At 37.6% G+C, this 144,179-nt stretch overlaps 1 protein-coding gene and 1 pseudogene across 1 annotated transcript; one reads left to right on the forward strand and one right to left on the reverse strand.

Moving 5' to 3' along the window:
• Positions 1-417: 417 nt before the first annotated feature.
• On the reverse strand, positions 418-78,039 carry LOC141419470 (golgin subfamily A member 7-like; annotated as a pseudogene).
• A 23,084-nt stretch (positions 78,040-101,123) lies between these two features.
• On the forward strand, positions 101,124-105,248 carry Spin4 (spindlin family member 4). The gene has a single exon (XM_074062908.1). The coding sequence runs from the start codon at positions 101,832-101,834 to the stop codon at positions 102,579-102,581; it is 750 nt and encodes a 249-aa protein (XP_073919009.1). The 5' UTR covers positions 101,124-101,831; the 3' UTR covers positions 102,582-105,248.
• Positions 105,249-144,179: the final 38,931 nt, after the last annotated feature.

The following is a 144,179-nucleotide window of genomic DNA, read 5'->3' on the forward strand; positions in this document are numbered from 1 at the left end:
TATTATGGATATATAGGTAATCATTACCCAGCAGGTAAGCTGTGGGATTTAAAAAAATTTTTTCCATTTATTGTTAACAATATAGTAAAATTAAATCTTATATCTCATGCTTCAGTTTATTATATAGATGGATCATCATCTGGTAAAGGAAGCATACATGGACCTGATTTACATGAAACTATTCAAACTATTCTTCTGCACAACAGGTAGAATTAGCAGTTCTGATTTATTTATTACAAAAATTTACAGATAAACCATTAAATATTGTCTCAGATTCAGTCCTTAGAGTAAACAGCGTTGTGGATCTGGCAGCAGATACAAAGGAATGATGCTCTGGAGAGAAGGTAGGCACACTCTGTGATTGGCCAGTGGATACATGAGGGTCCCAGCTGGAGGTGGGAACTTTGATTCTATGGATTATCTTCCACTACTCAGGCCTCCATCTTCATAAATGGTAATTTCAATAACTAGAAGCCCTCTCTCAGTGGGGTATATCAGGAGGAGGTCTTATGGAGCATGTATCTTCTCGTTCTGTTCTTGAATATATTTGAAGACTTCTTACAGAACCTTCTTATAATGAGTTTCCATGCATAAGAGGATGATATATGCTGTCAAACACTTCAGAGAGCCTTCAAGATATGACTGGCCCACAAGCTTCTCTGCTTCTGCATAAAGGTTATTCAGAGTTTAAACCATTTCTTCAAACCGCTGTCTGTCAGTCCTGTTCTCCAGCTCTGCAGGGAACTTGGTCCGGAAATGGCAGCTTGTGCCACTTCTGTAGTCTTGTAGCAGGGAGGAGGATCAGAAGAAAACAGTCTGAGCCTGAGTTCTGAGAAAGTAGCAGGGAGGTAGGGATGGCATAGCAGAGAGATAAAACCTGAGAAATCTAAATATGAGCAATGTCACGTAGCACTGAGGAGCTGAAAAGTCACATAGCACTAGGGTAAAGTAGCCAATAAAATTAAATATAACCATATATGGATTAGACTTTGCTTTTTGCTTCTGTAACCTGCTTGCAAGGGTATATAAGAGGAGACCCCTTTGTTCTCAGGGCTCAGCCTTTGGACATGAATCTGCTGAGTCTGTGCTGGCACAATAAAACATTGCTTCCTGCTAATTGCCTCAAGAGTCCCATATCTCAGCTAGCAAACTCCTGCAACATTTCTTGGGGGCTCTTTATCTGGGATTGCAGAAATGATGAGTTATCACCTTCCTTGTCTCTGGGGTGTATCCCGCTGGACCACCAGGAGGAGATCCCACTAGGTGCCAACAGACATCTTCCCGGCAAATCAGGGTGAGGGACTCGGATGTACAATGGAACCCAGTGAGGTGCAGGAACAAGGGAGGGGAGGGGAGCACTGCTCATCAGACTGGTATGAACCCAGGTTCAAATTCAGGTCTGCCCTAAGTGGTAGAAGGGGAGATTGATCACTCCTCAATGAGACATCCTACTAGTTGCACTTTTGGGGATGAAACCATGTCTTTCAGGTTCAGGGAGTGGGGTGGAAGTACTGTGCCATGTAAGAATATATGAAAATGCAAGCTGAGATGCAGCCCAGCTGCGAAGTGAATGAGGCATTTCCTCCTGGTCTGTGTCTGTCTGGCAGTCCAGTAATGGGAGAAGATGGGTGGAGATCAGAGTAAAAACACTCCCTTGGAGTGTATGATTAATAACTTTAAAAAGGGATTTAATGGAGACTATGGAGTTAACTCCTAACAAGCTAAAGGTCCTTCATGAAGTAGATTGGCCTGCTTTTGGGGTAGGATGGCCACCAGAAGGGTCACTAGATAAAACTGTGATTAATGAAGATCAAATATTAATTGTAAAAGACCTGTAACATCCAGGAGAATGGGAAAAACCAAGAGGCTAAAACTGGTCTTCAAAAACCAGACTTTGTTGTTTTTTAAAATTCAGGTAGCAATTTATTGGGTGGAATGAGGAGAAATCAGAGTTTTCCAGTCTCAAAGTGTAGATTTGGTGCCCCAGTTTGACAACTTCACCCAAAATGGGCATCCTGAAGAAGGACTGATCTCAGCACTAACTGCGCTCTTACAAAAATTAACACATGAAGGATAGACTTGCACTGATATATAAGATCTGGTCTGACTTGAAAGAAAAGGAATGTTGCAAAAGGTTTGTGAATGTAGAGAGAGGGAAATGGAGGAATGAAAAGAAAATTGGAATGATGTGTTCATGAATGAAGTGAACAGAGAGAGAAAGGAGAGAGAGAAAGGGGAGAAAGAGAGAGAGAGGGAGAGCAAAAGGGAAAACAGAGAGAGAGAGAGAAAGTAAAATTTCATGAAATGTTGGGAGACCAAAAATGATGAAAGGTTTAATACATTCCTTCAGTTGAGTTTTTATGTCTTAAAGATAAAAAGTAAATAAAAAATAATTTATGATTATTAAAATATGCCAATAATAGTAAACTTGCTGGCACCTTTAATAGGGAGCATAAACAGGGAGAACCTACCTAAAAGGGTGAGAGAAAGAGCAACTTTGACTGTTGCTGGTAAAAAAACTGCTCCAAATTGTTGGTGCAGTAAGCCTGGTCTGTTATTGAGACAGTCATGAGATGCTTATGTTTCCCTTGCTAATGGGTGGCCAGATTATGCATCCATCCAATGGTATGTTCACAGTGTGTGTGTGTGTGTGTGTGTGTGTGTGTGTGTGTGTGTGTGTGTGTAAACATCTTCAAAATGGTTCTTAAACTGCTTCTATAAGGTTAATATGATACTCAAGGTAACAAAAAAACAGGGTATTTATTTTAAAGACCTCTATTATAAAGTGCTTAAGCTTTTAAAACATAAATATGTAAATATCTTGAAAACAGTTCTTATTACAGAGTCATTGTAAAAAAATTACTCTTTCTGCTGATACTTTTTAAGAAAAACAGGTTTTCAAACTTATTTCAATCAGAAATGCAGGCATTCAGGGGTTAACTCTCCAGTTTAGACCAGAGGGGTAAAAAAAAAAGAAGGGAAGCATAGCCTGCAGCAGGAGTATTGGAATTTGGGTAAACAAATGGACCTTAGCATGTTTCATTCTGCCATAAATACAATCTGGAATTAAATTCTCTCTTATAATACATGGGTTTATTCACAAATGGGCTTTCTATAAATTGCTTTTATACAAAAAAATTACAAGGTTGCTTTCTTGTTTTTTCATACAAATGTAAGGCTCTAAGTTAAAAGATTTCTTATTTTCAACAACTAACAAAAATATATAAAAGGTATTAAGGTTTTTAGAAAATAAAAGGTAAAAAAAACCTTTTTGATGAAGGATAAATACAATCTCCCCCAGAAGGTACATATTAAATTGTCACAAAGATATACATGCTTATGTAAGTGATTAGGTTAAATAAAATCTAAGATTTACATTAAAGGTCTTGTAAGGTCAAAATTTAATGTACTGATGTTAAACTAAAACTTAATTCTCTAAGCTGATAGCACCAAGGCTAACTTTAAAATATGGTATTGTTCTTGAAAACGTTTACAAAAAATGGTCTTAAAATGGTTTTTGTTTGTTTTATCAAAATAATTGTGAGAAATTTTTGGTGCAGCAGGTTAACCCACAAATTTGTCAAGACAACAAGTTTATTAAAACACAGAGAAAAAAGAGGCAGCTGAGCACAGGGAGTACTGATGCACTGATATAAGGGTTAAGACAAATTTACTTATGTAAAGCCAAAGTGCACCCTCCAGGTAGGATTTAAAAAACTCAAAAAGGAGCACTACACTGGAAGCCAAGACCTCCAGTTTTTATTAACTCAACAGAGTGGCAATGCTAGTCCTACTCCTTCCACATATTGGATGGAGGGAATTTTTGCCCTGGGATGGCCAGATTGTGCCTGTTATTTTAGGGAGGCTCCATTGACTACAGGTTGGTGGGATCCTGCTGTATGTCGTGAACCATGTGTTAATGTCAACAATCTGGGATGTGATCCCTTATCACCATCTGAGCCATGATTCTTGGCCACTATGTTTCCTAACTCCACACTTAGTCCCCATAAATATTTTCCTGTGCTCTCTGGTGATTTTTGTTGGGGTTTTAACTACTGAAGTAACAGAGTCATGTTCATTTAAGAGTTGGTTTATGTTGGGGTTACCAATAAGGACAGCCATGTCAGGACTAGACTCCCTCCCCCTTGCAGATGGCTTACCTTTATCTTCCTGGATAGATGCCAAAGACAGTTGGGCAGACAGTGACTTAACTACAACTTATCTTTCTTGGTTGCCCAGTAACAATATCCTTTAGTGACCTTCTTGGTACTTTTCCACTAGCTCCCTATATCTACTCCAAGCCTGTGTGTGGCAATGGGCTCTAGCTCTCTTGCTGAGGTCTCCCTCCACAGGGCTCCTGCCTAAACAATAAACCCTATACTGGTGTTTGAGCCATCTCTCTGCCTCTTCCATGCATCTTATTTTCTAACAGTTTATATAAAACTTTCTAGATGATCTCATGGTTAAAGAACTGTTGTCTTGGGTGATTCTTATACAGTTGGTACCCTATATGTGTCTGAGACTGGGCTATTTGGGTTTACTAAAACTGTGCTTTCCCCCTACAACTGATAAAAACCTAAGCTTTTACTTTAAGAGCAAAATTAAACTTATATGTATATATAACCTCTATAGAGCTGTGATATTGTTGCTGGTTCCTATACATCAAATATATTTATGTTTTTCAAGTATATCAAGCTTTCTTAAATATAAAATTTAGATAAATATGGTAGCAAAAGGTTAGTGGTGCTGTTATACTATTTGGTTAGTTGCTAAATTGTCCATCAGAATTTTAACTATGGCTCTTAAGTTTTTGTCATTACAGTTCTGATATTTCTGGGGCATTTACAATGAAGTCCATAAGAAATGACTCAATAACTACTTTTGTGTCAACCAGGTTGGCTTTTTAGACATCTGCTTTTGTTAGATTTTGTTTTGTATTGTCCTTGTCTAGAAGCCCACTGACTAAAAGCCAGTCCTTCTAGGCCTCTTTGTTGCTTAAATTAGGCCATAATGGTCTATTTTGCACTGACTCCCACCTGATATGTTCATTATTTCCTCCCTGATGTGGGACCAAAACCAACCAACCAACCAACCAAAATCCAGAAAAGAAAAACCAATCAAGAAAGATCTTCAGTCTGAGGCCATATCACCCTGAATGCACCCAATCTCGTCTGAGCTTGGAAGCTAAGCAGGTTAGACCTGGTCAATACTTGGATGGGAGACAGATCTTCAGAAGAGACTGCTCAGAGACAAGCAATTTGGAGACAAGTTCAAATTTAGTCACTGATGCCAGACCTCTCAAAATTAATCAAGGCTGAGAGGATTAAAGAAATGGTTCTTATATATTTGTGGCTATCTAGCATTAAAGCCCTTCCAGACACAAACTCATATTTTTAGACAGGGTCTTCTACTTAAATAGAGACAAAATATCTATTTTTACTGGCTCTAAACATGTCCTTTGATTCTTAACGATGATGGTTTTAACTTTTTTATTTATTTATTTTTTTTTAATTTATTTTTTTTTATTATTATTTTTATTTTATTTTATTTTTTTTATTATTCATATGTGCATACAAGGCTTGGTTCATTTCTCCCCCCTGCCCCCACCCCCTCCCTTACCACCCACTCCACCCCCTCCCGCTCCCCCCCCTCAATACCCAGCAGAAACTATTTTCCCCTTATCTCTAATTTTGTTGTAGAGACAGTATAAGCATTAATAGGAAGGAACAAGGGGTTTTGCTGGTTGAGATAAGGATAGCTATACAGGGCATTGACTCACATTGATTTCCTGTGCGTGGGTGTTACCTTCTAGGTTAATTCTTTTTGATCTAACCTTTTCTCTAGTACCTGTTCCCCTTTTCCTATTGGCCTCAGTTGCTTTTAAGGTATCTGCTACAAGTTTTGTTGGACATATATACTGATAATATGTTATTGCCATGGTAATTCTACTCAGTTAAAAAAAACAACTAAAATGTCCGACCATTAAAACACAATTGGAGGGGCTCTTTTGTTGTTATCTTGTTTATTCTCACCATAGTTAAAGTAGCAGTGATTGCTCCTTGGATCCACCACAGTTGAGTCAAGCCAGCTTCTCTCCAATGGGAATGCATCCCTGATCCAGATTCACCTTGCAGGATCACCCTCTAGAACCTGAGCGCCCTCCCTTGGCAGGACTCAGCTTCCCAGGAAACAACAGGGGATGAAAAACAACTGGATGACAGCCCGGCTCTAGTAATTCCAAAAGCTGACTAGTCTACACACAGCAGAAGCTTGAGGAGTTGATTTTCACACCAGTTATCTCACTGTAATGTATTGTCACCCCTTGTCTGTATCTTTTGCTGTAGTCCTCACCCTATTCTTCACCATAGGCTTGGCAGAAACCACTCCCACTGATTGGTCTCATGGTGAAAAGTTTTTATTTGCTCTCTTCTATCTCTTTTGAGCAGGATACATAATTATTATTTATGGTTACTGATCTGGTTTAACAAAAGGACAAAATATGCAGCCCTCCTTCACAAAGGAAAGCTGCCCCAACTGCACCCATGGCACCTGTAACACTGTAAATTTCACTGCACTTAAGCCATCTGATTAAACATGGGAAAAAATAATTAGTATAAAAATAAATAAAAAGGGTCTTGACCCTGAGAGTCTGATACACCTCAAATTAGTGACTGTTACCTTTGAGAGTTCCTCATATCTAGTTTTTCACTCTTTTTATTAGGAAATGAAAAGTGAATTTTCCATCTCGGCCAAAGCTAAAAACTTGTTCTTCTCACTGGCCAAGTGTATAGCCCAGACACTAAGTGTCTCTTCATGCTATGTTTGTGGGGAGACCAACATGAGAGTCTCCTCTCTTTCTCTCCCTCCCTCTCTCTCTCTCTCTCTCTGTCTCTCTCTCTCTCTCTCTCTCTCTCTCTATATATATATATATATATATATATAAATAAAGATTAAGTAGGCAAAAATGGGGTGTCTTACAAATTGGCAATTAAAAAGATGACAAATGGCCTCCATCCAGTACTATTGTCCTGCCACCTGGGCAAAAGATGGTCCGAGGGCTATCGCACCCCTATATATATATGCTGAACTGCATCATCAGGCTACAGAGTGTTGTTAAAATTATAACTAATTGAACTGCAAGAGCCCTCGATTTGCTGACAAAATAAAGCACTAAGATGCACAATGCCAGCTATCAAACCACTTGGCTTACACTATTTGCTTGCTTCTGAGGAAAAGTTGATAAAAAATTTAACCTAAACACTGGTACTTACAAATCAATCATAAAAAAGGTTATAAAAGGGATCACAGAGAAAAAAAAAACTTGCCTATGTCCCCGTCCAGACATAGAGAGGATGGGATCCCAATGACCTGTTTAAAGGATAGTTTTCTGCTTTAGGTGGATTCAAAACCCTGATAGGGGCAATGGGCCTAATTCTAAAAACATGCTTAATATTGCCCTGGCTGGTTCCCCTGGTGCTTTGGCTTATCAAAAGTATTATAGAGGCTGTTATAAAAGAAAAATGGCCACACATGTAATAATGCTATGAAAATATAAACCCCTAAATAAAGATGATGCTCTTTGACTGTAAGTGGGTCTGAGCATCAAAAGGGGGAATAAAGGAACAGGGAGGAGGATCAGAAGAAAACAGTCTAGGCCTGAGTTCTGAGAAAGTAGCAGGGAGGTAGGGATAGCATAGCAGAGAGATAAAACCTGAGAAATCTAAATATGAGGAAGGTCACGTAGCACTGAGGAGTTGAAAAGTCACATAGCACTAGGGTAAAGTAGCCAATAAAATTAAATATAACCATGTATGGGTTAGACCTTGCTTTTTGTTTCTGTAACCTGCTTGCAAGGGTATATAAGAGGAGACCCCTTTGTTCTCGGGGCTCAACCTTTGGACATGAGTCCACTGACTTTGTGCTGGCACAATAAAGCATCACTTCCTGCTAATTGCTACAAGAGTCTGTATCTCAGCTAGCAAGTTTCCACAACATTCTCACTGAATGAATACCTTCCATGACACTGGGATCTGCTGTGGCCTCCTGGCAAGGACAAGACCCTCAAGTTCAGGGAGGAGGGCACCATGGAATAGATACCAGGCATGGATCCAGGACTCTGGCCCTCCAGCCCCTTGGACACACCCACTGCCCAAAGAAGCCCAAGGCCTTGTCCTTGCCACTCCCCTTCACCCATGCTGCTGCAGTGGGCCTTCAGCTACTGCCCTTGCCCAAACCCTGAGCTCCCAACATCCCAGTTCTACTGAGGAAACATGAACCCACCTCCTCATGCCCTTCAGTTTTCCCTTGTACTTCTTAAACGTTCTGTCTTAATTATTTTTTCTTGTCACTTTACATATTTATGGACTTGCACTATGAGAACATTCAAATGTCTCTCTGTAGCTGATGCTTCTCCTCTAACTTTTAGGTTTCTACCCATAAGAACCTAATCTGAAAATCCCACCACCAGTATTTCACCAGGAACTTAAAATTTTTAACATGCCCCAAATGAATACTTTTAATCCAAACTTTGTCATCTTCCCCTACTTCAGCATTTGTTCATGTTGCTAGTGAAACTGTCATCTACCTGGTACACAAGTTGGAAACCTTGGCCATCTTTTCTTTTTGCTCAACCCCTCAGCAAATTCCTGCCGTTCTCTTCCAAATATGCCTTAACTCTTCCCTCCTCTCCATCTCCACTGTCCCTTCCTATTGGCAGGCTCTCACAATCTCTTTCAAAAGCCTTACTAGTCCTGGTTCTTTCTGCCTCAAAGCCATTATACATGCTATTTTTTAGAAAGCTTTCAAAAATAAAAACCACATCCTGTCACTTATCATCTTAATAAAACAAACAAAACCTTTGATGGCTTCTCATAACTTAGAAGATGAAATCCTAGCTCCTTAGCTAACTGAGTCTTTAGCCATTTTCTGTCTCCCTTAAACCCTCATTTGGTGTCCTTCAATAGGTGTGCTATTAGCATTTTAGGTGGGATTATTCTTCATTATGTAGTAGTGTCCTACACATTGCAGAAAAGTTTGTTTTACAAACAGTTTTTAATATGGAGGTAGACATACTAATGATCCCAATACTGTTTAAGCCTAGGCTGATGCATATATTTGTATTATGTGTTTATTTGTGTGTTTTTTAAAGTTTAAAAGATAAAAAATAATAGAAATAAGTTTATAAATAATGCTATTTTCATATAGCTGTGCAATGTGTTTAAGCTAAGTGTTATAAATGAATCAGAAATTTTAGAAACTTAAAAGTTTATATAGCAAGAAATTTATTTTGGATTAACATATATTAACATGGTTCAGTGTGCTATTTTCAAACATGCAGACTGCATGTGCTGATCAAATCTGACCTTCCTTTATCTACTCTTCCTATTCCCAAACTTTTAGTAATCATTACTTGATGTTCAAATTGACTTTTCGACTACTACCTTCTGAATACCAATACCATACTCTCCACACAACTAAAAGTGTGTCTACATTTATAAAGACATTTTGTTATACTACCTTGAGTTGAGAATCACTGAACTGAATCAGTGAAGTCAACATACTGTAAGCAGGTGCTGCTTCCAAACCACTACCAGTATGGTTCCTACTGCCTATAATACTCTCCTTACCACCCACATCCTGAAATAGTCTATTTATTCTTAAAATCTCAGTCTGGAGCTAAGGGTGTAAAAGCTCATTCTGAATGTCTGTTTTCCTTGTAAAACTTCACTCTCAAAGTCAGGATGAATTTGTTACAGTTCCCTGTGTATTACAATAGCTCTTGGCAGATAGCATCATCATAGCCTTATGAATAATGTTTGCACTCTTTTCTCCCTTTTCCATTATCTGTAAGCTGCATTACTTATTCTCACATCCCCAGAAGAATAAAAAAGGAAAGACAGAGGGAAAAAAAAGGTAAGAAAGAAAAGATACACAATGAAGGAAAAGGAAAAAGAAGAAAAGAAAATTAAAGGAAAGAAAATGGGAAAATGTAGATAAAAATAAAAAGGAGAAAAGAAGACAAAATAAACAGAAAGGAAGAAAGAAGGACTGGAGGGAAGGAAATGGAGAGAAAGGATGCAGGAGGAAGGAGATAAAAACAAACAAAGAAAAGAAGAAAGGAGAAGACAGAAGGGTAGAGAAAGTTTGATAAAATAAGGAAGGGAAGAAAAAAGAGATGAAAAGAAGTAAAGGATGAAATGCAAAAGAAGGAAAGATAAAGCTAAGATGTTACACAAATGAAATAAAAAGAACAAAAGAAGTGGAGGGAAAAAGAAAAAGGAGAGATATAAAAAGGGAGAGAAGAAAGCCAAATGAAAAGAAAAAGAATTTTAAAACAAGGGGAAAATGGGAGAAGGAAGAAAAAAGGAATGGGGAAAAGCAGTGGGAAAGAAGAGAAAAGATGGGAATAATGAATGAAGAGAGAACTCCAATGCAAAAAACAGGAAAAAGACCCTAATGAGAGGCCTGGGAAGTAATAAAACTCTCTTTGCTGCTGATAAATCTGGCATGAATTTGGTGAAAAATAATATATTGCAAGTTTAACTTATTTAGCTGCCACTTTCCTTGGCTATGAAAACTCTAGTCTCTAGTCCCAGTAGTTCCAGTGGAAGAGCTGAGGCATACTACGCTTGTGATATTTTTAACCACAATATGTACTCTTTCTTAAATGTAATGCAAGCCTATGAAAATTTAGAACAAAGAAAATGAGAGTATTAAAAGTACCACCAATAGGTGCACATAATTCAGAATATATTAACATAACCCAGAATATGTTAATATAGTTTGAATTTTTCCTGAACAAATATTTGCTTCCATGTTGAATCTCCAGTCATTTTTTGAGACAGGGTCTTGCTATGTTGGCCACGCTGGCCTTCCACAGTCAAGCAATCTTACCACTTCAGCCTCCTGAGTAGCTAGGACTATAGGTGTACACCACTGCACCTGGCCACAGTGCTGTTTATAAACCACCTGCAAATCTGCTCAAGCACATATATCTGTATCTACCATTTCCCATTATTACCTTTTTATCCAGAATCTCAAAACCGGATTCTGGTCCTGGCTGGTCTATTAAAGTGGCTACTTCTGCCTTGTTTTTGGAGAGCTAGTCACAATGGTCTCTCTCCATCTTAATCACAAGCAAATTTCTAGGGGTACAATGGAGAGTTCATATTCAAGAGATCATCTAAGAATGAGAATTGAGAGATTTGATTGAGAGAATTTGATAGAGGATGGGTAAGAGAAGCAGAAAAAGCAGAGCCCACATTTATAACCTGAGCAAGTCATTTTAACCCTGTAGGTCTCTTCCCTTGTACCAATTACTAAAATAAATGAATTGAGATGATATAAAAGGGACTCTACCAACTTTAATGTTATATGACTAGGGTCTCTTTGAAAAAAGTGAGTTTTATGGGTCTAGAAATGCAAAAAAAAGGGGGGGAAATTTGAGCTTTTGCCAGTAACAAAAATCCAGCAATCTTAACCAAGAGAAATCTTTCTTTTTTTAGAATTTTTTTCTTTTATTTATATGTGCCAAAGAACCCTTTCAATACTTTACTTTTATAAACAAATTCTCCCCTTTTCCCTTCAGACTAACTCACCTGCTTCAGCCTCCCAAGTAGCTAGGACAACACACATGTACCACTGTGCCTGGGCAGAATGTTTTTAAGGCATCTACAGCCACCCTCCTTGGTTAGTAAGGCACAAAAATTTCACTCATTTAAAGAAAGACTAAGCCTGTGAAGGCTTACAGACTTAGCTAGGCAACCTGTCTGGCTTTGCAGGAAGGAGATTAAATTTGGGATTTGGCTTTGGGGTTAAGATTAGAAAGTATGGTCTTAGTCTGAGGTCCCCCACCCCTACCTCACTAAAAGCACATATTCCTCTTGTTCCTTTCAGCTTCATTAACTAACTGATGTTTCTAATTTGCTAATGACAAGTCTCATTGATCAAGAAAATATCCCAGGGTGATGGGAAACAATGAGGACTCCAAGAGTCTGGAGAGATCAGCTTTATGTTGTATTCTATGTCAATGCTGAAACTCTTAAATTGTTAAAGAAAATTGTTTTCTTTATGGATTATTATTCCAAATATGAATGGAATTTACCTAACTAAAATAAAAGTTTAACAGGAACTGCGTAGATATGACAGATTTTTCTTACAAACACCATTGCCACCTACTGGCTGGAAAAAAAACATACTAGGGAATGAATTTTAAAAATGTTCAATTTATGAATGCCAGAAACAAATGGAATATGAAGAAACATTTTATACAAATTTCTTCATTAAAAAGGAGGGAGAGATGGTGGGAGGTAAGGATGGAAGGAAGAGATGGAATTTAAAAGAATGGGAGGGTAGGAGGAGGAATGGAGAAAGGGAAGGACGGAGGAAAGAAGGAAGAAGGAATCTAGCTATAGAGAAGAGAAATGATTAGACTAAACTTATGTTATGAATTAATGAATGCTCCTGGCCTGGAGCTCCTACTTTTTGACTTCTGATCTGAACATGCTCCAGTATCAGACATACACCAAAAGTAGAACATGAGGGTTGAAAGCACTCGTATAAGTATGTATTATTGACCTTTCTCCCAATGCAAGGCCTGTATCTATAAAATCTGTATTTGGGCAAGAAGTTATGTGGCCATGTGCACTCTCTGTCATGTAAGAACTTCCCTAAAGCTGGACAGCACCCAAACTTTTCTCTTGTTTTCCAGAAAAAACCTTCCTCAACCTTCAATTTACTCTATTCTTTCTGAGGAGAGAATAAACATAACCAGAACACAGAGGCTACATTAAAGAAGGAGGAAATAAAAACATTATTGAAAACCTTCTCCAGTACCCACCTTTAATATGCCTTTTTTCTCCTTCTTCATTTTCATTGCAAATGCCAAGTTTCTGGCCCTCATACCTTCTGTTCTGAACTCTGTGGAAATCTCTTCCCTGGAATCCCTATCTTCAGTCTGTCCTCCCACTCTCTCACACATAAAACATTATCCTATCAGCTTGAGTTGTCTCTATGTAGGAGGTACTTAGAAAACACCTGTTGACATGCTGTTCCCTCCATCTGGAATAAACTTCACCTCTGGTCTCTATAGCAATCATTATATTCTACCTCACATATCACCTCCTCTGTGAAGCAGCATTATTTCTCTCTCTGTCTGTCCCCCCCCCGATTTCCATGAGAATTTTAATGCACAAATTTCTACAATATCACTTACCTAGAATCCAAAGATTCACTGCAAATCTCCTTCACTAGATTAACCTAGCAGGAAGATTATCATTTTTCTTTATCTGTTTGACTGCTTGGTACACACCATGTTTATTTGGTACCAATTAAGTGTCTAATAAATTCAAACTGGAATGAACTTGTCTTAATTTTTACAGATGATGGAACTACATGGGAATGGGAACCAAGAGAAGTAGCAAGAAGATAATACATTCATTCTTGTCCTCCTCCTACCTTCTACACTGCCTCCAAAAACAAAATAAAGGGAGGTTTGCTTGAAGCTGACCCATTTCAATGTCCCCCACCTCCACTGGAATTAGTCTCAGTGAGATAGCATGTCCAGTAGTTCCCTGGGATGTTGATGGGAACATTGCCAGCCCCCAATTCTTTTCCCCTACTTACAATGTGCTGATAGCAAATCTACTCAGTCTTTGAGTCCCAGTTCAAGTACTACCTTCTTCCAGGAATCCTTTGATTATTCCTCATTAATGTTCTCCTCCTCTGAGCTTAAAAGCTGTTCTACACAATTTAGCAATTATAAGCTACCTTGGATTGTTCTATAATTGTTTCATGGGTGTTATTGTTTGTATCTCATTGCAAATTACTGGGAGCTCTTGTAGGTGGGAAAAGGAAGTCATAATAAAGGGACAAGTCTAGAGAGGAGGAATGTATGAAAGAGAGAGGGGAGAAGCCCAGGATTAAGATTAAGGAGAAGGGCAGAGTATTACAGGAGAGATCCTTGAGTCACTGAGGAGAGGACTGAGGAAAGAGAAAGGAGATCAGGAAAGGGCTCCTGGTGAAAATTAGAAAACAAAAGAATTAAAAAATAATAATTACTATCATAGCTAACATTTACTGAGAGCTGACTTTGTGCCAGCTATTGTGCTAAGCACTTTATATGGATTATTTTCATTTATCTCACCAAAACCCAAGGTACCTTCTTGTATTTTCAACCCTTTATTTTTACAGATGAAGAAAGTGAGTCGAAAAGAGGTTAGGTAAGTTGCTCAAGGTTACACAGTTAGAAATGGTGAGCTAAATATAAGAGGAGCTAAGCAAATATTAAGTCAGATTTAGGGATTAGGGGCAACAGTCCACTGAGGTGGCTAAGGGAAGAGGAGGAGAAAGGAAAAAGGAGGAATAAGAGGAGAGGGGAGAGATGTTGAAGAGACAATGACAGAAGGTATGAAATAGGAAGAAACATAAGCCAAGGAAGATGTGTTTTGTGAGGAAAAAAATAACAAGCAAGAGAATGGGACGTCACAAAATATTAATTTCTAAAGCAATGACTTGGTTATTTTTTTCTATTCCCTTTGCCTCTAGAATCCAATTCCATTTTTATCTCCCACTCAGTAACTTATTTCATCCATTTTCTACCAGGTTTCCAAGCTAGACACCCTTGTAACACTTGCTTGCCACCTGCACCCAAGACATTAGCCTTGCACACAAGCAGGGGGCTCACCAGGCCAGAATTTGTATCTCTTATGGGATCCTCAACAGAACAGTACATCCAGGTGAGATAGGCAGGATCCTGAGCAGTGGGACTGGCATGGGGGGGCACTGTCCAGAGGTATGTTACTTTCTCAAAGGGCTTGGCCACCAAGCCAGGGTGTGATGAGCCTTCAGGGAAAACAGAACACTCATTACTCATATCAACTATAGTAAAGATATCAGCTCCAAAAAGAAGATTAAAGATCATAAACTACAAAGACATTTTGTAGCAACAGTGGCAGCAACATGAGATACTGAGATTGAAAAGAATCCTGGTCTAGGAATCGAGATAGTAGAGTTTGGTTTCTGGTTCTACCACTACTTGCTATATAACTAGGGCAATTTTAAACTTGCTTAGGTTTCAGTTTTCTTAAGTCATATGACCTCAGGTTTGGAAGGGACTAAAACTCACATTCATCTGCTCTTATATTCCTACATCTGGTTAAAACTTTCCAGTGATAAATGACTTAATACCTCTTATAGCCCATTTCACTGTGAGCAATTTCTGATTGTTGAATTTATTCCTTTTGATATGTATGTATGCATTATATGAAGATGTGAATGTTAACAGTAATTAGGCTGTAATTTCTGATTTTTGCAGTGCTAGAGATCGAACCTAGATGCTAGGCAATCACTCTAACACTGAGCTGAGAATACCCAGTCCTAAGGTTCTTAACTTCTTAAATGGACACATAACATGGTGAACCAATGCACAGAATTATCTTTTGTTTTTGTAATTTTCAACCCATTAATAATCAAACAAGTATAAATTAAACTACCCAGATACCTTTTTGTCTTTGAAATTTGCAAATATTTTATAAATTTAATTAATGCTGGTGAGATGTGTTTCACATAGCACCTCTCTCCCTCACTCACTTATAAAATGGGTAAAGTGTAAATGGGAATAACCTTTATCAAAAAAGGCATTAAAAGCCTTAAAAGCTCATGCCCACAAATAAAGTAAGTCATGCAGTAAATACTGTAAAAGATGTTAGCATAAAATAATCAAATAAATGTAAATGAAAACAACATTGAGTTTTGTTGGTGTTATTGCCTACAAGATTGTCTTTTTGACAAAAAGTTAAAAAGACTGCCCAGTGCTGGTGAGATTGTGAGGAAAGAGGTCTTCTCAGATACTACTGATAGAACTCCAAATTAATTGGACTGCAAATCTCTGCAGAGAGCAATTTGGATGTAGGTGGCAAAATTTTAATGTGTGTATCCTCAGACATACCAATTTCACACATTAAAATATATTCTTAATAAATAATCATAAAGTCTACAAAAAAGCATACACAAGTACATATGTAGTACAGATTATAACAAATGGGTATAATTCTATGTGGCTTTAATTTATCTTTCCTCACACATTCATTGTTTCTAATTCTTTAAATATTTAAACCTGCAGAAAATTTTAAAGAATGGTACAATGGGCTCCCACATGGAATGGAGGGACATCCTGTCACTGGATGGTCCTCAGAGCCCAGCCCAGTTCACAATAGACACACAGATCTTGGGCCCAAGTTTTGAAAGCAGAAACCTGTTCCTATTGGCTCCTGAGCAGCTGTTACAGCCCAGTAAAGACTGGTTTTCTGGAAGATCCAAGATGGTGACTAGGAGCAGAAGCAGACAGCATGAGCTCCATGAATCAAAAACCTTGCTGAGACACTGGAGCCACATTTAGCACAAATAAAGCACCAAGGAGAATCAAAACTTTGACAGCCTGAACCCCTAGCCCATAAAAAGCTTCTCCACACCTTGTTACACTGAGAAAACAGGTGGGCTGCTGCCACTGCCAACCACCAGCTCCAAACCTGCTTGGGAGACATTCATCAGATCAAACAAGTGAGCACAAGCATCACATGGTATTTTCCCAGCCACCCCTGGGAAAAACCGGCATAGCCCCATGGACAGACTGAAACCCCCCCACACAAAAAAAACTGAACAATAAACAATGAACAGAAAAATAGCATACAGCAGAGGGGGCGGAAACACTGAAAGTGCACCAAAGAAGGGGGGGGAGCAAGGAGGTAATCTCCTCAAGAGCTATCAGTAAACAAATAGCTAGAAAGGCAGGAAGGCCAACAGCAGGTGGGTGATAAGCCACTACCTGAAGTAGGGCAGGTAGCAGACAACAAAGCTCATCTCCTGAGCCAGTGAGCAACACCGAAAGTCAAATGGCCCCACAAAATTGAAAAACAGTGAACCATCACAACACACTGAAAGCAGGAGGCTGACTGACTGATCACTGACCTTGTCACAGAGAAAGGGGGCAAGACAAAGAAACAAGCCCCCAGTAAGCAAGCAAAGCAAAAAGCCAACTCCAAAGCAGGACAACTGGTAGCCTACAGAGATGATCTCCTGAACCTGAGGAGAGCATGCAAACTTAAACTGCCACACCTCACTAAGGGAGGAGCTGACCAAGCAGCCACCCCTGAAAGACAGAAGAAAAAAAAACAATGTCCAGAAGCTAACCACCACCACAAAAGAGCCTCTGCTTAAATACCAACACAAGGACTGGATGTTGGAGGAGTAACAAAGGTTGAAATTCTGTTGTTCTTAAACCTGGGGCTTTTGTTTGTTTGCTTATTGTTTTTTCTTTGTTCATCTCTCCCAGTTGACTTCTTGGGGTTTTTTTTTTGGTTTTATTATTGTGAATTAGTTAATACTAAATTATACCCAGACCACGGAAAGAAATAGCACACACACCACTTAGCTAAAAACCCAATACAGCCACAAAACAAAATTAAACCAAGGAAAAGAAAAAAGGTTACTGAAACCACCAAGTACCCTATCAAGAACATAGTTGCACAGTTCCAAGAGGAGTGATGGGAAGAAGAAAAAGGGATGGAAACCATTCTCCCCCTAGAAATAATTTAATACAGGATTCAGGGGGAAATGAAGAAAATAGATACCCAGTTCTGGATGCCAACAAAACAAAGATAAATGATGCCAAGGAACCCAATGATGTCCACCAGAACAACCTCAAAGAAGAATCCTGCAAGTAATCACTGAGATTACTGTTACTGGACATGGTGAGCCAAAATGTACAGGAGGCACTCAAGAAATTCCAAGGCAACAAAAATAAAGAATATGAGAAGACACAGAAACAAATAAATGAACTCACAGGAGCCCTAAATAAATACCAAAGTGAAACAGAGAACACCATAAATAGAGAGATAAATGAATTAAAGATGAAAATAGACAGTATTAAAGAGGAAGTGACCCATGTTGTGGAAAACCTCAGAATGAAGAACAAAACAGAAAAATAAACACAACGGAAGGCCAATCCAGCAGACTAGAACAGCAGAAGACAGAATATCAGAATTTGAAGATAAAATGAAAATTAAAGGAAAAACTGAAGAGCTATTAGTCAAACAACTCAAAACCTGTGAAAGGAATATGCAAGAAATCACTGACTCCAACAAAAGACCAAACCTGAGAATCATGGGCATTGAAGAAGGAGAAGAGGTGCAAGCAAAAGGGATTCATAATATATTCAATAAAAAATAATACAAAAATTTCCAAACTTAGAGAAAGTTATGCCCATTCAGGAACAGGAAACCTCCAGGACACCAAACACACATAACCAAAATAAAACTACCCCATGACAACAACAAGCACAGAGAATAGAGAAAGAATATTGAAGGCTATAAGAGAGAAAAAAGAAATAGCATACAAAGGTAAATCCATCAAAATTGTAGCAGACTTCTCAATGGAAACCTTAAAAGCAAGAAGGGCATGGAGTGAGGTATTCTGGGCACTGAAGGAAAATAACTTCAACCCAAGGATACTCTACCCAGCAAAACTATCATTCAAAATAGATGGAGCAATGAAAGTCTTCCACAATAAGCAGAAACTAAAACAATATATGACCACCAAGCCACCACTACAAAAGATTCTTCAAGGGATTCTGCTCACTGAAAATGAAAGCAAACAAAACCATGAGAAGACAGACAGTACCAAAACACGGGCAAAGGAAAGACAAGGAATCAGAGAGTAACATTGATTCAGCTGCACATATTCAAACCCTTAAACAACAAAAACAACTAAATCACCACATACCTATTAATATTAACACTGAATGATAACGGATTTAACTCCCCCATTAAATGACACCATTTAGCAAACTGGATTAAAAAGGAAGTGCCAACATCCTGTTGTTCACAGGAGACCAATCTCTTTGACAGAAATAAGCACTGGCTTAGTATGAAAGGCTGGAGGAAGTTTTACCAAGCTTATGGCCCCTGAAAACACACAGGAGTAGTAGTACTTATCTCAAACAAAGTAGACTTCAAACTTACATTGATCAAACAAGATATAAAGAAGGACACTCCAAACTAATAAAAGGAGAAAGAAACCAAAAGGAAATAACAATTAACCTATATGCACCTAACATCAGTGCACCCAACTTCATCAAACATACTCTGAGGGACCTCTCCAACAGAGTCATAATGGGAGACTTTAATACCCCCCTATCACCTATAGATAGGTCATCCAAACAAAAAATCAACAAAGAAATTCTAGAAGTAAATCACACCATAGATAAAATGGACCTAGCTGGTGTCTACAGAATATTTCATCCAACTTCTGCACAATATACATTCTCTCAGCAGCCCATGGAAAATATAAGAAAATAGAAATAATCCCATGCATTCTATGTGAGCACAATGCATTAAAACTATAAGTCAACAAAAAAACAACAGCAGACAATATGCAAACAATTGGAAGCTGAACAACACATTGCTCAATGATCAGTGGGTAATTGATGAAATAAAACAGGAAATTAAAAGGCTCCTGGAAGTTAATGAAAATGAAAACACAACTTACCACAACCTATGGGACACAGCAAAGGTAGTCCCAAGAGGAAAGATTATAGCCATGAGTGGATACATCAAAAGGACAGAAAGATCTCAAATCAATGACCTAATGCTACATCCCAAACTCCTAGAAAAGCAAGAACAAGCAAATCCCAAAACAAGCAGGAGAGAAATAATAAAAATAAGCACCAAAATTAATGAAATAGAAGCAAACAAATAAACAACAAACCATACAAAGAATCAATGAACCAAAAAGGTGGTTTTTTAAAAAAATAAACAAGATTGACAGACCCTGGCAAATCTGACTAAAATGAGGAGAGAAAAAAATCCCAAATCAGTAAAATCAGAAATGCAAAAATGTGAGATAACAACAAACATCACAGAAATCTAGGGAATCATCAGAGACTACTTTGAGAATCTATATTCTAATAAATTGGAAAATCGTGAAGAAATGGACAAATTTCTAGATACTTATGACCATCCAAAATTGAACCAAGAGGATATTAATCACCTGAATAGATCAATAACACAAAACAAAATTGAAGCAGCAATAAAAAGTCTCCCAGGCTACTTAAAAAGCTAAACATTGATCTACCATATGATCCAGCAATACCACTCTTGGGGATATACCCAAAAGAATGTGACACAGGTTACTCCAGAGGCACCTGCACACCCATGTTTATTGCAACATTATTCACAATAGCCAAGTTATAGAAACAGCCAAGATGCCCCACTACTGATGGATGGATTAAGAAAATGTGGTATTTATACACAATGGAATTTTATGCAGCCATGAAGAAGAACGAAATGTTATCATTCGCTGGTAAATGGATGGAATTGGAGAACATCATTCTGAGTGAGGTTAGCCTGGCCCAAAAGACCAAAAAACGTATGTTCTCCCTCATATGCGGACATTAGATCAAGGGCAAACACAATAAGGGGATTGGACTTTGATCACATGATAAAGCAAGAGCACACAGGGAGGTATGAAGATAGGTAAGACACCTAAAAAACTAGATAGCATTTGTTGTCCTCAATGCAGAGAAACTAATGCAGATACTTTAAAGCGACAGAGGCCAATAGGAGAAGGGGACCAGGAACTAGAGAAAAGGTTAGTTACAAAGAATTAACTTAGAAGGTAACACACATGCACAGGAAATCAATGCGAGTCAACTTCCTGTATAGCTATCCTTATCTCAACTAGCAAAAACCCTTGGTCCTTCCTATTATTGCTTATACTCTCTCTTCAACAAAATTAGAGATAAGGACAAAATAGTTTCTGCCCGGTAATGAGGGGGTGGGGGGGAGAGGGAGGGGGTGGGAGGGGTAAGGAAAGGGGTGGGGGGTAAGGGAGGGGGTAGAAGGAAGGGAGAAGAAATGACCAAAACATTGTATGCACAAATGAATAAAATAAAAATTAAAAAAAAGTCTCCCAAAAAAGAAAAGTCCAGGACCTGATGGATTCTCTGCTGAATTCTATCAAACCTTTAAAAAAGAACTAACACAAACTCTCCTTAAATTTTTCTATGAAATAGAAAGGGAAGGAACACTGCCTAACTCATTCTATGAATCTAGTATTACACTCATCCCAAAACCAGACAAAGACATTTCCAAAAAGGATAACTATAGGCCAATCTCCACAATGAACATCGAAGCAAAAATCCTCAATAAAATAAAGGCAAGCTGATTCCAACAACATATCAGAAAGATCATTCACCATGACCAAGTTGGCTTTATACCAGGGCTGCAGGGGTGGTTCAACATACGTAGAGCTATAAATGTAATACAGCACATTAAGAGTAGCAAAGACAAAAATCACTTGATCATCTCAATAGATGGAGAAAAAGTCTTTGATAAGATCCAACACCATTTCATGATAAAAGCTCTAAGAAAACCAGGAATAAAAGGAATGTACCTCAACATTGTAAAGACTATATATGACAAACCTATAGCCAACATCATACTTAATGGAGAAAAACTTAAACCATTTCCCTTAAAATCAGGAATGAGACAATGGTACCCACTATCCCCACTCCTATTCAACATAGCCCTGGAATTTCTAGCCAGAGCAATTAGGCAAGAAGAAGAAATAAAAGGAATGCAAATAGGTAAAGAAACTGTCAAAATATCCCTATTTGCAGACAACATGATACTATATCTTAAAGAAACAAATACTCCACTCAAAAACTCCTAGACAACATAAACAGATATAACAAGGTGGCAGGATACAAAATCAACTCACAAAAATGATTAGCTTTTCTATACACCAGCAACGAACAAGTTGAGAAAGAATATATGGAAACAATTCCATTTACAATAGCCTCAAAAAATCAAATACCTTGGAGTAAACTTAACAGAGAATGTGAATGACCTGTACAAGGAGAACTACAAATCCCTGAAGAAAGAAATCCAGGAAGACTACAGAAGGTAGAAAGATCTCCTGTGCTCATAGATTGGTAGAATCAACATAGTAAAAATGGCTGTACTACCAAAAACAATCTACATGTTCAATGCAATTACCATCAAAATCTCAATGACATTCACCATAGAGATTGAAAAATCTACCCTAAAGTTCATTTGGAAACAGAGACTGCGAATAGTCAAGGCAATACTCAGCAAAAAGAGAAATGCTGGAGGTATCACAATACCTGACTTCAAATTATGTTACAAGGCAATAGCAATAAAAACAGCATGGCACTGGAACAAAAAACAGATATGAAGACCAGTGTAACAGAATAGAGGACCCAGATATGAATCCACACAGCTATGCCCACCTTATTTTTGACAAAGGCGCCAAAAACATGCAATGGAGAAAAGTCAGCCTCCTCAACAAATGTTGCTGGGAAAAGTGGTTATCTGCCTGCAAAACACTGAAATTAAATCCATGTTTATTACCTTGTACTAGTATCAACTCAAAATGGATCAAGGACCTTAATATCAGACCCGAAACTCTGAAGTTAGTACAGGAAAGAGCAGGTAATACTCTGGAAGCAACAGGTATAGTCAAACACTTCTTCAATAGAACCCCAGCAGTTCAACAAGTAAGAGAAAGGATGGACATATGGGACTACATAAAATTAAAAATCTTCTGCACAAAAAAAGAAATGGTCTCTAAATTGAAGAGACCACTCACAGAGTGGGGGAAAATATTTGCCAGCTATATATCCAACAAAGGACTGATAACCAGAATATACAGGGAGCTCAAAAAAACTAACTCCTCCCAAGGTCAATGAACCAATAAAGAAATGGGCAACTGAACGAAACAGAAATTTTTCAAAAGAAGAAATTCAGATGGCCAAAAAACACATGAAAAAATGCTCACCATGTCTGGCCATAAAGGAAATGCAAATCAAAACCACACTAAGATTCCACCTCACCCCTGTTAGAATAGCTATCATCAAAACCACCACCACCACCAGCTGTTGGCAAGGATGTGGGGAAAAAGGAACCCTCGTACACTGCTGGTGGGAATGCAAACTAGTGCAATCACTCTGGAAAACAATTTGGAGGCTTGTTAGAAAACTAAACATAGATCTTTCATATGATCCAGCAATCCCACTCCTAGGGATATACAAAAAAGAACACGACTCAGGTTACTCCAGAGGCATCTGCACACCCATGTTTATTTCAGCACTAGTCACAATAGCCAAGTTATGGAAATAGCCAAGATGCCCCACTATGGACAAATGGACTAAGAAAATGTGGTATTCCTACACAATGGAATTTTACTCAGCCATGAAGAAGAATGATACCTTGTCATTTGTGAGTAAATGGATGGAACTGGAGAACATCATCTTGAGTGAGGTTAGCCAGGTTCAGAAGACCAAAAATCATATGTTCTTCCTCATATGCAGACTCTAGATCTAGGGCAAATGCAGAAATGTTGTTGGAATAGGTTCATACGCTAAGGGGAGAGCACATACGGGAGGAGTGGGGATAGGTAGGAAACCCAAAACTTGAAAATATTTGATGTTCCCATTGCAGAGGACATAATACAATAAGCTTAAAATGACAGAGGTCATAATGGGAAGGTGAGCAGGAAGTAGTGAAGAGGTCAGTTAGAGATGAATCAATTCGGGTTGTAATACACTTATGCATGGAAGCAGTGCTAGGAATCTCTATGTATAGCTTTCCTTATCTCAACTAGCAAAATCGCTTTGTCTTTCATATTATTGCTTATGTCTACTCTTCAACAAAATTGGAGGAAAGAGCAGAACAGTTCTGCTGGAAGCAAGGGGGTTGGGTGGAGAGTCGGGAGTGGCAGGGGGAAGAAATGGCCCCAACAATGCATGCACATATGAATAAATGAATAATGAAAAAAAATGGTACAATGGACATGAAAGTAGGACTGTTTGGAAAAAGGAAGGGGACAAATGGGAAATGTATACATTATATACATGTATGAAATTGTTATGAGACCCATTATTTTGTACAGTAAATATACTCTAATAAAAAGTAATTACAATTGTACAATGATTACCTTACTCCCTAGAATCTATTGTTAATTTATCTCAGTGTATAGCTCAGTGGTAGAGAACTTGCATGTGTGAAGCTCTGGTTTGATCCCCAGTACCACAAGGAAAACATTTACTCCATTTATGTATATCTTCACACATGCACACATACACACACAGAGATATAGAGGTTTTGTTTGCTTGCTTTGTTCAATAATGTGGAAATTCAAATATCATGACATTTTATTCCCAAGTATATCAGCAAGCATCTCTGATGTTGCCCCAATACCATTACCATACCTAACAAAGTTCCCTAATATTATCTAATATCCAGTGTATATCAAAAATTTTCAATTATGTTCAAGATGTTGCTTTCAATTTTTTTTTCATTTTTTGAGACAGGGTCTCACAATGTAGCCTAGACTAGTCTTGAACTTGCAATGCCCAGGGTGGTCTTGTACTTGACAATCTTCTTGTCTTAGTCTCCTAGTGCTGAGATTACCAGACTTGGCTTCCAAAGTGCTCCTAAAGCTGTTTATTAGAATGAGAGCAAATAAAGTTTGGCAGGTTTGTATTAGGTCATTATGATTCTAATTCTTCTCCCTCATCCATAGTATTGATTTCCTGAAAAGACTAGACCAGTTGTCTTGCAAAATGTTCTTTTATTTTAGATTTATCTGAGACTTTGTCCTTATACTTTCAACCATATGCTTTTAACTTTTAACTTTTTGGCTTAGAATTATCATGTATTCATATTTACAGCAAAAATAAGAAATTAGTTACCCAATGATCCCACTTTTAGGATTCTCTCCTAAAATAGTAACTTAAAATGCAAACTGGGATGTATGTGTTCATCATCAGAACCTAATTTATAATATTCAAAAATACTGAAAGAGCTCTATGTCCAAACAATGGAAGAACAATATATTTTGACAAATACATGTGATAGAGAATTAGACAAACATTAAAATATTCATAGCATGATAATGTCATGGGAAAACTGACACAATGTAATGGTAAGTGAAAACAGAATGAAAAACTGTACAAACCATATTATATCCCATATCTATAAATAAATACATCTTCATAAGCAGAGAAAAATATGAAAAAGTAGACCAAAAATTAAAAATTATCTTTGAATGATGATTTTTTTATACTTTTCTGTACATTTCAAAATTGTATAATATGCCTATTTGTATAATAAGTATATAATTAAATACATAGTTTTTATTTTTGTGCTGGGAGTTGAACCCAGGACCATGTGCATGTTAAATATAAACTCTGTCACTGAGCTATATCCTCAGTCTCTAAATATATTTTATAAAAGTATTCTCTTATTATTCAGCCTAGCCCTGCTTCACTATTACATCATTCATTCATTCAACAACATCCACACATGGCAACAAATTGTACTTCTTTTTCCCTCCCTACCTTCCATTTATTTGTCCTCTAGAGCCACCTGTAAACACAGGCAGCCCACACTTGTTGAAAACCCTTCCAGCTCACTATCATTGTACACAGTGCTCTCTTAGTCTTTCTCATAAAACACCCCACTGGGCTTCATGCTGAATGATTGTTAGGCACAGTTGTAGAAGACCACCTGAATGGTGTCATTCACCTCAGCCCAGCCCTGGAAAATAGAAAAGAGAGACAATGAGAATGAAAATAAGGATGAAGACAAAGGAAGGAAACAGAAGGAGAGGGAAGGAAAGAAAAAGTAAGGTGGAAAAGGTAGAGAACTCTTCATGATAATAAGAATAATCTATTCTAAGCAGATTGTTATTTAGTTATAAAAATACTATGAAATCCATTATCTCATTTTGATTCTCAAATATCATTCTAAGGCACACACAGGGGGTAGGGGCTACTATCTCCATTCCATAGATGAGGAAACTTCATCCCAGGGAGGTGGAATCAACCTACACAAATTCAAATGGCCAATTTATTGCAGAGCTACACCTGAGGTCAGGACATTATCCCACTCCACTGGCCCATTTCCCCTAACTATGTTGTCTGAGCTCCCATATTTGCATCTCTTTGTAGTCCTATCTGCAATCTGAACCCATCTCAATCTTATCCCTATTCTGAGCAAAGGAAATTATTATATGCTTTTTTCAGGCCCTAGACTAGGTACTGTAGCCACAACATCTGAATTGCATTGTGCTGCACTGCTGACCACCTCAAACCTATCTTGGGTCACTTTTGAGGCCAACCAAAAGTATCAATACTCAAGATGGCTCTAACCTTAGGTCAGACTTTCTAGCTTAGTTTCCTTTTCAATTTCCACACCTACCTCTGCTCAGTGAAACCCAGTCAATGAAAACTCCCTCATATTCACCACTACTACTCTCTCCTAGGGAGGAATTTTCCTCCTTACATCTCCCTGTTCTGTTGATGTAGAGCCTGTTGTCCATTTTCAGATGCAGAATCAACTGGCATACACCTATCCTCAGAGTAGGGCTCATTGCATTACTTCTGTTTCCAAAGTTTTCTCTCACCTGATCTATTTTATTTGATGGTTCCACTAGGTGGCTGAACCACATCTAACCTTGCTATAGTCTTTCAATATTGTGCTTTAGACCTTGTGGATACCTTCTCTAATGCTAGACTCCAAGACTGGTTCTGCATCCCTCACCATCACAAACCTGTCTGTATGTAACACCAATGTGCTCCTGGCCCTAAACTGCTGCAAATCTGGCCAGGCATACTGTCTTATACAGAATAGCCCAAGAGAAACAATTCTCAAAGTGTTTCTAACAAATGTTACCAAATGCTTCAGTAGCAAAGTAAGTATGAGAAAAACCACATACTCTATTCCCATCTTGGAGAATCAGAATGAACAAAAATGAATCCAAGATTCTCAGAAGTCTTACAGCAAAGAATACTATTTGATTATGCCTAATCTAAGGTTTTTTCAAATGCATTCAGATTGATAACCTTTTTTTTTTCACAAAACACTTATTTCTTTGAACTCATTGTGGGAGATTCTGATTCTGCCTCGGCCTTGGGCCTGAGGTACTCCCAGCTCAAGTTTCTAAATCCTCACTTCTCTGGCTCTAGTTAATGAATTTCATGAGTTAAAGATTCCTCATCCAAGATTCCAATATGCTTATCTTCCTCCTGATGCACCTTCTCCTGGAATGTCTCATTTTGGAATGCTTCATACTGAACTTTCCAGTAAGTACCTCTGATTCAGCTAGAACTCTTCTGAGTCACTTCCATATATATAAGGAAGTAAATGTCATATTATTTCATTGAATGTCAAACAGACCCTCAATCTCATTGGGTTATGGATTTATTTTGGTGTACTTGTGTTTGAACTCAGGGCCTTGTGATTGCTAGGCACTCACACTTGAACCACACCCCCAACTCCTTTGCTATAGTTATTTTTCAAATAAAGTGTAGCATTTATGCCTAGACCGACCTGGACCATGATCCTTCTATTTACACTTCCCTATTAGCAGGTGTGAACCACCACGCCTAACTTTTATTGGTTGAGATGGGGGTCTCATAAACTTTTTGCCCCACAGTGGCCTGAAACCATGATCTTCCTGATCTCCACCTCCTAAATAGCTAGGATTACAGTCATGAGCCACTGTGCCCAGCTCAGGTTATGGATCTTTGTGATTAGGAAGGTGCTCGGAGATAATTCAGGTTAACTCACACCAGTAAAGAAACCTCCTTCTGGTGCTACCACTAATAAGTGATATACAACTTCTGCTTGAGCCTTTCCAAGCACATCAAATTTATTTCAGAGGAGGTAATCTTCTGTTGGATAATTTTAATAATTGAAGTTACTCTTTATATATAGTGGGCTGGAATATCCTTGCTTGCAAATTCCTTATACTGGGACAAGTTCTGTCCTCCAGAATTATGTATCCTACATCTGTTCTTAAATGTCTTCAGGTACTTCCCATCCTTTTTATCCTTAGTCAAGAATATCCTTAGCTGGGTATGGTGGCACATGCATGTAGTCTCCACACACACAAGTAGTTCTAGCTACTTGGGAGGCAGAGGCAGGATGATCTTGAGCCCAGGAGTTCAAGGCCAGCCTGAGCAGCATACTCAGACTCAGTCTCAAAAAATAGTCTTCACACCAACATGAAGGCTCATATGGAGATTTTAGATGTCATCTACCAAGTGCTGTTCTGTGAAGGAACTGGCATCACTAGTTACCCAGTGAATTGGTATTACTTAAGTCCTAGCAACTAAATAGTGCACTAATGTTCTGCTCTATATTCGCCATGTCTGGGTCATTGTTGAGGCAGGAGAACTTGGAGAAAGTCATCCAGAAGGATGTGAATGGAATGGACACAAAACAACTTGCTTCTTTTCTTACTGCATTTCTCAGAGTGCTTTTTATACCCTTACTCAAATGCCTCCTTCAGATTATGTAAAAGAAAGGAAGGCACAAGGAGGTAAATAATGGGTAAAATTAGGAAAAGCTGAAGAAAAGCCATTTTAATTGATGTAGGAACTGGTCCCACCCAGGCTTTCTTTTCTGAAGTTCAGAGATTACAGCAGGATCAAAGTCTACCTCAGCTTGGACCATTTGCTGGAGATATGGTATAACCTTACAAAAAGCTTTGCTACCTGAAGAGCAAGCTCTCCCAGAGGGCCACAAGAATTTGTCTAACAGTACCACCAGCAAGAAAATGATTATGAACCCCAAGTGAAGTGAGAGATTTCTAGGAGATAGATAAGAGGTGTTAGAACAGGAGTAGGTGGACAGAGTCAGCCTTCTGTCTCTTACCTTCCTAGCTCTCTTAAACTCTTTCCAGTACTCCCATCATGTCCCCATTGGACCATAGTTCTATCAAATCTCAGGGCCGCACTGAAGTACTGCTGAACTTTGCCTGTGAGATGGTCCACAGGAGAGGCTGTGGAGCCAAGATTTGACTTTGTAGAGTGCCTGTATGTCATTTGGAGGAAAAACACCATGGTTCCCTCCATTCTATCAGAATTTCTACCTACAGGATTCACCTTGCTTCTTCTAAGTGTTTTCTCCTCCCAACCTCCACTAATATCTTTACTCCAACCCCAGATGAGCCACTTTCTCTCACTCTTGAAGAGTGTGTCTGGGAGAAAGAGCAATCACAGATAGGAATTCAGGTGCCTCTACTTGATACTTCCACCAAGGACACATCACAGAGAATTATGTCAGGAGACCTGAGTTCAAGCCTAACCTTTACCACTTTCTGTAAGACCTTAGGGAGGTTACTTCCTTAATCAGAGCTTTCTTCTTTTGTAAATAGGGAAAAATAGGGAAATACACATGGTGGGGCTGGTAGGAACATCAAATAAAAGAAGAGGTAAGTTATTTATAAATAGGAAGTTCCCAAAATAATGGACCATCTTCCACACATGGAGATAAAGATTCAGACTTGTGACTGTCAGGGAAATTTTAGTTCTAAGTAGTGTCTCCAAATGGATACTACACTGAGCCATATATAAAGGTAATAGATAGCACTATCTATATTTCCTTAGCAACTTATATAGGTCATTCAGTTGCATTGTCTTATATAGTCTCACAATATCCCAAGGAGATTAAAAGCTGTATGTTAGAAGTCTGAGGTATGAAGAAGAAAGAAGGGATATTGGTTTTTGTTGAATATACATGTCAGGTCTTGTGTCTGGAGCTCTACATATCATCTCCATCAATCTTTCCAACCTCCCTGTGAAATACACTTAATGTGCCCTTCTGCTGATGAAGAAAACTTAAAATCAGAGGGGCTAAGTAACTTTCCCAAGATTGTAAAACTAGTCATTGTCCAATCTTTTAACTGCAGACCCTGAATGCTCATTTTCTTCTCTTGTATCTACTTGGTCATATCATGTTTCTACTCTCTAAGATTAAAATTCACATTATGTCTCTGAAACCTCCTTACAACTTTATGAGGTAGACATCATTACTGCTATCCTCAAAACTTACCAAAATTGGGTAAGCAAGTGGCATAGTGAGGACTTGAACCTGGTACCAAGGTTGATGCCTCTTCTATTGTGCTAAGTCCTGAACTAGAATCCATGTTTGTACTCTCTTACTCAGACACCTTTGGGGCCAAGGGCAGACCCTAGTTAATGGAACACATCTAACTGGCCTCTTCTGACTCAAACCTATCATACAAGACCTTCTTAACCTGCCAGTCTATAACTCATCACCTATTCACACCCACTTTCACATATTCATATAACACTTTCATAATATCCTCCTAATTCATCATATATCAAATAATTCCAGAAAGTAAGAGCCAATAAGAATTTTAGAGACTACTTAAACAAACTTCCCCATTTTACAGATATGACAAATGAGGCACAGAAATGGGAAGATATTTCCCCAAAGCCATATAGTGTGTTCTTCAGCTGAAATGATAACTCAAACCTTCTAATTAAGGGCATGCTAAGGAGAGGTCACATATTAGAGAGGGAGGGTAAAAGAAGGTAGTTAAGAAGGCAAATATGGTTGATGTACTCCCTATACAATAATGAATACAGAATTTTTAAACTGGTCAAAACCACTATAAAAAAGGGACTAAGGTAGAAAGAAGAAAAATACATGAATCAAATGGAGCTATAATACATATATACATGGAAATGCCACAAAAAGTCTCCCTGTGTAGCTATCCTAAACAAGTAAAAATGTCATTTTCTTATTCTTTTTTTCTTACACAAAATTGGAGAATAGGAAGGAGGGACAGGTCCTGCCTGGGGGGGTGTGTACTGGTGGGAGGAGAGAGAAGGTGGGGAAATGGTGAAGGAGGGTGAATATGGTACAAATTCTGTGTATACATGTATGTAAATGGAAAAATGATATCTGTTGAAACTATTCCAGAAATGGGGGAGGGGAAGAAGAAGGTGGAGGGGGTGAACTCAATGTCAATATAGTTGATACATTGTAAGAACTTTTGTAAATGCCATAATGTACCCTAACCCAGCACAATTTTATAAACAATTTAAAAATCATTTATTTAGTATTCTTTCCATTGCATCATATATTCTTCCTCCCCTCAGATGCTTCTCAGTGCACTGTGCCATTACTTTAATAACCCTTCTTCTTGGAAAAATACCTTCTACCCCTACTGTACTGCTGTTGGGTCCCAACTAGAGTATCACTACTTACCTATATTATTTCATGATTTCCTGCAAAAACCTTACTCTACTTTAATTTCTCCTTCACTCCCTATTCAGTCAGCTGAAAATATCTCCTGGCCTTAATTTGCTATATTTATGAGCAAAAAAAAAAATACATTCCTAGGCAATCTTATATTTGATATAGGGAAGATTAAACCCAGAGAAATGTGTCCGGGGGTACCCATCAAGTTAATGGCTGATCCAAGAAAGAACCTAGGTATCCAGAGTTAATTCTAGTGTTTCACCATTTAAAAGACGCTTCACCTGGAAGACTACTTATAGTTCCACCCCAGAAACCCACCCTCCTATTGACCTTATTGACACCTCCCTCTTATATCCCAAGCATCACAAATGTTGGCTCTCACTTTACAAGTGATGGTTCACTTGACAGCTAATTAGCCAAGTGACAGGCCCCTGGGGCAGCATTTCAGTTGTCACAAAGGTGGCTGGGAATATGTGAGCTGTATCAGTGCAGTGTCCACGGTTGGTCAGCATCTGTCCATGGAAAAAAGCTGTGTGAACTTTCACTTCATTGCCTATGCCAAACAAGTGCCAGGCCACATGCTTCTGTGCACATGTGCTCAGCTCTGGTAAGTTCCCAAAGACAAAGCCATTGATTGCTACAAAAGAAACCTCAGTGAAAATACCAGTGTTAGGAAATGACAAGCTAATGGTAGAAGCCTTTGTGTCTGACAATAATAATGGATAATATTTCAATGAAGTCTAAAGAGACACTATGCTGACTATATACATTATCACATTGAAATGTTACAAAAAGCTCTGAGAAATAGGCAAATATCACCAGTCTTATTAAAAAAATTGAGAAGACCAAGGCTCAGTGAGATGAAGTTGCTTTTCTCTAAAGATCACAGAGCATTTAATTGGTAAAGTCAATATTACAAACTGCCATCTGAGGAAGCACTCTGGAGAATGGAGTTATTTTAGGCTAGTATTACTTTTCTGGCTGGCTTCCTTCTGAGATCTCCGCAGAACAAATGTCACACTAGCTGACTAATTATCATGGCTATTATAATCAAGTGTTATAAAATCCAAGAGAAATTTGTGCTAAGCCATACTTCTCATCTTCCCTCTCAGTTTTTAGCTCCACTTTGGGCTGTCTGGCTTTGAGCCTCACCTTTTCACCAGAGGTAAACAAATCACTTCCTTAACTAACAAAAACAAAGTACACTTGTTTCTATTACTAAAATCAGTTCTCTGCTCATCTCTTGGGGCTTTTATGCCTTTACTTTGTTTATAATTAAATTAATGTAGTCAATTCCCTTGTAGAGATAAACCCAGTGTGTGTTGGAGGGGGGAGTATAAGCATATGGAAACATATTAGAAACAACCAGTTTTTTCCACAAAGTGGATAATTTCTCCAGATTGCATCCTTTTAAAAACAAAGCAACCCTTTCCAAAGTGACTATGTGTATCGTATATAACTTTGAAATCAAAAGCCCAGGCTATTTCACATTATGAGTCAGGGTAGCCTGATGGCACAAGCAAAGCCTACACAGGCAGAAGGATTAGGGTGGAAATTTTAGCTTTGCCATTTACCTGATCTTGGGAACCTCAGTGTCCTCACAGACAAAGCTGAAATACCACTATTCCTGGTCTTTGTGAGGATAAAAAGGACCAGGTATGTGAAAGTATCCACCAAATTCTAGGGTTAGTGGAATGATGACATCCCCTACCTCAGCCTATAACACTGGACCCAAGAAGCCCAGCCAGGCTGACTGGGCCGCTTCATCAATGTATGACCCATCCCTGTATTCCTTATCGGTGGTCTTTTTGTACCTGCTTCCTGTCTAGTTCTTGTCAGACTTCAGAAAGCTGCAAGCCAATCTGGGAAACAACAAAAGAGAGAAATTACAATTTTTCCACCATCTTCAAACTGTTGAAATTTCCTTTCCAAAAGAGACTGACAAAAAAGTGTCCATATTTGTTTAGGTCTAAACAAGAGGAAATGGGATAATGCTTCTAAAACATGAAAGTTTTAGGTTTAAGGATAAGAAAATGGGGACTAGTTAAATACAAGCATATAAAATTGCTGATGTTTGACCATTTTTAACCTGCATAAAGGCAATTTCACATAGTTCAACCCAATATGTAGCAATAGGAAAATACTGACTCTTTTTAAGTAATCAACTCCCCATTCATGTGGCCCTAGCATCATCCTGCTTTATACAGAGAACCATAGAATATAGTGGTTATGACCTCAACATCTGGATAAACTGCCAACTCTGCCACTTTCAAATTTGTGGGGTATTGAGCAAGTTAACTTCTCTGTAGAATTTCTCCAATTGTAAAATGAAGATAATCACAGTATCTAACTTAAACAGTTGTAAGTGGTGACTAAAAGAATAAAATATAAGGCAAAAGGTACAGTTCAGTGGTAGAGTACATGCTAAGCAGTCACAAGGCCCTGGGTTTGATTACCAGAATCATAAGAACCAAAAAGTAAGTTAAGAATTAAAATATATAAAGAATTGGAAAATTTCAAAGATTCAATAAATGCTGATTATTACTTCAAAGTGTTAAGGATGGGTAATAATTAAGTTATTCCCTTGAGGACAATTTTAATACAAGGATTCTATGACTCCAAGACTAGGTGAATAGTTTGTGTCACATAGCACAATGGTGGAGTGCTTGCTTAACATTTGCGACACCCTGGGTTTGATTCCCAGCACTGTGAGAAAGTAAAAAAGGGAAAAAAGAGCTTTTATTCCTACTATAATTATCCCTAAATAACTCAAAGATATTGTGATCAATTTTGGAAAACTGAAGCTTTAGAGAGATAAAGTGAGTCATCATCACAAAAGATTCTTTACTACATTCATTCATTTTTTTCAACAGATATTGTGGAGTACCAACAAGTTTCTAAGATCAAGAATGGTTAATCATGTAAGGGTCACAATGGTGAGAAGAGGACCAGCCTTGCATCCAAATTATCCAGGTTCAAATACCATGTCTCCCATTTTCTAGTATGGGACTTGGACAAATCATTTGACCTTTATGATCCTCAGTTTTTCTCATCTATAACATTAGGATACTGGGACTGAGGGTATAGCTTAGTCCCTATACTTACCATTTGCAAGTCCCCAGGTTCAATCCTCAGCACCAAAAATAAAAAGTGAGGCTGTTCATATTATTTCTTAGAAGTTTTGAAGGAATTAAGCTAAACAAAGTTTGTAAATGAGTAATATAGTACCTTTCACAGAGTGTTACATATTATTGTCTTTCCCTTTTTAAAAATTTTATTTTATTGTTGTTATGGGTAGGGGTACATTGTGGCATTTACAAAGGCTCTTACAGCATATAAAATATATTATGCCTGAATTCACCCCCTCCACCATTCTCCTTTATCCCCTCCTCCACCCATTTGAGAAATAGTTTCAATAGGGATCTTTTTTCCATTTACATTCATGTGTACCCAGTATTTGCATCATATTCACCCTGTTACATCCTTTCCCCACCTCATGCCCCCACCCACTGGTATCACCCTCCCAGGCAGGACTTGTTCTGCCCTCCTGTTCTCTGATTTTGCAAAAAATAAAAATAAAAAAGAAATGACATTTTTCCTTGTTTAAGGGAGTTTCCTTGTGGCACTTTCATGTATATACGTATTATAGCCCTATTTGGTTCGTTTCCTCTATTTTTCTTCTTTCTGCTTTAATTACTTTCTTATGGTTGTTTGAGCCAGTTTGAAAATACTATATTTATTCTTGTATAGAGAGTACATCAACAATATTCACCTTAACTTCCTTCTTTTTACCTTCCCCCTCTGTAAGTGACCTCTTGGTGTGTCCTGTGTTTCATAATATTGCTACATTTGTATTAGATCTATATTCCCTAGAGAAAACAGTCAGCTTTTGGTTTTCTGAACATGGCTAACTTCACTTAAGATGATGTTCTCCAGTTCCATCCATTTACCTGCAAACAACAAAATTTCATTCTTCTTTGTGGCTGAATAGCATTCCATTGTATATAAATACAATTTTCATAATCCATTCATCAGTAGTGGGGCATCTAGGCTGTTTCCATAACTTAGCTATTGTGAATAATGCTACAATAAGCGTGGGTGTTCAAGTGCCTTTGTTGTAACCTGACTTACATTCTTTTGGGTATATCCCTAAGAGTAGAATTGCTGGGTCATACGGCAGTTCTATTTTTAGTCATTTGAGAGGACTCCATACTGTTTTCCACAGTAGCTGTACTAATTTATATTCCTACAAGCAGTGTACGAGAGTTCCTTTTCCTCCATATCTTCCCCCAACATTTGTTGTTTGTGTTCTTGATAATTGAGATTCGAACAGGGGTCAGGTGGAATCTTAACTGAGTTTTTAATTGCATTTCTTTTATGGCCAGGGATGTAGAGCATTTCTTCTTGTGTTTTTTTTTAGCCATTTGTATTTCTTCCTTTGAGAAAGCTCAATTCAGTTATTTTGTGTATTTCTTCATTGGGTCACTGAATTTTTGGGAGTTCAGTGTTTTGAGCTCTCCCTGTATTCTGGTTATCAAAACCTTGTCAGATGTATAGCTGCCAAAGATTTTCTCACATTCTGTGGGCAGCCTCTTCAATTTAGAGACCAGTTCTTTTGTTGTGCAAAAGCCTTTAATTTCATGTAGTCCCATTTGTTCATCCTTTCTCTTAGTCATTGAGCCATTTGAGTTTGAGTTCAACTGAGGAAATCATTGCCTATGCCTATTTATTCCAATGTATTCTCTGCCATTTCCTGCACTAGTTTCAAGTATTATATTAAGGTCCTTAATCCACTTGGAGTTGATACTTGTACAGGGTGACAAACATGGGTCTAGTTTTAGTTTTCTCCATGCAGACATCCAGTTTTCCTAGAAACATTTTTTGAAGATAATGTCTGTTCTCCATTGTATGTTCTTGGTGCTTTTATCAAAAATCAGGTGGAGGTAGCCTTGTGTATTTACAGCTGGGTCTTCTATTCTGTCTCACTGGTTTTCATGTCTGTTTTTGTGCCAGTACCATGCTGTTTTTATTGCTATGGCTCAGTAATGTAATTTAAGTTGGGTATTGTGATAGCTCCAGCTTTGCTCTTTTTGCTCAGTATTACCTAGGCTATTTGTAGTATTTTGTGCTTCCAGATGAACTGTACAGTCGATTTTTCAATCTCTGGGATGAATGTCATTCAAATTTTAATGGGACTTGTATTGAACATGTAGATTGCTTTTGGAAATAAAGCTATTGTCACTATTTTGATTCTACCAATCCATGAGAATGGGAGATCTTTCCATCTTCTGTAGTCTTCTTAGATTTCTTTCTTCAATGGTTTATAGTTTTCCTTGTAGAGATCTTTCACATCCTTTGTTAAGATTATTCCTAGGTATTTGATTTTTTGAGGCTATTGTAAATAGAATGATTTTCCTATATTCTTTCTCAGTCTTTCGTTGTTGGTGTATAGAAAGACTGCTTATTTTTGTAGATTGATTTTTGTATCCTGCAACTTAGCTGAAACAGTTTATGGTGTCTAGGAGTTTTTTGGTTCATTTAGGTATAAGATTATGTTTGCAAATAGGGATAGTTTGACTACTTCCTTTCCAATTTATATTCCTTCTTCCTGTCTTACTGCTCTGGCTAGGAATTCCAAGACTGTTGAATAAGAGTGGAAAGAGTGGACACCATTGTCTTGTTCCTGACTTTATAAGGAATGTTTTCAGCTTTTCCTGATTTACTATGATGTTGGCTACAGGCTTGTCATATACAGTTTTTATTATATTGAGGTACATTCCTTCTATACGTAGCTTCATCACAGCTTTTATCATGAAAGAATGTTGAACTTTATTGAAGGCTTTTTCTATATCTATTGAGATGATCAAGTGGTTTTTGTCTTTGCTTTTGTTAATATGCTGTATTAATGATTTGTATATGCTGAACCATCCCTGACTCCTTGGGATAAAACCGACTTGATCATGGTGTATGATCTTTTTGATATGCTATTGAATTCAGTTTGCCAACATTTTATTGAGTATTTTTGCATCTATGTTCACTAAAGATATTGACTTATAATTCTCTTTTTTTGTTGTAGCCTTGTCCAGTTGTGAGATGAGCATAATACTGGCTTCATAGAGTGGTTTTGGCAGTTTTCCTTTTTTTTTCTATTTCTTGGAAAAGTTTGAGGAGTATTGGTATTAGCTCTTCATTAAAGGTCTGGTAGAATTTAGCAGTAAATTCATCAGGTCCTGGGCTTTTCTCTTTTGGGAGACTCTTTATTGCTGCTTCAATTTCATTGTGTGTATAGGTGATCAATAACCTCTTAGTTCAGATTTGGATGGTTATATGTATCTGGAAATTTGTTCATTTCTTCTAGATTTTCCAATTTATTTGAACATAGCTTTTCAAAGTAGTTACTGATAATTTCCCTGGTGTTTGTTTTTATCCCCCTTTTCCATTTCTAATTTTACTAATTTTTGCTTTTCTCTTCTCATTTTAGTCAGATTTGCCAACGGTTCATCGATCTTGTTTATCTTTTCAAAGAACCAGCTTTTTGTTTTGTTTATTCTTTGTATATATTTTTTTTCTCTATTTTGTTGATTTGAGCCCTTATTTATTATTTCTCTCCTTTTGCTAGTTTTGGGTTTAGCTTGTTCTTGTTTTTGTAGGAGTTTGAGATGCAGCATTAGGTCATCTGTTTGAGATCTTTCTGTGTTTTTAATACTCATGGCTATAAACTTTCCCCTTCAGATTGCCTATGCTGTGTCCCATAGGTTCTGGTACTTTTTACAAATTCTCATTAAGTTCCAGGAACTTTTCAATATCTTCTCTTGGTTTTTCTTTTTCTTTCTTTCTTTCTTTCTTCTTCTTCTCTTTTTTTGAAGTACTGGGGATTGAACTCAGGGCTTTCACCTTGAGCTACTCCACCAGGCCTATTTTTGTGAAGGGTTTTTTGAGATAGGGTCTCACAGAACTATTTGCCTAGGTTGGCTTCGAACTGTGAACCTCCTGATATCTGCCTCCTGAGCAGCTAGGATTATAGGCATGAGCCACTGGTGCTCAGCTCTTCTCTTATTTCTTCAATCACCCACTCATCATAGAGAAACTTGTAAGATTACAGGCATAAGCTACCAGTGCACAGCTCTCTTCTGATTTCTTTAATGACCCACTCATTCTGGAGAAACTTGTTGTTCAACCTTCAGTTGTTTTCAGAATTTTCTGCTGGAGTTTTTTCTGTTGTTGAATTCTAGTTTTATTGTGTTGTGGTCAGAGAGTATGCAGGTGGTAATTTCAATTTTCTTATATTTGTTAAGACCTGCTTTGTGACTTAAAATTTTGTCTATTTTTGAGAAGGTTCCATGGGCTGCTGAGAAGAATGTATATTGTCCTGTTACTTTGTAGAGATCTGTCAGGTCCATTAGATCTATGGTGTCATTAAATTTTAGAAATTCTTTGTTGATTTTTTATCTGGTTGTCCTATCTATTGGTGATAGAGGAGTACTGAAGTCTCCCAGTACCACAGGTGTCTATCTGTGTTTTTAAGTCAGTAGTGTATGTTTAATGAAGTTGGGTGCACTGACATTGGGTGCATGTAAGTTAATGATTGTTATTTCTTCTTGTATTGTGTCTTATATTACTATGAAGTGACCTTCTTTGTCTTTTCTGAATAATTTAGGTTTGAAGTCTACTTTATCTGATATAAGTATTGCTACTCCTGTCTGTTTTGGGGGGCCATCAGCTTGTTAAATCTTCTTTCACCCTTTCACTTTGAGGCAATGTTTGCTTCTATCTGTAAGATGGGTTTATTGTAAACAACAGATTGTCAGATATTCCTTTGTAATCCAGTTTGACAATCAGTGTTTTTTGATGGGGGAGTTGAGCCCATTAACATTAAGTGTTAATATTATGAGGTATGCGATTATTCCTGCCATTTAGTTGGGTTTTTTTGTGTAAGGGTTTATGTGTGTGTAACTAATTCTATGCTACCCTCTGATTAGTTATGTGGTCTTTTCTTGTGGTTTAATAATTCCCATCCTTTCATGGCTATATTTATTTTCATCTTTGTGTAGGATTCCTTTCAGGATCTTTTGTAGTGGTGGTTTAGTGTTCATGTACTGTTGTAGATTGTGTTTATCATGGAAGGTTTTTATTCCTCCTTCAATTTTGAATAATAGCTTTGCTGGGTAGAGTATCCAAGGGTTGAACTTTTTTTTTTCTTTTATTATTCATATGTGCATACAAGGCTTGGGTCATTTCTCCCCCCTGCCCCCACCCCCTCCCTTACCACCCACTCCGCCCCCTCCCTCTCCCCCCACCCCCTCAATACCCAGCAGAAACTATTTTGCCCTTATTTCTAATTTTGTTGTACAGAGAGTATAAAGCAATAATGGGAAGGAACAAGGGCATTGACTCACATTGATTTCCTGTGTATGTGTGTTACCTTCTATGTTAATTCTTTTTGATCTAACCTTTTCTCTAGTTCCTGGTCCCCTTTTCCTATTGGCCTCAGTTGCTTTTAAGGTATCTGCTTCTCTGCATTAAGGGCAACAAATGCTAGCTAATTTTTTAGGTGTCTTACCTATCCTCACCCCTCCCTTGTGTGCTCTCGCTTTTATCATGTGCTCAAAGTCCAATCCCATTGTCGTGTTTGCCCTTGATCTAATGTCCACATATGAGGGAGAACATAAGATTTTTGGTCTTTTGGGCCAGGCTAACCTCACTCAGAATGATGTTCTCCAATTCCATCCATTTACCAGCAAATGATAACATTTCGTTTTTCTTCATGGCTGCATAAAATTCCATTGTGTACAGATACCACATTTTCTTAATCCATTCGTCAGTGGTGGGGCATCTTGGCTGTTTCCATAACTTGGCTATTGTGAATAGTGCCGCAATAAACATGGGTATGCAGGTGCCTCTGGAGTAACCTGTGTCACAGTCTTTTGGGTATATCCCCAAGAGTGGTATTGCTGGATCAAATGGTAGATCAATGTCTAGCTTTTTAAGTAGCCTCCAAATTTTTTTCCAGAGTGGTTGTACTAGTTTACTTTTCCACCAACAGTGTATGAGGGTTCCTTTTTCCCCGCATCCTCGCCAACACCTGTTGTTGGTGGTGTTGCTGATGATGGCTATTCTAACAGGGGTGTTATTATTTTGTTGAATATATGAAATATATCTTTGGTTTGAACCTCTTTTCCTTCTTCAATGCCCATAATTCACAGGTTTGGTCTTTTGATAGTGTTGCATGGTTTTTGTGTATTCCTTTCACATTCTTGTGTCATTTGTCTAGGAATTCTTTTGCTTTTTCTTTAATGTCTATTTTGTCTTTGAGCTCTGAAATTCTTTTTTTTTCCTTTTTCTTTTATTATTCATATGTGCATACAAGGCTTGGTTCATTTCTCCCCCCTGCCCCCACACCCTCCCTTACCACCCACTCCACCCCCTCCCTCTCCCCCCCCAGTACCCAGCAGAAACTATTTTGCCCTTATTTCTAATTTTGTTGTAGAGAGAGTATAAGCAATAATAGGAAGGAACAAGGGTTTTTGCTGGTTGAGATAAGGATAGCTATACAGGGCATTGACTCACATTGATTTCCTGTGCGTGGGTATTACCTTGTAGGTGAGCTCTGAAATTCTGTCTTCCACTTATTCCAGTGGAATTTAGTTGATTTGAGGTATTTTTATTTCCGGGATTTCTGCTTGATGTTTTTCCTGAGACTTTTCATATCTTTGCTATACTCCTTTTTCATATATTATGTTGTCTTCTTTATTTCATATACGTCTTTTTTATAGTCTCCTTAGTTTCATTTTGTAGTTTGTTGAAATCCTCTTTGAGTTCTTTTAGTTGTTTCTGTGTCTTCTTAAATTTTTTTAATCTATTTTCTCTTGGTATTTGTTGAATTGTTTTTGCATGTCTTCATTAAGCTCCTCTTCAAGCTGATTCAACTTTCTTATCATTTTTTGAGGTTAGCACCTGGGATTCATCCCCTTCATTTTCAGTTGTTAGCCTTTTAAAGAGTCATATTCCCCTGCATTCTTTTTCTTGCCACGTTTCTATTTTGTGCTTTGCTCATATGCTGTTGATTACTTAGTTGTGGATTTTAATCACCTGTTTTCTTTCCTTTAACATATTTTCTATGCTTTGACTAGCTTAGTTGTTCACTAGGTTGTTGTAATATTTATGTTTCCTAAGCTGAAGGTATAACTACACAGTAACAAATTCACAAATTCAATGCCAAACCAGTTATTTGCATAATATATAAGAAGCCCCTTGGCAGTATTATCTATCAACAGCAGGTATTGGGGATATAACAGTTGCTTATATAGAGACAGATACTTGGGTAATTGAAAAGAAGATGCTAGAAGAAAGGGCAGGGAAGGGGGGTTGGATGAGGGGCAACAGATGTGTGAGGTGTGGGGAGCTGTAGGGTTATGGGGCCCAAATGTGTGCAAAGGTGCAATTTAGTCATTGGGGGCCAGGTGTTATGGTCAAGGATTTCAGTGGGAGAAGATGGATGGGATAATGTGTAAAGTTGGTACAGTAGACTATTCGGTGAGTGGTGAGTGTGGAGGAGGTAGAGGCAGTGGGGGGAAAAGTAGGGGGCAGATGGGAGGGAAGGAAGAAGAAAGGAGGTGGAATAGAAGATAGAAGAAAAATTTGGGGGAGAGAAAGGAAAGTTGGGCAAGAGAGGGCTAAGCAAACTGATTTTGGACAGAATGGAAGAAAGTGATAAGCAACAATAGATTGTAAAAAATTAGGAAAGAAAATGAAGATGTAAAAATAAAGTTAATAATTTTAAAAATACTAAATAAAAAGGAAAAAAAGAACAGTTCACTATAAGTTCTGGACCATTTCCTCTGATATCAAATCCATTTGCTGACACTTCTTTCAGGGGTTTCTTAGTGTCTCTGTCCCTTCTTAAGGTTGGTATGCTGGGCTGTGTGGCAATGGATGTTGCCACACAACAGCTTTGGTGGGAATAAGCCCAGGGTATTTGAGCCAAGGCTTTCTTTGGAGGGGTGGGGCAGCTGGTGCAGGTGGGTTCTCTGAAGTGGTCCCACCAGGAATAGGTTTTGAGCAGTCACCAGACCCTTCTGCCCACAGAGGAGGCTGAAATTGATCTTTTTGATCACTTTTCAGCTCACTACCACTTTCTCCAAAGAGGTCAGATATGATGCTCATTTCACCAGATGGCTGCTGTGTTGCTCCTCTACCACTCAGGCAAGGTCAGCTCAGCATTCTTCCCCACCCTTACCAGGCAGAGGTAAATTGTACCCTCTGTTTATGGCCATCAGTTTGTCCAGGGGGGTACAATCTGCCCTCCAGCTGTGCTGAACTATGTGGTTCCCTTGAGGGAACTAATATGTGCATCTATGGCTTGTAAGTATTAGTACGTGCACCATGTATGCAAATGTGTATATATGTGTTTATGTGATGTTATCTTTGTTTCTGGGTTTGACTAACTGTGTGTGGTATAACTGAGTGCCTCATTCCAGCCCCAAGAAGAAGAAGCCTAACCTTTTGACTTATAATACTGAAATAAGAGGCAGAAGTTTGGGTCAGATTTTGACTCAGGATTTTATCTGTGAAATATATAGCCTTGGGAACCAGCAGAGAACATTTCTTCTGAAAAGTTCAAAGTATCTCTCTCACATACTCATTTGTTTTTGTTTTATTTTGTAACTTTTTTGAAGTATAATGTTCATGCATAAAGCACATTAATCTTGTTTATGTGCAGTGTGTCTTCAGAAACTGAACGTGCCCATATAAACAGCATATAGATCAAGAGACAAAACATTCCCTATATCCTTCCTGATCACTGATCTATATCTCAAGGACCAACACTGTCTTTATTTTTGTGAAGAGAGGTGTGTGCTAAGAATGGAACCCAGGCCCTCGTGCATGTGGCCTTTGCTGCACAAGCACTCTACCAGTGAATCAACCTTCAACCCCATCCTTATGTCTAACAGCGCAGGTCACTTTTCTCTGATGTTGTACTTTACACAAATGGAATTAAACAATATGCATACTTTTGTGTCTGGTTTCTTTATGCAACATTACATTTGTGATAGCTAGCCATATTATTGTGCATAGCTGTAGTTTGTTCATTATTATTGGTATATAGAATTGCATGGTATGAATAAAATGCAATTTACTTACCCATTTTAGTATTCATGGACATTTTGACTGCCTCCATTTTGGGTCTAGAATATTCTAATAAGTGTCTTTTAATGAATTCTCATTTACTTTCTAAACACAATTTATAGGTGATGGGAACTGGCAGCAATGAATCTTTCCCTTTTGCCTATAAGAAAACAGGCAAAGGAAGAATTAGTCAGTTGATTTAGGCACAAAGGGAGTCAATGTGGCCTAATAAGGCTTCTGGTGCCTGTTTCCTAATTCTTGGGCCAGAGCACATTCTTCCTTTTATAGTGCTAAAAGAACAAGATCCAGATTTCTCTTCTGAAAGAACTGATACATGATTATCAGTACAGGTAACTTTTTAACTTTGTCCTCTAAGTCCTTTATGCAGAGATCATTGAATACTTGTTGAACTGAAAGTTTTCCAGTAAGGTTGAGAAACTGGGCTAATTGGGTTTTGTCTTTTCAGTCACTTGATCTGCCCCTTGCCTCTCCAGTTTGCCAGACACATGCAAAGTCACTTTGTTCTCTTTCTTTCATACCAGCAGATTCCATTTGCCCATTTCTCAGAGTATTGTGTGCCATGAATCCAGGCCAGCTCTTTTAGGCTCTACTGTTCATGCAATCCTTGTGGCCTTTACTGACTGATGGGACCACTCGAGTCTACTATCTGGGCATCCAGGATGTGCAATGGAACTATGCTCCTGAAGGAAGGAATGTCGTCACAAACCAGCCTCTAGACAATGATGTATAGTTTTAATCTCATGGTATTAGAGCCAGAGTTGGAGGGGGTAGGTACATTTAAGGTTAAGATATAAGCAGGTTTTCTCTTTTGGCTATACTGGGGTTTGAACTGAGGATCTTGATCTTGCTAAGCAGGTACTCTACCACTTGAGCCACATCCCCAGCCAAGCTTTTCTTCAGTTATATTTCAGTTAGGGTCTCCCAAGGCCAGTTTAGGATTGCAATTATAGCCTCTCTTGGACCACACCTGGCCTTAGAAAGTAACCTTTTGTTGGTCCTTTCCTAGAGTGTAATAGCAGCCAGCTCCCAATCTTTCTCAGCCAAACATGAAGCAGCAGTTTTCCTGGTAAAAGGGCTACTTGACTCAGGAGTCAACATCCTATCTGGTGTCAGTTTTTCCACACTGAAGTGCCTCAGCATTTTTAAAGTCTTAAAGGTAATTCCATATTGTCTTGGTTCTAAGATGATATCTATGGTGTTGATTTAATTACAGCTGTTTAACTTATTAAAAAATAATGAGATATTTATAATCTTTGTAAGATGTGTGTGGTAGAACTATGCTTATATGTATCTTTTTGACTGCATGAAGAAGGCACATTCCAAATATTGAGTGGAAGAGAAAGACTTCATCTAGATGCAAAGTATAAGAAAAGAACAGGTGTTGAGTAATTCCTAGAGATAAGGCTGTGTTGCTTACGCTTCTACAAAGGACTGCACTGTACCCATTACCAAGCAGACCCAGGTATAGGAAGGGAACAGGTAGGATAGCAGTTCTACTACCTGGTATCCTTACTTTGTGAAGAGGAATCTTAACTAGGAACAGATGCTGTTCTTTAGGCAGGCAGGACACATTTTCCTCTTTTGGATATAAAGTGCCAGGAGCAGGGATAAGGGAAGAGGACTTTCAGAAGACTGAAAGTCCTGCTGAGCTGGTGGAGCCAAGTCTGTGTCATAAACCACTAGAGTTTTTAAGGGTACTCAGACACTTAGAAGCTGCCCTATGGACTGCAGCCCAGGCCCAGCAAAGTGGAAGTACAAGTATAAAGAAGTAAGGAGCTGCCAGCTTCAGCTCCCTCAGTAATGCTCAGTGGTTAAGGGAAGCTAGACCAGGCCAGAGCAGCACCTAGATTATCAACCTGGCACAGATGTGGACCTTGAAGCTAGAGGGAAAACATGGTTCCAAACCCATTAATGTGGGATCCAAGTCCAGGTTCTAAGACATTTATGACAAGGAGGGGAAGGGATAAAGTCTCTGCTCTGACTCATGAAACACAACAACAAACAGGTCATTATAAACACTCTTGAGTCAACAGAGTGAATACTGCAGGAGGCCAGCTAGAGGAGATTTCTGGGTTTGTATTATTTATTCACCAATTTCACTAAGAGGACACAATGTGCCTACATCTCCTGCAAATCCTGGGCACATTTCTCATGCCTTTCCTCAAGGGTCCCTTGGAAAATATTTTTAAGTTGATGCCTGTAGAACAAAGGTTGGCAAGCTTTTCCTGTAAAAGGTCAGTTAGTAAATATTTTGTTTGCAATACTATGAAGGACCTAAAAACATATATAAATGCCAACACAGTGGTGGTAGGAGACTACCAATAGATAGGTCGTCCAAACAAAAAATTAATAAAGAAATCCTAGATCTAAATCACACCATAGATAAAATGGACCTAGCTGATGTCTACAGAATATTTTATCCAACTTCTGCACAATATACATTCTTCTGAGCAGCCCATGGAACCTTCTCCAAAACTGATCATATTTTAGGGCACAAAGCAAGCCTCAGCAAATATAAGAAAATAGAAATTATACCATGCATTCTATCTGATCAGAATGGATTAAAACTAGAACTCAACAACAAAAACAATAGTAAAAAACATGCAAACAGTTGGAAGCTGAACAACAAAACACATTGCTCAGTGATCAATGGATCATTGATGAAATAAAAGAGGAAATTAAAAGGTTCCTGGAAGTTAATGAAAATGAAAACATGACCTACCAGAGCCTATGGGATACAGTAAAGGCAGTCCTGAGAGGAAAGTTTATAGCCATGAGTGCATATATTAAGAGGACAGAAAGATCTCAAATAAATGACTTAATGCTTCATCTCAAACTCCTAGAAAAACAACAGCAAGCATATCCCCAAACAAGCAGAAGGATAGAAATAATAAAAATAAGGGCTTAAATCAATGAAATAGAAACAAAAAAAAACCATATAAAGAATCAATGAAACAAAAAGTTGGTTTTTTGAAAAAAATAAATAAGATTGACAGACCCCTGGCAAACCTGACCAAAATGAGGAAAGAAAAAACCCAAATCAGTAAAATCAGAAATGCAAAAGGAGAGATAACAACAAACATCACAGAAATCCACAAAATCATCAGAGATTACTTTGAGAACCTATATTTTAATAAATTTTAAAATCTTGAAGAAATGGACAGATTCTAGATACTTTATGACCATCCAAAAGTGAACCAAGAGGATATTAATCACCTAAATAGATCTAAAACACAAAATGAAATGGAAGCAGCAATAAAGAGTCTCCCCCAAAAAAGAAAAGCCCAGGACCTGATGGATTCTATGCTGAATTCTATCACACATTTAAAGAAGAACTAATATAAACCCGCCTAAAATTGTTCCATGAAATAGAAACAGAAGGAACACTGCCTAACTCATTTTATGAAGCCAGTACTACACTCACCCCAAAAGCAGACAAAGACACCTCCAAAAGGAGAACTATAGGCCATCTCTTTAATGAACATTGATGCAAAAGTCCTCAATAAAAAATGGCAAACCGAATCCAACAACACATCACAAAGATCATTCACCATGGCCAAGTTGGCTTTATCCCAGGGATGCAGAGGTGGTTCAACATATATAGATCTATAAATGTAATACAGCACATTAATAGAAGCAAAGACAAAAACCACTTGATCATCTCAATAGATGCAGAAAAAGCCTTTGACAAGATCCAACACCACTTCATGATAAAAGCTCTAAGAAAACTAAGAATAGAAGGAAAGTACCTCAACCTTGTAAAGGCTATATATGACAAACCTATAGCCAACGTCATACTTAATGGTGAAAAACTGAAACCATTTCACCTAAAATCAGCAATGAGACAAGGGTGCCCACCATCCCCACTCCTATTCAACATAGTCCTGGAATTCCTAGCCAGAGCAATTAGGCAAGAAGAAGCAATAAAAGGAATAGAAATAGGTAAAGAAACTGTCAAAATATCCCTATTTGCAGATGACATGATCCTATATCTTAAAGACCCAAAAAACTCAACTCAAAAACTCCTAGACACCATAAACAGCTACAGCAAGTTGGCAAAATACAAAATCAGCTTGCAAAAATTATTAGCTTTTCTGTACACCAACAATGCACAAACTGAGAGGGAATATATGGAAACAATTCCACTTACAATAGCCTCAAAAAAAATCAAATACCTAGGAGTAAATTTAAAAAAGGATGTGAATGACTTCCACAAGGAGAACTACAAACCCCTGAAGAAAGAGATCGATGAAGACTACAGAAGGTGGAAAGATCTCCCATGCTCATGGATTGGTAGAATCAACATAGGCTATACCACCAAAAGCAATCTACATGTTTAATGCAATTCCCATCAAAATCCCAATGACTTTCATCACAGAGATTGAAAAATCTACCCTAAAGTTCATTTGGAAACACAAGAGACCTCGATAATCCCAGGCAATACTCAGCAAAAAGCAATGCTAGAGGTGTCACAATACCCAACTTCAAAGTATATTACAAAGCAACAGCAATAAAAACAGCATATTACTGGCACAAAAACAGACATGAAGACCAGTGGAACAGAATAGAGAACCCAGATATGAATCCACACAGCTATGCCCACCTTATTTTTGACAAGGCATCAAAAACATACCATGGAGAAAAGACAGTCTCTTCAACAAATGTTGCTGGGAAAAGTGGTTATCTGCCTGCAAAAAGCTGAAACTAGATCCATGTTTATCACCCTGTACTAGTATCAACTCAAAATGGATCAAGGACCTTAATATCAGACCTGAAACTCTGAAGTTAGTACAGGAAGGAGCAGCGAATACTCTGGAAGTAATAAGTATAGGCAAAGACTTCCTCAGTAGAACCCCAGAAGCTCAGCAACTAAGAGAAAGGATGGAAAATGGGACTACATAAAACTAAAAACCTTCTGTACAACAAAAGAAATGGTCTCTAAATTGAAGAGACCACCCACAACGTGGGAGAAAATATTTGCCATCAGACAAAGGACTGATAACCAGAATATACAGGGAACTCAAAAAACTAAACTCCCCAAATCAATGAACCAACAAATGGGCAACTGAACTAAACAGAACTTTCTCAAAAGAAGAAATTCAAGTGGCCAAAAACCACATGAAAAAATGCTCACCATCTCTGGCCGTAAAGGAAATGCAAATCAAAAGCACACTAAGATTTCACCTCGCCCCTGTTAGAATAGCTATCAGCAAAAACACCACCAACAACAGGTGTTGGTGAGGATGTGGGGAAAAAGGAATCCTCGTACACTGCTGGTGGGAATGCAAGCTAGTGTAACCACTCTGGAAAACAATATGTAAGCTTCTTAAAAATCTAAACATAGATCTGCCATATGATCCAGCAATCCCACTCCTAGGGATATACCCAAAGGAATGAAGCTCAAGTTACTCCAGAGGCACCTGCACACCCATTTTATTGCTGTCAAAATATCCCTTTTTGCAGATGGTATGATCCTGTACCTTAAAGATCCAAAAAACTTCTAGACCCCATAAACAGCTACAGCAAGGTGGCAGGATACAAAATCAACTTACAGAAATCGTTAGCTTTTCTATACACCAATAATGAACAAACTGAAGAAGAATATATGGAAACAATTCCATTTACAATAGCCTCAAAAAAAATCAAATACCTAGGAGTAAACTTAACAAAGGATGTGAATGACCTCTACAAGGAGAACTGCAAGACCCTGAAGAAAGAAACCGAGGAAGACTACAGAAGGTGGAGAGATCTCCCGTGCTCATGGATTGGTAGAATTAACATAGTAAAAATGGTTATACTACCAAAAGCAATCTACATGTTTAATGCAATTCCCATCAAAATCCCAATGACATTCATCACAGAGATTGAAAAATCTACCCTAAAATTCATTTGTAAACACAAGAGACCATGTTTAGTCAAGGCAATACTCAGCAAGAAGAGCAATGCTGGAGGTATCATAATACCAGACTTCAAAATATATTACAAAGCAATAGCAAGAAAAACAGCATGGTATTAGCACAAAAAACAGACATGAAGACCAATGGCACAGAATAGAGAACCCAGATATGAATCCACACAACTATGCCCATATTATTTTTGACAAAGGCATTAAAAATATAAGATGGAAAAAAGACAGCCTCTTCAACAAATGGTTATCCATCTGCAAATGGATAACCAAAGGTGGTTATCCATCTGCAAAAAACTGAAACTAGATCCATGTTTATCACCCCATACTAGTATCAACTCAAAATGGATCAAGGACCTTAATATCAGACGTGAATCTCTGAAGTTGGCACAGGAAAGAGCAAGAAACACTCTGGGAATAATAGATATAGGCAAGCACTTTCTTAATGGAACCCCAGCAGCTCAGCAACTAAGAGATCGCATAGACAAATGGGAGTTCATAAAACTAAAAAGCTTCTGCTCAACAAAAGAAATGGTCTCTAAACCAAAAAGACCACCCACAGAGTGGGAGAAAATATTTGCTAGTTGTACATCAGACAAATGACTGATAACCAGAATATACAGGGAACTTAAGATACTAAATTCTCCCAAAATCAGTGAACCAATAAAGAAATGGGCAACTGAACTAAACAGAACTTTCTCAAAAGAAGAAATTCAAATGGCCAAGAAACACATGAAATAATGCTCACCATCTCAAGACATAAGGAAATGCAAATCAAATCCACACTAAGATTCCACCTCATCCCTGTTAGAAGAGCCATCATTAAAAACACCACTAACAACAGGTGTTAGTGAGGATGTGGGGAAAAAGGAATCCTCTTTTTGAAAAATTTTATTTATTTATTTATTTTTATTCATATGTGCATACATTGTTTGGGTCATTTCTCCCCCCTCCCCCCATCCCCTCCCCTACCCCCACCAACACCTCCCTCTCCCAAAAGGAACCCTCTTATACTGCTGGTGGGAATGCAAGCTAGTGCAACCTCTCTGGAAAAAAATTTGGCAGCTTCTTAAAAATCTAAACATACATCTGCCATATGATCCAGCAATCCCAGTCCTGTGGATCTACCCAAAGTAATGCAACACAAGTCACTCCAGAGGTACCTGCACATCCATGTTTATTGCAGTGCTATTCATAATAGCCAAGTTATGGAAACATCCAAGGTGCCCCACTACTGATGAGTGGGTTAAGAAAATATGGTATTTATACACAATGGAATTTTACTCAGCCATGAAGATGAGTGAAATCTTATCATTCGCAAGTAAATGGATGGAACTGGACAACATCATTCTGAGCAAGGTTAGCCAGGCTCAGAAGACCAAAAATCATATGTTCTCCCTCATATGCAGATGTTAGATCTAGGGCAAATACAGCAATGTGGTTAGACTTGTGTCACACGATAAGGGGGGAGCACAAACAGGAGGTGTAGGGATAGGTAAGAAACCCAAACATGATAGTATTTGATGTCTCCCTGCAGAGGAACTAATACAGAAACCTTAAAGCAACAGAGGTCAATATGAGAAGGGGATCAGGAACTAGTGAAAAGGTCAGTTAAAGATGAATCAACTCAGGATGTAACACATTTGTAAATGGAAGCAGAACTAGGAATCTCTCTGTATAGCTATCCTTATGTCAACTAACAAAAACACTTTATCTTTCTTATTACTGCTTACATTTTCTCTTCAACAAAATTAGAGATAAGGGCAGAACAGTTCTGCCTGGAAGTGTGGGGAGTGGGGGGAGAAAGGGGGTGAGAGTAGGGGAGAGAAATGGCCCAAACAATGTATGCACATGTGAATAAATGAATGAATTTGTTTGCTGAATATATAGTTTCTACTCAGATCAACAGTTGTAGCTCATAAGGTAAGTCTATATTTCACAAGCAGCAGGCAAGATTTTATCCATGAGCTTTCAATTTCTCTTATAAACTTTTTAAATAACATAAACATTTGAAATAATGGCATTATTATCAAAAGCATGGAGAATGGAGTCAAACATCCTTGATTGAAATCCCACCTCTGACATTTCCTGATTGTACAAACTTGGAAAATAAATTATCTTTCTAAACCTCAGTTTTTACCTCTGTGAAATGGGGATACTAGTACTACCAATTTCAGAATAATGGTGTGGCTCAAGTGGTAGGACACCTGCCTCACAAGCGCAAAGCACTAATTTCCAACTCCATACAGTCATAAAAACCCTTATGAATATTACCTATTTCATAGAACTGTTATGAAGACTGAAATAAAATTGTACTAATGAATAATTTTGCACACTGAGTGGCACATTGTAAAAGACAAAAATGAGAGTTTAGTTTTCAATAAATAAATCTAAATTCTTATTTCCTCACTAATACGAGTTATATTAATTCATGACAAAATGTTTAAAGAATCTTGTCTTTTCATTCTAGTTGTGTTACAAAAGAACCCACAGTGATCCTGAACAAGTCATTTTGCTCCTTTGGGACTCAGTTCCTTTACCGTAACATAGAGAAGATAGTCTAAATTTGCTTTGTTCAAAATTAATTTCATCAGCAGAACTGTTTCCCCAAGCATTCTGCTTAGTAAACACTATGTATGGAAGATGAAAAACGGATCTGTGGTATGACTGCCCTTCCAAGCAAAATGTGGCTAACCTTGGTGCACCAGCAAGCAACACTTAAGTCATTGAAAGCAGGTATGAGAAGCACAAGACCAGAATATCCTTAAGGGGATTTCAAGTCATAAGTTATTGTCATTTTATTAATTCATCTACTCAATCAATATTTCCAGGTTTACTCTTTATTGACCATCACAGGAATATGGCATTGAGGGGGCTGAAAAGATAAGAGGATCCCAAGTGTTCTCATAATAGTGGAAACATTGTCTAGTGGGAGAGGCATGGGATTTGGAGTTAGAAAGACCAGGGTTTTCACATGTTGTCATTCATTTGTGGCAACTTAAAAAGTCATTCTTATTAAAAAATAAATAGTAGTCATGAAGGGCTGGGAAGGGCAAGGAGGCAGAGGGACAGAAAAAAGTTAGATAAGGTATACAAAGCACAGTTAGACAGGAGTAGGGTTAGCATAGTAGGGTGACTATTGACTATAAGAAGATATATTTTACAATATCTTCAAGAGTATGAAATTCCCAACCCAAAAAATGAATGCTTGAAAACATGATTTGATCACTGAACATTGTATACATATATTGAATTGCCATAATAGACATAGAAATCCTATAAAGATGTAAAAATATTGTATTGCCATAATAGCAATTGCCATAACAGATACAGAAATTCCATAAAGATGTAGAAATATATCTCCATTAAAAAAGAAAGGAGAAAAAAGAGAAAGATGAGGGATTTAATCCTGGCTGGTTCCTTCTGAGTTGTGTGACTTTGAGTAAGTGCCTTAACTTTTCTGAGCTGCTGAGTCTCTGGTTTCACACCTGTATAACAGGAGCAATAATACCTGGATGACTACAGTATTGTGAGAATTTGGTAAGCTGGCAATGGTGTGTACTCTTAGTACAGTGCTTGGCATTTTGGGGGACCCTCAATAGATGTTCTTTTCCTTCTCATCTTCCCTGCAGTGAAATATGGGAACACTATCAGTTTGAGGTGAAAGTGAAAAGACATAGGCAGTGCCCTGGCATAGAGCCAGTTTACTGGGTTTTTCTCAGAACCCTGGAATGAGCTTGTGGGAAGAGTGCAGGGAGGAAGAGTCTGTCCCTGAGAGACCACACTTCTGAAGCAAGCCACAGCCTTGCCTTTTCACTCCCCAACACCATTTCTAGTCAGCAGATTCCATTATGCTTCTATAAAAGGGCCTAGCATAAGATCTATCACATACTAAGTGATCAGTAAATGTTAGTCTTTTTTGTCTTCATATAAATATTTCCTCTGTGCTCTGAATCCCTAATTCCCAAGTATGACACAAAGGTCACTAAGTCAGGTGTGTGTTTTGAGATCCTGTCCATTCTGATGAAGAATTAGCATTGTTATAGTTGCATTACAGCTTCCAATAATTACTTTCAAGCTTACACATCAATTGTGGGCAGAAAAACCCTCGGAAAAAAAGTAACCTGGTTTCAAGACAATTAAATGGTGAAAAAAGTATTCTCGACTTTAAAATGGATGCTTTTATACAGGTATGAAGTTAAAAGACTGCAACATTATACAAACAGCTAGCTTCGGCAGTTATTTACTACTGAATGGAGCAGAATACAGAGTGGAAAAGAGTGGCCTGAAAACCAGGAGACCATGGTTCCTTCTCTTTCTAGAGCAACTTTTCCTTTCAGGGGCTCAGTTTTCTTCCAGGTAAAAAGAGTTTGTGATCTCTAGGTAATCTAGATATGGCAGCTCTTTTTAGAGTGATCCCCATGCTTTTTTTATTTTATTAATCTGCCTTCCTTCCTCCTTCCCTCTCTCCCTCCCCTCCCCTTCTCTCTCTCTTTTCTTTTGGTGTTGGGAATTTAACTCAGGCCTTGCTCATGCTAAGCCCAAGCTCTGCCACTGAACAACAGCCCTGCTTCCCTCCACATTCTTGTAAGTGCTGTGAAATCATTTTGCAGTTGTCATTCTAATAGCTTTATAAGTCTCTAGTGAGCTTTTTAATTCACTCTCAAGCTAAGGACACACCCATATAAAGTACTCTGCACGTATTTGTTAACTATTGTTTTTTGTTGTTGTTTCTGTTAGTATTTAGTTCTAAAAAAGATCATTTTAATGTCTAAACAAATACTTGGCTTTCCAGATAAGCCAACTGCCTTGTATTCGACCCTCAGGGGAAAAATCAGCACATCCTATTCATATTTAAAAAAAAATACTACATCCTACTCTGGCTGGATGTCTAATTCAATGAGACAGTGCTTGCTTAGCATGCTTAGGCACTGCCAAAGAAATCACTTTTTTTTGCAGTGTGATTTTTCTCAGCTACTTGATTATCATGACTTTGGAAGTTTGCTCATAGCAGTGACTGAGCCAGCCACCCCCTCTCTCACACACACTGGATTTCCAGGTCAAGAAAATGCATTGCATATCCATTGTCTAGAAGTGCAATACCATCAATGCTGAGATTAACAAGGACACTAAGTAAAACTTATTTGCAATGAATGCTTTTGACTTGAAAAGGGAGGGTACATTAGTTTTCTAGGGATGGTCTAACAAAGTACCACAAATTTACAATTTTAAAATAAATTTATACTAGAAGTCAAAGTATAAACAGAGACATATACTTTCTGAAGGGTCTACGGGATAATCCTCCTTTGTCTCTTTTAGCCTCTTGGTGGGTGCTTATAATTCTTGCATGGCTTCAACCTTTTTTCTCATTTCTTTTCTCTTTTTTTTTGTTTGTTTCTTTCTTTTTTCCTTTCTTTTCTTTCTTTCCTTTTTTGGCAGTGCTGGTGATTAGAACACAGGGCCTTAAGCATACCAACCTCTCAAACACTGAGCTGCATTCCCATGAGCCCTGTCATTTCAATCTTTGCTTCTGTCTTTACATTGCATTCTTCCCTTTGTATGTCTTTGTATCCAAATTTCCTTCTTCTTATAAGGACACTATTCCTGGGTTTCAGCACCATTTGTTAGAATGAAAAGAGGTGCAGAATGGATAGGTGGGAAGACAGCTCAATGTTAGCACTGGGTTTATTTTTGAGAAGTGGTCCTGTGGAGGGAGACCCCAGCAAGTGAGATGGAGCCCCAGACACTTACAGGCTGGGAGGGGGTATATATAGGAGGTGGGCGGAGGAGAAGTCCAAGGAAGATCACTGGGTGGGAAAGTCCTCAATGTTCTTCTGACCCTCTTGAGAGGGCAGGTCATTTGTTCTTGGCCATGTGGGGAGCTTCTAGTAAATGACAACAGGTGATTATTTGTTTTTGTTTAGTGCTGGGTGGAAAGTTTCTAGTAGTCACATTCAAGGGGGAGGGTTCTAGTTCTAACATGGCTTCCTTTTGTTCAACCTAATGAAGGATGGACTGCAGAAGGTCCCAAAAGGTGATAATTGCTCAAGGAGACACCTCTCCTTCCCAGGAAACATCCTTCTGCACCTGAGAGACATCTCCGCTCTGAGGCAACACTACAAGACTATAAAAACCCAATCTCCAACCTGACCCATGGGACCACCTGTTTCTGGGTCCCCCTGCATTCCCCCATGCAACCTTTCTCTTCTTTTCTCTACAAATAATATCTCTCTGACCTCTGCTGCTGGAGTCTGCCTGTGATTTCATTCTCAGAGTGGACCCAAGAACCCTGAACACCTGAAATTCCTGTGCGTGTCATCTGTGCATCATATTTGGCATCATACAAAGGGACCTGTCTTCACCTGAGGTCAGTACAGGTTGTGACAAACTGGAAAAGGCTGCCTAGGAAGTGACCAAGACTGTCCAGCACTCTGATGGAGTCTATTTTCCAGGACAGACCCCACCGCCCACAGCTTAGCTATAGTGGATTTCTCAGGCTGACCTTCTCTCTCTCTCTCTCTCTCTTGTTAAGGAGGGTTTTCCCCTTAGGAACCTGAAGAAAATCTCTGAGTCCATTACAGCTGTAATACAGGCAACCTGAGGAATCAGGGGTTGGCAGGGAGCTTATACCAGACTGTCAATGCTACATGGGTGGAGCCAAACTTCAGTGCACTGAGGCTTTTTTCCTCTCAACTCTCAGCTCCCTCCCTGATTAAACTCTCTCCCTTTCAAGATCTGACCTGCTTAGGAGGAAGCCCAAAAACACCTGGTGGAATGGAAAGTTTCTCTTCAAGATATAAGGGTGCTCTGGCTGGGGCACTCCCCATTGTCACCCAAAGGCTGGAGATGCAACTTCCTGACCCGCCCTGAGGCTCCAAAGGTGGTTAAGTCTTGGACCCCTCCCACCATTTCCACGGCAAACAATCAGATCTCTTGCACTTTCTTCACAGTTCCCATGGCCCGAGAGTGGAGGTCACCCCTTGCTTTCAGTGCTCCAGTGTTGCCTCTGGCAGGATTGACCTGGGCAGCAGTGGTGAACTACAATCCCTCATGTGTTGAGCCTGGAAACTCTGTTTTCCCCAATCCTCAGCTTCTCCTTCCCCTTTCCCAAGTAGTTCAGGATGAGTGCCCCTCCCCCTTTGTTCTAAACAGCAATGGGCTTCCTTCTTCAGTGAATTTAGAAAAATATCCCAGCAGGCACCAGAAAGTGCTAGTCTCTAACTTAGGCTTAACTGCCTTTGCCAAGCATCTGGTTAAACTAGTTAACCAGGGTCCGCAGTCTGCCCTTGGGGGAGAGAAAACAGTTAAAGAGATAGAGACCACATGGTCTTCATTTTTGTCTCTTACTCAACAAAAGCCTTCAGATGCTTCCTCTCTTTTCATAGAAAATACATACACCTCACAGGATATATAGAGGGACAAAAGTCTACCTCATCAGGAGTCCTCATCCATGCCTCCCTCTTGGTTACTTTGATAGAGCTATTTTTAAATTACAAGCCTTCAGCTGGTAGAGGAAAACCAGGTACCTGGGTTGCAGGGAAAACAGGCAAGTCAAAATAAATAGATAATAAATTGACCAGGGGCATTTCAGGGGGGTGGCTGCACCTGGAAAAGCTAAATGTCTTCCATGACCTTAGTCACAAGTGGCAGTGGCAGGACAGTGCAGGAGATGGGAGAGAGGGACGCCTTCTCCCATGTAGAGTTTCTGCTCACCTGGGGATGCTTAGGTAAAAGGAGAAACCTCTGTTAAGGTGATCAATTTTCCCTTGTTTCCCTTTTTAGATTGTAAATCAAGCCTCAGGGATCCAGGAAGGATCCCCCCCTTGTCTGCTTACTAAAACACTGGAAAGACCTTGATCCAGAAAGTCTTCCATAAAATCAACTCAAGCTTTACTGCACCCAGGCCTGGCCACTGTATCCTCTGGGAGATGAAGAAAGATAGCCAGAAGGAGGCAGCATTAATTATAATACCATTCTTCAATTAGACATGTTCTGTAAAAAAGAGGGAAAGTGAACTGAAGTCCCATATATTCAACTTTTCTTTCTCCTAAGAGACCATCCAGAGTGGCTGAGAAATGCAGGCTAGATACCCAGATCATGGTGACCCTTTGCAAAAAGTTCCCAAACTCCCTTGAGGAAATAGAGCCAAAAAAAAATCTGATGCTCCGTCAGCTCCCCCTTTCCCCCTTACCCAGCTACCTCACATGCCCAAAATCATCCCATAGGACTCTACCCCCTCCAGTTAATTCCTGGAAGGGATAGGGCTCACATTCTTTTTAGTGTAAGTGAACTTAAAGAAATAAAAAAAGACTTAGGAAATTACACAGAAAACCAAGATCAGTACATCTAGGCATTCAGAAAGTCAGCCAAAACTTTGAACTGAGCTGGAAAGATGTAATGCTATTGTTATCTCAGATCCTTACTGCTCTGGAGAAATAGTGGATACTAGATCAAGCAGCCAAAGCTGGAGACAATTATCACTTAGATAAATGTGGCCCTACAGGCCTATCTCAGACTGGGCCCTCACAGGAGGAGGAGGGGGAGGGAGAAAAAAGACAAAGACACTGGATACCTAAAAGGGAACCCTGATTCCAAATTCCAACAGGAGATCAGGCAGTGCCTAGGTATGACCCTAAGTGGGACCCTGAAAATGACAAGGATGAATGGACTAACCACTTCATGCACTGCATTCTTGAGGGCCTAAGGAGAGCTAATTAATTACTCCCAAGTTATGGCTGTACAGCAATGACCCTTAGAAACCCCAGTAGCTTTCCTATAGAGAACTAAGGATGCTTTACAGAAGCATGCGAACATTGTGCTGGAGTCACAGGAGGAGGAAATTATCCTAAAAGATAAATTTCTAACACAGATATCCATAAAAAGCTTCAGAAACTGGTGGCTGAAGAGAGCAGAGATCTAGACTAACTGGTCCATATAGCCACATCTGTACACTATAATAGGGACTTAGAAAAAGAAAAGGACCTGGAGAAGGAAAAGAGAAAGAATAAACAACAGGAGGCTCTGATTGCAGATTGCAGCACTCAGAGAGGTTTCACTGGGGCAAAGTCCAAACCTGAGGACATGCTTTCAATGTGGACAGGCAGGCCATTTCAGGAGGGAGTGCCCCTGGAGGAACTACCCCCAGGACCCTGCCCCATCTGTCAGGGAAACATTGGAAGGCACACTGTCCTGGGTTCCCAGAGGAACTGAGGTCAGAGCCTCCCACCCAATGACAGATCCCAGAGCTCTGATCCAGGCTCCTGTAACCACCATAAAAGCAGAGGAACCCCGGGCGATACTTACTATTGAAAAGCACAAGATCAGCTTCCTTATTGATACTGGAGCCAGCATTTCAGCTATTCCTTTCTTTCCTGAACAGAGGTCCTCCAAAAAATTACATACCAGACCAGCCTCTAGAGCATTATTTCACTCAGCCTCTAGCCTGCTCCTGAGGAGAATTCCACTTCTGTCATTCCCTTTTAATTGTACCAGAAACTGCTTCTCTTCTGCTAGGGCAAGACCTTCTATCTAAATTGGGGATATAGCTCCTTTTACCCCAGGAGAATACTTTTGCTTGCCACTGATAGAGGAACAAGTAGACCCCACAGTACGGACAGATGGACATACTGTGGGATGGGCACAAACAGCTGTCCCAGTCCTAATTTATTTCAAGGACTCCTCTTGATTTCCCCATCAAAAACTAATATCCTTTAAAACCAGAAGTTAAGGAGGGGCTGATTCCCATAATCAAAGCCTTAAGGAGGCAGGGACTGCTAATAGAATGCTCCAGCCCATATAATAATCCTATTCTCAGCATTAGGAAGGGACCTAACAAATGGAGGCTAGTTCATGTTTTCTGCCTGATCAATGAAGCAGTATTGCCTCCCCACCCTGTAGTTCCAAATACTTACATGTTCTTAGCCCGAATACCTCCAGGTACTGCTTACTACTCTGTCCTGGACTTAAAGGATTCTTTTTTTGCACTACCTTACATCCTAAAAGTCAACCTATCTTTGCCTTTGAGGACCCCAGATGAAAGTCAGGACAGGTAACCTGAACTGTCCTCCCCCAGGGATTCAGAAACAGCCCCCATCTCTTTAGGTTGGCTCTAACCCAAGACTTGGCAGAGTGGCAATATCCACAAGTGACTCTGCTACAATATGTAGATGACCTCCTGCTCTGTGGACCAACTGAGCCTGTTATTTCACAAGCCACTGAATCCTTACTAAACTTCCCAGCATATAGAGGATATAAAATCTCTAAAGAAAAAGCCCAATTGTGTCAGTCTAGGGTTACATATTTAGGGCTTGTCTTGGAGGAAGAAATGAGGGCTCTAGTAGAAGAGAGAATCCATCCAATCCTGATGTTTCCTCTACCTAAGACTCTAAAACAATTGAGGGCCTTTTGGGGGGTGACAGGATACTGTAGAATTTGGATCTTGGGATATGCAGACCTAGGCAGGCCTATCAAATCCTTAAGGAAGCACAGAAAGATCTCTAGCCCTTTATTGAATGGGATGACAAGTCAGAAAATGCATTCCACCAGTTATAAAAGGCCCTTATGACAGCTCCAGTCCTGGGTCTCCCAGTATAGGACAAGCTTCAATTATACATCTATGAAAAGGGAGAACTGGCCTTGGGAGTGGTGACTCAGCTCTGGGGCATCACTCCCCAGACAATAGGATACTTAAGTAAAGAATTAGATCAGATAACCAAAGGATGGCCAGGATGTCTTACAGCAGTTACTGCAGTTATCCTTCTAGTGCCTGAAGCTCAAAAACTTATCCTAAACTACCCCCTAACAGTTTACACCCCACATGACCTAGAAGGAATTTTAAACTCAAAAGGAGAACTTTGACTATCTGCCAGCCATCTACTTAAGTACCAGGCCCAGCTTCTGGAAAGGACAAAAATAACTTTAAGGACCTGTTAGAGCCTAAACCCTGCATCCCTTCTACCAGAGGCAGAAGGAAATCCTGAACACTCATGTGAGGAGGTATTTATGGAAAATCATGCTGCCCGACTTGACTTAACTGACTGGCCCTTAAAAAAATCCAGATCTAGAATTATACACTGACGGCAGTTCCTTTGTCAAGAATGGTGTCAGGCATGCAGAGTTTGCAGTTATAACAGAATTTGGCAACCTCAAATCAGGTCCTCTTCATCTTAATACAAGTGCTCAATTAACAAAATTAATGGCCCTAACAAAAGCCCTAAAACTGTCAAAAGAACAGAGAATCAACATCTATATAGATTCTAACTATGCCTTCCTGATTCTGCATGCTCATGCAACCATCTGGAAGGAAAGGAGAATGCTAACTACAACAGGAACAACTTCTCATAGAGGTCAAAGGGAGATTGCTCTAATAGTTTTAGGGATAACAGCATAGATTGCAGACCTAGCAGAAATCAGCTATAGGGTGATTGCCAATCATGTAACTGCAAAAAATCCTAACCAAAGTAGTAGAGGGAATCTCAGACCAGGTAGGCCTTGCCATTAATGACATACAAAGGTCTTTGTCATCCCTTGCCTGTAAGGTAATGGACCACCACCTGGCCCTAGATTTTCTTTTGGCTAAACAAGGAGGGGTATGTGCCATCACCAATACTTCCTGTTGCACATATATAAACACTTCAGGCATTTTTATGTGCAGACTACATTCCCCAACAGACTGAGTGGCTCTGGAAACAGTCTCTAGAAACTCAGGTTTTTACACAGATATGGGACCAAAGAAAGTCCTGGCTCCCCTCCAGCACTTAGTTCCTACCATTTCTGGGGCCTATAGTTGCCATTATTCTCTTACTTGTGTTTGGGCCTTGCATTTTAAACTTACTTGTCAAGTTTGTTTCCTCTCACCTAGAATCCATCAAACTACAGATTCCCCTTATGGAAATGAAAACGCAGTCCCCTCTAACTCCTCTCTCATAGTCATCCCTGATGTTGTGGGCCCCTTCATTGCCCCCTGTCAGCAGGAAGCAGTTACTGAATAGACTTCCTCGTGCCTATACTTAACAGCAGTTAGGGTGGTCACTGAGAGGGGGGAATTGAAGGATGGACTATAGGAGGTCCCAAAAGGTGATAACTGGTCAAGGAGACACCTCTTCTTCCCAGGAAATAGTTGTCTGCACCTGAGAGAAGTCTGCACCCTCAGTCAATAAAAAAGACTATAAAAACCCAATCTCCAACCTGACCCATGGGACCACAAGTTTCCAGGTCCCCCTGCATGCCCCCATGCAGAAATCTTTCCGACCTCTGCTGGTGGAGTCTGCCTGTGCTTTCATTCTCAGAGTGGACCCAAGAACCCTAAACACCTGAAATTCCTGCATATGTCATCTGTACATCACTAACATCCCTGACTTTATATATCTGTATAGATAGCTAGATAGACAGACAGATAGATAGATAGATAGGAATAGGGCACTGATACTCTTCTATATACTTCCTGCTGAACTGGGGTGTCGAAATCTCTTAAGACGAGGGTGTATCAGCAGGGTATTCTTGCTTTAGGTGACTGTAGCAGGCCTGTTGGAAGAGTTGATATGCTTATGGATAGTGTCCTGGACGAATGCCTGGAGCCTCTAGGAAACAAAGTGAGAAAGGGTTTGGAAATGACAAGATTATAATGAGGGAAAAAATAAGGGGTCACAGAAGAGGGGTTACCCATGGTATCCACTTAGCCCAGGAAGACCCATTGTTCCCAGCTGTCTGTTTTTTCTTGTTGGAAATTGGCAGTACTTTTTGAAGTCTCTTAATGGCTCACTAATGATCCCAGACTAGTTAACATTAAAACAGCATTCTTTTGATAAGGTTTTGAGTGGTGACCTGTGTAAAGGAACGTAGGCTTTGGGAGATAAAGTGAGACATGCACTTAAATGCACATTGGCCAATGGTAATCAGCATGAGAAGGAAAACCAAGGGATTTTGGGGTATGGACAATCAGTATAAGTTTAAGTACACAAAAGAACAGGGGGAAGGGGATAAAGGTATGTATAGTAAACAATCCCAACCACAGGTATGGCCTGGTTGGTCATAATCTCAGTTTTTGTTTTGGGGGAGGCTCTAGAGTTGTTATCTGGATTCCAAGGTGGCTGCAGGAGAGAATGGCTCAGAGACTACCAAAAATATATGCTTGGAGCCAGCAAAATAGTCATTCCTGTCTTTAATTAAATAGAAGGCCTTGACCCAAAAATATGAGTTTGCCTTCTGTCAGAGGTGCCTGCAAGAATGTGGATATCTAGTAGCCATGCATAAGATCACTTCTTTAAAACTTCTTGGCTTTAGCAAGTTTTGTGACATCTGGCACAGGTGACTCCACCTGGATTGTGACAGCTTTCCCCTCTTGTCTCCAAACTGTCTCTGAATAGTGTCCTCTGAAGATTTTATCAATTAACCATTCTAATTAATGAAAGTCTCTTGTTTCCAAGAATAGTTTTTTCCCAGTTGCTCCAATCAGATCCCATGTTGGAGGGGAAGCATCAGGCAGGTCAGATCCCATGTTGGAGGGGAAGCATCAGGCCAAATTGTAAGCAACAAAAAAGGTTTAGAAGAAGTAGGCTTATCTGACAATCATTTTTACTTCTGTCTGGAATATAGATGATAACCTGAAAACTTAAAAATGCTACAGAATGTCAACAGACAACAGTTAAAAGTTTTACAAGGAGAATACAAAAAGCCAACAAAAGAAAATATCTAAAAGCCTGCCTTAATCAAAAAATAAGTACTTTTTAAAGTCATTATTGGGGTTTCATTGCAAATGCTCCAGAGAAGGAGCCAGACTGTGAATGACAAGACTTAGAATAGCCATGGTTTAAAATACTGAAAAGTAGTTTAGGAATTGTCAGAACATCAAGTTATTTACATTGCAGACAGCATTTTAGGAAAATAATTATGACCGACAGCATTGAAATAGCAATATGAGGTGCTCCTTGTTACAATTAGGAACACATGGACACAAGCCTGAAAAAGTCTAGCATCATTAACTTTAGATCTTTTACAAGTTAGGCAGACAATGCCTGTGATCCCAAATAGTCTTATTTTCTAATGCAAACACTCATTTAACTAAGACAGACACAGGTCAAGTTTTAAATGTTAGGATTACCCAAATGGCTGGGCTTTTCTGAATTGCTATTTAAAAGTTTCAAAAGTTTCATTAACCATTTTATATGCCAAAGATTTATATGTAATGCTTTTGCATAAAAGAGAGATTTAGCTTGTCATTTTACATATATTAAACTGACACACTTTTAACTCTTCAAATGTTTGTACAATGTTTAGATAAGGTCTAGACACATGAATGTGGACCAGGCCCTCCACACTTGCCACCTCACATAGGGGGAGGACAGTGGCTTTGTCTGAAGAGGAGGAAGGTAGAGGATGGTATGGGGAATGGCATTGTGTTTGAGAGGACAATGGGAGAGATGGTGGAGGATGGGGATGGAGTGGAGGGGTAGAAGAGGTCTTGGCTGGGGGAAGTGGAGCAGGTGAGGGGCTGGGTCAAATCTGTGAAAGACCATTAAGGAGGAGAATTGGTTAAGGAAAGTGACACAGCTTTGGAGGGTAAGGGAGATGCAGTTTTGACGGGTTTTTTCATTTAGAAGGAAGATCTCGAAGGAATTAAAAGACTGACAAAGGGAAGATTTCAAGCAGAGATCAGCAAAAGCCTGTATGTATGTATGTATGTATGGACTTCAGGCCATAGCATTGGAGGAAAATTTCAAGATCATGCTGAATTTGGAAAGCACAAGTGCTCTGTTCAGGCCAATAGTTATCCTTGTCCAATTTATATTGGAGCCAAATTATGTTACAATAGAAAGTTAGCCATTTGGGTTTAGTGGTCTTAGTGAAACCCAGAGACTGAAGGTTTTTGAGGAGACATGCCAGTGGACTGTCCCTTGGAGTCCTGGATAATTTCTGACCCATTTTTGTGGATTACAGCCAGACATGTTATAGTAGACAATTTCTTTGAGACCAAGGGTCTGAAATAGAGACAATTCCTATGAGGCCTATGGTCTGATATTGACACGAATTGAAAGGCGGTGAGTAATCCCCACAGTGGTCCTACCTGGTAGGACAAATGTATTAGAGGGCAGGAGTGTCCCCACTGCCAATTGAGAGTCTATGATATATGCATGCTCCTGGATATTTTTAGGCATTCCCAGAAAATAGGTAAATCCAACCAGTTGGCGGAATGAGAGTCTCTTGCCTGGCTGGGGCTTTGCCGTGGCCCACAGTAGGACATAGAGAGAAACCTGGATGGAGGGGAAACAACTCACCGAAATTTGAAGGCCAGTGTTGGATAGAAGTCCAGCAATGGGGAAAGGGTTTCTGGCAGAGCTGTCAAAAAAAGAAAGAAAGAGAAGGGTGGGAGAGATTGAGCAGCAAAAAGAGAGGGAGAGGCAACAGGGGACAGGAGAGGAAAACTTTAGCCTCCATTAAAGATCTGGGAGTGAGCTCAGGAAGAACTGCCAATTGTCCATTGCTTTCTAGGTTGCAAGAGTGAAGAGCTGAGAGCCAAACCTACAAGCCCCAACCCAGGTTTCAGCACCATCTATTACATTGAATACAGGCACAGAATGGATAGGCGGGAAGACAGCTCAACACCAGCCAGCATTGGGTTTATTGTGGGGAAGTGGTCCTGCAGAGAGGTCTTTAGGTATAAAGATGGAGCCCCCAGACACTTACAGACTAGGGGTAGATATAAGAGGTGAGTGGAGAAGTCCCAGGAAAGTCACTGGGTGGGAAAATCCTCAATGTTCCTATGACCCTCCTGAGATAATGGCTTAAGGACAGATCATTTATTCTAGGCTGGGAGGGGAGTTTCTAGTAAATGGCTAAAGCTGGGTGTTTATTTTCGTTTAGGGCTGGGTGGAGAGTTTCCATTAAGTCACCTTCAAGGTGGAGGGGGTCTAGTTCTAACATGGATTCCTTTTGTTCACCCTAACATCATTGTGTTAAGGTCTACTCTAATACAGTATGAACATTACTAGAAAGCTAGCTCTTGGCCTCAATACCGATTCACAAATAATGAAAGCAAGGTTTCATATTTTAATAAGAGCAGAAAGAAAGCAATCTTAGACTGTTTCCTCACGCAAAAAGGTTACAAAATTGCATTTTATGGATCTATATATTATAAAAGAGAATTGAATCCAAATTACATTTACCTTCATACATGTTACAGTCATTTGTCCCAAACAATCAAATTTTAAGATCCCTTCTGCAGGTTGCAGTTTAAGTTTAAATTCGTTCCTTTTCCCCTCTATTCTGAGCCTGAGAGTAAATTCCTGAATGCCTTCTGTTTAGTTAGATTTGATTTGACATAAGAACTTTAGACAATATTTTTTGAAAGACAACTTTTACATATTAACTATAATAGTTTAAGAACTATTCTAAAGATGTTTACATACAAACACATTTAAGTGCACATTTAAAATTTTTTTAATGGAGGAAAAAAACCCTTAAAATTGACTGCAACAACCAGTGAGTTGTTTTCTGAAATTTCAGGGGAAAAATAAGTTTTTGTACAATTTTTGATAGTCTAATGCATTAAAAACAACCCTTTCAGCCATAGGTTCATTATAATTCTCCCTAGGGGGTAACATGATGGACTCAAGGTTCTTTATTTTTGTATACATTACAGCAGATCTTTTTAAACTTCCTAGGTTTCTTGGTTTGTTTTGTTTTTCCCTTTATATTCCTCCCTGGCTCATGACCTGTGAGTTAGGACCCTTGTCCTTCATTTTTCTTCCCCTGTGAGTATAAAAGACAGTATAAGAGGCAGAGGCTTGGCGGATGTGCCCAGTCCAAATGCAGCCTTGTACTGGGTGATGCTAAACATGACACCAGTGGAGTTGGGCCACTGAGCCAAACTGCCTGGGCAGTTATAGGGGAGATACAGAGAGTTACATACCTCCTCCACCCCTCCTGGTTTCATCCTCGGGAGAAGCAGGACTCAGAGGTCAGCCCAAGTTGCAGGGGTCAGCTTCTGGAGTGCATGAAGTGGTCTGAGATTCCTATCCAGGGGTCCACTGCTTCTTCCATCCTGAGTTCTCCCACTCTTCCAGGATCTCTTCCATTTATCTTCTCCCTCCAGGGAGTCCTTCAGAGTTTCATTCAGAACTACTAACTAGTTGATGGCACTAAGTCTGACCTACTGGCAGGAATAAAATTCTTTGCTTTTCATTGTTCCCAGTGGACCCCATAAGATTTTTTTCAAAGGGCTTTCAGATGGAAAACATGTTTTGTTTCCCACATGTAACATGACAAATATCAGGCAAACAAACAGCCATGTAGAGCTTTCTCCTCCAGAGCCAAGGCCAATAGACAGGAAACAAGTTCCCTTGATCAAATGGAGATCTTTAAGAAAAGACAAACCTCTTAATTCCTTAGTCTTTCTCAACCTGAGACTTCTATCCCAGAAATAGTTCCAACAGATTCTTTGGTTTCCAAGGACCAAATCCCAGCAAGACCTTCCCAGAGAAGGCAGAGTCAGGTTTTGGGTGTGCAGGACCAGAGACTTACCCAAGTTTAGGTCTCAACTTCTTACAAATCCTTTTGCTTTTTCCCCAAATGTCATTACAAGAGCCAGTGGTCTGTTTGCAGTTCTTGAAGACAATGGGAATTCCCCGGAGTTAATTATATCCTAGCAGTTGCTGGGAATCATCCTCACTCTTGCCCAAGCATCACTCACAAGAACTCCACTGAAATGGAGCCAGAGTTCAATCTGGGGGCTTCCTAACACTCAAAATAGTAAAGACCCCCTGTGAGTGCCATCTGGGTTTCCTCAATTTTGTTACTGGAAAGCTTCAATGCTGGTCCCCTGGCCTTCATGCCAAATCACAAATAATAGGGTTATGAGGAAAAGGAAATTAGGCTTATTATTCATCAAAGGAAGAGGAAGACAGGGAAAGTCAACCTCTTAAAGCTCTGCTGTCCCACTTCTAAGAGAAAATATCTGCTTTTTTATAGGGGGCAATTAGGACTGTTTGAAATACTTGGCAAAACATATGTCCCACAACTTTGGCTTTTATCTTCTGGTTTCCTGGTGCCATGTGTCTTCCATTGACAGAGTCAATGGAAACTCAGTGGTCAGAAAGAGATAAGGAGAGAGAAGATTGCCTGGTTTAACTGAAGAGTAAAGAATATTAACTTTGGTTTCTCCAGGAGCAGAGAGAGAGTCAAAGGGAAAAAATGTCATTTTGAATAACAAGCAAAGGAAACTGGCCAGCATGCAAGATTTTCTTTTCCCTTTTGTAGTCCTAGTTACATATTTCCCAGTGTCAGTTTATTTCTTCTGTTTCTTTGTAAAAGGGACATCACTATCACATTATTGTTTCCTGTCTTTAATTTCTGGGCCCAAGTAAGGAGTCAGTGTTCCTCAGCAAAAGTAGCGTTTAAGCATCTGTTACATGAACTCAACTTGATTATATCTGCAAAGACCCTAATTTTAAATAAGGTCACACTTTCAGGTTCTAGACAGATGTGAATTAATGGGGCACACTATGCAACTTCATATACAGAGCTTTGTTTATCATGGTTGAATTAAGCAAAATGAAAAGCTGCCGATAGTGGAAAAACCTGGCTGGTGGCTTCATTGTCATTTAGCCCCCATTGAGGAATGATAACTGTTGTCAAGAACCTAGAGTGATCTATAGCAATTGACTGACCTGTTAGAAATAGTGGGGTGCTGCAGCCATCACAAATCAGACATGTGTTCAAAAGCTGATGGGCAAGACAAAATTTACTACTGCAGAAATGTGTACCTCTGACCAGATTCAGGCAGGTGAGCATACCAGCAGGAAGTCCGCTTGGTTTTTATCTCTCATGCAAGTCTGCCCCTCACCCTGAGGGATGGGTTTGGGTTCACAATCTTCAAGGGAGACTACTTAGAAAAGGGGCCCATGTGGTAAGGGAGACCTTGAATCAGGGAGAACAAGAAAATTCTTTTGTGCAATATTCATCTTTAAGCAAGCAGTTTGACATTAGGACACTTGGTGATAAATAGATCTTTATTTGATCACAAGAACCTTTCAAGAGCCTGGTGACAGTGGCTCACACCTATAATCCTAGCTACTCAGGAGGCAGAGATCAGGAGGATCATGGTTCAAAGGCAACCTGGGCAAATACTTCTGCAAGACCGTATCTTGAAAAACCCTTCACAAAAAGAGCTGGTGGAGTGGTTCCAGATGAAGGCTATGAATTCAAACCCCAGTACCTCAAAAAAAGAGAACTTTACAAGGTCAAGCAATGTTTCACAAGGCATGTAGGTGGCAATTTGGGGAGGTTATCTGGCATCTACACAATGATGCCATTATTATATGGTAACTCTTTTGACAAAAAAGATTTGACTTTAGTTGATTCTCAAAAGGCCTTAATATATTTAGACAGGATTGTAGACTTGATCTAAGTTTGGGATGTGGTAATGTAGACCTTCTGAATCTATTTGTAATATAAACCCTTTTAATCCATAGTTTATAGCTCTCCATGCATTGTCAGCAGGGAGCTTAAACATACATGGGATACACACATACAGGGACACATAGATGTTGTAGTTTGAATATGGTTTAACTGTACCAAATCTCATGTTGAAGCTTAATTCCTCAATTCAGTCTTTAAGAGGCATTTGAGTCAATGAGGGATCCCCCTCATGATGCATTTGTTTTGTCTCATGGAAAGAAGATAGCTATAACATGAGTTTGTTACCTTTTCTCTCTCTCTTCCATGCATGTCCACTTGCCTTTTGTTTTCCATATTGAGCTGAAGTTGTACAAGGCCCTTACCAAAAGTCAAGAAGAAACTGATGCTGAAAAAAAGTATTTAGGCATGGGGTGTTGCTCACTGGTATTTTGTGCAATGCCCTGTGTTCCATACCCAGCCCTATAGGCAGACTTAATTTCTGGATGGATCTATTGACAACACCCTGGTAAAGAATTATAGGAATATCTGTTTCCTTCAGGCAAAATTAGAAGATCAGCTCCCTGCTAGGTCCTATTTAGAGTACTTAGTTGGAGAATCCTAGCCCCTATGCCTCTGTCTTTTTGGAGACAGCAGATGAACTCTCCCTTTATGGGATAGAAGATTAACTTCCTGGTTGGCCTTGCTAATGTCACTTACTTCATGGAGGGGTAGTTGTAAGATTGGCTGGGAGTGGGGCTATATTTTTGCCCAGTTTTTTCCCAATGTTGTTTGGCTAGCGGAAGGTGTTGTTAAGGCATTCTTTCCCAGGTCTTTGGTACAGTAAACAAAATTACCTTAGAGCTTCTTTTTTTGTCTGCTTGTTGATGATTCTACTAGGAGCCTTTTGGAGTGCATTATAAGGATAAATAGGGGAGCTATCAGAAAACCCAGGGAACTGATCACCTTGTCATTACTGAAGTCCCAAGGTCCTTAGGGATTCTGCCTTCTTCCTTCCTCCTTTTAGAGCCTTCTTATGATTTTTTGTTGTTTGTTGTTTCAGGACATTTTAGTTGTAAGTGGGTAGAATTAGGCAGTGACTACTTCACTGTGGAAATTATCAGCACCATTTCCCAGGCAATCTGAATCTGAATCATTAATAGTCATAATGACCTGAAAGGAAATCAAACAGAAGTTAGACTAAAATGTCTTATCTGGACATAAGGTTATGGAAGTACAGAACTGAAGGTGGCTCTTGCAGAAACTAGTCTCATTTCTTCCTTTTACAATGGGGAAATCAAGGCTCAAAAAGATGACAAAACTTGTTATAAATCAAACAGCCATGGTATTGGGACTAGAAACTTAGACATATGAACTCTTAGCCCTTTTCACTAATCTATTTGCCTCTCTCACCTACATTCCTTACTATTTTCAAATACCAGTATGTTATTTTTCAAATCTCATTTTTTTATGTTGTAAGTAATCAAAGGACACCTACATTTGTACCAGGCTTGATGGATACTTACATGTGTACCAGGCTTAAGAAAGAATAAGGTATATTTATTGCTTTTTAATAATGATGAGAAGAATACATGTTCAGAAGAGAGGAAACAAAAAAGAGCAAAGGCTTAGTCACTTCTCATTATCAGTTTAGGGAAATTGTTGCTTACGATCATCCAATTCATCAAAGTCAAAGTCATCAGGGAGACTTTCAGCTTTCCAGCTTGGGTGTGGATTCAAACTTGGAAATATGATCAGATGAGTTTACTTACCATTGGCACCATTTCAAAATCCTTTCATTCAGTTTCAAGGATGGTGACTCTGAAGTTTTTAGGTAAGGATCTCAGATTCTTTCTCAGCTGAGTGAGTTGTCAGAGCTCAGAAGAATCTTGAACTTCTATACAAAAGTCTTTAGGTTTTCTCATAACACTCACATCCATTATCTCATTTGATTTTGAGAGATCATGGAATGTATATCTGGTGACCAGGATTTATTATTCTTTATTTAGCAGATGAGGATTGCAAGGTTGATATTCTGAAGTCATAAAGAAAACAATCATGACACAGTCAGGACTGAATGAACATCTAGCTTTCTACTATAGTGCAATGTCACAGAAAAGAGAAAATAAAACAGAAATGCCTATAATCATGCTCAGTGTTTTGATCAGTTTTCTGAAACAGTCTTCCCAAATGATTTGGTTAAGCTTGGGCATCTGTTTCCTGTTCTGCTGTTGTGACAGCCAGAGCAACTTCATTTAGTGTCACAAACTTTGGAAAAATATAAAGCTATTTTTAAAGAGAAATCCATTCAAAATCACCATAAATAAAACCATGTAGCTCTATAAACAGTGGAAATTACCACAAAACTTATTACAAATTAGCAAAATGCTACTTTTTTTTTTAGCAGTACTAGTGTTTGAACTCAGGGCTTCATGCTTGCTAGGCAGGCACTCTACCACTCTGCCAAACCTGTTTTGTTGGGTATTTTTGAGATAGGGTCTCCTGAGCTGTTCGCCACAGCTGGCTTCCAACCCTGATCCTCCTAATCTCTGCCTCCCAAGTAGCTAGGATTACAGGCATGAACCACATGGCGCCCAGCAAAATGTTACATTTTTTAACATTTTTTAAAGTTTGGAAAAAAATAGTTCATGGTGAGTAGTCTATTTGAGATTTGAGCTCAACTGGGATTGTGTTAAAGAGAAGGGAGTCTCTACTCCCATTTCCTGCATGGGGGCAGGAAATGTTTCTTTTTTCCATTTCTCCCCACTTTTATCCTGTTATACTAAATTTTCTTTCCTAATAAGCTTTACTGTTGTTTTTACTACAAAAAAGAGAAAGACAGTGACAGATAAAGAGAGACAGTGACAGAGCAGCCACCAGGGACACAGAGGCAAAGGCACACAAAAAGGTAAAAACAGAAAGTTGTGAGATGACAGAGAAGGGAGTGAGTGAGATAGCAAACAAGGTTGAAGAGAGAGAAAACAAGAATTGTGAGTGAGGGAGAAGAGAACAATAAAGATGGAGAGAAAAGAAAAGGTGTATAGAAAGTGGTACAGGGACTAGAATGAGTGGGAAAGAGGAATGGATGAGAAAAAAGGGAAGAGATAAAGAAAGAAAAAATTTTTTTCTTTTATTATTCATATGTGCATACAAGGCTTGGGTCATTTCTCCCCCCACCCCCACCCCTTCCCTTACCACCCACTCCACCCCCTCCCTCTCCCCCCAACCCCCTCAATACCCAGCAGAAACTATTTTGCCCTTATTTCTAATTTTGTTGTAGAGAGAGTATAAGCAATAATAGGAAGGAACAAGGGTTTTTGCTGGTTGAGATAAGGATAGCTATACAGGGCATTGACTCACATTGATTTCCTGTGAGTGTGTGTTACCTTCTAGGTTAATTCTTTTTGACCTTTTCTCTAGGTCCTGGTCCCCTTTTCCTATTGGCCTCAGTTGCTTTTAAGGTATCTGCTTTAGTTTCTCTGCATTAAGGACAACAAATGCTAGCTAATTTTTTAGGTGTCTTACCTATCCTCACCCCTCCCTTGTGTGCTCTCGCTTTTATCATGTGCTCAAAGTCTAATCCCATTGTTGTGTTTGCCCTTGATCTAATGTCCACATATGAGGGAGAACATACGATTTTTGGTCTTTTGGGCCAGGCTAACCTCACTCAGAATGATGTTCTCCAATTCCATCCATTTACCAGCGAATGATAACATTTCATTCTCCTTCATGGCTGCATAAAATTCCATTGTGTATGGATACCACATTTTCTTAATCCATTCGTCAGTGGTGGGGCATCTTGGCTGTTTCCATAACTTGGCTATTGTGAATAGTGCCGCAATAAACATGGGTGTGCAGGTGCCTCTGGAGTAACTTGTGTCACAGTCTTTTGGGTATATCCCCAAGAGTGGTATTGCTGGATCAAATGGTAGATCAATGTCTAGCTTTTTAAGTATCCTCCAAATTTTTTTCCAGAGTGGTTGTACTAGTTTACTTTCCCACCAACAGTGTAAGAGGGTTCCTTTTTCCCCGCATCCTCACCAACATCTGTTGTTGATGGTGTTGCTGATGATGGCTATTCTAACAGGGGTGAGGTGGAATCTTAGCGTGGTTTTAATTTGCATTTCCTTTATTGCTAGAGATGGTGAGCATTTTTTCTTGTGTTTTTTGGCCATTTGAATTTCTTCTTTTGAGAAAGTTCTGTTTACTTCACTTGCCCATTTCTTTATTGGTTCATTAGTTTTGGGAGAATTTAGTTTTTTAAGTTCCCTATATATTCTGGTTATCAGTCCTTTGTCTGATGTATAGTTGGCAAATATTTTCTCCCACTCTGTGGGTGTCCTCTTCATTTTAGAGACCATTTCAAGAAAGAAAAATTTTAAGTAAGGGAACTACTTACTAGTTTTAAAGTAAGAGGCATTACAATATGCCATATTGACCCTTTTAATTTTTATCTTCAATACATAAATCTGCTTAAACAGTCACTGAATTGTGATTATAACCTTGACTACAGAATGGCATATAGTTACCTGGGGGTGCTGAGCAATGGAAGAATATTAACAGAGGTCCTTGCATTTATATATCAATATAAATTATCACTTTTAAATTACAAAGTCCCTCAAAAACATTATCTCATATAAATGACTTACTTTGAGGGTCTGGAGTTTATAGCCATTTCCCTTTGCTATTTCAACAGGGAAGTTCTGAAAGAAAAGGTGAATTTATGGTAGGCTTGTAACTAAAAAAACTTTCATCAGTCCCTTTGATTTTAGTGGACACTTTGTACTTTTTGTACTGTGTTTGCTAGCATTATTATTCCTTGGTGGACCCATACAAGGTACACATAATATGTACAGAACATTATGGCATATTATATATATGGCATATTACTGGGGTAATAAACCCAGCAAACCTGCTTTTAAACAATGCTCATAGTTTCATTCATATTGGGCTTGGAAATCAGATTTCTGTGTGTCAGCAATGACTATTGCTGTTCTTTCCATCACCAGGAGAAAGAAAGGAAGGAAAGGTAACCTGCCATGTGAGTCATGTGACTAAGTTCTGTTGCAAGCCGGGAGATGATATATGGCCTAGCTAGGTCACCATCAGATCTGAGACAAAACACACAGAATGAGTTATAGAAAGTGATTGAGGGGCTGGTGGTGTTAGAAAATGAAAGAGGCATGGAAGAGGCAAAGAGACAGCTCACACACCAGCACAGAGTTTATTATTCAGGCAGGAGCCCTGTGGAGGGGGACCCCAGCAAGAGACCTAGAGCCCACTGCCACATACAGGCTTGGGCTAGATATAGGGGGCTAGTGGAAAAGTACCAGGTAGGTCACTAAGATACCGTTGCTGGGCAACCAAGAAAGATAAGTTGTGGTTAGGTTACTGTCTGCTCAACTGTCCTTGACACCCATCCAGAGAGATAAAGGTTAACAACCATCCCTTTGTCAGTCTTTGGGGTTGGGTGGGAAGTTCCCAGTAAGCCACCTGAAAGGAGGAAAAGGGTCTGGTCCTAACATGGCTGTGGAGTGGCTCAAGTGGTAAGAGTGCCTGCCTAACAAGCCTGAAGCCCTGAGTTCAAGCCCCAGTGCCTCCCCTTCCCAAAATAACGTGATTGAGACATTATTGGGCTAAAAGCTATGCTGTTTAGTACTAATTTAAAATATTCTAAAGAGTTAGGGCTATAACTCAGTGGTAGAACATTTGGCTAGTATGTGTGAGGTTCTGAGTTTGATCCAAAGTGCCACAAAATAAAAACTTAAAACTAAAGCAGATACCTTAAAGCAACTGAGGCCAATAGGAAAAGGGGAACAAGTACTAGAGAAAAGGTTAGATCAAAAAGAATTAACCTAGAAGGTAACACCCACGCACAGGAAATCAATGTGAGTCAATGCCCTGTATAGCTATCCTTATCTCAACCAGCAAAAACCCTTGTTCCTTCCTATTATTGCTTATACTCTCTCTACAACAAAATTAGAAATAAGGGCAAAATAGTTTCTGCTGGGTATTGGGGGGGGAGAGGGAGGGGGCAGAGTGAGTGGTAAGGGAGGGGGTGGGGGCAGGGGGGAGAAATGAACCAAGCCTTGTATGCACATATGAATAATAAAAGAAAAATGAAAAAAAACCCTTAAAATAAATAAATAAATAAATAAATATTCTAGGAAAGTAGGTGGGGTTGTATGTGCATGTAGTCTTATCTACTTAGGAGGCTAAAGTGGGAGGACCTCTTGACCCCAGGAGTTTGAGACCAGCCAGGAAAACACACAGAGAGAAATATCTCAAAAAATACTGTAGGAATTTGGAGGAGAAAGCAATTGATGAAGGCTGGAGTCAGAGGAGACTTCGTAGTTCTTGAAGGATAGGAAGGATTTGGATTAGTGGAAATTGAGGTGAAGAGCATTTTAAGTGGAATTATGATATTGAACTAAGTATATTTATATCCTTAAACTGCACTTTGGGCATATTGCCTTTTGGCATCAATAATTTTTTTCTTACACTATATTTTTAATGAGGGTACTAAGGATTGAACCCAGGGCCTCGTGTATGTTAGACAAGTATTCTAACACTAAGCTACACCCCAGCTCTCCTTACATTATTTTACATATAACCATTGCCAGAGAAAGAAGAGTGTCCTAAAAATTTCTTATAAAACTGAAATGATGTAGGGTGTGGTGGTGCAGGTCTATAACTCCAGCACTTGGGAAGTTGAGACAGGAAGATCATGAGCTCCAGGCCAGCCCAGGCAACATATTTATATCAATCAATCAATCAGAAATGAATCAGAGAAACAAAACTCATGGCTTCCTTCAACTAAAACATAATGGAAATATTAGTAAAAATTATGGAGATTAGACAGATAATGTTAGCTGATGTTTATTAAGAAGTTTGTGTGTGTTAGGAGCTAGTCTACTTATTTACCAAGCATTTATTCTTGTAATGCAACAACTATCTGAGGTAGTTACTACACTTTTCTCAGTTTTATAGATGAGGAAACTGTTGCACAATGAGGTTGTAAAACCCTGCCTAAAGTTCACACCTGGGAAAGGACAGAGAATTGAAGTTAGAATTCAAAGATTGAATTCCATGCTTGCTGCCTTCAGAGTCTCAATGCTAATCATTTTATAAGTTTGACTGGGATGAAAGGGAGGGATCTCTATCTTCTGAGGACTAGAGACAAAATGTTAGACCCCAGAAGGAAAGGGATCATTTGGGAGGTTTGGTGGTAAAGAGCAGTAAGTACTCGTAGATCATGCCTGTCACAGGCAACTCGAGCTCTTTAATGGAGAAAATGGTGCCTATCTCTTGCCTTATTTTAAACTGCTGCATAGCATTCCATAATGTTGTCATAACAGTTTATTTGACTAAGGATATTACTACTATATACAATGAACCTACTTGCACATTTGTGCCCATTTTGGTGAATATTTAGGAGCAAAAATTATTGTGATATAAACAGGATATACATTTTAAATATTAGTAGATATTAACTAATGATTCTCCATAGTATAGTTCTGCCTATTTATAGTTCTCTGAGTACAAGAGGACTTCTTTTCTCAAATATTTTCATATACTTTCATCAATTCCTAAAGTGTTTAAGAAATGTTAGCCAATACAGTTGGTTGTTTAAAAGTATCTTTTGTTGCTTTGATTTGTCATTTGGATTTCCCTAACTACTTGTGAGTTTGAGCATTTTTCCAAATGTTGTTTATTGTTCATTTGGGTTTTCTTTATTATTCTTTTTTGTGTGTGTGTGGTGCTAGGACTTGAACTCAGGGCCTTCATCTTGAGCCACTCCACCAGCCCAATTTTTTGTGATAGGGTTTTTTGAAATAGGGTCTTGTGAACTATTTGCCCTGGCTGATTTTGAACAGCAATCCTCCTGTTCTCTGCCTCCTAAGTAGCTAGGATTTATAGGCATGAGCCAGTGGCACCTGGCTTCTTTCTTATTCTTTTACTTTGACTGTTTTTGCTGGATTGTCTTTTTATACATGCCCTGCATAGCAGTTCCCTATCTGCCACATATGTGGCAGATATTTTTCCTGGTCTGTTGCTCCTATTTCTACTTTACTTATGTTTTGTTGTATAGATCAATCCCATCTTACACTTATATGGCACTGATACTCTAGCTGATCTTCAAGGCTCCCTGTGATATTAGCAAGCAACGTGATCTTATCCTAATTTTATTGATGAGAACTATAAATTTTAGATAAAGAAATCTGTTCAATATCACAAAGATAGTATATGGAAATAGCTGGGTTCAGAGTTAGGGCTGTGGCTCTTGTGTTAATTTGCTATTGCTGCTGTCACAAATTAGCAAAAATTCAACTGCTTTAAACCACATATTTATTATTTCACAATTTTGATAGATTGAAAGTATAAAATTGGTCTCACTGGGCTCATCTGAAGGTGACATTAGGGAAGCATTTCTTCTAGGGGACTCTAGGGAACAAGCTAATTTACTTGCTTTTTCCAATTTGTAGAGACCTAAATTCCCTGGCTGACAGCCCTCTTTCTCTATCTTTAAAGCTAGTAATACTAACTGAATCCTTCTCACAATTCATCACTCTGACCTCCTCTGGTTCCCTCTTCTACTTTAATGGACCCTTTTGATGACATTGGGCCTACCCAGGTAATCCACGATAATCTCCCTGTTTTAAAACCACGTGATTAACAACCTTAATTCCATCTGCCACCTTAATTCACTCTTGCCATGTAATATAGTATGTTTAAAGGTGCAACTGATTAGGACATGAAATCTTTGAGGAAGGCATTTTTCTGCCTATTTCTATCTTCAACCTACTGTCTTTTCCACTTAACAAACTATTTGCCAGAGGAGTAGTAGAGATAAGATAAATTGGTTTGGAAAGTAGAGCTGAAAAAAAAATTCCACTGCTTGGAGTATACCCTGAGATTTTATTGTATTCACACTTTTTGGAAGAGTAGTTGTGTTATAATGATATCTGAGTTTTTTGCATGTGAAAAAATTCAACAGCTAGCTCTGCCAGGTTTTCACTATCTGAGCAGATCAGTTTCAATTTCACTCCATTCAGATTGCTGTGAGGACCTGCATAGCTGGGACACCTGGAGAAAGCAGGAAACAGTGCCATGCAGTGGCACTCACAGAGACCCCTAGTGGCTTTCTTAACAAAGAATCCCAGCAGATTTCTCCACTGACCACCTCAACAGCCTTTTTGGACTGGCCACTGTGTGGGCATTGACAATTTTCAGTGTTGAAGAACCCTCAATATTCTTGATCACAGACCTAAATATCTTGTTCTTCAGAAGTACCTTATAGCTTTTAACACTGAAGAAATCAATGGCTACCATAGCTGCAGCCACCGCCTGTAAGTTTTGCCACTCAGGGCTCTGCAGTTGTTTTGCCTCCACAATCTCCAGGTGCTTTAACCAGCTCCCACTTCTGCATGGCTGCTTCTGAAGTTTCCCTGATTGAAGAACCCAACAAGGAACATTGGCTGTAGCCCTTACCATTGCCATCCCCGAAGCCTAGCTACTAGGCCCAGAAATACAGCTGATGTGCCTGACAACACATAGCCACTGCGTATTTCCCACAGCTCTTGCCAACAATGAACATAAAGGTGTCAGCATTGAGGTCTGCTGTAAGTATAGCTAAACATACTAAGAGATGTTTTATGTGATCTTATAAACACAAAGCAAAAACTTATAGTAGATACACAAAAGAAAAAGACAGGAATCAAAGCATAAATGCTACAGAAAATCATGAAATCACAAAAGACAGTAAGAGAGGAAACAAGGAACAAAATATCTACAAAACTATCAGAACACACTGTAATAAGTGACAGTATTAATCCTTACTTATCAACAATTACCTTGAAAATAAATGGATTAAATTTTCCAATCAAAATGCAAAGAATGACTGAATGGATAGAACAACATCCAACAATATGCTGCCTACTAGAGATTGTATTGTCATTAAACACAGCCATAAACTGAAAGTAAAAGAGTGGAAAATGTATTCATACAAAAGGAAACCCCAAAAGAGGTGTATCTACTTATATCAGACAAAATAGACATTGGGTCATAAGCTGTAAAGACAAACTGAAAAAAAGGGTCAATTCACCAGAATGATACAATTGTAAATATATATGCATCTACCTTTAGAACTTGTAAATATATAAAGTAAATATTAGTAGCTATGAAGGGAGAGATGCACTATAATAAAATGATAGTAGGAAATTCAATACTCTACTAGCAATAGAAGGCAAATCATCAAAACAGAAAATTTAAAGGGATAAACTGAATTTGTACTACATTCAGAACAAATATAATTAACAGACATTATATAGTATATTCCATCTCACAGAAGAAATATTTACATTCTTCTCTAGCATTTGCATAACATTTTCCAAGATAGTGTGTCAATACACAAAAAGAGCTTAGAAAAATTTAAATTGAAATCATATTAAGTATCTGTTTCATAATTGTATGAAACTAGATATCAATAACAAAGAGAATCTTAGAAAATCTAGAAATACATGGAAATGAAAAATAAACATGCAACTGAAAAATCCATAGATTAATGAAAAAATCAAAAGGGGAATTTAAACCAAGCTTTAGCCAGTGGCTCATGGCTATAATCCTAGCAATTTTGGATGCAGAGAACAAGAGGATCACAGTTTGAGGCCAGCCTGGGCAAATAGTTTGTGAGACCCTATCTCAAAAATACTCAACACAAAAGAGGGCTGGCAGAATGGCTAAAGTGGTAGGGCTCTGACAAGAGGACGTGAGGCCCTGATTTCAAACCCCAGTTGTTTTTTTTTTTTTTTGTCCTAGTATTTTATAGATTAGGGTTGAATTTAAGCCTTTAATCCATTATCAATTTGCCTGTGTAACTGGTGAGAGATAGGAATCTAGTTTCCTTCTTCAACATTTGGTTTTCCAATTCTCAATATTATTTATTGAAATGACTGTCCTTTATGCAGATAAATGGTGCTTACTTCAGCACTGCTGTAAAAAATCAGTAGGCTATAGATACATGAGATTACTTCTATGGTCTTTATTCTCTGCCATTAGTCTATGTGTCTATTTTTTTGCCAGTATTGTGTTGTTTTGATTAATACCAATTTGAAGTGTGTTTTGAAGTCAGATATCATAATGTCTCATGTTTTATTTCTTTTTACTCATAATACTTTTTTTTGGTGACTGGATGTACATTTTATGATTGTTTGTTTCTAGCTCTGTGGAGGATGCCATTGACATTTTGAATCTGTAAATAAGTTTATATAGTGTGGATAGTTTAACAATATTGATTCTTCCAATGGATGAACATAGGATGCTCTGCATGTTTTTAATTTTCTTCAATGGCTTTCATCTATGTTTCATACTTTTTATTCTCTCTTCTTTTGTTAGTACTGGTTTGAACTCAGGGTCTTGTGCATGCTAGGCAGACACTATACCAGTTGAGACACGCCCCCAGCCCTTTTTGCTTTAGTTATATTTTAGGGAGGGTTTCACATGTCCAGGCTGGCCTTGGACCACGATCTTCCTACTTATGGGCACCTGCTTAGCTGTGATCACAGGTACCTAGCTCATTGATTGAGATTAGGACTTGCTAACTTTTTGCGGTGGTTGGTAGTGAACCATGATCCTCTCAATCTCTGCCTCCCAAGTAGCTGAAATTACAGGCATGAGCCACTATATCTAGCCTCATGCTCTATAATTTTCATTGTAGAAAGTTTTCACTTTCTAGGTTAAATTTATTTCTAGGGTTATTGTTGCTATTTTTGCAGCTCTTATAAATGGCATTGCTTTCTTGATTTGTATTTCAAACAACTGGCAATTTTGAATGGGTTTTTGGTGGAATTTTGGGGGTGGTTCTGTATATGTAATCATGGCATCTACAAACAGTGATAATTTGGCTTCCTCTTTTCCAATTTGGATTTTTTAAATTTCTTGCCTAATTGTTATGACCAGACTTCCAGAATTATTTTGAATAACTGTAGTGGAGGTGAGTACTCTTGTCTTGTTCCAGATCTTTGGCAATATAATGTTAACTGTTTGCTCAGACTTTATTTGGCTGAGGTACATTCCTCATTTGTCCAATTTGATTGACGTTTTTATTATGAAGTAATGTTGAATTTTACTAGATGCTTTTTCTTCATCAGTTGAGATGACCATATGTTTTTGTCCTTCATTCAGCTGCTGTGGTGAATCATGTTTATTCATTTGTATATATTAAACCATCTTTGCTTCTCTAGGATGAATCCTACTTAATCACAGCCAACAACCTTTTAATGTGCTGTTGGATTTGGTTTGCTATTATTTTGGTTAGGATTTTTGGATTTATGTTCACCAAGGGTATTGCTTTATAGTTTCCTTTTTTCTTGTTGTCATGTACTTATCTATTATTGCTATCAGAATGAGGCTGGCATTGTGATATATGTTTTGTACAATTACTTCCCTTTCTATTTTTTGAATAACTTAAGCAGAATGGCTACTAATTATTCTTTAAATGTTTGGTATAATTCATTTGTGAAGCCATTTGTCCTGGTGTTTTCTTTGATGGAAATCTTTTTTTTAATTGCTGGTTTAATTTTGTTACTTTCTTTGGTCTGTTCTAGTTTTCTATTCCTTCATGATTTAGTTTTGGTAAGGTGTATTTGTCTAGGAATATAAATGTTAATAAAATCTGTAATCATCTTTTGTATTTAGGAAATATCAGTTGTAATATTTCTTTTTCAGTTCTGATTTTACTTTCTTGAGTCATCTATCTCCTTTTCTTATTTTTGGTAATGGCTAGTCTATTTTATTTTATCTTTTTGAAGACCAAACTCTTTGTTTCATTGCACTTTTTTAATATGAGAACTATTTTTTTAGTTCCTAGATATATTCCTATAAACTTCCTTCTTGCTACTATTTTTGCTGTATTCTATAGGTTTTTGTATTTTGTGTCTCCATTTTCCTTTTTTTCTTTAAGCTGAAGACATTTAAGAAATATCAAGAAGTAGACTTAGACCTTATCCTGACACTTTTCCTTGAAACAAGTCCTCAGACCCTCATGTGAGAAGTGCTGTACCTACACTCAGAGGAAAAGAACTTTCTTGTCTCTGAATATGGAGGAACTCCAAAAGTAATCTGAATGAAATAACCTTGCTAATTTTCTACCAGTTTATTGCACTAAGCTCATACCTTGCTCTCATCATATTCTTCTGTAACTTCTACTCTTTACCAAATCTAGCACAAAAATATCCAGATTTAACTATTTGGGCCTCCATTTCCTTATGAAAGTTGACATATCACATATAACTTACATTAAATACATGTATATATTTTTCTCTTGTTAATCTGTCTTTTGTTATAAGGTCTTAGCTGAGAACTTTGAAGGGTTGAAGGATCAGGTAGATGTTTTTCTCCCCTTTCATACTTAATACTGGTAACTCAGAAGGTATATTCATATATGTTAAACAAATAATACCAAACTAGCCTTATTTGCCAATATTTACCTAAACAGCATAAAGTTGAAAAACATTTGGTTAATTAGTTTCTATATTTCTGGAGGTTTTAGAAAAATTTAACTTATATAAGTGTATCTCTAAACCAATCATAATAGACCACTTTTATAGGTTTTTATAAATTAATTTGGTAATGCTGTCTGCAAGTAGAAAAATATTCCATATACATAACATACAAAGTGCACATATGTACAAAAATATACCAACAGATGGAAATGGAGACTATACTTTTCCTTCTAAAATTTTAGTCATTTGTCCAATAAACATTAATGTTAAAGTCTTCATTTCATGTGAAATAGTTGCCTGTCACCTTTGTTCCATCCTTTACCTTTATATGAATTGCATTGCTGGAAGATGAAACAAATTAGAGTTACCTGTGTGATACTATTGCTTTTTACCAATATTTATGGAGAAGATTTTTAAGATTTTGTTTTGTCTTGATATGCAGTTGCTTTTGATGTTTCCAAGTCACAATATGGGGCAGGAGGCCTAAAGTTCATGTGACAAGAGGGAATTTAAGAACTGGAATGGGAAAGGAAATGTCTGGCATGAGTGGATAAGAGGGTAGAAGGGGTAGACAGGTTAAAGAGAGAGATATCAAAGAATTCAAGAGAACTGAAAGGAAAATTGAAAGTGATAAAGGGAGGAAAGAGTAGGAGAGGGCTATTGAAAAGGAGAGGTCTTACATGTGCTTTTTCTTTGGGGAGATTTAAGTTTCCCGACAAAACAAATGGAGTTCCAAATTGTTCTTAGTAAAATCATGCCAAAAAGAAAGGAAATCATCGACAGACTTAGCATGATAATGGTGAGATAATCACCAGAGGTTCAAGAAAGAGGGTTTCAGTTGACTGAAAAGTTTCTGTGGGAGAAGCAGGAACATGCAGAGAGGACAAAGAGACCTCACAAGGAACCAAGAAAATTCCAGACCAAGAGTTAGTGAGTAAATCTCTGCTCAAAATAAACAATGAGGAAGAACCTCCAGCCAAGGAGGTACCTTTGAAAAAAAGAATCTTGTGATACTAATTTGGCTTTCAGAGACTGTATTCTAAATTTTAAGAATCAAAATATGTCCTCATTGTGCTCTAGCAGACTGTCTTCTAAAGTGTTAGTTAAGAAGTTGGACTAACCAATAGAACCCAAATCAATAAGCCAGTAGTGAAGACAAAGTTTTCAATGTTTTGGGTGAGAAGTCTGGAGGTTCAAAGATGAATCTAATCCAAAGTTGTGGCCCCATTACTGTTGAAAAGTTATTATGGCACTTGTTAAAACAGTAAAAAAAATGTCATATTGACTATTGATAGATGTTAAGATTATCACAAGAGGTGAGAGAGATTATGCTCAACTCTGAATAGACACGTATGGGAAGTTATAGTCAATAAGCATAGTTGGTCAGTAAATGGAGCGTTAGCAAAAGAAAACATCACAGGTAAGGGCAATTCTTGCTAAACCAGCTTGGGATTGTTGTTGATGGCAGACCAGTTTGATCAGATATCAAATGAGGGGAGGGACAATGAATTAGATATGAGGGTGATCAGATATTATGAGTAGAGAATTCTGTTTAAAGTAAGATTCTTATTATGTGCACCAATCTCCGCCTTCTCTGCCTTCCAGCTTTTTGCAATATTTCACTTCCCTATCACTGAGTTCTCACTCACTTCTCTTCTTATTCCTTTAATTCTTCTCACATTTTTTGGCAGTGCTGAAGTTTGAACTCAAGGTCAGGTGCTTGCTAGTCTGGCACTCTACCACTTGAGTCATACCTCAAGCCTCTTTTTGCTTAAATTATTTTTTGGATAGAGTCTTGCTTTTTACCTGGGGTAGCCTTGGACTGTGATCTTCCAACTTATGCCTCCTGCATAGCTGGTATTGCAGGAGTGAACTACTCTTGGCCTGTTTGTTGAGATGGGGGTCTTGACAACTCCTGCCCTGGTGAGCAATGATCCGTCCAATCTCTGCTTCTTACACAGGGATTATTGAGTAGCTGGGATGGATTACAGGCACTAGCCATTTCACTAAATGTATTTTCCCTTTTAAATAACCAATCCGGGCTCACAGGTAGAATGTTTACCTATGCACAAAGCCTTGGGGTTGTATCCCCAATACGGCAAAAATAAATAAAATGATCAATCATATCTGTATGAGTTGAGTTCATGCTGGATAGTTTCCCCTACTGCAATTGTGTATTGCTGATTTTAAAACTGCTCTTACCTTTTAACCAGTATCCAGATTTTTGTGAAAGCACACCATCACCTCTATAGAAATTTAAGGTTTTTTTATTGCAGTAGTATTTGACTGAAATTTGCCATTACTACTTTAGTGTCCAGCCTTGTTTATCTTTGATAACTTTCAGAAGACAATTAATGCACATTTTAGAAAACCTTATTCCTATTATTGTTGAAAAAGCCAAGTTGTTGGTAAGCATTGGCTTTTATATTAATGTTTTGCCAAAATAATGTGAAAAGCCATATGTATGTTTTCTATGTTTTGATGCCATAGTGGAAGAACTAACTTTCTAAATAAACTGATTTTTCCTTAATTTGAGTTAATGTAAGGGATTTTATATCTAGGTTACTTAAAAAACACAGCCTTAGGAAGAAAAACTAGTAAATATGGAGGAATGGAAAAATATTTCCCCAAACTTTCTTAGCATGAACCATTCCTTACTTAAAATACTAAAAATCCCCTTAGTATCCTGGTTCCTGACAGAGTTGTTCTTGTGTCAAAAATGAACTTTTAATAGTTTTGAATTCTTTTCAGGCTTTGTGTAGCACTGTGGTAAGTTTAAATCTCTCAAACCACAAGCAAGGGATTTGTTAGTTGTTTGATTTGTTTCATTTTGTTGGTTTTGTTTCTCCTATCCTTTTAATGTTTACCCTTCTTTGACAGGGCAAACAAATAAAAGATAAACAGAGCAGCATGTTGTTTGAAGTCATAACTGTATTCAAAGGCAACATATGCAAGAGACAAAAGTGTACAGTTATAAAGCTATTACCTTTTTCTTATTTTCTCTTTCCACATTATTCAAATGTGTAAATAGAGTTTACTTTCTTAGCACATTGTCTTAAACAGTGACAAAGAAAGAAACTTGAAAATTAAATACCTACTGCATTGCGCTATTTTGTGGTATAGCTATAGTGCATTTTCCCAATTTGTCACACTATTGCACGATCAAAGTGACTTTCAAAATGAACAGTGGTGTTACAAGCTTTCATGCCTATTTTTGCTAATGCTTGGAGGACAAAATTCTGTTGATCTTTCTCTGATTTTTCTTCCATTTTTTTGACATTATTGGATTTTAAATCTTATATTTGTAGAGTCTTTGGATAAACAAAGATGAACCAACACTAAATAGAACAGTGAACACCCATTTTATCTACTTGGACATCTGGTTAACATCTAACAGCTGGGAGAGGATTTCTTCTGTAAAACTGAAGTATGTGGTCAGTTTGCAAACAAACATAAGTACTTTCTTATTAATCATCTTCTAATCACCCTGAATCTGTATTGCATTGCTAAATTATTGTTTCAGAAAAATTCGCCCTTTTATATCCATAATCTGCACAGTTAAAAAATAGTTGAAACCCCCATTATCTACATCAGACCTCAAAATGAAGTTATGCCTTGCAAAAGATTTTATAAGTTTTTCCTTCAATTCTTACAGTAGCTTTTTATTAGTAGTTCCTTGATTTATTTTCCAAAATAAAGCAGAATAAATATACAACCATTCTCATATAGCATGAGAAAACTGTTTCCTATGATAATTGGTTTGATTTGTATTCCCTAGCAGGGCACATAAGTGAGGGCATCTCACTTATTGTTTTAGCTGATAATAACAAACATAATGATAGCATAGCAAATGTCACTTGTTATATAAATACATAAGAAAGTAATGAGACTTCGTTAACTGCGGCATTGGTGGAATTACTACTAAAGATCTAAAATCAACAGCACCGAATTCTTTGCATTTAGCTGCCAGCTCTCATTTGCATTCAGAGATTCAACTCCTTACTGGAGACAAGGCCCAAACACGTGTCTGGTTCCTTAGGTAATCCTAGCAAACACTTGAATGTCTACATTTGTAGATCAGTCAATATAGGCAATCAAAAGTAGTCAGGATAGTTGACTTGTGTCATAGAGGACATGCGTATAGATGAAAAGGTGATGTAAGAAATGATTTGAGAGAATGACCAACTGAATCTTCCTAATCAATAACCATCCATTCTGTTGATGTTTCCTTTTGGGTTGGTTGTGTCTAACTATTCAGTAAAACAGGGAAAGCTGTCAAGAATTGAAATGTGGATATGAGTGTTTTAGTTGTAATTCAATTCTACTTAATTTAGGATGTATCCAGCTATGGCCCAACTTGACTAGTCTCCTTTAAAAATTTTTTTGAGACATATGTACAATTATAACATAGTTGATCATTGATGCAATTCTCCTGTATTTTGTTACATCTACTCAAGGAAGTTTTCACTATAGTTGATCTTATCAATATATCAAAATGTATACTATAGAATATTTGTATTAATTTGCATGCATTTTCTAATTTAAAGCTTTGTCATAAAATTTATCAGTGACTTCTTAAAGCCAAGTTCAACATCATTATCACTGTCCAGAGATTTTTTGCAGTTGTTCTTGTTTACCAAGATTGGGAGGTCATGGTTTAGAGTTGATGGATTAATCCCATATCTAAATAAGGACACGGAACAGGACGACAGAGATGAATGGGAGTTTTGCCTAAAATAGACAATGGCTGTCAGTGGTATGAAGATAGGCAAGAGAAATCTGGTTATTATCTTAGGCTGGATTCAATGAACAAATATGAAGTTTACACAAAGACATGATGATTAGGAAAAGTGATAGTGATGAGCTTGGCATTTCTAAAAGGAGAAACTAAGGATGAATTAGAAATAACATTTCCTGTTATTGTTCATCATATTTTTGTGTTCATAAACTCTGTTGATCTAAAACATGATTTTTTAACATTTTTTAAGAGGTATGTTTACATCAAAAGGGAAATTATTAAAATTCTTTGGGAATTAAGAAGACATTATTTTCCCATAGAGAGGATAATGCTCAACTTGTAATGTTCCTTGCTTGTCATTATTACTATACATATGACTTTAGTTAGAAAATGATCATGACATTCTAAATACACGAGAGACCTAAAACATGGCTAAATTAAATGACTGTTACATGTGGGCTCTATATATTCTATATAAAGGAAAATATATTCATGCATCAAAACCTTTAGGATCAGAAACATAAGGAAATGAATTTAAGTGGTTTGCTTTATAGCAGAGATTCTCAAAGTGAGGCCTGACAGAGCTTGTGAAAACAAGCATATTTATAGAGTCCACACAGATCTTCTGAATCAGTCTCTGGGGGAAGAAACCAGAAATATTTTTATTTTACCAACTTCCTAGCAATTTCTAATGTCTACTGGAAATTCAAAAGTCACTGCCTTAAAATGCAATATTTGGTTCCACCTCAGTATGCTCCTAAAGCGGATCTCCTTTTTAACCTGCATCCAAATGCCTTTGCATATTTCTTGAGAATGAGGAATATGTCTTTTTGGACAGGTGTGAATTTCAATATTCTTAATTTCTGAATCTATTTAAATAGGTGAAAATGTTAATTTATTGGTATTTCTTTGTTGAGAGCAAAGTGAGTGGGATTCCATTGAAAAAGTATAAAACTGTTTCATTTACCTTGTTTTAAAACAACTCTCCTTTCCAAGCACATACAGATGTTATCATTTTGTTTGTATATGAGACAATGTAACATGGAGTACTAATAACAAAAGAATATAAAGAGATTGCCACATTTCCTGGAAAAAGAATCTATGGGTGATCTATGAAGTTTTGGGGTACTTAAATATTTTTCTTCACCTTTACACTTTTATGTACAGCTTAAATTTCTTATAATGAGCTCACATCTCCCTGCCTTCACCTAGCACTCATAAGGGTGCATGGTCTAAAGTTCTTATCTCAGCCATGGGACTGAACAGCTTGGAAGTTTTCATACCGCATTTAGTATTATGTTTCACTAACTTTATATCTGTACTTTGTTTCTGTGCAGACTGTTAGAAATTATTTTTATTAGCTTCATGATATCCAAGTCTTCATTTTAAGAGAATGTTTTTCAATCCATTTAAAGAATTACAGCTTATTGTGTTATTGTTTTTATAAAAGAAAATTCATTTTTCAAGAAAAAAAATAGATCCCATGATGAGTCTATAACTCTCATTTGTCATAGAACCTACAATCTGTACTGGAGCTTAATAATAAAACACAACTCTTTTGGTGTTAGTTACTACTCTCCATGATATATGAGATTTATCCTCTCTGCATACTAATTTTAGTCATCCCTTTATAGCTTTAAAAAGCTGTTCAACAAAATAAGAAAAAAGTTGATAATTATATATAGAAATCAAGAAAATAATGGAAAATTTGATTGGTTTTTAAACCACTGGTCTCTATCTTCAAAGCAGTAGTTAGAAGAAATCTTTGATATCTGGGTGATTGTATCTCCCCAAATGGGTAATCCACTGTCAAATCCTAAACCAACACCTCCAATAAGGAAAGCCAAGATATCTTTATTCAAGATATCTTTAACTCACCAAACTTACAGAGACTTACTCCTCTTCAGCTGTCACATTCATCTCTGTCAAAATACTACAGTATTAGAATTTTATAAGCAATCAAGCAGCTCCAAATATTTCTACAGTTCTGAATTACCCAACAGAGGGAACAAAAATCTCCATATGTAGGGTTTAAAGTGCTCTGTCATTTTGCTCTCAACCTACCCAGTTGTGTTTTCTCTTATTTGCAAATTTGCACTTAGTAGTTAATTGATTATGCCTCAAATCCATTTTTAATCCCACCTCTATCAGTGGTTCAATTGGAACAAAAAATTATTTAGAGATTAATATTCCAAATCTCTTATTTTTGTCTGATGAAATGGAAACACAGATCCCATTACTTACCCAAATTTGCATAATTAAAATTTTCAGTACATAAAATAACATATTTATTTATTTGCATTAGTAAGGAATACTATCATATTATAGAATTTTCTGCATCTTGTTATTCATAAATATATAACTTTCATTAATTATTACATGTTATGGCACCACTTTTTCTTCTTTTTTTCCCTCCTCTTCTCCCTTTTCCTGCTCTTCCTTCTCCTTTTTTTTCTTATTCTTCTTATTTGTAGTTCTAGGGATTGAACTCGGGGGGTAAACATGGTAGGCAACTGCTTTACTAATGAGGTACACACACGGCCCATTTGCTTCTTTATCTTTAAAAAATCTTTTGAGAAAATTATGAATTTATACACAATTGTAAGAAGTAATATAGAAAAATCCTGCATACATTTTATCCAACTTTCCCCCAATGAAAACATCTGGTAGTACTAAAGTACAGTGTTGCAATAGAAAATTGGGATTAAAAATACATTAAATTTATTCACATTTCACCAGTTACACATAGACTCATTTCTGTGGGCATGTACTTAGTATTATGCACTTTTATCATATGTGTGGATTAATATGGCAACTACCAACTGTCAAAATAAAGATGAGTACAAGTATTTCTTGTATTACAAAGTTATACTTATAGGCACTTCACTCTTCCCAAAGCTCCTATTCCTAGAAACCACTAAAGTATAATTTTGTTATATCAAGGATGCTAAGTAAATATAATAACCCAGTATGTAATCCTTAGAAATTTACATTTAAAATTCAGTAAAATTCCCTTCAGATTCATCCAACCATTTGTTTGTTTTAATTACTGAGTACTATTCTATGATATGGGTGTGCCACAATTCATTAGAGCATTCACCCTTAGAAGAACATATGGTTTGTTTCCAGATTTTATCTTTTATGAATAAAACTTTCATGATCATTTATGTACAGAGTTTCATGTGAACAACCTTTTCATATTTGTAGGATACATGTACAGGTTATAAATGCTGGTTTATATAGTATTGCATGTTTACTTTTATGAGAAAATGAAAATTGTTTTCCAGAAAGGATACATCATTTTACATGCTGCCATCAATGTGATGGAAAATCTGGCCAGAATTTTGTATTACTACTATTTTTATTTTAGCTATTCGAATAGATTTATAGTGATATATATCAATGTGTTCATGATTTACATTTCTTTAATGGCTCATAATCTATTTGTGAGCTTATATACTGCTTCTATAGCCTCTTTGGTGATAATTTTCTTAACAACTTTTGTTATTTTCTGGTTTTATTATTGGCTACATTATTGCTCCATGTTTAGAATTTTTATACTTTTTGAGACACAAGACTTTTGTTGGATATATGATTTACAAATATGTTCTCTCTCTCTGTAGCTTATGCATGTACCTTCTTAAAAGGGTTTTTCACAGAGAAAAAGTTTTAATTTTAATGAGGTTGTATGTACCAACTCTACCCAATGCTCCTTTTAAATATTCTGCTTTTTGTTGTCAAGTATGAGAACACTTCACATTTCAATAGTCCTAAAGATTTTCCCCTGTGCTTTCTGTAAAAGGTTTATAGCTTCGCATTCTACATTTTAGCCAGGTTCCATTTTGATTTAATTTTTATATACAAGCTTTAGATCTAGGACTTTTTGCCCCCATATGTGTCCTAGTCCTTCAGCACCACTTGTTGAAAAAGTTACTGTTCTTCCATTGAATTGTTTTTACATCTTCATCAAAAAATCAGTTGGATATATTTGTGTGAATCTGTTTCTGGGTTCTCTCTTCTATTTCATCTGTTTGTCTGCAGACAATACATTTATTTCCTTGATTACAGTAGGCAAGTAGTAAGCTTTAACATCAATTTGAATGATTATTTCAGCCATACAATTCTCTTTTTAAATTTCTTTAGCTATTATACTTATTGTGCTTTGGATATAAATGTAAGAACTTTATGTATGTCTATGAAAAACTTTGCTTAAATCTTCATAGAAGTTGCATTAAACCTATAGATCAATTTTGAGAAAACTGACATCATTACTATATTGAATCTTTAATCCACAAGTACCATATGTTCTGCAGTTCTTCAGGTATTTTTAAATTTGTTCCATTAACATTTGTAAATTTTGGGATACAGACCCTATGTATATTTTGATAGATCTTTACTTAAGATTTCACTTCTTTGAGGCAATTGTAAATGTTATTTCTTGCATTAGTGTATCACAGAGTCTAAATATGTTTATGCTTTTAGCAAACTATTTTTCTCTCTGGTGTCCAGATGGTGTAAATTCTAATTTTCTGTTCTCCAGTTTATTGATTCTATCATATGATATCTTTAGTTTTATATTTATTTCACTTCAGAAGATTTAAATTTTTGTTATTTAATTTTTCAGTAATAAGTTTCCATTTCTTTTGAAATATCTTCTATTTCTTTACTGGTATTTTCTATTTTTTATTCTTTTCAAGATAATTAAATTGATTATTGAAGCACTTTTTATGACAGCTGCTTTAAAACCCATTTCAGATCATTCCAACATCTGATTGATCTCAATTTTGGCATCTATTAGTTGTATTGTCTCATTCAATTTCTCTTGTTCTTTATATGGTGTGATTTTCATTAAATCCTGGTCATTTTTATATTATGAAATTTTGAGTTCTAATTAACCTTCTGTTTTGATCATCAGAGAACCGTTTTCTATGGATAGAGGGGGGTGTGTATGAATATTCAATTTCTTTTGGGTACCCCTGATAGCTAACCTTTGCAAAATTGGAGCATTAACTCACACCTCATTGCACATGGGTGGAATGGAAGTTTAGCTTCTTTATCAGATTTTCTAATACCTTCATTGTGAAAGTGGAGTACTGATTCATATTACATCATTACCTCAAAGTGGGAATGGTGGCTCAAATAACCACTGGTGCTAGTGAGTCCTATCATGTTCTTGAACTTTCAGTCTCATTGATGGTAAATGGTGATGGAAACTTAGCTTCTCACTGGATTTTACTGACACCAAGGATATAGGGAGCCAGAGTGTCAGTCAACTAGCCCACCTCACTATACCTTTTTTCTGTCTTGTTGATACAGAGGAGGAAGGGACATAACAGTCATTAGCACTACCTCATACTACCAAGATAAATGTGGAGGAATAATTCACCATTAGATTTCAGTGACATTACTCTGGCAGAGGACTCAGAACATAACTTGTTTTTTTCTGGTGAGGGATAGATGATCAGCTCTCTGCTCAGCATCACTGATAATAATCTGCCAGGAGAATCAGAACATACACACACAGTGCATGCTTCTGTCAGATGAAACATGCAAAATAAGCTTTCCACTTGGTCTTTCCATCACTACATTATTGGGAGAATTAGAATACCATCTGCCTACACACCAGACAGTGTAATAATAATTCTTCTCATTTGAGGGTATTGACTAACCTTGCCCCACCCAACCATACTGTCTATTCCTTAGTGTGACACATTCTCTGATCCAGTCACAAGTCCCTGACTGTTTGCCACATATCTTAGGCCCACACACCCCCTATATCTTACCTCCAGTTGCTTAGACTAAAAAAGCTTCAGTGCTTTGCATCTGTTTGAATATCTTTCTTCTGTTGTTTTACCCTTTTACATTGTCTCTGCTAATGAAAAAGCACTTTGTGTTGTGTTTGCGTATCTTTTACAGCATGTGTTGAAATCTGGCATGTACATTGGAATTAACAGCATTTATGACCATTTCTACCACCCCATGGTCATAAACTATCATTTTATCTCTCATATTTATTTTCAATAATGCTGTATTTATGCAGATTTTAGCCTTCCAGAAAATGTGAACATTTGAAAAACTGTTTTGAAATTAGCTATAAGGGACAAAATCCTGCCACTTTCCTCCATGATTGACACTCAGGCCCTGACAAAGAGGGCGTCTAGAAATAGAACAAAGATTCAAAGGTGGCCATGAGCCAGGTTTGTAGATGAGCCTGGTTGGAGAAAAGGGTTTGTTTTAGGAAATGACTAGTTAAGAGATTCTTGAGTATTTACCAAGTAGCAATTAATGTGTTAAGAGATTTTTGTGTATTCATCTAACTTAATTCATCTACCTTTGTGGTAGATCTTATTATTATATTCATATTGTAGGTCAATGTGAAGCCATTTACTAGATCACCCCATCCTAAGCACTTTCAGTTGTATGGATGAATGCATTCAGTGGATAAGTAATATATGTTTTGAAGAGATAAAGCTCCAATGAGACATAATAATTGTAAATATTCATTGGGTACAGTGTGATATTTAAACACATGCATGCAATATATTATGTATAATACATTGTCAAATCAGAGGAATTAGCATAGCTAGCATCTCAAACATTTATTATTTCTTTGTGTTGGGAACATTCAGAATTCTTTTTTTCTACCTATTTTGAAATACACAGTAAATTATTTTTCTCTAGTGACCTTACTATGGAATAAACCACTACAATTTAAGCCTCCTAACTATGTATTTGTGAACTCATTAACCAGCCTTTATGTATTCCCTTTTCCCTTCTACCTTTCTCTGCCTCTGATAAGTACTATTCTATTCTCTACTTTTATGAGATAAATTTTTAGCTTCCATATATGAATAGAGATATGTGGTGTTTGTCTTTCTGTGCCTGGCTTATTTCATTAGTATTATGTCCTCCATTCTTGACCAAATGATGGGATTGTTATCACAAATGATGGGATTTCACTGTGTTTTTGTGACTGGATGGTATTTCTTTGTGCATGTATATCACATTTTTAATCCATTCATTTGGTGATAAGAGACTGATGTTGATTATATATCTTGGCTGTCGTGTATAGTGTTACAATTAATATGTGAGTGCAGATGTCAAAACAAACAAAAAAGATTCTGTGGGAGATTCTGAAATGCCAGGGTTGAAATCTTCAGAGACTTGTGTAAAACTACTTGTTTCATTGAGAAGGATTTCTTTGGATTGGAGCAGGGTGACTGAAAGCATTTATTTATTCATTTAACAGACATTTACTGAGTCTCCACTCTGTGTTAAAGGTTCTTGGGAGATAATATAAAAAGTCCTTCTCTGAGGAGGATCCAAGATGGTGACTAGGGTGCAGAAGCAGACAGCGTGAGCTCCATGAATCAAAAATGTTGCTGAGATGCTGGAGCCACACTTGGCAGAAATAAAACACCAAAGAGAATCAAAACATCCACAACCTGAACAGCTAACCCATAGAAAGCTTCTCCACACCACTTTACACTGAGAAAACTGGTGGGCTGCCACCACCAGCCATCAGCTCCAAACTTACTTGGAAGACATTTGGCAGACCAAACAGGTGAGCACCAAGCATCGTGCAGTATTCCCCCAGCCACCCTGGGATAAACCAGCATAGCCTCCTGGGAAGACTGATCCCTCCTCCCAAAAAAAACCTGAACAATAAACAATGAACTGAAAACTAGCACACAGCAGAGAGGGCAGAAACACTGAAAGCACACCAGAGGAGGGAGGAGGAGTAAGGAGCTAATCTCCACATGAACTATCAGTAAACAAATGGCTGAAAAAGCAGGAAGGCCAACAGCGGACAGGTGATAAACCACTGCCTGAAGTAGGGCTGGTAGCAGACCACAAAGCTCATCTCCTGAGCCAGTGAGCAACACCCAAAGCAAACGGCCATGCAAAATTGAAAAACAAACAGCGAACCATCACAACACACTGACAGCGGGCACCGACTGACTAATCACTGACCTTGCCACAGAGAAAGGCAGGGAGACAAAGAAACAAGCCCCCAGTAAACAAGCACAGCAAAAAGCCAACTCCAAAGCAGGACAGCTGATGGACTACAGAGATGATCTCCTGAACCTGAGGAGAGCAGGCAAACTTAAACTGTCACACCTTACAGAGGGAGGAGATGACCAAGAAGTTGCTGGTGAAAGAAAGAAGAAAAAACAAAGACTACCCACTAGCCAACCACCTGGTGAGACTACAACAGGCCTTCTGCTTAAATACCAACACCAGGACTGGATGCTGGAAGGATAACACCAGAAATTAAACCAATATTGAAATTCTATTGTTTCTGAACCTGAGGTTTTTGTTTGTTTCTTTAATTGCTTCTTTATTTGTTCATCTTTCCCTGTTGATTTCTTGGGTTTATTTTTTTGTTAGTATTATTATTGTGAATGGGTTAATACTAAATTATACCCAGACCATGGACAGAAATAGCACACACACAAACTTAGCTAAAAACCCAATGCAGCCACAAAACAAAATTAAACCAAAGGAAAGAAAACAGGTGACTGGAACCACCAAGTAGCCTATCAAGAACATAGTTGCACAGTACCAAGTGGAGTGGTGGGAAGAAGAAAAAGGGATGGAAACAATTCTCCCCCCAAAAATAATTTAATACAGGATTCAGAGGGAAATGAAGAAAATGGATACCCAGTTCTGGACGCCAACAAAACAAAGATAAATCATGCCAAGGAAACCAACAATATCCACGAGAACATCCTCAAAGAAGAAATCCTATAAATAATCACTGAGAATTTCATGGAGATGTTACTAGACATGGTTAACTAAAACTCAAGAAATTTCAAGACACCAAAAATAAAGAATACAAGAAGACACAGAAACAAATGAACTCATAGGAGCCATAAGTAAACACCAAAGTGAAACAAAGGACACTATAAATAGAGAGATAAATAAATTAAAGATGAATATAAACAATATTAAAGAAGTGACACATGATATGGAAAACCTCAGAAAAAAATGAAACAGAAACATAAAACACAATGGAAGGCTACTCCAGCAGACTAAAACAAGTGGAAGACAGACTCTCAGAACTTGAAGATAAAATGGAAATTAAAGGAAAAACTGAAAAGCCATTAGTCAAACAAACTCAAGACCTGTGAAAGGAATATGCAAGAATTCACTGATTCCATCAAAAGACCAAACCTGAGAATCACGGGCACTGAAGAAGGAGAAGAGGTACAAGCAAAAGGGATTCATAATGTATTCAATAAAATAATAACAGAAAAATTTCCAAATCCAGAGAAAGTTATGCCCATTCAGGTACAGGAAGCTTCCAGGACACCAAACAGACCTGAACAAGATAGAACTACCCCACGATATATTATCATTAAAACAAGCACAGACCAAATAATCAATGAAACAAGAATCTGGTTCTTTGAAAAAATAAACAAGATGGACAGACCCTGGCAAATCTGACTAAAATGAGGAGAGAAAAAAATCCCAAATCAGTAAAATCAGAAATGCAAATGGGAGATAACAAAAAACACAACAGAAATCCAGAGAATCATCAGAGACTACTTTGAGAACCTATATTCCAACAAATTTGAAAATCTTGAAAAAATGGACAAATTTCTAGATATTTATGACCATCCAAAATTGAACAAAGAGGACATTAATCACCTGAATAGATGTATAACACAAAATGAAATTGAAGGAGCAATAAAGAGACTCCCAAAAAAGAAAAGTCCAGGACCTGATGGATTCTCTGATGAATTCTACCAGTCCTTTAAAGAAGAACTGATTCTCCTTAAACTTTTCCACAAAATAGAAAGGGAAGGAACACTGCCTAATTCATTCTATGAAGCCAGTATTACACTCATCCTGAAACCAGACAAAGATGCTTCCAAAAAGGAGAACTATAGCCCAATTTCCTTCATGAACTTTGATGCAAAAATCCTCAATAAAATAATGGCAAACTGAATCCAACAATATATCAGAAAGATCATTCACTATGACCAAGTCGGTTTCATCCCAGGGATGCAGGGGAGGTTCAACATACACAAATCTCTAAATGTAATACAGCACATTAATAGAAGCAAAGACAAAAACCACTTGATCATCTCAATAGATGCAGAAAAAGCCTTCAACAAGATCCAACACCACTTCATGATAAAAGCTCTAAGAAAACTAGGAATAGAAGGAATATACCTCAACATTATAAAGGCTTTATATGACAAACCTGCAGCCAACATCATACTTAATGGTGAAAAACTGAAACCATTTCCCCTAAAATCAGGAATGAGACAAAGGTGCCCACTATCCCCACTCCTATCCAACATAGTACTAGAATTTCTAGCCAGAGCAATTAGGCAAGAAGAAGAAATAAAAGGAATACAAATAGGTAAAGAAACTGTCAAAATATCCCTATTTGCAGATGACATGATCCTATATCTTAAAGACCCCAAAACTCTTAGAAACCATAAACAGCTACAGCAAGGTGGCAAGATACAAAATCAACTTATAAAAATCATTAGCTTTTCTATACACCAATGACAAATTAAGAAAGAAAATATGCAAACAATTCCATTTATAATAGCCTCAAAAAATATATATGTAGGAGTAAACTTAACAAAAATGTGAATGACCTCTACAAGGAGAATTACAAATCCCTGAAGAAAGAGATCGAGTAAGACTACAGAAGGTGGAAATCTCTCCCGTGCTCATGGATTGGTAGAATCAACATAATAAAAATTGCTATACTACCAAAAGCAATTTACATGTTTAATGCAATTCCCATCAAAATTCCAATGATATTCATCACAGAGATTGAAAAATCTACCCTAAAGTTCATTTGGAAACACAAGAGACTGTGAATAGCCAAGGCAATACTCAGCAAAAAGAGCAATGCTGGTGCTATCACAATACCCGACTTCAAACTATATTATAAAGCAATAGCAATAAAAAAACCACATAGTACTGGGACAAAAACAGATATGAAGACCAGTGGAACAGAATGGAAGACCCGGATATGAATCCACACAACTATGCCCACCTTTTTTTGGACAAAGGTGCCAAAAACATACAATGGAGAAAAAGCAGCCTCTTCAACAAATGTTGCTGAGAAAAGTGGTTATCTGAAACTAGACCCATCTTAATACCCTGCACTCTTATCAACTTAAAATGGATCAAGGACCTTAATGTCACACATGAGACTCTGAAATTAGTACAGGAAAGGTCAGGGAATACTCTGGAAGCAATAGGTATAGGCAAGGACTTCCTCAATAGAACCCCAGCAGCCAGCAACCAAAAGAAAGGATGTACAAATGGGACTACATAAAATTAAAATGCTTTGACACAACAAAAAAAATAGTCTCTAAACTGAAGAGACCACCCACAGTTGGGAGAAAATATTTGCCAGCTATACATAAGACAAAGGACTGATAACCAGAATATACAGAGAGCTCAAAAAACTAAAGTCCCCCAAGATCAATGAACCAATAAAGAAATGGGCAACTGAGCTAAACAGAACTTTTTCAAAAGAAAAACTTCAAATGGCCAAAAAACACCTCAAAAAATGCTCACCATCTCTGGCCATAATGGAAATGCTAATCAAAACCACACTAGGATTCAACCTCACCCCTGTTAGAATAGCTATTATCAAAAGCACCGCCAACAACAAATGTTGGTGATGATGTAGAGAAAAAAGAGCCCTCATACACTACTGGTAGGAATGCAAGCTAGTACAACCACTGTGGAAAACAATATGGAAGCTTCTTTAAAAACTAAACATAGATCTGCCATATGATCCAGCAATCCCATTCTTAGGGATATACCCAAGGAAATGTGACTCAGGTTACTCCAGAGGTACCTGTACACCCATGTTTAATGCAGTGCTATTCACAATAGCCAAGTTATAGAAATAACCAGATGCCCCACTACTGACGAATGGATTAAGAACATCTTGTATTTATGCACAGTGGAATTTTACTCAGCCATGAAGAAGAATGAAACCTTATCAATCACAAGTAAATGGATGGAACTGGAGAACATCATTTTAAGCGATGTCAGTCAGGCTCAGAAAAGCAACAATCAGATGTTCTCCCTCTATGTGACTTTAGATCTACAACAAATGCAGTAATATTATTAGACTTGGGTCACATGCTAAGGGTACAACACATACAGGAGGAATTGGGATATGTAGGAAACCCAAAACTTGAAAGTGTTTGATGTGCCCAGTGAAGAGGAGCTAATACGGTAACCTTAAAATGACAGAGGTCAATATGGGAAGGTGACTGGGAAGTAATGAAGAGGTCAAGTAGAGATGAATTAATTTGGGTTGTAATACACTTGTGCATGGAAACAATGCTAGGAATCCCTCTATATAGCTATCCTTATCTCAAGTAGCAAAATCGCTTTGTCTTTCTTATTATTGCTTATGTCTACTCTTCAATAAAATTGGAGAAAAAGGCAGAATAGGTTCTGCCTGGAAGCGAGGGGGATGGGGGGAAATGGAGGAAGTGGGGGGCCAGGGGGAGAAATGGACCCAACAATGTATGCACATATGAATAAATGAATTAAGAAAATAAGTCCTTCTTGTACAAGTTCATTGTATAGTGAGAGACAGAGAAAGGTAACATTTATGTCAGTGTGAGAAGGCCTTTTGAATCCACAATGTTAGTAAATGATCTAAACATCAGAATCATAATTCTAAAGAAGGGTACTAGAAATTCTTTTACCTCCTCAGGCTATAGGGTTGTAAGTAAAAGTTCTTTTGAAGGATGCAACCAAGGGTACTGAGGAAATTGTTTTCTCTGCACTTGTTTGACCTGTGGATAGTCTTCTTTCACCTGTCAACTGTCCTTCTAAGCAAAAGGAGCTTGTGTATCTTGTCCTGGGGCATTATTTTGAGGGACATTTGTGGAACATAATGGCATGACATTTATACATACTCATCTTCTGACTCTGAGTGTGCATATGTTATATGTGTGTGTGTGTGAATATGTAAACATCACAGCCATTCTAAAGAATTTGGAAATAACTTTTCACACATATAGTTTTCTTGCTTCTTTAGACTTCTTTTTTTGTTAGAGAATTATCCCATCTCCATAGTCCTTGGCCTGTGAAGCATGGAGAATTAGGGAATATTCACATATTCCGCCCAATCAACTATTAAACAGTTTGGGAACTAGATTTTTCTGTTACTAGCCTGGAAGGTACTGAAACATGAAGGCAGCCTTGCAGATCTGTCTTCTGATTTCCTTTGTTTCAGGTGAATTAATTTCCTTTGTTACTTGTAATAATATGAGGCCTTCTCTTCTTACCAGTGAAGGGTGGAATGAGAATGAAGGTCTAGATCCTCTTTGCTTCCATTGCCATTTTATGATATTCTCATTTAATCCCCAAAGCAGCTCTGTGACTTGAGGTCATTGACATGGACACTGTTTCTTGCCTTTCAGATTTTCCATATAAGCATGCAGTACTTTCACAAATACACACACACACAAAGAAAATCCCCTTCCACCCCCTTTTTTTTTTTTACAATATTGAGGCCATGGTTTCCTTTCAATATTTTACTTTTCTATACATCATTCTTGTCTCATATTCAGATTTCCTGTCATTAAAAATTCCTTAAAAACGTGGTTTAGACAAGCTCAATAAATCCATATAGGAAGGTAAAGTAGTTTTATTTACTCTTCTATCATAGACCATTTAGGATAAATAATGGATCATCAAATGAATATCATAAGGAAGTAATATTGAACCATTAAATATCATGATTTTGAAATATTTAATAACTACAGAAAATGCTAGTGATATAAATGAAAAAAGCATGGTTATAAAAGTATGGAATATGCCCTAATATTTGTAATGTATAGCACAGATTTATTAACGACAGAAACTAGCATGGTTAATATTCTGATGTATGTGTAGATGGTAAGATTAAGGTTAGTTTTATGTTTTATTTAACTGAATTTTAGAAAATCTTCTTAATGTCAGTGTATTTCCTTCACTTTTATAAATAAAATTTAAAAAATCTTTACCAGGAATGTTCAGGTAGAAAATATAAAGTATTTGGATCATGATGGTGGACTGTGTGCACTCTTTTTCTCCTCTGCTCTCAAATCCTCAAAAAGAAAATTTGTACATTTCTATGTACAAACTCCCTCTCTCCCTTCCTCTCTCCCTCCCCTCCTCTCTCTCTCTCTCTCTCTGTCTCTCTCTCTCTCCCTTTTCCTGTCCTCTCCTCCTTCCTATCTTCTCTGTCTCTGAATTCTTTTTAAGACTTGTGAGGAATTCCTGGAAGATAGAAAGCAGATGGAGCGGCTAAGGAAGCTGTTGGACAGCAGGCAGCCAGAAAGTGGGAGGAGGGGAGCCGGCCTGTCTGGCAGAAGTTGAGGGAATCAGTTGCGCGGCTCAAGAATACAATAAAGGAGAGCGCCTGTGTCCTGTGGCTGCCCGCCGAGCGGAAGGCTAGATGGTAGGAGGCGGGGACAAGGTGCGGGCGGGCTCAAAGGAGGCGGGTTCCTGAAAGGGCAAAAACCGCGGTTCCACTGTCGGGCCAAGCAGACTGGTGCTGTCTGTGAAGGCCAGGCCTCGCTGACTTCCCAGAGACTTGCCGCTGCCTGCAACTTTGCTTCTGCAGTCTCGCCTTTTTTCTCTTGCCTACCTTCCCTGTCGTCTCCTTCGCTGTTGCTTTGCCACAGCCGCAGCAGCATCAACAACAGCTAAGTGGCCGATTCGGGGACTTGGGGTTGGGAGTTGGGGAAGGCGCCAGGGGCGGACAGCACACGAGAGCCCGCCATCTCTCCCTCTCCAGCCATCACTGCTCCTTTATCCCCTCCCGGGAAGGGAGAAGAAAGCGCAAGCCAGAGGCACACGCTGTCCTCAGTGCCCACAGTCAGAGTTAGCACTTTCTGCCAACCTCTGGTGAAAACCTTGCGCTTGAAGGAAGGAGGGCAATTCCTGTCTCTGAGATCGCGAAAAAAACAAAAAATTTCATATTGGATAGTGTTGATTTTTTTTTGTCAGCTTAAGCAAGCAAGAGGCAGCTTTGACTAAATCCCCTTAATCTGTGAGCTATGTCTCCTCCTACTGTGCCTCCAAATGGGGTAGATGGTGTGTCTGCATACCTGATGAAGAAAAGGCACACTCACAGGAAGCAGCGGCGCAAGCCCACTTTCCTCACTCGTAGGAACATTGTGGGCTGCCGCATTCAACACGGTTGGAAAGAGGGCAATGAGCCGGTGGAGCAGTGGAAGGGCACTGTACTAGAGCAAGTTTCCGTGAAGCCCACTCTATACATCATTAAATACGATGGCAAAGACAGCGTGTATGGACTAGAACTGCACCGAGATAAGAGAGTTTTAGCGCTGGAAATTCTTCCTGAGAGAGTGCCATCTCCTCGCATAGATTCGCGCCTGGCAGATTTCCTGATTGGGAAGGCAGTGGGGCATGTGTTTGAAGGCGAGCATGGTACAAAAGATGAATGGAAAGGCATGGTGCTGGCGCGAGCTCCTGTGATGGATACTTGGTTTTACATCACCTATGAAAAAGATCCAGTCCTCTACATGTACACCCTGCTGGATGACTACAAAGATGGTGACCTGCGCATCATTCCAGATTCCAACTACTATTTGCCTACAGCAGAACAAGAGCCTGGAGAAGTGGTCGATAGCCTCGTGGGCAAGCAGGTGGAGCATGCCAAAGATGATGGGTCCAAGAGAACCGGTATTTTCATCCATCAAGTGGTGGCCAAGCCTTCTGTCTACTTCATTAAGTTTGATGATGATATTCACATTTACGTCTATGGTTTGGTGAAAACTCCGTAAGTTCATTGAGTTCTTTGAAAAGTTGTGAAACTACTTAGGTATAAAATATTTCCTGCTATCATAATTGTAAACTTTGAGAACAGTTTTGAGGTCAGAAATTCAGGAAAATGGGTAAATCTTACTGTTCCTCCACATCTTGCATTGACTAGTTCCACACTTTTGCCCCATGTGTATGTACTTTGTTACTTTGATACTGCTTTGTTCTGTAACTGAAAATTTAAATTGGGTGCTAACAGAGTATTAAAAAGTGTTTGCAGTCATCCTAACAATACTAAAGTAGATGAATCCTACACCCTATCCTTCCCCCCCATTTTCATCCTCCCTCTTTCTTCTTCCAAGGTAATAAATTTGAGAACCTAACATATCCTTCCATGTTTTCTCCACCCTCATACATAATGTTTGTTGTAGTAGTTTCTGTAAAATTGACAAGCCAGATGACATCTCTTCTGATTAGTAGCTACAGTCAGTCTCTCTCAATCTGTCTCTCCATTCCTGGCTCTCTAACAGCTGCATACACAGTACATGTAGATATACCAAAAAAAAAGTATTCATTCTGTTATTGATGGTCATTTATTTCCTTTTTTCCCCCCACAATAATATTGCTGATATATATATGTGTATATATATATATGCTTTTAGTTTTTTATTTCAGAAGTGCTAAGTACGTTTATATTTAATTTTAAGAAACATTACAAGATTACCACCCAAAATGAAAATGCCCATTTCCTGCATTCTCTGTAGCAGTATTTAATGCTTGAAAATCTGAAAGCTATGGTTCTGGATGTTACTTGTATTTTACTTGACTTAAATGAGGATTTCTTTTTCTACTTGGACATTTCTCTTTTGTGATTTCCGATTTTTATCCTTTGTTTATTTGTCTATTTAATTTTTGATCTTTTACTTATAAATTTGTAGGAATTCCTGCTTTAAAGTGCATTTAGTCATTCAGAGCCCATGTGTTATGATTTTTCCATTATATCATTAACCTTTATTGATTGTATCTTTCACTTTACAATTTAATTTTTTTATAGTAAGACCATTGCTTCTTTTATGGCTTTTTGGCTTCCTGTCTTTTCAGATAGATGCCCCCATCTTAAGTTATGCAAGTACATTTTTTCTAATAATTTTTATTACTTTTAAAGTTTAAATGTTTGATCTAACTGAAATTTATTTTTGTACATAGTAAAAGACAGGGATCCAAGTATGCATTTTATTCACATTGGCTATCCAATTGTACCATTTACTTCAAAAAAATGCCCATTTTCAATTTTGTGCTCCAATATCACATAATTTTAAATATAGTAGCTGACCATACGTTTTAGAATCTGATAACACAAGTCCCCTTTAATTAGTTTTCTTTCTTATATAATTTGCCCTCCATATTGATTCTTGTATGTAAAAACCGAAGGTATTTTTTTTAACATTTAAAAGATGTCTGATATCTTAAGTAGAATTACATTAAATTTATGCATTTCTCTTTAGAGGATTACTTAATAATATTAATCCTTAGTATTCAAGAGTTTTGGTACATCATTTAAATTTTTTGGCTTTGTTTTCATAATATTCTTTATATAGATCTATCACATCTAATTGGGTTTATTTTAAAATATTTTTACACTTAAGTGTTTTTATATTTTGACATTATGAACTGGATATTTTTTCCTCTTATGAAAGCTGTTATTTTTGGCAGTAATGGCAATTTACAGATTTTTATATTTTTATCTTTTATCCAATCTGTTTATTTAATCCTCTAAATTACAGTGGGTTTAAAAATAAGATATTTTGAACTTTTGTAAATATACAATCATTTCACATGTAAATAAAGATCCTCTTATTTCTTGTAATGTTTATACTTATTTAATTACATTAGCTGGATTTGCCAGAACAGTGTTTTATAATGATGATGACAGACATACCTGTCCTATTTTTAATTTCATAGAAATTACTTTAGTATTTCATAGTAGTGTGACATTTGCTCTTGGCTATTGATAGTTATTAACAGGTTTAGGAGTTTCTTCTGTTCCTGTTTTACACTGTGTTATTATTAGAAGTGGCTCTTGGATTTTATCAAATGCCTTTTCAGCATTTACTGTTAAAAGTCATATGATTTTTCCCTTTAATTTGTTGATGTAATGAATTAGAGTGGTAGGTGTTCGGTGTTGAGACGAGTCCGTATTTCTGGAATAAATCCTACTTGGTCGTGGTAAAAAAAATCATTTTTTACTTTGCTGGATTTTATTTACATACATTTCATTTAGAATTATTGCATTTGCATTTCAAAGTAAAATTGTGTGTTTTCTATGCTATCTTTATAAGTTTTCATTATTAAAGTATGTTAGCTTTGAAAAATATGACGTGGTGAGTTTTCAATATTTTCCTATTGTCTGAAATAGTTTGAATAACATTAGAATTGTTCTTTAAAAGTTAGTGTTAAGCTGTAAAACACTTTAATCCTTTTGATTATGGATTTTTAATCAGTTGTTTAAAATTTTTTTTTCCATGGGAAATTGGTTTACTCAAGCCTTTGGTTGAAAAAAGAATACATATTCTCCATCAAATACAAACTTCAAAATTGCTTCTAGTATCAAGCTGTTGATTGTAGTATTCAGATGCTTTATGCCCTTGTATATTTTTGTAATAAAATAATCAGCTACAATGCTGCTTTAAATAGCCTATGTATTCTTTTTATTAAAAAAAATAAACAAAATTTTAAAATTTATGAAAGATATGACAAATATTTGTTTACCTATACTCCAAGTTAACAAATACCAACATTTTGGCTTGTCTGCCTGAGACATAGATCTATATTTTTCAACAATAAAAACCATTTCCTCTGCAGAGACAGTCATACATTTGGTGTGAATCATGCTCATGTTTTAGGTATTTACTACACATAAATCTATCACTAGTAGGGGTTAATACTACTAGTAGTGTTTTTTTTTCAATTTAACATGAATGATCAACTTTATTTAATTATATATTTAGTTTATTGTTTTTTGGGAGGGGACTGTTGGGAACAAGGTCTCATTTTGTAGTCCAGGCTGGCCTGGAATGCACTATGTAGCTCAGGCTGGTCTCAAACTCTTCCTGCCTCAGCCTTCCTAGTGAATGATCAACTTTAAACCATATAGAATTTATTTTGTGATTTTTCTTGTAGGGATCTTCTTTTCACCAATTGAAAATTGGACTACTACAATAACAACAATAGCATCGACCTTTATGTGCTAATTTCTATTCACTTTGACCACTCCTGACACGCAGGCTTGGCTCTAGCCATTGAGAAAAAAAAATATATATATATATATATATATATATATACAAATCTGATATATAGATATATCATGCTGTAACGATTATTTTGAAAAAAATGCAAAGCGATGGCAAGTAGGGTGACAAGATTGGATCTTAGGATGTGGTATTTTATATAGTTAGACAGAGAAGGCCTCAGAATATGTCATTTGAATAGACACCTGGATAAAGTGACAGAGCAAATTGTGTTGTTAATGCCTTGAGATAGAATGTGACCAGATTAAAATATGAACAAGGAGGAAACTGATAGGATATGAGATCAGACATCAGTCTGGGTTCCAGATTCTTTTACAGTCTTGTGGACTGCTAATAGGAATTTAGATTTTAATCTTAGCAGATGGGCAGGCACCAGTATTGATCAGAAATGTGACAATTGTTCTTATATTACTCATTGAATAATATGACTTGAAATGCCTCTTTCATCATCTGATATTATCTTATTTGTGCTTGATCTATTTTGTCCCATGAACTTAGGTGTCTTTTTTTCTATTTGACATGTCTGGAGAACCCAGTACCTCTGATGTATCAATGTTCTGTATCTGCCAGTTAGCTGATTCTGACTTTTGGCTTTCTTTACATAAGCAGTTTGAAGGGAGTTAAAGTAAAAATAAAACTTCATACTTCTTTAACTCTAGAATTCCACTGTATTTTATTAAATGATAGGGAGAAAATGTCAAACACTGAAGCAAATGATCCTAGTTGGGAGATTACACAGAAATTCAGACAGAAACTTGTAACTTAATTTTAGAAATGAATAAGGAGTATTGCAAAGAGAAATTAATATTGTAGCTGAATAACTCTATAAGGAAAGTGACTACATAGCAATCAGAGGCCTCCAGGAATATGAGTTATCTATGGAAAACAGAATGCTAGGGTATGTTTGAGAGAGTGAGTTTAAAAGGAAAGAGCACATGAATAAGGACTGAATTAGTAAGTAAATGTAGGCATAAAATGGTCCTCCTATTTATTTTGTTTGGTGCCTGAACAGGTCAAATAAATGAATGAAATGTGTCATGTTGTTTTTACTTGGAAAAAATCTTCTATTTATAAATATATAAAAGTTTATTTCTAAATTAGTGTATTTTTACTGAACTTAATTCTAAGTTTTTGATTTACTCTTTACTGCTTGAACTATGTTCATAGTTTGTGAAAATGGAAAGAATCCATATTTCTTTACCTTCACAAAAATCTTCATGCGTCACTCATGCTCTCACTAAGCATTTAAACTGAAAAGGAGTTAGACTCATTTTAAAGACAAGTTAATAATCATGAAAGGATTATTAATGTTTGCTTTAATTAGTGCTTAAATACTTATTCATTTATTCATGGAATGAAACAAAATGTGCCATACATTTTCCCAAGACTGGGAAAATATGAGGCATAACATATGGTATTTTTTACTACAAGTAGACTTCAAAGCAATAGCAAAGATAAAACATAGATATGAAATCCTGCAAAATCTGATGAAAACAATGTCATAAATATTATTAAAGTTTTAGCGAGGAATATATATATTCTGTCAATTCAGATAAAGGGAGGAAGAAAAGATGGAAGGAAAGAGGGAGGAGAGAGAGACAGAGAAAGAGAGAAAAGAGAGAGAGATTATTCCATTGAATTTTATCTTCTTTGAGTTAAACAAGCAAGAGGGTTTCTCAGTTGATCATTTCATACTAACAATATGGCAACATAACAAATTATGTTTTTATTTTCTTAAGCTGTACTTACATACAGTGAAAAACACAGATCTTAAATATATAAGACTGAATAAACTTTATATTTTGTCCTCACATTAATTTTTAGTTTTATTCTACTGTGGTCAGAAAAGACACTTTACATAATTTCAGTCTTTTAAAATTTATTGAGAATTGTTTTTAAGGTTTAGCATGTAGTCTATCTTGGAGAATGGTCCACAGGCACTTAAGAAGAACATGTATTCTGCTGCTGTGGGCAAAATATTCTGTATCTGTCATGCCTAGTAAGTTTAGAATATTGTAAAAATCCTCTATTTCTTATGGAAATTATTCCTAGATATTGTATCCATTGTTAGATGTGGTATATTGAAGTCTCTAACTATAATTGTATAAATGTCTGTTGCTCCCTTCAATTTCATGGAAGTATTTCTCACATATGTTTGGAACCTGTTATTTATTCACTCATGTTTATAATTTTGATATCTTCTTGGTGAATTGACTCTTATTAATATACAATATCACTTTTTTATCTCTTTGTAAACTTAATGTCTACTTTGTCTGATGTTAGTATGTTGTATATTGACTCCAGGTTAATTTTGGTTACTGGTTATAAGGAATAACTTTTTCCAGACTGTCCTTTTTCAAGCTAGTTGTATTTTTATATCTAAAGTGATTATTGCATAGACTGCATAGAGTTGGGTCTGACAATCTTTTGATTAGACAGTTAATTCCATTCACATTTAAAGTAGCTATTGAGGCAGAGCAAGAGACTGGCTGAGTAAAATCAAGCATTGGTCCTCTCCCCACAGAATCACCAAATTGAATTGCTATTCACACACCAAACAACCTTCACAAGTGCTAAGGAAATCAGGTGATAGACCATAATGGCTACATTTAGCATAACAAAATGAAAAGAAAAGATGAAATGAGGAAGGCAAGAAGGAATGACTTTTCTCCTCAAAACTCCCTTAACTCTACACGTCCTGCATGGAAACTGGTACTTCTTGCTTGGAGGAAGAGTGAATTAAGTTCAGGTCTTAGGCTTGAAGTCAATTACTAGGCCCACTTTGGTGAAACACTTTTCTGGGCAAAGCCCCACACTGCTATTACCAGAGTGTTTCAGCTTGCATCACAGCTGTGGTGACATAGGCCTTAGTTAAAACCCAAGAAACTTTAGATTCCTGTGGCTGTGAAACCCAGGCAGGACCTAGGTTAGGATCAGCCTAAGTGGACAAGGGATTGCTTTCACCAACATTACCCTAACCTCTAGTAGCATTGCATATTGAAAGACACCATTTGCAGGGATTGGGCTGGACTAGTAAAACTTGACACTAGGTAGATACTAATGGTCCCTAACCTATACCTACCTATGGACAGAGGCTATGAAACAACTCAGGTGCCAAGGGAAACACATGACAGGCCAATTCTTTCAATCTTCTATTCCAGCAAGACTCTGTGTATTGTTGTAATTGTCTTGTGCCATGAGTCCAGCTCAGCTATAGGTAGCTCATAGCAGTGTGGGCCTTGATCCTGACCCAGTGTTGTTGGTGTTAATGGGCTGTGGTCTCATAGTGTCATAAAACTTTGTGGCATTGGTAACCACAGGCATGTTACAGATGCTTAAGGTTTGTCTATCCATTGTGTCTCTGCCCAGAGCTGGATGGAATCCTGAAGTGCCTGAATACTGGCCTGTAGTTGTGGACAAGGCATGTAGCCCAGGAAGAGGCTTGTGGTGATAGACCTGGACTTGGCTTGCCCTATAGTTTTGAAACAGTTGCAAACAGTTGCATCTGAACACCAGTGCTAAAATAGTGTAAGTCAAGAATAAAACAATGTGCTTACAATGTCTTGAGAAATATAGGAATAAATACCTAATCTATTAATGTCCAGATGATGTTACATGCCAAGTAGATTCAAGAGCACTTGGGGAATCATGATTTCACTTGATAGGCAAAATAACGCCCCAGAAACTTAGTAGATAGCAATCAATATGGGAGAATTTGCAGATAGATAATTTAAAACAGTCATTTTAAAATGGAAACTCAAAATGAAGAACAGATCAAAGAGAAAAAAAAATTAGTGACCCTGCATACTGGGTACTTGAAAATAAACCTTTGGAGGAATAAAAAGAAAAAAGAATGAGGGGAATGAATAGAGCTTATAGGAAATTTGGGACAGCATTAAATATTCAGATAATTGGATTTCAAGAGAGACTTGAGGATGTCAAAAATAACACCAACTTCCCAAATTTAGAAGACAACAGATATCAAGACATAGGAAGGATAAAGGTCAACAGTCATACTTAACAAAGTCCACTCTGAGATATCCTATGGTGAAGCTGTCAAAGGTGAAAGATGAGAAGATTCTCAAGACTACCAAAGAAAAGAAACAAGTAACAGAGAAAAGCCTTTCAATTTACCTGACTGAAGAATTCTCACCAGAAACCTAACAGACCAGAAGAGAGTACCAATCACATTTTTACAGTACTGAAGGGTTAAAAAAACAAAGGAAAAGAAAAGAAGCATCAATCAAGAAACTCTTGAATAGTTATCTTATACAAATAAAAATGCCTTTTATTTCAAAAACAGAGAGCATAAAAGGTAAAACAGGTCCTGTCTGTGGATTGGCACCAGTGGTAGGGGGGAGGATGTAGGGAAAGGGAGCAGGAGGGTGAATATGGTGGAAATACTATGTACTTATGTATGATAATAGAAAAATAAAACCTGTTGAAACTGTTCCAGGAATGGGGGAGGGGAGATAAAGGAGAATGATGGAGGGGGTTAATTTGACTATGATATATTGTAAGAACTTTGGTAAATGTCACAATATACCCTCAGCACAGCAATATTAAAAAATATTAAAAAGGAAAAGTATGCTGTACCCACAAAAGATGTCATTTAGTAATGAAGATAAAGCTGACAGAATATATCTCCACAAGACTTCTCTTATAAGAAATGTTAAAGAGAGATTCTCAAACTGAAACGAAGACATAAATCAGTAAGAAGAAAACTTGGGAAGGTTAAAAGTCACTGGTCAGTGGGGCAGAACAAGAGGATGTCTGAGTAAAACCCCCTGATGAGCTGTCCCCACAGACAAACCAAGTGGTGCTGCAGGAAGAAGACTCTCCTGGGAAGCAGAGCCTTAAAGCTAGTACAGGGATTTGACTTAGAGCCCAGTGAAAGGTCTGCCATTGTGAGGCCTTGTACCTTATAGAAATGGATGGCCCTGTATGCAGGCCAAAAGTCAGAGGTGGAACCTCTAGACCAGCACTGGCATCAGGTGGAGATCTGGTCAACTGTGAGAAAGACCCAAGTTTCATCTGCATCAGTTTCAGCCTTAGAATAAATCTGGGGACTGTCTGCACAACCCATCCCTTAACTTCTGCTGGCATAGCTCTCACCAGGGCAGTGCTGACAGACAGAGCTCTAGAACTGTTCTAGCACCAGGTCAAGGTTGAGACCAAGTGGAACAGAATCATGTTTGACTTGCATCACTTTCAGCTTTGACTTGGACCTCAGTGTACCCTTGAGACTGTAGGCATGACTTAGCTTAGCATAAATTCAGATGGCCAACAGTCTGCTTTCAACTGCACCTGAATTTTTGGCAGCATAACATCGAGTAATAGTCTGTTCACTGGGGTTAAGACAGGGTATTCAGCATGATATTTTTCCTTGGAACTTGGTGCTGTGCTGGAATACTGAGACAGTCTTAATGGAGCTCATCCTTTGACCTATCTGTGGATGGATCCTTTGGGATATCTTCAGGGACCAGAGAAGACACATGACACTAGTCTAAAGACTATTATTCCAGCGAGCATTATTTGTGGTCTTATCTAAGAGTCCACCTTAGCAATAGGCAGCCCATAGAAGTGTGGGCTTTGGTACTAATTCAGTGTTGTGCTAGTCTTAGTGGATTGTAGGCTCAGGGCTTGACTCAGTTTGATGGCTTTATGGCCATATGTGTGACAAAGGAGGCTGGAGATGGTCCATTGACCGTGACTCTGTTTAGTACAAGGCAGACTCCTGCTGAACTCTTATCAGTGTAGTGAATACTGTCCTCCAATCTGTGGTCCTCATATTAAGCAAATAAGTCATAGCAGAAAGAAAAATATCATGGGTGGAACCAACATGGTAGATTGCTACAGGCATCTCTTTCCTGTGTCTCCATGAGCCAAAAATAAAACCTCAGTTACTTGGCTGCAAGGAGGTGGGCAAGTTAGTAGGCTATGGGAGGGTGCCAATAAAAAGACAGATAGTAGCTAGGGGAAATTAAAAAATACCAAACTCTAGACCTCTTAAAAAATTAAAGAGGGAACCCTGCTCTAAGGGAGCCTCAAATGGGCAGGAAGATCTCCAGAGTAAGTGCAGGAGGGCAAGCCTTGCCTGGGCCACTGGACAAAAGCTGACCAGCATTTGTACCCACCACCCAAGGCAAAAAGGCCAGCATGGAAACAAGCCAGTTGGGCAGCTCAGCCCAATGCAAGGATATAAATACATGTGTCCCTGGAGAAATCATTGAGATAACCAGGCCAATGAAATGTCTCCACATTTGGCCCTAGACTGATGAATTGGTGAAGCCACACAAACTATCCTAAATCCAGAGTTACTCTGAGGGCCACTACTGAGCCAAGCCCAACATCCAAACACAAATACATCTGAGCCCTGAAATAACTTTTGGTTAAGTGAGCTGATTAAAGAACCCCACCCATGGCCATTGTCCAGTGGGACGAGGATAGGCCCAGATAACTTGATACTTCAGGATTCTGCCTGGAAATGGCAGGTCACCATGGATGTAGTAGCTCAGGCCTCTGTGTCAGAACTGTGGCTACTTAGGCTGCCAAGCTGTGTCACACCTTGTGCCCATATCCATTTAGCCCATTGTAACACAGGGTTAAGAAGAAGACTCCCAATGCTCTGGACATATAACTATAAGTAGTACAACAGGTGTAAATCTCCATTTCTTTTGGGTTGCTTACTTGAAAACTATTGTATTCCTTTGGTGGCTTCATGGTTTTTCCTTCCTTGAAGTAATTTGCTGTGTGCAATTTGAAGAAGCAATCACCTTTTCCAGTTTTAACTACCCATCTTCAAGAAAGGCTTTCACCACTCAGTCCAACTATGCATTCTGAAGTCATCTCAGACCTTTCCTATGGAACCAAATACTCTGTTCTCACTTGTGGCAGAAGATAGACTTGTACTGCTTTTCTTAATCTTACAAAGTCAGGCCAATTGCTGAGAAACTCCAATTTGTTTTTCCCAGGGCAGTGCCCTGAAGTGTTCATAACTGCTTTTTTAAAATCAACTATATGTCTTCATTTACTTGTACATGAGCTATAGTTTCACCTGTGTGCTGCCTCTAGATGTGCATGTGGACTGTCAGCTATAGGTAGGGGAATAGGCATGTGGAAAGCTAAGGACACTTATAGAATAGTGGGGAAGTTGTCAGGTGTAACTACTATGTAAATCAGTATGGAAGTTCCTCAAAAAACTAAAACCAGACTGACTTTTGACCCTGCCAAAGTGTATCCAAAGGAGTGTAAATCAACATACAACAAGGATACCTGAACACCTCTTTTTATCCCAGCACCATTCACAGTAGTCAGCCAGTGGAATTAGACTATGTGTCTAACAACTGATGAATGGATAAGCAAAATTTGGTATGTATACACAATGGAGCATTACTTAGCTATAAAGAAGAGAGGAATTATGAAATTTGCAGGAAAATGAATGGAACTGGAGAGCATCATATTGAGTTAAATAAGCAAAGCTCAAAAAACCAAGTATCACATGTTTTTGCTCATTTCTAGGCCTAAAATGCTAAAAATAATAATGGTACTTACCTGCAAAAGGGACACTATGGGTGAGGGTTCATTAGGAAGGTGAGGGGAAATAGAGTGTGCTGGGTTGCAAAGAGGATCAAGGTTTGTTATTTTCATATGTATAGCAGTAGCATAAAGAAACCTATCTAATATTGTTTTTAAAAGGGAGGTAGGGCCAAACGCCAGTGGCTCACGCCTATAATCCTAATTACTCAGGAGGCAGAGATCCGGAGGATTGCAGTTCGAAGCCAGTCAAGGCAAATAGTCTGCAAGACCATTATCTTGAAAAAACCCATCACAAAACAGGGTTGGTGGAGTGGCTCAAGGTCTAGGCCTGAGTTTAAGCCCTAGTACCAACCAAATATATAGGGGGTAGGAGGGCAGGGGCTTAAGGGCATATAATAGAGGTGGGGAACTTGCTCAAAATACACTGTATGTATATATGGAATTTTCACATGAAACCCCTTAATGAATCCTAAATAATGTAGTATAATAATAAAAATATGAAAAATAATATGATATAACATCTGTAATTAAGAAAATAAATCTATAAGCATCTCTAAACACAGATTTTTATCATCAGTTTTGTGTTACACAGAACTTAACATGAAATATCTCCTAATTTGTGACTATATTAGGAGAGGTATCAAGATTCAGCAATCATCTAGAAAATAATAATATAAACATGATAATATAAATGAAATTATAAGTAAAAGTTAACTAATACAAAAATAAAATCCATGATTTAATTTTTGGATTAGTGTTTCTTTTTTATTTATTTATATAATTTCTATAGTTTTTTTACTTATTTAATTGTATAGAACACATCTAACTTATTTATTTATTTATTTTTGGCTACTATTGAAAAAAATTATTTATTTACATTTAGATGATTTTAAGTCAAGACAATGGATTTTTTTGTCCATGATAAAGAAAAGATATTCAAAAATTGCCACAGTCTTGCTTGTTATTCCACAAATTTAGAATGTCCACAGGAAAAATAATAGTAGCAATTTTCAATAAATGTCATATTTAATATAGCTAAACAAGAACTCCTGTTTTACCAGAGTGATAACAAAAAGATAACCCAGTATATTTAGTAGATTTCTTACTATCACCTCATTCTTTTAACTATCTTTTAACAATTATATTTAGTAATTCAAAGAAGGTAGAAATTATGACTATCACAAAAACTTCACTTTTCACTTTGACTTTTTAAATCTTATGAATATCTACATAATATTGTAGATAATCTAGCTGTCATAAAAATCTGAGTCTAGCTATTTTTCTAAAATCAAGACTGCCCATTCAGGATAGAACAGGGAAGTGAGCTGATTTCTTACATCATACAAGGCCAGCATTTAAAAAAATATCAACAGCTATAACCAGAAGTATTCTTCTTCATCATCTTTAAATAGAAAATATTGTGTAAGCATATATAATTCTTTATTAGTCATTAAGTCTGAAGAGAATTTAGAGGCCCATCAGTTCAATCTTCTATAAAACTTAGCAATCTTTTGCAAAATATATGAAGCTAGAGATTATAAACTGATGGATTGAGGACCATTTGCAGCCTATAGCTATAATCCATTTGAATTTCATAAGACTTTTTAAAACTATGCACACAAAACTCCGGATTTCTACCTTCTCTTGAAAATGCTGCCCCTTGAAAGAGGCATGTCCTCTTCACTTCTGCACAGCTCCTATCTCTTCTAATTGGCCCATTTCAGTCATTCATGTTCCTGGCCTCTGAAGCTGGGTATTTCAGTCTATAACTACTGTTCCACAAAGGGCATTATATAGTCTATGGGTGGGCCTCTCCACTACAATGGAGGAAGCTAATAGCTTTGCAAATTGACCAATTTTATTGTAGGAAACACTAAACACTAGAGAGATTTTTCTGGAAGAACTTCCAGACTGGAACTAGTTCTATCTTTAGAAACAGTCAAACTAAGTCTACTCTGTCTTCCACAGGAAAGCCTTATAGATATCAGAAGACTAGGTCTTCTGTTGTACTGTAACATTTCTGATAGTGTTTTCAAGCACAGTCATTGCTGTTACCATGCTCTTTTGCACAGATGAATTCTAATTCTAATTTACTTTTTAATCTTTTATTTATGTATTAATTTTTTATTTGTACTAGTCATCCATGTTCTTTACATGTAATGATATAATATTTTCCTTGATCTAGATCAGCAGTTCTGAAACATTTTGGTCTCAGGGCTCCATTTTGCTTTTAAAATTTTATTGAGGATCTCAATGAGCTTTTGATCAAGAGAGTTACATTTACTGATATTCATGGTCTTAGAAATTAAATTTCGATAAAAATTACAAATTTAAATATAATTATTAACTTAATAGCATAATTTTAAAACTTAAATAAGTGAGAAAGGTGGCATTGCTTTACACTTTTGCAAACTTTTAAAATATATGGCTTAATAAAAGATAACTAGATTCTTATATCTATTTTTGCATTTGATGTGCTGCGGTATCACCTATCCAGCAGCCTTTGGAAAGACTGAGGGAAAATGAGAGTAAACACTGCAAATAACACTTTAATATCATCTTTTTCTCTTTTGGTGGTTATGTGGGTTTGAACTCAGAGCCTAGCATTTGCTAACCATGTCCCCAGCCCTGTTTTGCTTCAGATATTTTTCAGATAGGGTCACATGTTTTTCCTAGGACTGTCCTTAGACCACAATCCTTCTACCTATACCTCCCACACAGTTGGGATTATAGATGTGTACCACTGTGCCTGGTCCAACATCTTAATGTTATTATAAAAATAGTTTTGAATCTATTGATACCTTGTGTAAAGGTCTTTGTGATGACGGGGAGTCACCAGGCCACATTTGAGATTCACTTATGCCTTGAGTAATGTAGCTTAAAAATCCAGTCAGGTTTTTTTCTAGCATCTATCAAATTCTTTTTTTGTTGTTTTCTTGAGGAGGATCATGTACTGTCACACCCTTCCTGCCACTCCTCAGACTCTTTTGTACTTGGCTTTATAGGATAGTAGTCAGCTGTGAACCTCTCATTCTTGGAACACACACTGACAGAATCCAAAGCTATCAGTAGCTCTAGCATCCCACACAGATGACTTAAATGTTCTAGGGAAGAATGGGCTGTTGGTAGCATCTAGGACATTCTTTTCACTTATCTTGAGCTAGTGGTCATCTAAAATCAGCAATCTTTTTTCAAATAAATCAGTCAAGTGAGGCCTCCACTTTTCATCTAATTGCAGATGTTACACATATATGGTTGTCCCTCAGTGTCCATGGGGATTTAGTTTCAGGGATCCCCTTGGATACCAAAATCTGCAGATGCTGAAATTCCTTGTGTAAAATGGTGTGGTATTTGCATATAATATATTCATCTCCTCCCATATGCTTTAAGTCACTTCCAGGTTACTTATAATATCTGATACAATGTAAATGCTATATAAGTAGTTGATACACTGTACAGTTTAGGGAATAGTGACAAGAAAAGTTAGTCTGAGCACATCCAGTGTACATGCAATTTTCTTTTTCAAATATTTGTGATCCTCAGATATGGAATTCACAGATGCAGAGGGCAGACTGTATTTCCCCATTTTGTTGGTTTCAAGTTTCTCTTTAGCAGGGATGTTATTGATATCCCTTAATGCTGGTGCACCTATCCTCACTTAGCAGTTCTGATTGTTGGCTGAAAACTCACAGCATCACCCTTCTTTGGAGAATTACACAGTTAAACAGGAGCTACCTGGCTTAGGAAGTCACATCCATCTGCACTTCAGCTAATGACTAACATGCTAATGATTGTCATAGAGTACAAAAGACAAGCCCAGTCTCAATGACAAAAAGTGGGACTAATTCTGTTATATGGTTGGTACTCTGTGGCAGGAATTGGAGTAAACTTGTCTCTAATTGAGACCTCATTATTCCATAAATTTTGTCTCTTTCTCTATCCTGCTTCTCCTACTCTTCTTCACGTAAAAGCACATCTCTCATAAATCACTTAAACAGGAATCCTTGTCTCAAGCTCTGCTGCTGGTAAACCCAACTTAATACTTCATTCATCCCATCAAGATTATTGTGATATTGTTTGTGGCATGCATCATATTAGCTAACCATCTCATTTCAGCTGTGTAGCATCTCAAATATGCTAAGCATTCTACTATGGAGTAGAGTGGTGATTCTCAAAGTACAGTTGTTGAAGCAGCAGCATTAGGCTCCTCTGGAAACTTGTTAGAACTTCAAATTTTCAGGCCCCACTTCAGACCTATTGAATCAAATATTCTGGGAGCGGGTTTAGCAATTTGTTTCAACACATTTTAGACAACTTAATTTTTTAACTAGCCCACATGTGATTCTGATGCCAACTAAAGTGATAGCCATTATATTTTTTTAGTGGCAATGAGGCTTGAACTCAGGGTTTCATACTTGACAGGCAGGCACTCTACCACTTAAGCCAAACCTGCAGCATAATCACTACTTTTATAGTAGTTAAGTGCATGATCTCTGGAGTCAAACTTAATCACTTTGTTGCTATTATCCTTAGGCAAGCTTCTTAAATTGTGTCTCAGTTTCCTTATATGTAAAATGAAGGTAATAAATGTTTCTGTATTATAAAAATGAATATATGCAAATAATTTGAAGCAGTGCCAGTAGTTAAGTGTTCAATAAAGTTAGATTGCTGCCTTTTTTATTACTACCAACAATGTTGTCATCCACTTCACTAACATTATTCATAAATTAGCCATACTACTGTCTATTGTCACAAAGTTTTGTGAAGCTTATATAAGATGATATAGAAGTAATGTGGAAATTACCACATAGTACAGAATAAAAATTGGTCATTACAAGTATTTCTCTGTGAGGATTAGGATCTTAGTACACAAAGCATTAATATAGATTCAATGTTTGTTAAAAGAGAAATCTGTCAAACTCATTGATAAAATTATTGATTGGGGCTGAGTAAATAGAAATGCCATAGAAACTCTTCTATCCAGCTTAAAATACACTCATTCACGTATCTGCATTCTGTTAGTATGGCTGTTTAACTATCTATAGATATAATTAACTACGAACTTTTCTTTGTTGATTTTTTTTCTGGAAGATCTATCTATTGATAAGTATGGGGTATTGCAGTTACCCACTCTTATTTTATCTGCACATATATGTCCTCTTATATCTTGTAGGTTTTTTTTTATAAAATAGGGTGCACAAACATCCAGCACACATGTAATTGTTATATCTTGATGGATGATTCCATTTATTAATATGTAGTGACCTTCTTTAACCCTTCTCACTGATTTTTTTTAAAGTCTGCTTTGTCAGATCTGAGTATAGCTACTCTTGCTTATTTTCAGATGCCATTTGCTTAGAATGCTATTTTCCATTATTCCATTTTCACTCCGTTTATGACTTTGCCAGTGAAGTAAGTTTCTTGCATGCAACAAATTTTTGGATCTTGATTTTGGTCTCTTCAGCTAGTCTGTGGCTTTTAATTGGAGAGCAAAGACAATTTACTTTTAGAGTTATTAATGAGATGTATGTACTAACTTCTTTTATTTTTTTTATTCACATGTGCATACATTATTTGGGTCATTTCTCCCCCCTCTCCCCTTCCCCCCTCAGTTCCAGGCAGGTCATGTTCTGCCTTTATCACTAGTTTTGTTGAAGAAAAGAGACAAGCCTAATAAGGAAGACAAAGTGTTTTTGCTAGTTGAGTTGAGGATAGCTATACAGAAATATTCCTAGCATTGCTTTCGTGTACCCGTGTTATGATCCATGTTGATTCATCTCTAATTGATCTTTACCCTGGTTACTGATCCCTTTCTCATGATAACCTCTGTTGCTTTAAGGTTTCTGTATTAGTTCCTCTGGAGTGGGGACATCAAACGCTTTCATGTTTTGGGTTTTCTACCTATTTCTATATCACCGGAATGTGCTCTCCCCTTATCATGTGATCCAAGTCCAACCACATTGCTGCATTTGCCCTAGATCTAAAGTCCGCATATGAGGAGGGAGAACATACAATTTTTGGTCTTCTCAGCTTGGCTGACCTCACTCAGAATGATGTTCTCTAGTTCCATCCATTTACCTGCAAATGATAAGATTTCATTCTTCTTCATGGCTGAGTAAAATTCCATTGTGTACAAGTACCACATTTTCTTGATCCATTCATCAGTAGTGGGGCATCTTGGTTATTTCCATAACTTGACTATTGTGAATAGCGCCACAATAAACATGGGTGTGCTGGTGCCTCTGGAGTAACCTGTGTTGTAACAAAAGAAATGGTCTCTAAACTGAAGAGACCACCCACAGAGTGGGAGAAAATATTCGCCACCTATACATCAAACAAGGGACTTATAACCATAATATACAGGGAATTTAAGAAACTAAACTCTCTTAAAAGTAATGAACCAATTAAAAAATGGGCAACTGAACTTAATAGAACTTTCTCAAAAGAAGAAATTCAAATGGCAAAAAAACACATGAAAAAATGTTCATCATCTCTAGCCATAAAGGAAATGTAAATCAAAACCACACTAAGATTCCACCTCACCCCTGTTAGAATAGCCATCATCAAAACACCACCAATAACATGTGTTGGTGAGGATGTGGGGAAAAAGGAACCCTAATCCACTGTTGGTGAGAATGCAAGCTGGCACAACCACTCTGGAAAAAAATTTGGAGACGCCTTAAAAACCTAAACATAGACCTGCCATATGATCCAGCAATCCCACTCCTGGGGATATACTCAAAGAAATACAACACAGATTACTCCAGAGGCACCTAACTTCTTTTATTTCCATTTTAGAGGTTTGCTGGTAACTTAATTAATAATGTTTGGTCTTTCCTACTTCTCTTTTGTTTATTCTTCTAGTGAGATTTATTCTTTCTGAACACCCATGTTGTTTATGTGTATATTTATTATTTTTGTTTCTGGTGGTACTGGGGTTCTAACTAAGGGTGTTAAGCTTGCTACGCAGGCACCGTACCACTTGGTTCACTCTGACAGCCCTTTTTTGTGTTGGGTATTTTTGACATAGGATGTTACGAACCACTAACCTGGACTGACCTTGAACCATGATCCTTCTGATCAGGTATGAGCCACTAGTACCCAGCTATCTTTATTCTTTTTCTGTGGGTAGTATTCTTTAGTATCTACTCCAAATCTAGATTATGCTTATCTTTATTTCCACTACAACCTTAAAGGATAACTTTGCTAGATATAGGAAAGAATAGATCTCCAACCTTGTCTTCAATCCCTGATATTAATACATTCACCTTGTCTTGTGCATTGAGATTTCATTTGATTTATTGAGCATTTCATATCCACTTTTTTTTTTCAGTCTGTAAGTATATGCTGAATTTCACTTCCAAGTTGTCAACTTTCTCATCAGGGAGTTGAATTTAATTCTTACTTCAACCATCTGATTTTTTAAAATCCTTTTTGAGGTCATTGATCAGTTTTTTAAAATTATAACAATACTATGAACAATTATTTAAAATTAAGTTTTTTCCACTAGCCTCATGGACCTATGATATTTAGAATATTTATAATTTTAGGATTCATTTTTCCATTTACATACTTGTGTACACAATATTTGAACCATATTTACCCTCATACATCCTTTCCCCACTTCCTCCTCCTCCCACAGGTACCACGCCTCCCCCACTGGGCAGGACCTGTTCCACCCTCCTGTTCTCCAATTGTATATGAGAAAAAAAGAAAAAATGACATTTTTGATTGTTTTAGAACTAAGGGCGTTTCCTTGTGGTACTCCCATATTTATGTGTTATAGCCCAATATTGTTCATCTCTTCTATTTTCCTTCTTTCTACCTTACTCCCTCTCTTATAGTGCTTTCAACTGGTTTAACAATTCCATATTCATTCTTGTATAGAGAGTACATCAACCATATTCACCTTCTTAACTTCCTTTTTTTACCCTCTCTCTCTCGTGTGTGATATCCCTTTAGCATGACCTGTTTTTCCATAGTATTGTTGTATTTGTAATAGTTCTATATTCCACATGTGAGAGAAAACATGTGGTTTTTGGCCTTCTGAACCTGGCTAACTTCACTTAAGATGATATTCTCCACTTCCATCCATTTACTTACAAAAGAATTTCATTCTTCTTTGTGGCTGAGTATAATTCCATGGTATATAAATACCACATTTTCTTAATCCATTCATCAGTCATGGGGCATGTTGGCTGTTTCCATAGCTTAGGTATGGTGAATAATGCTGCAATAAACATGGGTGTTCAGGCACCTTTGTTGTAACCTGACTTACATTATTTCAGCTATATCCCTATATGATTGCTGGATCATATAGCAGCTTTATTTTTAGTTTTTTGAGGAGCCTCTGTCCTGTTTTCCATAGTGGATGTACTAACTTACATTCCCACCAGCAGTGTACCAAAATTTATTGTTCTTTGTGTTTTTGATGGTAGTCATTCTAACGGGAGTGAGGTGGAAACTTAACATGGTCTTTATTTGCAATTCCCTTAAGCCCAGGGATGGTGAGAAATTCTTCATGTGTTTTTTTAGTCACTTGGACATCTTCCTTTGGAAAATCTGCTCAGTTCTTTTGCCCATTTCTTCATTGGGTCACTGATTTTTTGGGGAGTTTAGATTTTGAACTCCCTGTATGTTCTGGATATCAATCCCTTGTCAGATATATCGCCGGCAAAGATTCTCTCCTATTCTGTGGGCATTCTAGTGACCATTTTTTTTTTGTGCAGAAGATTTTTTATTTCATATGGTTCCATTTGTCCATCTTTTCTCTTAGTTGTTGAGTCTTTTGAGTTCTGTTGTGGATTGCCTATGCCTAATATATCCGGTATGTCCTCTGCTCTTTCCTGCACTAGCTTCAAAGTGTCAAGCCTCATATTAAGGTCCTTGATCCACTTTGAGTTGATACTTGTACATGGTGACAGACATGATTTTAGTTTTAGTTTTCTGCATGCAGATATCCAGTTTACACAGCAACATATTTTTAGGAGACTGTCTTTTCTCCATTATATGTTTTTGGCACCTTTATCAAAAATCAGGTGGGCACAGTTGTGTGAGTTCATATTTGGGTCTTCTGTTTCACTGGTCTTCATATCTGTTTTTGTGCCAGTACCATGCTGTTTTTATTTCTATGGCTCTGTAGTATAGTTTGAAGTCAGGTATTGTGATACCTCCAGCGTTGTTCTTTTTGCTCAGTATTGCCTTGGCTATTTGTGGTCTTTTGTGCTTCCAAATGAAATTTAGGGTTGATTTTTCAATCTCTCTGGTTAATATCACTGGAATTTTGATGGGAATTGCATTGAACATGTACATTGCTGTGATAATATACACATTTACACTATTTTGATTCTACCAGTCCATGAGCAGGGTGGATTTTTCTATCTTCTGTAGTCTTCTCTGATTTCTTTCTTCAATGGCTTATAGTTTTCCTTGTAGAGGTCTCTCACCTCCTTTGGTAAGTTTATTCCTATTTTATTTTTTGAGGCTATTGTAAATGAAATTATTTGCCTATATTCTTTCTGTTCATTATTGGTGTAAAGAAAGGCTACCGAATTTTATAAATTATATTTGTATACTGCTACTTTCCTGAAGGTGTTAATGGTGTCTGAGAGTTTTTCTGATCTTATAGGCATAAAATAGTGTCATCTGCAAATGGGGACAATTTGACTACTTCCTTTCCAATTTCTATTCCTTTTATTTCTTATTACTGTCTTATTGCTCTGGCTAAGACTTCTAACACTTATATGAATAAGACTTCTTATCCACATTGAATAAGAGTGGAGAGGGTGGACACCCTTGTCTCCTTCCTTACAACAGAGAAAATGTTTTTACTTTTTCCCCATTTGATGTTGGCCATTGGCTTGTCATATACAGTCTTTATTATGTTGTGGTATATTCCTTCTATCCCTAGTTTCATCAGATGTTTTATCATGAAGGGATGTTGAATTTTATCAAAGGCTTTTTTCTGGATCTATTGAGAAGATCATTGCTTTTTGCATTTACTTCTGTTAATATGCTATATTATATTTAATGATTCATTCATGTTGAACCATCCCTGCATCCCTGGGATGAAACTGACTTGATCATGGTGTATGATCTTTTTTGATATGCCATTGAATTCAGTTTGCCAATATTTTATTAAGGATTTTTCCATTTATGGTCATTAAAGAGATTGGCATAATTCTCTCTTTTATTTTACATCATTGTTTGGGTTTGGGATGAGTGTAATGCTGGCTTCATAGAAGGAATTTGGCAGTGTTCATTCCCTTTCTATTTCATGGAGAAGATTGAACAGTATTGGTATTAGTGCTTATTTAAAAGTCTGGTAGAATTCAGCAGTGAAAAGAATTCTTCTTTTTTGGAAGACTATTGTTGCTTCAATTTCATTGTGTGTTATAGATGTTTTTAGGTGATTAATATGACAATTTTGAATTGTCATATATATCTAGAAATTTGTTCTTTTGTTGTAGATTTTTCAATGTATTTGAATATAGGTTTTCAAAGTAGTCCCTGATAATTCACAGGATTTCCTTGGTGTTTGTTGTTATTGCCCCCTTTTCATTTCTAATTTTGTTAATTTGTATCTTTTCCTTCCTCATTTTAGGCAGATGTGCCAAGGATTTATCAATCTTGTTTATCTTATGAAAGAATCAGCTTTTCTTTCAGTGATTCTTTGTATGAAGTATTTGGTCTCTAGTTCATTGATTTTAGTATTATTTTCATTATTTCTCTCCTGCTAGTTTTGGGTTTAGTTCATTCTTATTTTTCTTGGAGTTTGAGATGCAGAATCAGGTTGTTTATTTTAGATCTTTCTATGTTTTTAATATATGCACTCATGGCTATAAACTTTCCCCTTAGGACTGCCTTTTTGGTGTTCCATAGATTCCGATATGATGTCTTTTCATTCTCATTGAATTCTGGGAACTTTAACATTTCCTCCTTTTTTTTCCTTCAATGACCCACTGGTCATGGAGCAATGTGTTGTTCAGTATCCAGGTGTTTGAGTATTTTCTGCTGTTTTTTTTTTCTTTTGAGTTCTAGTTCTATTGCATGTGGTCAGACAGTATGCAGGGGTTTATTTCAATTTTGCTATATTGGTTAAGATTTGCTTTATGACCTAAAGTATGGTCTATTTTGGAGAAGGTCCCATGAGCTAATGAGAAGAATGTATATTGTGCTGTTGCAGGATGGAATACTCTGCAGACATCTGTCAGGTCCATTAGATCTATGGTATCATTGAGTTCTAGAGTTTCTTTGTTGACTTTTTTGTCTAAATGACCTATCTGTTGGTGATAGAGGAGTACTGATGTCTCCAACCAATAGACTCCAATGTGTTGGGGTCTATCAGTGTTTTGAATTCAACAGTGTGGGTTTAACCAAGTTGGGTGCACTGAAAGTGAGCACATATAAGTTAATGATTGTTATTTCCTCTTGATGTATTGTTCTTTTTATTAGTCTAAAGTGACTGTTTTTGTCTTTTCTGAATAACTTATGTTTGAAGTCTATGTGATATGTCTTGCTACTCCTGCTTGTTTTCAGGGGACATTAGCTTGTTAAATCTTCTTTCACCCTATGGTGAAGTTTGTTTCTGACTGTAAGGTGAGTTTCTGATAAACAACTGATTGTCAGATCTTCCTTTGTAATTCACCTTGCTGATCAGTGTCTTGTGATTGCAGAGTGGAGTCCATTAACATTCAGTATTAATATTGAGAGGTATGTGGTGATTCCAGCTATTTAGTGTTTTTTTGTATAAGGATCTGTGTGTGTGAAACTGATTCTGTGCTCCTCTCTGATTACTTGTCTGTGCTTCTCTTCAGGTTTAATATTTCCCATCCTTTCATGGTTATTTTTGTTTTCATCTTCTCTGTGTAGGATTCCTTTCAAAATATTCTGTAGTGGCGATTTAGTGGTCATGTATTATTTAAGTTTCTGTTTATCTTGGAAGGTTTTTATTCTGTTTTTATTTTTGAATGAAATTGTTTTTCTTCAGTGCTTGAAATGTCTCACTCCATGCCCTTCTTGCTTTTAATGCTTCTGTTGAAAAATTTGCTATTATTTTCATGGTTTACTTTTATATGTCATCTGATTTTTCTCTTTTACAGCCTTCAATACTTTTTCCTTGTTCTCTGTACTAATTATTTTAACTATAAAATGCTGTGGAGAGGTTCTGTTTTGGTCATGTTTGTTTGGTGTCCTAGAGGTTTCCTGTACCTGAATGGACATCTCCTCCTCAAGATTTGGGAGATTTTCTGCTATTATTTTTTTGAATATATTGCATATTCCTTGGCTTGCACCTCTTCCTCTTCTTCAATGCCTGTGATTCATAGGTTTGGTCTTCAGATGGAGTCACAGATTTCTTGCTTATTTCTTTCAAATTCTTGTGTCTTTTGTCTAAGAATTCTTCTGTTTTTTCTCTTATATCTATTTTGTCTTTCAGCCCTGATATTCTATCTTCCACTTGTTCTATTCTGCTAGAGTGGCTTAAAACCATATTTTTTATTTGATTTAAGGGAATTTTTACTTCCAGGATTTCTGTTTGATTCATTTTTCTGAGAATTTACATATTGTTGCTGAACTCCTCTTCCATATCTTGTGTTGTCTTCTTCTTTCATATATCTCTTTTAAAAAATAATCTCCTTAATTTCATTTAGGACTTTATTGAAATCTTCTCTAAGTTCCTTTATTTTTTTCTGTGTCTTCTCCAGTTTTTTATTTTATACATGGTCTCTTGATATTCATTGAGTTGCTTTTGCATGTTCTCTTTAAGTTCCTCTTAAGCTTATTGAACGATCTTTTTTTCTGTCTTCTAAAATTTTTATTCATTTATTCACATGTGCATACACTGTTTGGGTCATTTCTCCCCGCTGCCCCCCCCAAAAACTCTCCCCCCTTCCACACCTCACTTCAAGGGAAGACATAAGCATAATGAGAAAGACAAAGCGTTTTTGCTAGTTCAGTAAAGGATAGCTATACAGAGAGATTCCTAGCATTGCTTCCATGTAAAAATGTATCACAACCCAAATCGATTAGTGTAACTGATCTTTACACTGGTTCCTGATCCACTTCTCTTGTTGACCTATCTTGCTTTAAGGTTTCTGTATTAGTTCCTCTGGAGTGGGGACATCAAATAATTTCATGTTTTGGGTTTGCTACCTATCCCCATACGTCCCGTATGCACTCTCCCCATGTCATATGACCAAGTCCAACAACATTGCTACATTTGCCCTAGATCTAAAGTCCACATATGAGGAAGAACACACAATTTTTGGTTTTCTGAGCCTGACTAACCTCACTCAGAATGATGTTCTCCAGTTCCATCCATTTATTTGTGAATGATAAAATTTCATTCTTCTTCATGGCTGAGTAAAATTCTAGTATGTATAAATACCACATTTTCTTGACCTATTCATCAGTACTGGGACATCTTGGTTGTTTCCATAACTTGGCTATTGTGAATAGTGCTGCAATAAACATGGGTGTGCAGGTGCCTTTGGAGTAACCTATGTTGCATTACTTTGGGTATATCTCCAGGAGTGGGATTGCTGCATCATATGGAAGATCTAAGTTTAGATTTTTAAGATGCCTCCAAATTTTTTTCCAGAGTGGTAGTACCAGCTTGCATTCCCACCAGCAGTGTGCAAGGGTTCATTTTTCTCCACATCCTCACCAAAACCTGTTGTTGTTGGTGTTTTTTGATGATAGCTATTCTAACAGGGGTGAGGTGGAATCTTAGTATGGTTTTGATTTACATTTTCTTTATGGCCAGATATGGTGAGCATTATGTCATGTGGTTTTTGGCCATTTGAATTTCTTCTTTAGAGAAAGTTTTCTTTAGTTCAGTTGCCCATTTCTTTATTGGTTCATTGATTTTGGGAGAGTTTAGTTTCTTATGTTCCCTGTATATTCTGTTTATCAGTCCTTTGTCTGATGGCATATATTTTCTCCTACTCTGTGGGTGGTGTTTTCAGTTTAGAGATCATTTCCTGTCTTGTCCAGAAGCTTTTTAATTTTATGAAGCCCCTTTGTCCATTCTTTCTCTCAGTTGCTGGTCTGCTGGGGTTCTATTGAGGAAGTCCTTGAATATACCTATTACTTCCTGAGTGATTCCTACTCCTTCCTGTACTAACTTCAGCATTTCAGGTCTGATATTCAGGTCCTTGACCTATTTTGAATTGATTCTAGTACTGAGTGATAAACATAGATCTAGTTTCAGTTTCTTGCAGATGGATAAGCACTTTTCCCAGAAACATTTGTTGAAGAGGCTGTCTTTTCTCCATCATATATTTTTGGCACCTTTGATAAAAATAAGGTGATTAGAGTTGTGTGGATTCATATCTGGGTCCTCTGTTCTGTTCCACTGGTCTTCATGTCTGTTTTTGTGCCAATACCATGCTGTTTTTATTGCTATTGCTTTGTAATATAGTTTGAAGTTGGGTATTGTGATATCTCCAGCATTGCTCTTTTTGGTGAGTATTGCCTTGGCTATTCACAGTCTCTTGTGTTTACAAATGAACTTTAGGGTATATTTTTCAATCTCTGTGATGACAGTCATTGGGATTTTCATGGGAATTGCATTAAACATATGGATTACTTTTAGTAGTATAGCCATTTTTACCATTCTACCAATCCATGAGCATGGGAGATCTTTCCATCTTCTGTAGTGTTCCTCAGTCTCTTTCTTCAGGGGTTTGTAGTTCTCCTTGTAGAGGTCATTAACATCTTTTGTTCTCCTAGGTATTTGATTTATTTTTAGGCAATTGTGAATAGAATTGTTTCCATATATTCCTTCTCAGTTTGTTCGCTGTTGGTGTATTGAAAAGCTAATGACTTTGTCATAAGCAGCAGCAACTAGGACATTGTTTCCCTGTGTGCATTGAGTTAGTTTAGAAAGGAATACTTCCTCCAAAGTAGGTTTTTCATGGTGGTGATAGGCTATCTTTGTTCCAAACAGGCCCTTTCACCTGATTTGAGGAATCACATGTATCCCTCGAAAGACAACCATATGTGTTAGAAGCAGGAGCATCTAGCACATTTTATCCCTGTGAGAATTGAGTTAGGTTTTAAAGGAATACTTACTGCAAGTCCTCATTTTCAAGGTGGATAAAGGTTCATTTTGTTCAAATAGGACTGTTCAGCTAAGTTGAAGAAACACATGTACCTTTCGAAGGAAAACCATCTGTGTTAGTTGCAGGAGTAATTAGCATATTGTTTCCCTGTGAGGACTGAGTTAGTTTTGAAAGGAATACTTTTTGTAATTCAGGTTTTTCTAGGTGGAGACAGGCTCTCTTTGTTCCAAACAGGACTATTCAACTGAGTTGAAGAAATATGTGTATCTCCTGAAAGAAAACCATCTGTGTTACAAGCAGGAGCGACTAGGACATTGTTTCCCTATAGAACTGAGTTGGTTTTTGAAAGGAATACTTCCTGCATCCAAGGATTTTCAATGTGGAGATAAGATCTCTTTTTTAAACAGGGCTATTCAGGTGAGTTGAAGAAACACATGAATCTCTCAAAAGACAACCGTCTGTGTTAGAAGCAGGAGCATCTAGCACATTGTTTCCCTGTGAGAACTGCGTTACTTTTTGAAAACATTACTTCATGCAAATCAAAATTTTCATGGTGGAGAAAGGCTCATTTTCGTCCAAATATGCCTATTCAGCTGTGTTGAAGATAGTCATAAAACTTTCTAAAGAAAACCCTCAGTAGCAGTAGAAGAAGCATCTAGCACATTGTTTCCCTGTGAGAACTGAGTTGTGTTTTGAAAGGAATACTTCTTGCAACTTAGATATGTCAAGGTGGAGACAGGCTGTGTTTGTTCCAAATAGGCCTATGCATCTGAGTTGAAGAAACACATGTAGCTTCCAAAAGTAAAACATCAGTGTTAGAAGCAGGAGCATCCACCACTTTTTTTTCCTGTAATAACTGAATAAGTTTGTGAAAGGAATACTTTCAGCAACTTATGTTTTTCAAGGTGGGAATAGGCTCTCTTTTTCCAAATAGGCCTATTCAGTTGAGTGAAGAAACACATGTACCTCTCCAAGAAAACCATCCATGTTAGAAATGCAGAATCTATCACTTTCTTTCCTTGTGAGAATTGATTTAATATTTGAAAAGAATACGTCCTGCAACATAGGTTTTTCGAGGTGTAGGTGGGCTATGTTTGCTCCACATAGGCTTATTCAGTTGAGTTGAAGAAACACATGTATCTCTCCAAAGAAAACTACCTATATTACAATCAGGAGCATCTATCACATTGTTTCCCTGTGAGAAGTAAGTTAGTTTTTGAAAGTTGTTAAAAAGAATACTCCCTGCAACTAAGGATTTTCAATGTGGAGATATGCTCTCTTTTTTCCAAATAGGCCTATTCCGCTGAGTTGAAGAAAGACATGTATCTCCTGAAAGAAAAACATCTGTGTTAGAAACAGGAGCATGTAGCACATTTTTTTCCCTGTGAGAATTGAGTAAGTTTGTGAAAGGAATACTTCCAGCAGCTTATGTTTTCCAGGTGGGGCTAGGCTCTCGTTGTTCCAAATAGGCCTATTCAGTTGAGTTGAGGAAACACATGTATCTCCCAAAAGAAAAATATCTGTGTTAGAAGCAGGAGCATATAGCATTTTTTCCCTTTGAGAAATGAATGTTTGTGAAAGGAATACTTCCTGTGACTTATGTTTTTCAAGGTGGCAATACACCTTATTTGTTCCAAATAGGCTTCTTCAGCTGAGTTGAAGAAACACATGTATCTTTCAAAAGAAAACCATTTGTGTTAGAAGCAGGAACAACTAGGCATTCTTTCCCTGTGAGAACTGAGCTAGTTTTGGAAAGGAATATTTCCTACAACTTAGGTTTTTCAAGGTGTAGATAGGGTCTCTTTGTTCAAGTCGGATTATTAAGCTGAGTTGAAGGAACACATGTATCTCTCAAAAGAAAACCATTTGTGTCATAAGCAGCAGCTTCTAGCACATTGTTTCCTTGTGTGAATTGAGTTAGTTTTGAAAGGAATATATCCTGCAATTTAGGTTTTTCAATGTGGAGATAGGCTGTCTTTATTCCAAATAGGGCTCTACAGCTGAGTTGAAGAAACATATGTATCTTTTGAAAGAAAACCATCTGTGTTATAAGCAGGAGCATCTAGCATATTATTTCCCCATGAGAAGTGAGTTAGTTTTTGAAAGCAGTACTTACTGCAAATCATAATTTTCAAGGTGGAGAAAGGCTCATTTTGTTCCAAATAGTCCTATTCATCTAAGTTGATGAAACTCAGGTATCCCTTGAAAGAAAACCATCTATATTCGAAGCAGTAGCAGCTATCACTTTGTTTCCCTGTGAGAATTAAGTTAGTTATTGAAAGGAATACTTCCTCCAAAGTAGGTTTTTCATGGTGGTGATAGGCTATCTTGTTCCAAACAGGCCCTTTCACCTGATTTGAAGAAACACATGTATCCCTCGAAAGACAACCATATGTGTTAGAAGCAGGAGCATGTAGCACATTTTATCCCTGTGAGAATTGAGTTAGGTTTTAAAGGAATACTTATTGCAAGTCCTCATTTTCAAAGTGGAGAAATGTTCATTTTGTTCAAATAGGACTGTTCAGCTAAGTTGAAGAAACACATGCACCTTTCGAAGGAAAACCATCTGGGTTATATGCAACAGTAACTAGCATATTTTCTCCTGGTGAGGACTGAATTAGTTTTGAAAGGAATACTTCCTGCAATTCAGTTTTTTCTAGGTGGAGACAGGCTCTCTTTGTTCCAAACTGGCCTATTCAGCTGAGTTGAAGAAACACATGTATCTCCCGAAAGAAAAACATCTGTGTTTGAAGCAGGAGCAACTAGGACATTGTTTCCCTCTGAGAACTGAGTTAGTATTTGCAAGGAATACTTCCTGCATCTAAGGATTTTCAAGTCATATTCAGCTCAGTTGAAAAATGTATGTACCTCTTGAAAGAAAACCATCTAAGCTAGAAGCAGGAGCATCTAGCACAATGCTTCACAGTGAGAACTGAGTAACATTTAGGAAGGAATAATGCCGCCAGTCAGGGTTTTCAAGGCAGAGAAATCCTCACTTGGTCCAAAATAGGCCTATTTAGCTGAAATGAGACACACATGTAACTCTCGAAAGAGAACCATCTACTTTAGTAGGTGGAGAATCTAGCACATTCTTTCTCTGTGAGAATTGAGTTAGTTTTTGAGAGGACTACTACCTTCCAACCCGGGTTTTCAGGGAGGAGAAAAACACATTGTGTTCCAAATATGTCTTTTCATGGGATTTGAAGAACCACATGTATCTCTCAAAGAAAACTATCTACATTAGAAAGTGGGGCATAATGAAGAAGAACGAAATGTTATCATTCACTGGTAAATGGATGGAATTGGAGAACATCATTCTGAGTGAGGTTAGCCTGGCCCAAAAGACCAAAAATCATATGTTCTCCCTCATATATGGACATTAGATCAAGGGCAAACACAGCAAGAGGATTGGACTTTGAGCACATTATAAAAGCTTTAGCACACAAGGGAGGGGTGAGGATAGGTAAGACACCTAAAAAATTAGTTAGCATTTGTTGCCCTTAACACAGAGAAACTAAAGCAGATACCTTAAAAGCAACTGAGGCCAATAGGAAAAGGGGACCAGGAACTAGAGAAAAGGTGAGATCAAAAAGAATTAACCTAGAAGGTAACACACATGCACAGGAAATTAATGTGAGTCAACTCCCTGTATAGCTATCCTTATCTCAACCAGCAAAAACCCTTGTTCCCTTGTTCCTTCCTATTATGGCTTATACTCTCTCTACAACAAAATTAGAAATAAGGGCAAAATAGTTTCTGCTGGGTATTAAGGGGGTAGGGGGAGAGGGAGGGGGCAGAGTGGGTGGTAAGGGAGGGGGTAGGGGCAGGGGGGAGAAATGACCCAAGCCTTGTATGCACATATGAATAATAAAAAAAAAGAAAGTGGGGCATACAGCACATTGTAACTCTATGAGAATTGATTTAATTTTGAGAGGAATACTCCCTGGTCAGTATGGTTCTCTACAGAGAAAAACACACATTTTGTTCCAAGTAGGTCTGGTCTATTCAGGTGAATTGTTGAAACACATGTAAATCTTGAAAGAAAGCCCTCTACGTTAGAAGTACAAGCATCTAGCACTTTGCTTCCCTGTGAGTATGGAGTTAGTTTTTAAATGGAATGTTACCTGTGAATCAGGGTCATCAAGTGCTAGAAACTCTCAATTTGTGCCAAATAGTCCTATTCAGCAGAGTTGAAGAAACACACGTATATCTTGACAGAAAACCATCTACTGTAGAAGGTGGAGCATCTAGCACATGTTTCTCTTTGATAAATGAGTTAGTTTTTGAAAGGAATACTGCCTGCCAATCACTGTTTTCAAGGGGGAGAAAACCTCACTTTGTGTGAAATAGGCCTATTCAGCTGAATGAGACACACGTGTAACTCTCGAAAGAAAACCATCTACATTAGAAGGTCGAAAATCTGGGACATTCTTTACCTGTGAACATTGAGTTAGTTTTTGAGAGGAATATTGCCTTCCAATCCGGATTTTCAAGGGGGACAAATGCACATTTTGTTCCAAAAAGGCCTATTCAGGTGACTTGTTGAAACACATGCATCTCTCAAAAGAAAACCATCTCTATTAGAAGAATGAGCATCTAGCACTTTGCTTCCCTGTGAGTATGGAGTTAATATTTGAAAGAAATGCTGCCTGCAAAACAGGGTTTTCAAGGGTTAAAAAAGCTCAATTTGTGCCAAATAGGCCTATTCAGCTGAGTTGAAGAAACACACTTACCTCTCGAATGAAAACCATCTACTGTAGAAGGTGGAGCATCTAGAATATGTTTCTCTTTGAGAATTGAGTTAGTTTTTGAAAGGAACACAGCCTGCCAATCAGGGTTTTCCAGGAGTAGACGTGCACATTTTCTTCCAAATAAGTCTGTTCAGCTGAGTTGAAGAAATGCTTGTAACTCTGAAAAGAAAAGTATCTATGATAGAAGCTGGAGCATGTACCACATTGCTTCTCAGGAAGAATTGAGTTAGTTTTTGAAAGGGATACTGCCTGCCAATTAGGGTTTTCAAGGTGTAGAAGCGCACATTTTGTTCCAATTACACCTACTCACCTAATTTCAAGAAACACATGTACTCCCCAAAAGAAAACCGTCTGAATTAGAAGCAGGATCATCTACCGTATTTTTGCGTGTGAGAACTGAGTTTTGGAGAAGAATGTTACCTGCTTATCAGGGACTTAAAGGGGAAGAAACACATATTTTGTGCCAAATAGGATGATTCAGCTAAATTGAAGAATCACAGGTATTTCTCGCCAGAAAACCATCTATGTTAGAAGGTGGAGCATCTAGCACATTGTTTCCCTGTGAAAACTGAGACAGTTTTTGAAAGGAATACTGCCTGCCAATGAGGGTTTTCAAGGGGGAAAGAGGCACATTTTGTTCCATAAATGCCTATTCAGCTAAGTTGAAGAAACACATGTAAGTCTAAAAAGAAATGCACCTATGTTAGAAGCTGGAGCACGTAGCACATTGTTTCTCTGCGAGAATTGAAATAGTTTTTGAAAAAATACGGCCTGCCGATCAGGGTTTTCAAGGTGGAGAAGCAGTCATTTTGTTCCAATAAGCCCTATTCAGCTAATTTGAAGAAACACATATATCTCTTAAAGAAAACCATGTAAATTAGAAGGAGGAACATCGAGGACATTCTTTCCCCGTGAGAACTGAGTTAGTTTTTGAGAGGAATAATACCTTCCAAACTGGGTTATCAAGGAGGAGAAACGCACAATTTGTTCCAAATAGACCTATTCAGCTGAGTTGAAGAAACACATGTATCTGTGAAAAGAAAAGCATGTATGTTAGAAAGGGTTACATGCAGCACATTGATCCTCTGTGAGAATTGAGTTAGTTTTTGAAAGGAATCCTGCCTGCTAACAAGAGATTTCAAAGTTGAGAAACACACATTTTGTTCCATATAGCATATTCATCTGAGTTGAAGAAACAAATTAATCTCTCAAAAGAAAAACATCTATGTTAAAAGGTGGAGCATGTAGCACATTGCTTCCCTGTGAGAAATGAGTTAGTATTGAAAGGAATACTGCAGGCCCAACACAGTTCACAAAGGGGAGAAACACATATTTTGTTCTAAATAGGACTATTCAGGTGAATTTTGGAAACACATGTATGTCTCGAAAGAAGACCATCTATATTAGAGGTACGAGTGACCAACTCTTTGCTTCCCTGTGAGTATGGAGTTAGTATTTGAAAGGAATATTGCCCATGAATCAGGTTTTCAAGGGTTAGAAATGCTCAATTTGTTCCAAATGGGCCTAGTCAGCTGAGTTGAAAAAACACATGTATCTCTCGAAAGAAAACCATCTACTTTAGAAGGTGGAGCATCTAGTACATGTGTATCTTTGAGAATTCAGTAAGTTCTTGAAAGAAATACTGCCTGCCAATCAGGTTTTTGAGGGGGTAGAACTGCACATTTTTTCCCCAATAGGCCTATTCATCTCAGTTGAAGAAAATCATGTAACTCTGAAAAGAAAAGCATGTGTGTTAGAAGCTGGAGTATGTAGCACATTGTTTCTCAGGGAGAATTGAGTTCTTTTTTCAAAGGGATACTGCCTGGAAATTACGGTTTTCAAGGTGGAGAAGGACACATTTTGTTCCAATTACCCCTACTCAGCTAATTTCAAGAAATACATATACCTCCCGAAAGAAAACCTGAATTAGAAACAGGATCATCTAGCACATTCTTTCTCTGTGAGAATTGAATTAGTTTTGGAGAGGAATATTACCAGCTTATTGGGGTAATATTTTGCCTATTTTGTTCCAATTAGGCTGATTCAGCTAAATTGAAGAACCCCTGGTATTTCTCGACAGAAAACCATGTATGTTAGAAAGTGGAGCATCTAGCACATTGTTTCTCTTTGAGAACTGAATTAGTTTTTGAAAGGAATACTGCCTGCCAATCACAGTTTTCAAGTTGTAGAAGGGTTCATATTTTTTATAATTACCTTAACATTTAAATTGAAGAAACACATATATGTCACAAAAGAAATGATCTAAATTAGAAAAAGGAGAATCCAGCACATTCTTTCCCTGTGAGAACTGACTTAGCTTTTGAGAGGAATATTACCTGCCTATCAGTGTTTTCAAAGGGAAGACATGCATATTTTGATCCAAATAAGCCTTTTCAGCTAAATTGAAGAATCACAGGTATTTCTCATAAGAAAAGCGTCCACATTAGAAGGTGGATCCTATGGTACTTTTTTTCCCTGTGAATACTGAGATAGTTTTTGAAAGGAGTACTGCCTGCAATCAGGGTTTTCAAGGGGGAGAGAGGCACATTTTGTTCCAAAAATTCCTATTCAGCTGAGTTGAAGAAACACATGTAAGTCTAAAAAGAAATGCACCTATGTTAGAAGCTGGAGCACGTAGCACATTGTTTCTCTGTGAGAATTGAAATAGTTTTTGAAAAAATACGGCCTGCCGATCAGGGTTTTCAAGGTGGAGAAGCAGTCATTTTGTTCCAATAAGCCCTGTTCTGCTAATTTGAAGAAACACATATATCTCTTAAAGAAAACCATGTAAATTAGAAGGAGAAACATCGAGGACATTCTTTCCCTGTGGGAATTGAGTTAGTTTTTGAGAGGAATAGTACCTTCCAAACTGGGTTTTCAAGGAGGAGAAATGCACAATTTGTTCCAAATAGACCTATTCAGTTGAGTTGAAGAAACACATGTATCTGTGAAGAGAAATGCATGTATGTTAAAAAGCATAACATGAAACACATTGATGCTCTGTGAGAATTTAGTTAGTTTTGGAAAGGAATCCTGCCTGCTAACAAGAGATTTTAAAGTTGAGAAACACACATTTTGTTCCATATAGCATATTCATCTGAGTTGAAGAAACAAATATATCTCTCAAAAGAAAAACATCTACGTTAGAAGGTGGAGCATGTAGCACATTGCTTCCCTGTGAGAAGTTAGTTTTGAGAGGAATACTGCAGGCCCAACTCGGTTCTCAAAGGGGAGAAACACATGTTTTGTTCTAAATAGGCCTATTCAGGTGAATTTTGGAAACCCATGTACGTCTCGAAAGAAAACCACCTATATTAGAGATACTAGTGACCAACTCTTTGCTTTCCTGTGAGTATGGAGTTAGTATTTGAAAGGAATATTGCCCGTGAATCAGGGTTTTCAAGAGTTAGAAATGCTCTATTTGTTCCAAATAGGCCTAGTCAGCTAGGTTGAAAAACACATGTATCTCTTGAAAGAAAACCGTCTACTTTAGAAGGTGACACATGTAGCACATTGTTTCCCTTTGAGAATTAAGTTAGTTCTCAAGAAAATACTGCCTGCCATTTAAGGTTCTAAATGGGGAGAAATGCACATTTTATTCCAAGTAGGCCTCTTCAGCTGAGTTGAAGAACCACAGTTACCTCTTGAAAGAAAACCATCTACGTTAGAAGTACCAGCATCTAGCACTTTGTTTCCCTGTGAGTATGGAGATAGTTTTTGAAAGGAATACTGCCAGCGAATCAGGCTTTTCAAGGGTTAGAAATGCTCAATTTGTGCCAAATAGGCCTATTCAGCTGAGTTGAAGAAACACATGTATCTTTTGAAAGAAAACCATCTACTTTAGAAAGTGGAGAATCTAGCACATGGCTCTCTTTGAGAATTGAGTTAGTTTTTGAAAATTATACTGCCTGCCAACCAGAGTTTACAAGGGGTAGAAGCGCACATTTTCTTCCGAATAGGTCTATTCAGCTAAGTTGAAGAACACATGTATCTCTGAAAAAAAACCCATCTCTTTTGAAGGTGGAGCATCCAGCATGTTTCTTTTTGAGAATTGACTTTGTGTTTGAAAGGAATGCTGCCTGCCAATCAGGGTTTTCAAGGGGTAGAAACACACATTTATTCCAAATAGACCTATTCAGCTGAGTTGAAGAAACACATGTAACTCTGAAAAGAAAAGCACCTATGTTAGAATCTGGAGCATGTAGCCTATTGTTTCTCTGTGAGAATTGAATTTGTTTTTGAAAGAAATACCGCCTGCCAGTCAGGTTTTCAAGGGGGAGAAGCACTCATTTTGTTCCAATTATCTCTAATCAGCTAATTTGAAGATACACATATATCTCTTGAAAGGAAACATCTAAATTAGAAGCAGGAGCATCTATCAGATTCTTTCCCTGTGAGAACTGAGTTAGTTTTTAACAGGAATGCTACCTGCCTATCAGGGTTTTCAAAGGGAAGAAATGCACATTTTCATCAAAATAGGCCAATTCAGCTAAATTATAGAATCAAAGGTATTTCTTGTAAGAAAACCATCCATGTTAGTAGGTAGATCATCTAGCACATTGTTTCCTTCTGAGAATTGAGTTAATTTTGAAAGGAATACTACCTGCCCAACACAGTTCTCTACGGGGAGAAAAGCACATTTTGTTCCAAATAGGCCTCTTCAGGTGAATTGTTGAAACACATGTATCTCTTGAAAGAAAACCATCTACTTTATAAGGTGGAGTATCTAGGACATGATTCTCTTTGAGAATTGAGTTAGTTTTTGAAAGGAATCCTGCCTGCAAATAAGGGTTTTCAAGGGGTAGAAACGCACACCTATTTAGGTGAATTGTTGAAACACACGTATCTCACAAATAAAAAATATCTATGTTAGAAGTACGAGCATCTAGCACTTTGTTTCCATGTGAGTATGGAGTTAGTTTTTGAAAGGAATACTGCCTGTGAATCAGAGTTTTCAAGTGTTAGAATGGCTCAGTTCGTGCCAAATAGGCCTATTCATCTGAGTTGAAGAAACATATGTATTCTCGAAAGAAAACCATCTACTTTATAAGGTAGAGCATCTACAACATGATTCTCTTTGAGAATTAAGTTAGTTTTTGAAAGGAATACTCCCTGCTAATCATGGTTTTCAAGGTGGAGAAGCGATCATTTTCTTCCAATTAACCATATGCAGCTAATTTGAAGAAACACATATATCTCTTAAAGAAAACCATTTAAATTAGAAGCAAGAGCATCTATCAGATTATTTCCCTGTGAGAACTGAGTTAGTTTTTGAGAGGAATACAACCTGCTTATCAGGGTTTTCAAGGGGAAAAATGCATATTTTGTTCAAAATAGGCCAATTCAGCTAAATTATAGAATCAAAGGTATTTCTCGTAAGAAAACTATCCAAGGTAGTAGGTGGATCATCTAGCACATTGTTTCCTTCTGAGAAATGAGTTAATTTTAAAAGGAATACTTCCTGCCCAACATGGTTCTCTATGGGGAGAAATGCACATTTTGTTCCAAATAAGCCTAATCAGCAGAATTGTGGAAACACATGTATCTCTCAGAAGGAAAGCATCTATGTTAGAAGTATGAGCATCTAGCACTTTGTTTCCCTGTGAGTATGGACTTAGTTTTTGAAAGGAATACTGCCTGCCAATCAGGGTTTTCAAAGGGCAGAATGCACATTTTGTTCCAAATAGGCATATTCAGCTCAGTTCAAGAAACATATGTATCTCTTGAAAGAACACCATCTACGTTAGAAGGTGGAGTAGGTAGCACATTGTTTCCCTGTTAGAACTGAGTTAGTTTTGAAAGGAATACTGCCTGCCCAACACGGTTCTCAATGGGGAGAAATGCACATTTTGTTCCAAATAGGCCTATTCAGGTGAATTATTGAACACGTGTATCTCTGGAAAGAAAACCATCTATGTTAGAAGTATGAGCATCTAGCATATTGTTTACCTGTGAGTATGGAGTGAGTTTTTGAAAGGAATACTGCCTACCCTCAGGGTTCTCTAGGGGTAAAACACACATTTTCTTCCAAATAAGCTTATCAGCTGAATAGAAGAAACAGATGTATCTCTGGGAGGAAAACCATCTATTTTAGAACCATGCACATCTAACATGTTATTTCCCTGTGAATACTGAGTTCGGTTTTGAGAGGAATAGGGCCTGCCTATCAGGGTTTTCAAGCAGCAGAAAGCAACATTTTCTTCCAAAAAGGCCTATTCAGGTGAATTGTTGAAACACACGTATCTCTCAGTAGAAATCCATCTATGTTAGAAGTATGAGCACCTAGCATATTGTTTCACTGTGAGTATAGTGTTACTTTTTGAAAAGAATACTGTCTGCAAATCAGGGATTTCAAGGGGGAAATATGCTAAATTTCTGCCAAATAGGCCTATTCAGCTGTTTTGAATAAACACATGTACTCTGAAATAAAAATCATATATGTTGGAATCTGGTGCATGTACAACGTTGTTTCTCTGTGAGAATTGAATTAGTTTTTGAAAGGAATACTGCCTGAAGATCAGTGTTGTCGAGGGGTAAAAAGTCATATTTTATACCAAATAGGTTTATTCAGCTGAGTTGAAGAAACACAAGTATTTCTAGAAAGAGAAGCATTTATGTTAGAAGGAGAAGCATCTAGCACATTGTTTCCCTGTGAGAATTGAGCTCATTTTTGAAAGGAATACTGCCTGCCCATCAGGGTTTTCAAGGTGTAGAAATTCACATTTTGTTCCACATAGGCCTATTCAGGTGAGTTGAAGAAACACATGTATTTTTCGAAGGAAAACTATCCATGTTAGAATGACACAAATCTAGCACATTGTTTCCCTGCAAATACTGATTTAGTTATTGAGAGGAATAGGGCCTGCCTACCAAGGTTTTCAATGGGCAGACACACACATTATGTTCCAAATACGCCTATTCAGGTGAATTGTTGAAACACATGTATTTATCTATAGAAAACTATCCATGTTAGAAGTATGAGCATCTAGCATGTTGTTTCCCTGTGAGTATGAAGTTAGTGTTTTAAATGAATAATGCTGTGTATCATGGTTGATAAGAGAGACAAATGCTCAATTTGTGCCAAATAGGACATTTCAGCTGAGTTGAAGAAACAAATGTATCAATGAAAGCAATCATCTATGTTAGAAGGTGAAGCATGTAACATATTGGTTCTCTGTGAGAGTAATACAGTTTTAAAAAGGACTACTGCCTGCCAAGCAGTGTTTTCAAGGGGTAGAAACTCATATTTTGTTCCAAATAGGCACAAAAGAAACGCAGGTACCACTGGAAAGAAAAGTATTTATGTTAGAAGGAGGACCATCTAGCATATTGTTTCCCAGTGAGAATCGAGTTAGTTTTTGAATTGAATACTAGTTTCTCTGCGTTGAGGGCAACAAATGCTAGCTAATTTTTTAGGTGTCTTACCTATCCTCACCCCTCCCTTGTGTGCTAAAGCTTTTATCATGTGCTCAAAGTCCAATCCCCTTGTTGTGTTTGCCCTTAATCTAATGTCCACATATGAGGGAGAACATAAGATTTTTGGTCTTTTGAGCCAGGCTAACCTCACTCAGAATGATGTTCTCTAATTCCATCCATTTACCAGCGAATGATAACTTTTCGTTCTTCATGGCTGCATAAAATTCCATTGTGTATAGATACCACATTTTCTTAATCCATTCGTCGGTGGTGGGGCATCTTGGCTGTTTTCATAACATGGCTATTGTGAATAGTGCTGCAATAAACATGGGTGTGCAGGTGCCTCTGGAGTAACCTGTATCACAGTCTTTTGGGTATATCCCCAAGAGTGGTATTGATGGATCAAATGGAAGATCAATGTCTAGCTTTTTAAGTAGCCTCCAAATTTTTTTCCAGAGTGGTTGTACTAGTTTACATTCCCACCAAAAGTGTAAGAGGGTTCCTTTTTCCCCACATCCTCGCCAACACCTGTTGTTGGGGGTGTTGCTAATGATGGCTATTCTAACAGGGGTGAGGTGGAATCTTAGTGTGGTTTTAACTTGCATTTCCTTTATTGCTAGAGATGGTGAGCATTTTTTCATGTGTTTTTTGGCCATTTGAATTTCTTCTTTTCAGAAAGTTCTGTTTAGTTCACTTGCCCATTTCTTTATTGGTTCATTAGTTTTGGGAGAATTTAGTTTTTTAAGTTCCCTATATATTGTGGTTACCTGTCCTTTGTCTGATGTATAGTTGGAAATATTTTCTCCCACTCTGTGGGTGTTCTCTTCAGTTTAGAGACCATTTCTTTTGATGAACAGAAGATTTTTTGCTTTATGAGGTCCCATTTATCTATGCTATCTCTTAGTTGCTGTGCTGCTGGGGTTTCATTGAGAAAGTTCTTACCTATAACACTAACTCCAGAGTAGTTCTTACTCTTTCCTGTATCAACTTTAGAGTTTGGGGTCTGATATTAAGATCCTTGATCCATTTTGAGTTAATCTTGGTATAGGATGATATACATGGATCTAGTTTCAGTTTTTTGCAGACTGCTAACCAGTTTTCCCAGCAGTTTTTGTTGAAGAGGCTGCTATTTCTCCATCGTATATTTTTAGCTCCTTTGTCAAAGACAAGTTGGTTATAGTTGTGTGGCTTCATATCTGGGTCCTCTATTCTGTTCCACTGGTCTTCATGTCTGTTTTTGTGCCAGTACCATGCTGTTTTTATTGTTATTGCTTTGTAATATAGTTTGAAGTCAGGTATTGTGATACCTCCTGCATTGTTCTTTTGACTGAGTATTGCCTTGGCTATTCGTGGCCTCTTGTGTTTCCACATAAATTTCACAGTAGATTTTTCAATCTCTTTAATGAATGTCATTGGAATTTTGATGGGAATTGCATTAAACATGTAGATTACTTTTCGGAGTATCGACATGTTTACTATGTTGATTCTACCAATCCATGAGAATGGGAGATCTTTCCACTTTCTATAGTCTTCCTCAATCTCTTTCTTCAGAAGTGTATAGTTTTCCTTGTAGAGGTCTTTCACATCTTTTGTTAGGTTTACACCTAGGTATTTGATTTTTTTTTTTTGAGGCTATTGTAAATGGAATTGATTTCATACATTCTTTTTCAGTTTGCTCATTGTTAGTGTATAGAAATGCTAATGATTTTTCTATGTTGATTTTATATCCTGCTACCTTGCTATAGCTATTGATGATGTCTAGAAGCTTCTGAGTAGAGTTTTTTGGGTCTTTAAGTTATAGGATCATGTCATCTGCAAATAGGGATATTTTGACAGTTTCTTTACTTATTTGTATTCCTTTTATTCCTTCTTCTTGCCTAATTGCTCTGGCTAGGAATTCCAGTACTATGTTGAATAGGAGTGGAGATAGTGGGCATCCTTGTCTGGTTCCTGATTTTGGAGGGAATGGTTTCAGTTTTTCTCCGTTAAGTATAATGCTGGCTGTAGGTTTGTCATACATAGCTTTTATAATGTTGAGGAACTTTCCTTCTATTCCTAGTTTTCTTAGAGCTTTTATCATGAAATGATGTTGGATCTTATCAAAGGCTTTTTCTGCATCTATTGAGATGATCAAGTGGTTTTTGTCTTTGCTTCTGTTAATGTGGTTTATTAAATTTATTGATTTTCGTATGTTGAATCACCCCTGCATCCCTGGGATGATGACTACTTGGTCGTGGTGAATAATCTTTTTGATGTGTTGTTAATGTGGTTTATTGCATTTATTGATTTTCATATGTTGAACCACCCCTGCATCCCTGGGATGAAGCCTACTTGGTCGTGGTGAATAATCTTTTTGCTGTGTTGTTGAATTCAGTTTGCCATTATTTTGTTGAGGATTTTTGTGTCAGTGTTCATTAAGGAGATTGGCCTATAGTTCTCCTTTTTGGAGGTGTCTTTGCCTGGTTTTGGGATAACTGTAATACTGGCTTCATAAAATGTGTTCGGCAGTTTTCCTTCCCTTTATATTTGTTGGAACAGTTTAAGGAGGGTTGGTATCAGTTCTTTACAGGTCTGATAGAATTCAGCAGAGAATCCATCAGGTCCTGGACTTTTCTTTTTGGGGAGACTCTTGATTGCTGCTTCAATTTCATTTTGTGTTATAGGTTTATTCAGGTGATTAATTTCCTCTTGGTTCAGTTTTGGATGATCATATGTATCTAGAAATCTGTCCATTTCTTCAATATTTTCAAATTTATTACAATATAGGCTCTCAAAGTAGTCTCTGATGATTTCCTGGACTTCCATGGTGTTTGTTGTTATTTCCCCTTTTGCATTCCTGATTCTACTAATTTGGGTTTTTTCTCTCCTCATTTTACTCAGGTTTGCCAGGGGTCTATTGATCTTGTTTATTTCTTCAAAGAACCAACTTTTTTTTCATTAGTTCTTTGTATGCTTTTTTTCGTTTCTATTTCATTGATTTCAGCTCTTATTTTTTTATTTCTCTCCTTCTGTTTGTTTTGGGATATGCTTGTTCTTGTTTTTCTAGGAGTTTAAGATGTATCATTAGGTCATTGATTTGGCATCTTTCAGTCTTTTTAATATATGCACTCATGGCTATAAACTTTCCTCTCAGGACTGCCTTAGCTGTATCCCATACATTCCGGTAGGTTGTGTTTTCATTTTTATTGACTTCCAGGAACTTTTGAATTTCCTCTTTTATTTCATCGATGATCCATTATTCATTAAGTAATGAGTTATTTTGTTTCCAGTTGTTTGCATGTTTTTTGTCTTTACTTTTGTTGTTGAGTTCTACTTTTACTGCATTGTGATCAGATTGTATGCACGGTATAATTTCTATTTTCTTATATTTGCTGAGACCTGCTTTGTGCCCTAGGATATGATCTATTTTGGAGAAGGTTCCATGGGCTGCTGAGAAGAATGTATATTGTGTAGAGTTTGGATGAAATGTTCTGCAGACATCAACTAGGTCCATTTGATCTATTGCATATTTTAGATCTTGGATTTCTTTATTGATTTTTTTG

This window comes from Castor canadensis, chromosome X (genome assembly GCF_047511655.1).
Source record: "Castor canadensis chromosome X, mCasCan1.hap1v2, whole genome shotgun sequence".
NCBI lineage: Eukaryota > Metazoa > Chordata > Mammalia > Rodentia > Castoridae > Castor > Castor canadensis.

Excerpts from the sequence above, each read along its gene's own strand:
- Spin4 (XM_074062908.1), top strand. The coding sequence starts at position 101,832 with ATGTCTCCTCCTACTGTGCCTCCAAATGGGGTAGATGGTGTGTCTGCA.